General features: G+C 39.3%; 2 protein-coding genes across 2 annotated transcripts; both read right to left on the bottom strand.

Moving 5' to 3' along the window:
* Window positions 1-27,045: 27,045 nt before the first annotated feature.
* On the bottom strand, window positions 27,046-95,915 carry NTN3 (netrin 3). Its single transcript, XM_072417646.1, has 7 exons — window positions 95,535-95,915; window positions 70,134-71,101; window positions 55,906-56,094; window positions 44,384-44,533; window positions 43,438-43,491; window positions 36,593-36,667; window positions 27,046-32,723 (listed from the first exon to the last, which is right to left on the bottom strand). Exons 2-7 carry the CDS (start codon window positions 71,077-71,079, stop codon window positions 32,395-32,397), a joined length of 1,743 nt encoding a protein of 580 aa, XP_072273747.1. The 5' UTR covers window positions 71,080-71,101; window positions 95,535-95,915; the 3' UTR covers window positions 27,046-32,394.
* Window positions 95,916-136,827: 40,912 nt separating this feature from the next.
* LOC140335196 (noggin-2-like) lies at window positions 136,828-140,071 on the bottom strand. Its single transcript, XM_072417647.1, has one exon. It carries the CDS (start codon window positions 138,633-138,635, stop codon window positions 137,979-137,981), a length of 657 nt encoding a protein of 218 aa, XP_072273748.1. The 5' UTR covers window positions 138,636-140,071; the 3' UTR covers window positions 136,828-137,978.
* Between the last annotated feature and the right edge of the window lie 4,108 nt (window positions 140,072-144,179).

Below are 144,179 nucleotides of genomic sequence, written 5' to 3' on the forward strand. Positions count from 1 at the left end.
AGTAACTTCAAAATCTACAGAGCCCAGCATTTCACTCACCACTCCGCGCCATTACTTCCTATAGTGGAACACACTTCTAGAATACTTTAAAGGTTCCATAGGTTTTGGTAATTATTCAACCAATCGGCTTTTACACTCATCAATGAGACATCGGTGAAAGTATGCATCTCTGTTGATGACATCATAATTGTATTAGGTTTTTACGCCTTTGTAGACCCAGCAGATAAAATCTGTGCCAAAAGGCAATTTTGGAATAGGCTTCAACTAAATGTCAGGAAAGCAGGATTTGAAAGTTTTTAAAATTTTTGTTACTATACAGAACAGTTTAGATGAAAACCACAGCATTTATTACTTGTATTTCTCCATAATATTTTAATTATTCAATCAACCGGCAATTTTTTAAACTCTAAGGTTTATAATAATAATTAATATGACCAATGCCTTCCTCTAATGCCTCTAATATGGCCAATGCCTTCCTCCCAACATGGAGATCTTGGGCCTGATATCAGAGCAGGCTAGGATTATTTCATTGCATGATATGTATGACTTGAGACATTGCTGTGTCCTCCTGTCAGCTCAATTGGATTGGATGACTCAAGTACTCAGCCCGGTGTTCAGAAATAATTGGAGATCCAGGAGTGGTATAGATTCTAATAATCAATATTTTCCATGGAAAAGTCTTTTTGGATATATCTAGTGGACTGGACTTGTTCTTGTAATGTTGAAAACAATTCACAACCTTCCAAGCTGCTTCTTCAGAACTGAAGAAGCTTGGAGAGCTGCGAAACATCTTCAACGTTATAAGAACAAGTCCAATTGAAAATGACTATCTACAACTAGACATGCAATGACCTAGATAAATGGGAACCTTCACAGGTTTTTAGATGAACTTCATGACCATTTTAACTGCTTGAAAAAATATATATCTCTTTCTTGACTCTAGTTGCTGCCATTCTAAAAACGTTACTGTAGCAAGCCCCTTCTCCTTCCCTCACAAGCTGTGTAAACGCTTTTGGTTAAATAAATAAAAAGAAGGTAAAAATTGGAACTTATTTTCTTAAAGTTTTAGAGAAGTGAATGCCCGAGGGGAAGTCCGGAAAGCGAGGCCTTTAGCGGTGCATGTGTACATATATTCATAGCGTGGTCAAGTTTAGTTGATCTTTATCCATATATAGATTGGGTGCAGTATATGAATAATCTTCGCTGTGCTACATTTATTTATTTAGTAATGAATGATCACCAGAAAGGGATGGTGATAAATACTACAGTTACCTGGCTTACAGCTCCACTGAAAAAAAGATTGTTTTAAAGCCTGTAATGTCATATAAACATTGGGCATGGAGAAAAGATGTTGGCCACAGCTGGTATCATGGGCCTAGTTTATGTTGTGCATGGAATATTATAGTATCAATCAGTCTATATGTGATTTATTGCAATGGCAGGTGTGCAGACTCAAGTGTGATGAGCTCAGTATTAGAATGTGCATATACTAGGTGATGTGCTTTTCTGAAAGATCGGTTCATTATTTATTTATTTTTTTTTAACGCTTTACCCAAGCCTCGTATGATTTTTTTTTTATTTGAGTTTTTTTTTGTGTTCTTCTTGCTGCATCAAACACAGGGTCGTCTCTTGATCGATCAGCTTCCTGATTGAGAATTTTCACAACATGGTCCAGCTTCTGTTTGAGCCTATACTTACCGGTATATACTGCAAGAATCACTGTCAGAACAGAGAGTGAGGGAGGTCTGGAGAGAGCAGAAACAATTGCAATAAAGTATAGCGTAGGAGATGTTGGTTATAATGGTTTGAATGATCTCCTGCATGACATAGGTAGCTCAGAGGTCCGCAGTCCTATTTCAACCTGCCTTTACCTAATAATCAAACATGGACTGTTGGCCAAAAGGCCATGATGGCCGCTTTATTGTTCTTCTTCTAACAACAACTATATATATCTGGTATATATCATAAACCATTCCCACCAAAAATTCTCCCCCAAAAAACACCTGTCAGGTTGTGGGTCCTCCTGCTACACAGCCACATTTTGGGTCTGGTACCTCCATCAATTGCTCCTAACCCAAACCCCCTGGCTAGGAAACGACATCCTCCACCTACAGCCCAATCATAATCTCTAACATATATATGACACCACCAAATTTGGAGATACTACACCTACGATAGATCTCCCATATCAACACAAACATAGCACAATTATACAGTCCTCGAGGACCTCCAAACTGCCCCTAAAATTCCCAAGTCGCAACAACCCCTAAACAATACCAACGGATGGGAGCGAGGGATGCTTGCACGCTAACTGTCCACTGCTTCTTGTTGTTCTATCCAAGTTTCTTTCACGTTTTACTTGTACCACCCCGCCGCTGCATTGAAATAGCGCCGCTACTAAAATTCCCGGCATCACTCGCGTCTATAGACCAGCCGGCTCTCTGCTTATGCGTGGCCCCGCATTGGACTGTTTTATAGACGCAAAAAAATGGCGTGAATTTTAGTAGTGCCGCTATTTCAATGAAGAGGGAGTTTCAGCGGCGGGCCATTCATAAGATTTAGCACCGCATTGGCCGCACCTGGCATTTCCAGCACTCCCCCTCAGCTGTACTTTTCCTTGCTACTCCAAGGCATGGACTTGAATGGTTGGATTTTCATAGAAGAATATTGGTATTATTATTGCTAGCCTGTGCAAAAAGGTTACCATTGCAAATTTAACTCAGACGGCTACAAATAGAGAAAGTGGCATAAGATTTTTATGCCTCTTGTTCCAGATTAAATGTGAAGCAAAACCTCTTTGTTTCCATATGAAAAGGGTTTATATCTAATGGGAAGGAAAAATTTCCTCAATTTTTTCAATAAATTTCAAGGTAGGCCCGTGACTTTGTCTAAGTTTTTAATTTTGGCTCTCTGTGTATTTGACACCCCTGCCCTAGAGTGTGGTCATTATGGCCTTCCACAAACTGTCTCCCTTGTATTGCTCCAGGCGTCCCTTTATTCATCCCAAGTCCAGTGAGTTTGGGGCTTCACAGGCCTTTTCCCCAGGAATACATTGTTACAGGGGTCTATGGAACTCATTTCATCACATCAGCACCACTCTCTGCACATTTGTGGGCTGCCTATTGCTTGAAAAGCGTCAACTAGGAAGGACTTGTATGACACTTGATGAGCCTGGAAACTTCTAAAGAACTCAGAAGCATTCATGAACTTTAAATATTTATAAAGAACTGGAATATCAGTACAACATCATACACAAACTGAAGCCAAGTCATATATTCAAGAACAGGCATGCCAGATTTGTAATGGCACTTACATGTGGTTACTGAGGATTGCACCTTGTTCTTTAAAAAAAGTTAAGGCACGCTGGAATGTAAAATTTCCAACACACCATTAATCCCTGAGAAAAGGCCATACAACTTTTTTAAGTACTCTAAGTACAAAATGAAGAAGGAAGTGTAACCCATGAACCGGAAAACAGCTGGGGGCACTTTTGTTCCATATGGAGGCTGCAGAAACAAAGCAATAGGACGGTATGAGACCGATTAAACGCCAATTTGACTTACATGGTCTAGAAAAAACTGCATTGAGAAATTTAATATTAAATTTGGTCCTAATTGGAGATTTAATTCATACTAAATTGCAGTCAGGCTACATAAACAGTAAAGAATATATGACGTTTTTTTTTCTGTGTACCGTGTGCTTTAGTTTTCCTAAAACTGCAGCTTGCTGAAGATCTGAACAAGTGCCCCACACAGAGTGCAGTAATCTGGATCTCTAATAGTCTCATATGCCATCTGCAAAGGGTTCGATTGGTACAATCATGGCCCCTGTTTGTGCAGGGGATGTTGAGCAGTAGTCCAAAGCTTTAGCATGCTGATATCTTCTGGAATTTTAGCAAAAACTTATATAAAATATATCCACTGATCTTTTGCTGTCATCTGTTGTATGATCTGATTGTATTACAGCAATTGAAATTAAAATTTAATTTGCGTTTCAATTTAGTTGTGCACTGTAATAATTATTCAAAAGATATACACTTCACCAGGTAGGTCTGTAAAAGCTGGTTGCTTTGCTGCCAAGTGAAGTTGTTCTATGTACTCACATTCTCTATTTTACAATTTCTTTATTTCTAATCAGAATAATGAGTGAATTTCTTAAATTCCCAAAATAAAATAGATTTTGGTCTGGTAAGGGATATAAATATACAATATATATGTATATATATATATATATACAAAATTGTTCTTTTTACACACAGCACTTTATTGGGCTGCTTTCTGTAATTCAGTTCTCACTAAACTACTGTAACTCTTCCTTTATGTGATTCCGGTGTTCTTTCTTAAGCCCTTTTTTTCTTTATATCCTTGATTCTCTTTTATTTTTGTCTCTTTTCCATTTTGTAACACTTTTTCTTCTTTTCACGTTTGTTTTTTTTTCCACCCCTTTTCGTTCATTTCTATTCTCAGAACCCCTTCGCCCCCCTTTGTATGCCATATCTTTTCATCTCCCGCTGACATTTGGTGGCAGAGCTGGGTGACGGTGCCATTGACATGCTAATAAGGGTGTGAATAGAATGAAAGGGTGTTGGGGGTCAGTGCCAGCCCCCCTAGTGTGTGGCATGGGGAGTAATACAGCCTGGCAGCACCCCCCAATCACACAGGAGATGCCATTGTGTTGGACTGGCAAGAAAAGGCAATGGGTGGCAATGGACCCTTGCAGCACCTCTGCTTTCACCCTTTACAATCCCTAGAACGGGGCCAAGAAAAATAGATCTTCCAACTTAACGATAATGTCAGATATAATATACTCAATTTAGGGTGGCCTTGGCCATTTTCAATTTATTTGTACAATGCAAGAATAGTATTTCTAGCAATACATTCACATTCTTCTGGCATGAGATTTGTCTCCCCTCAATTTGTCACTTTCTCAGACAATAGGAGCTGTTTACTAACAAAATGTGCCAACGTCCAATAAACCATAGCAACCAGACATTTGGTTTTATTGCCTGGTCTTGATGGAATGAGTCCGATTCCTGGTTGGTTTCTGGGAGTTACTACACTTAGATTTGTACTGTATGTGACCCTGTGTTGACTTCGGTTGTTTAACTTTTTTTTGTGTTCTAAAGTTTACCAACCTGCTAATCTGAATTGTCCTCTGGTGAGCAGATAATATACGAGACTGGAACTTTCTCTGCAATTCTGTATCTCCTAGAGACAACATAGGCCCTGTTGTCTAACCTGTGGCCCATGAGCTATGTGCAGCCGTTACTTAGTGTGGAGCTATGTGCAGCTGGTACTTACTGTGCAGACACCAGCTCCCAATGTTTCTGGCCTGAATACCTAATGGTCTTTCTAACTTTTATTAATATTTTGGCTATGTATTTTTTTCCTCTGGCCGTTTTGTTATTTAATTCACCAACATGAATGTTAAAAATGGAGCCAATAGGCAATACAGAGGCAATAGGGAATGCTTACCTGTAAAGGGCCTGAAATGATGATGACCTCTAGCAATCTCTTGCTATGTGCCCCCAGTCTCTGATAGTTCCCTAGAGAATATTCCCAGTCTCCAACTACGCCTGGAACATGTAGTCTTTGACCACCTCTGTAGCATTCCTCTGAAAATCTACTGTTAAATGTTGAGTCCTCCTATATCACATACAGTAACCTGGCACTTGGCAGGTGAACAAATTTGGTTGGTTTGGGTTTAATTCAGCTTGTTTCAGTAGACATTTATAGAGTTTTTGAATGGTCTGTCATACTAAGGACTGTGAGGATCCTGGAAAAGTTCAGGGTTCCTAGACTAGTGGTTTTCTTGGCTTCAGGGTCCCTTACTCAGTAAATATCAGAACAGCTAAAAGTCTAGAGTATCCTACATTTTAAAGTGTATTTAAAGTGGCTTTAAAGTTCTCCTGGCAGTGGTGTAGCTTCTAGGTTCTCTGTTTTTTCTGGATCCAGCAGTTGAGGGGTTTATGGGTATTAGAGTCACCTGGTGTTCTAGTCCCACAGGCAGCAGAAGGGTTCGCATTTTAGTTTTCTTGGTAGTTGAATGATCCTTGATCCTGGACTTCCCTCAGCACAACCTTTCTCAAACTTTTTACATAGGGGAACCCTTTAAATAACTTCTTGGTCTTAGTAAATCCCTGCCAATAATAACTATATCTATAGCTCAGAGCACATTAGCATGGCAGTCAGAGGAAATAATGCAAGTCACATTGATGGTCTTTCAAAAAATTGCCCTTTATAGATAGTTGAGCAACAAATCTGAAAGGCATAAATTGCTAACCGCTTAAGGAACCCAGTGCAACATCTGGAGAAACCTTAGAGTTTTTAGGTACAAGGTTCTCTTGGCATGAGTATTGCTAAAGCCCAAACTATATTTTATGTTTTTCAAGAGTTGGACAGCTTAGGGGATGGTAAAAACCCATCATGATCCCAATCCCATTTTTATGATCCCAATAGGGGAATTCCCCTTTATTCTTGCCCTAGCATTACAAGAAAAGAAGAAGAAACCCTTAAAAGTTAGGAGCAGTTCCCTTGTCACCAGAACAGGGGTCCCCATTGGATGCTTCACCTCGATTCCTTCTTTAGTGATAATTGATAAGTGATAACTTTTTCCCCAGTAATATTGGTTACCAGGCCAGGGAAAACATAGAAGATAAATCTTCCAAAATAGGACATAGGACATAGGCCATAGGCAGCAAAACAAAAAAAAAGTCTTACTTTTTACCAAAAATAATACAACAAAAAAAGTTTTGCCTTTGGATACACATTAATCCAGTCAATCCCTGGGCAGGTGGTTTCTGTATCTTTGATGCCTCGGAGTTTAAATGGTTTCCTAGCCATGTGGTTCTCCTGGCATTTGGTTTGTGGCACTGAGGTTACCCAGTAGATTAAAGGTTCCTGGCTCTCTGTATTTTGGCAGATGAAGTGTTCCTGCTGTTGTGGTTTTCTTAGACAGGTTAAGGGCTCTTGCCCTTGTGGTGAAGGTTTTTTTTTTGGTCTTGTAGTTTCATTGGCAGGTTAAGTGTTTCTGGTTTTCTGCTTTCCCTGGCAGGTGAAGTTTTCATGGCGGCAATTTATGGCAAACCTAGTTAAACCCAAATCACAAAGAATAAATAAAAAACAGCAACAAATACATGCTGGGCCTAATCAAATGACTGTATATATAGGAGAAACCCAATATAAGAGACCTCCAGCAACACAATGGATAACAATGATACGACTATCCTTAGATGGCGTTCAACTGGACTGCGTTGACTAATACAGAACACCATATCTGAGACATGTTCCCAACAATCAGACTGCCTTCAAAGATCTTAAAACCCCCCCGAGCTGCCATGACAGATATTACATTGTCCAAACTTTAGCACGTGCCTATGAATACAACAATAATTGGACGAGTCAGTAGGAAAACTCAACCTTGGCTACACTCAAACTGTAAAGATATGACTCCTGACTATAACCAGCCTGGTCATTATGGTAAGTACCCTATATCAGCAAGGCATTAAGACCCTAAGATTATGTGCTCTTCAGGCCTTTTTCACCTATTGAATTGTTTCCGTCCCTTTTGGTTCCATTGGGTGAAGGGTTTCTATCCCTGTAGTCTTCTTCTTAGTTTAAGAATTGCTGGCCCCGTGCCTCTCTTGGCAGGTGAAGGGTTTCTGGCCCAGAGGTTCTCTTGGCGTGGGCACACAGAGATGAGCTTCTTGCTTAATCCAGTGTGACCAATCTGTCCTCACTAAGAGCAGCTCTCCAAGCATATTTGTTATGGTAATCACAGCTTGCTGAGTGAAAGGTGTATTTCCTGCTGTGTGTATGTGCGTGTTTGTCCCTCTGAGTGTGTGCATGTTTGTGCTGCTTACCGCATCCTGCTGTGTGTTTATGTTTTCCTGCTGCGTGCTGCCAAATTTTTAAACATCATAAAAAAATTTAGGATGTATGTCTGTCAGTTTCTTCTTTTGTTTCTGACAGTTAACATTTGAGCGCTTCTCTGCATGCTGTGCGGGAGAGCTGAATTTTTATATGCCATCCTAGGGAAGTTAATGCACTTGTATTCCTTTTATATCCTGCTGTGATTCAAAATTATAACTCATGAGTAATGTCAGACAAAAGACGAAAATGGTGTGATACTTAGGGTCACACATAAGTGTTTTTAGCAGAATTTAAATATGTTTATCACAAACTCATGTGTTAGAGAATACCTGGACTTTAAATTACAAAGAAGATGTTTAATGCTCCCATGCCACTGCTCTTTGCTATAGGGCAAGACAACTCTTGAGTTAAAGAATTAATTATTATTATTATTATTATTATTAATAATAATAATAATAATAATAAATAGTATTTATATAGGGCCAACATATAACGCAACTCTGCTTATTAAAGGGGGGTTGCAAATGACAGACCGATACAAACACAGGAGATAGGATACTGCCCAAAAGAACTAAGAATCTGCAGAATCCAAAATTTCAAGGAGTGTCAATTTTCTGGTTTTCTTTGTATAACTCTCAACAAATTTTTATCTATTTTTTATTTAAATGCAGCGCTTTACAGTGTCTATAGTCATGCCATTGTCTCTTAGAGAAACTCACAATCTAATGCCCCTATTTCATATGTCAGTAACATTGCCAATTTTTGGTGAAAAAGCCAATTATCCTACCAGTATGGTTTTGGAATAGTTAACTCTCTCATTAACATTGTGATCCCAGCCTAAAGCATACCTAACCTGTTCTACCAAGCAAAAAGAAGAGTCTGGATATGTAATGAGTAATTATGGCTGCATACACACACCTATTAAATTACAGGTAAGACAGGTGTTTTAAAACTTTAGCACAAATTGATATGAATATTTGCATGGAGCTGAACTCATTTTAATGTTATTAAAGTATGTAGGAAGAATTCCACATTCCCCAGTTTTAATAATACTGCAGAGACAATGATGGATTAGGCTGCGGCACAGAGGTGCAATATACTACGACCCTCTACAGCAGATAGGAAGTGCATTGTACTGGGTCACACTGCAGACAAGAAGCATGTTATACCATGGGCCACTTCAACAGAGATTAGGTGTGCTACCTGCAATTTGGAGGGCATATACAATATATAGATATATATATTTAATCAAAAATTCAAACATTTGTTTCCTTTAAATGAATCAGATCTCCAATGTATATCTACTTATTCCACATAGCAGCTCCATGGCCTCTGCTCCCATTTTCTCAGTTAATTTATTAGATCCTCATATAACTAACACAAGACATAAATCTATATGATATGGAATGTTAGGTCTCAGAAATAATTTGAAGCTGCAGGATTCCTGCACAGGTGTTCTCAGTGGGTGGCATGTCTGCTAGGGACAGAATGACGGAGAAGGACAGACAGACAGACAACTATGAAACTTTCTCATGATTATCAGTATGCGATGGAGAGAGACAGGAGGATTTCCCTGATATTACCTGGTACTGACAGATGGGTGAAGTGTAGGTGTCTGCAGGTGTCTCTATACGTGTGTCTGTGTATGTTACACAAGCTTCCATTTCCTCTCTGTTCTACATACTCTGCATGCTTTACTAGTTCCAGATTTCTAATATTTCATTGTCTAATATCTGGAATCTGTGTTTGGGTATCAGATTAACTACATATGGAGTGCTGGTACATGATAAAATGCATGCAAAGCAGAATTTCTGCAAAATATCTGCGCAAGCTTTGTGAGATCAAAAAGAGGTTCCCATGTAGCCAATTAATTTGCATTATATATATATATAGGTTCCCATGTAGCCAATTATTTTGCAATATATATATATATATATATATATATATATATATATATTATAATATGAAATAATATTTTATATTTTTTTTAAATAATATAGAAAAAATTAACTATAAAAATATTATATATATAATATTTTGATAGTTAAAACAGTGCTGAAAAACAAGCAAATCAACATCTTGTGTTGCTTCTCCTACATTCTGCTGTAAGAGGGAAATTCAATCTGTATGATGTATTATTACATACAACATAAATGCATTGAATGTTGTCTTTTATATCTGTTTTGAGTTCTAAAGAATTTCTCACTCTAGATTTGTCATCAAGCATTTTCTAGGAAGTAATATAAAAATTCATTGGCATTTGAGAGTCAGTTGAAACCAATACATTGCATTGAACTGAATTGGAAATTAAACCTTGCATGCTATGTTCTGGGAAGGTTTATCTCCCAATCAAGGCAAATCAAATGGAGTCTTCAAAAATGCAACTAAATCCACCATTGTTCTTTGGAACAGCCTGGAAGCCCTCTGTTACCATAGACATGGATATTTAAGTGATCAGGAATGCATGTTAATGTCATGATTGAAAGAAATGAAATCTTTGGGTTATATTGTACCTGTGGGTCTTGTGGCAGTCTAATAATGAACACCTGGAATATTGTTTAAATTGTGCAATACATATGCAATCGGTGCAATGCTTTGTGATGTATAGCATTTTGATAGCAAGGAAAGCACCATTATAGCCAGAAAGATGTCACTAAGCTTGTGTCAGCCGATAGCTATTTGATATTGCCATATATCAAAATATATGCCCAGCTAAATAAATTTGTACTAAAAGGGAATACAAGGTCCCCACAAATTAAAAATATAAATATATAATTATATATATATATAAATTACATTTTTCAAAAAGTTGTTTTTTTATATAAAGCAGGTGTGTTGGTGAACTTGGCCTAATAGCACGGCGTGCAGATCAGGAGGAATTCCGGAGCATTTAACTGGTTAAGCACTTGCTGAGTTACGGAAGGGCAGGATTTTTATTAGTGAAGGTGACCTGCAAATAGCTGACAAGCACTAACCCATGACACTCAAAATGAAAAAACTTGATAGCTTTCCCCTTCTTGTGGCATCCGCTCATTGAATAAGACATTGGGAGTGTTAGAATGGGTTAAAGGAAAGAAGCTTTACCCCTTGGTCAATACAAAGAGGTACAAAGTAGTGGAACAATATTCTGCAGACCTTTTAACATTTCAGGATTCATGTCTAGCAATGAAGGTGACCATATCAAACCCTTGATCACGTAAATGCAATCAGGTGTTCAGAAACAACCTTAAAGAACTTGGTTTAGAGCTTTCGCATGTCTATCATTCATCATCCTGGGCCCTTCCTACATACTGACCTCTCTATGACTGGGGCCAGTAGGTACAGACTATGGGAAATGTAATTAACAATAAGATTTTGTAATAAAAAAAGCAAGGCTCAATTTTTACAAAAAAATGTACATCTTATATGTAAAAAAAATGTGCATATTTAGAATTGCATTTTTTTATATGGGGGTCACTTATGAAAGTCCCCCGTAAACACAGTGATAATCCATTCCTGTCTCATTAGAGAAAATAAAAACTTGGGATAGTGACAGGGGAGAATAGAACTTCCCTGTCACTGCCTACAGATCTACCTCTTTCTCTTCCTTTAGGTCCCTCGTCCCTACTCCAGGACTTTCCAAAGAAATGAGTTCTGAGTTGTGACATTAAAAGTAATAAATTCTTAAATTTCTGCTGATTGCTTTATGCTTTAAACAAATACAACGGTTGTGGTTTGCTAAGATTGGTTAAAAAAGATTTCCCTTTAAAAGTGATTTTTCTTGCTTCTCTTCTATCACTGGCTTCTAAGGATTTTTTAGACAGGCCATTGCGTGGTCAATGTTATATGCATTCCTATTTCTAGAACCCCTTTTTTAATTATATGGCACTACTAGCAAATGGCAGAGTGTTGATGCTATTGCTGTACAAATAATTGTGTGCATGGCCAACTCATTTAAAATTACTTATTGTATTTTATTTTCAAGTTTATTTGCAAAACTGCATTCCTTCAGAAGTATCGGGGCCAAATGTGAGGCCCATAAAGTCTACCAGGTTGTCAGCCACTGTCCTCCTCATTTTATTATTGGTTTATAAGTGTTTAGAATGTTATAGAGACTTTGGAATTTACGTATCTTCATAGCAGTGTATGTATGTAATATCAGATCCTTCCATCACTTCCCTCCTTCTCAGACCCCACCATCAGTTCATTCATCACTGGCTTCTATAAACATTATATAGACATTTCAAACAGTACTGCAATGTACTCTCTGGAAGCCATGAGGTTAACACCTTCGGGTCCAGAACTTTTTCTTATTGGAGTCATGTCATAAATAAAATAACGTGGGTTATGAGGTCAGCATGCAGCTTTGGGCCATTGCAATACATTATTATATACAAGCATATACCCATCAACATGCTACAGCAAATTATCTGAAATTTGTAGCTAGTGCACAATATCTCAGCAATTTTCATTTATCACAATTGTACTGTACTGCTTTTACGTGTCTCATGGAAAAGAGGCAAATAGGACACCCAATTTTATGATAGTAAACACGGATATCTTATACTATGATTTATAGAAAGCAGGTTGGGGAAAACAGTTTAGCAGATGATTGGTTCTATTTTATCCCCTGGAGATGGCTGCCCCCTTTTTAATGATGTTTATACAGTATATTCATCTTCTGAGGGCCAATTTTCCAGAATTACCCACTGTAGATATCAAACATAGACGGTACATAGCACAAAACGAATGTGATAAGAGGTAAAGTGTTTTTCATAACCACTTTCAAAATCTGCCTGGATGTAACAGATTATATAAACTTAGATAAAAGTAAAACTAAGTTGCCCTGAAAATGATCTGTAAAGGAAGTCCATGGTCTCACCTAACCTTTTACGGTGGCCTTGGGTCTATCACTTCTGATTTTTAAGGAACCCAAAAACACCAAAGAACCATTATGTAATTATCAGCCACACAGCCAAAGACAAGGGTTTTCCTTTTGGCCAGTGAGGCCATCCATCACATTTGGTAGCCAGTAAGGTTAAAGACCTGACCAAGAAGCTTCAAAGACCTGAGACCATAGACATGGTAAAATTGTACACGCACACCCTTGATGTAAAACCCCAGCTCATTTCCTCCAGTGGTCTTGTCTCTGAAATTCTCCAACATGGCACCTGAATCTCCTGGTGATGTGGGTTATCCATTCAAGTTGGAAAAACTGACATTTTTAGAACAGCATACTCGTACATTATGATCAGAGACTGCATAGAAGGAGAAATTTTACATTATTTACCTTTTTACAATGGGGGACCCTTAAAATAACTTTCAGGTTCTATGGAATCCCTGCTATAATTACTATTTTCACAGCACACATCAGCATGGTGGTCATTGAGAAGAATGCCTTTTACATTGCAGGCCATTGGGAAGACTTCATCTTTACAGATATCTAAAAATGGTGTAAATGGTAACTGAACTGAGAGTTTTAAATTGCTCATTGCACAAGGAACCCCTTGCAACCTCTGTAGGAACCTCTAAATGACGGGTCCCTAACCCTCGGTCCGAGGCCCTCTAGTGGGGTGCTACTGTCTAACAGCTGGGCCTCGAGAGCACGAAGACAAACTGTCCCCAATCTGTGGTCCGCGGACCTTGCTTGGGGTGCCAACCTTCCACAGCCACGGACCATGTCCCCTGTATGTGTCAAAGGTTCAAGGCGGTGGGCAGGTTGTGTCTCTGGGCTCAGACATGCGATGGGAGAGTGGGTGGGTTCTGGCATCATGGCATCCCAGCACATGCACGGTCCAGAATCTGTAAGTTTACTTGTAAGTTTAGTGGTCCATTGGTTGGAAAAGGTTGGGGATCACTGCTCTATATCACTATCCTACCTTGAAATACAGTATAACTGGATCATTGTGCTGCTTCTTCTCTAAATCTACATTTTGTACATTTTAGTACAGTGGACTGCTTGAAATTGATACCAACGCAGTTCAAGTCTTTAAAAATATATAAATGAATACAAAGCTGCATTGTTGTGTGCTTTTGTATATCCTTTGTATATCTGCCTGGAGATCATCTCTAATATAACTTCGGCATTACTCATATTCTGCTACATAATGTTTTGATTGGATAAATGAATGCGTCTTCCTTAATATAAATATTTTCCAGACGCCTCACACTTTCAGTTCTTCTAAAGAAACTTCATGTCTCTGGTTATCCTTTTATCTCTGCCATTCTCACCCGCACATCATCTCTTTGTCTTGTACCCCACCCCTCTCTTCCTCAATAGACTATCCACACTTAGCAGTCTAGATTATAGCTGACTATGACCTTCTTCCCTGGATTTCTAATAAGTAATATACTCTGTGGCCTGTGGGATAGGCAAATTTAAGGAGACTTTACTATGCAAAGATCAGACGGTCTAAGATATGAGCCACAGAAGAGGTGAGTTATTCTAATTGCATCATTATTATTATTACACAGTATTTATATAGCGCCATCATATTACGGAGCGCTGTACAAAGTCGATAATCGTGTCACTATTGCCAAAAAAAGCATGGAATATTCTAATTTAAAAAGATTTCCCTGGAAGCAAATATACAATTTGTAACATCAAAGATCTAATATTGTGTTGTGAACAGATAAAACTAAATAAAAAGTAATATTAAAGAGAATATTTTATGTCTATTAAAACCTGGATGTTGGCACTTCCAAAAATTTTGGCTATGAAGAATTCTGTATAAGAAGAACATTATTACCCATCTTTCCCACTGTCAGTTCTTTGGATTTCAGATTTTTTCACATCTGCTCCTGGAATCTTTACTTTGGACCATTCTAGGAGTGCTAAATGCCCCTGTTGCCCAATGTGGTTGCATCTGCCAGCTCATATGTCGCTGCTGTATCCTGTAGTGATGTAGGTGCAAGCAGGGCTGTATTTTCCATAATGGCATGCATGAGCCAATACCTAGGGCAGCAGGTTGGAGGAAGCAGTACACCTCAAAGTTATTTCTTCCTAGGAACTTTTTCTAAATTTGTTTCCCACTTTAATTTGAAGATGAATGAAACATAATAACTACAAAAGTAACAATGTTACATTGTATATCTATCTCTGAAGGGTGAACTGACTGGTGTGAAATTATCTGTTTTTTGATAGCAGTATCTTCTATACAACAACTCCTGTCTGTCATTTTGACAGATAGAAATTCCAGGTAAATTTGTTTCCCACTTTAATTTCAAGATGAATGAAACATAATAACTACAAAAGTAACAATGTTACATTGTATACCTATCTCTAATGGGTGAACTGACTGGTGTGAAATTATCCTATTATTTTTTTGTGACAGCAGCAGCTTCTATACAACAACTTCTGTCTGTCATTTTGACAACTAGAAACTCCAGGCAAGTGGGCAGGTTCCAGGATTGCTGGATCACCCATGTTCTTCTATCTTCTCTAGTCTTGGAGAACATTAATAAACCCTGCTGTGTACAATAAAGTGTCTTTGGGCATCCGTATCATGCACAGTGTCCAAACCCGCTGTGTAAATCTAGGTAAAACCTTTCTGTAAATAGAATAGATAGAATGAAGAATGGCTGCTAATTAGGGCTCTGTTAGAGAAATGTACCCTCTTGTGAAGTTAGCATTACTCCCTAAGAAATTTCAATGTACATATGATATTATCAAGTGAGGGATGAAATGCTAGAGCCTCTACCAGATTGTTTATCCTTGTCCGTTGCAACTGTTGTCAGCAGGACAGAAAGTGAGGGTAACTTTCTGTAATAGAGTTGTAAATTGGAGTAAAAAACTGCAAGTAGTTCTAATCCTTCCATGCTTCAAAAATTAAAAAAAAAAGCATTTTTAACTTGGCGGTCAAGGAGGATCCCACAGCGTGACAAGTGCCTATTATTCCTCTTAAAATTTCTATTTTTCTCTGTTATTTGTAGGTGATTTTCTACAAATTAGTTTCAGTCTGACTGGCCGCGTATTTCTTTTTCTTTCCAGCACACAGACATAATGTGAACTTTTCACTCCTTCCTTCCTCTGCTCTTTTTATTTGCACATTCTTGCTCATTTACAGCAAAACATCTGATCTTCTTCCAAGATGGTTGCACTGGGGGATGGACGCAAAGCCTGCCAATCAAAACAGGACATATAACCAAAGCCAGAGAGAGACACAGAAAATGACCAATAGCTAAGAATTATACCATGTGCAGCACAGAAACGACATGTGAATGTCTAACTTTTTCCTATGGCAAGGTTTGGCTCCAGGGTAAGCCTTCCTGGCTGATGTACATGTGCTCTGAATGCAACAATAAGACTATAACTTCTTCAAAGTAACACACTGGCTGGCATTTATCAATCCGTTCAAAAGCACTGCGTGTTCTCTTGATTGGTCACATTGGGCCTGATTTATTGAATCTCTCCAAGACTGGAGAAGATAGACCAGTGTTCCTCAACCAGGGATCTGTTGAACCCTAGAGTACCTTAAGAAGTTGTTAGGGGTTCCTTGAGAAATTTTGCCTCTCAGGTCAGTTTAGGAGATGCCAACGATCTTTATGACTATCTCTAGGTGTTTTTCTTCCCAGTGGCCAGCAATGTAAGAGGCCAGTCTTGGAGAACTTTAATAAATCAGGCCCATTGGGGCAAATTTATTTATTAGCTGGTGTACAAATCCCATCTACCTAAAGAACCCAGACAGAACAAGATTTAGGTTGAATTGGAGCTCTGGTCAAGGTGACATTTTTGCCATCTCCCTCCCTTCCTCGCCATATCCATTTAATTACACTAATAAACATTGCATCTGGCACATACAGGCCTTTACATTACCTGCATGGTCACATCAGACACTAAATGTCTATAGGCCAGCATTCTCCCTCCTTTTTAACATGGGGAACCCTTGAAATACTGTTCAGGCTTTTGTGCAATCCCTGTGATAATTACTTTTATCATAGGTCACAGTAAAAACAGTAGGAAGAATTCCTCTTATATTGAAGGCCATTGTGAAGAATGTCATCCTTACAGATAGCCAACATGATTATTGGTGAAACTCAACTAAAGGGCACAAATTTTAATTGCTGAAGGAACCTCACCTAGCAACCTCTGAAGGACCTCTTGGGTTCCATTGAACCCTCGTTGAGTAACACAGCTATGGTTAGATCTTCCCTAAAGTCAAAGGCAGATGAACAACTAACCCTGTGGTTTACTACAAGAACATGAAGGTTGTATCTGGGCTTCCTGGACATCTTTCACACCCTGGTGACCAGAGCAGGCCCTTATCCATGTTAGAAAAATCTACTCCAGGACACGGCAAAACAAGCCTCTGAAACACAATGACTGTAATTATATTGATGGAAAAATGGATTCAGTTATGAACCATGTAACTGGCACTCTCTTTACCCTACTAAATGTACAGCTTTACTAGGAACCATAGTGTCTGTGAAGATTCTCATTAATCTTGGTCATTGTATATCTAGTAATAGTTAGTCTAGTAGGGTAGTAGTTCTCACCCATGCCTTCTAGAAGTGTTGCTGGGCTGACGTTTTTTTTTTTTTTTAAGTTTGCTTTTTGGGGCATGCTGTGCTTAAAATGCTTCAATTTCCATAAACCATCCATTTAATTATTTATAGCATTATTAATGTGCTTTTCCTAAACTTTGCTAATACTGAGCCTTCTTGAGTAATATTTTGAAGCACACTGTAAACGTTTCTCTTTCCCCTGATTTCATTAGTGTCTGGCAGGTGTATGTGTCTCTTGGCTTCAATGAAGTTGGCATCATTTGGATGCTGGATCCCCATAAATAGTATGTAATGCTGTTAATCATTTATGTGTGCCGTAATGTCAATGGTTTCTTTGGAAGCTTAAACATTGGGAACCAGGTGGCCTAAAGTAAGGGCGGTACAGCTTGTAGTCCAAGGGACTTCTCTTCTTCTACGTACCTTGTGTTCTTGACTCGAGCTATAGAGATAGCCTTGGTGATCTTTTTAATTAAATGTCTTTCAAATCTTATGCCATGAGCTAAATGTTTAAACAAGTTGTGCTACACTGTTGATTTTTTTACTGCCTTTATTTCATACAGATCTCTTGGGCTTTTTTGCGAATACTTAGACACAATTGAACTACGCATTGCTGGTGTTGGAGCTTGGACAGAATTTGAGTAGAACTCATCAACTTTGGCACTTATCAATCTAATTATTCTTTTATCTATCATAAAAAAAGTTTGTTTTTCTTTTGTTGACTTTTTGGGGCTAAACTTCTCAAGTTGTGCAAATGCCACTCCTTCCTTCATCAGAACCATTATACCCAATGACAGATGGTGTTGGAGCCTAGAGGGAGCAGTTATGTGCATCAAATGCTAATCCTAAGTGCCAGGCCTGAGCATTACACCATGGGAGGAGGTCACACTGCTTGGCTAGGAAGAAAGGGAAAAAAATGTTGGAAATATGGGTCAGGGGTACAGCATTTGTTAACAGGCACTAGACTTGTGTTGATGGAATCATTTCAACAATTTGAAACACATCTGAGATCGCTGATGGGCACATCTGAGCTAAAGTTCTTTGCCTGGCCTTCTGTCCTGCATTTGACCTTTCTAAGGCACGCTTTAAATTCTCATGGACTTGTATCAGAGAAAAAATTCCATCTGATGTGAAAAAAAGCCAGTTGACACAATCCCATAGACAGATGCTGTCACTGAATGGACAAGATGATAGTTTTTTTATTTTTTTTTATTTTACCTTATTATTCATCACTTTGCAATTTAACACCTTTGCACTGTTTGGGTTAATTGACTTGTTTTTTTCCCCTGTGCCAGGGTGAGCTGCCAAAGACGAAGAAAAAAGCTATATTGTTAGAGCACTGCAATCCCCCCCCCCTTGTTAGTTTTGTTTCAACCACAAGCATTGCAATAGCACATGCTATGTCCTAATTTTCAAGACATGAATATTTTCTTTGGGTTTTGCTTTGCATTTCCCTTCTCTAGGTTTCCAGGAATTTTGAGGTACTTTTTGGTTGCTTTGCTTCAAAAGCTACACTTGCTGCAAAAACAACAATTTGAAATGATGTATTAGTGGTCAATAGTGAGGGTGATGAATGACATGATCAGAGATGATCTAAGAAAAAGATTGTTGTCAAAGGTACAAGGAAAGTCACCATTTCTTCCCAAGGGAACACAGCAAACTGGAGGTGAAAGCCCACTCACAACATGCTATGATAAATACGGCCGGAATGTTGGGGCCACAAATGTAGAGGAACATCTGGAAGGAGAAGATGATCTGGATCTACTGGTCAGCAATGAATATGAGCAGCCGAAAGGTTATATATGTAAAGTACAAAGTATAATTCAAGGAAAAAGTGTTTCATCCTTATTAAACGACCAATCTTTTACCTTTTGAATTAATTAGACCTTTTTTTCCGACTCCCCTTTCTTTCCCAGGTTTTATCCGTCAGCTAGGCCAGTTTCGCAAACATTGCTTCTTTTTCTACCGAGGGCACGGAAATGTTTCACTAAATGTTCTTTAGTGGGGAATTAATCAACATTCTCCAGCAGATTGATTGATCATAAAATCAATAAACCAATAAAATATTTTCTTACAGTTACACCATGAACCAGACATGTATTATTTAGGCAATGCAAATATTTCAGGACTGAGATTTAAAATTTCATCCCACAGGTCAGGCTTCATGTCAATGGAAATCTTTTAGTTGAATGAAGAATTTATCAAGCACCCTTCATGTAACAATGATCTGGCACACTTTTACTGATTTGTATGTTTCTCCAAAATGGTCCAAGCAGCATAAATGACTTTTCAGGATGCCTTTCAATTAAATATCTGGATGGATTTTGAGTGTGGTAACAAACCTGCTTGAAATTGTCAGCGGTTTGTTGTGGGATGTCTGTATACAGGTGTATTTTGTATACAAGGACACGGAAATGGCTGTATGATTTGTGTAAATAAGGATGACGATTGGGCTTTGCAGGGAAAAGCAGTGAGATACATAATAATCTAATGCAAACATTCATCTATACAATGATTATGGCAGCAGGTAGGTGCAGTACATAGGAAGGTGAGGTATGTGTGCATGATACATTGCAGGGGTACCTAACTTGCAGGGGTATGTGTCCCTGATCTCCAATTGGCAGTTTTTGTCTGGGGTTTAGGCTGAGGACAATGTTCCCTGTTAATCACCGCTTGGCTTAATTGAAATATAAAATGAAGTGTGGTTCTCCTGTTTCCAGGGAGCTGTCAGAAGTGCAGGTGTGAGTCCAGGCAGCCTGAGGTGGGTTAGGAGGGGGAGAGGGCGGCTCTTTTAACTGGCGTTGGGTTACTGGCAGCGATGAGAAGAACGGGAGGAATCCTGCCTCAGCCACAAGGCTCAATTCTTCCTTTCGGAATGAAAGGCAGGAAAACAGACCGCCCCTGTGCACCTGTCCCCCCACCATGCTGGCCAACACAGGAAAAACTCAGCGGACATTAACCCAACACATGCCACAGACGGCCCTTCCATGGGCCATATGTCTGATGTCTGCTCTGATTTACTTGTAACCAGACGGATATTTATAGGTTTTTGGGCTTCCCTTATAATTTAAATTTAATGTATGGGAAAGAATTCAACCGAGCATTGATGCTTGCAGTATAACTCAAGGAGTTAAGAACCTGGCGGTGTGTTTTTTTAAAATGAGTGGTTGTTGTAGTTTGCCAGAAGTCAATATCAAATAGCTTGGGCCCCGGGTTCCAAGTGTTTCTGCCAGTCCTACAATAAACTTGTGTGAGGTTTTAGGGCTCATGCACATCGATGTCTACAGCTACATTCCCACGGGCCTCGAGCCTAACATGGCGAAGCCAAGATTTTGAACAGCAAGTTCATGCTCCTCTAAAAAACTTTTGTGTTGTTTATGCTTTTTTTTAAACCTTTTTCTATGGAGAAAAAAAAATCTTTCTTGTGATTTCCAAAGCTCAAGATAAATCCCCAACAGGTCTAATTATAAAGCATTTTGTCTGATATTCACCAAACATATTCTGATGGAGAATTTATCACTGCCTTCGAAAACACGGGAAATGTCAGGAGACAAGAGAATGTTTAGTTAGTGTCATATTTACCCCAAGAATTTTTTTACCTGAATTTGGTGATCATCTAACTAATGCTGAATGCAATGGTTTTTAGATGCCTGAAAAATATGAAGTAAAAAAAAACAAACCCAAAAGTTCTGGATCTCGAATTTATTAATATTATGGTCAACTAATTGGCAACCAAACAATGTTTTCTAGAGGCTGATATTGTTATCATAAAAGTTCATAATATGAACTTGTCATACAAAGGATCTGAATTATTTCCAAGACTGAAGAAATTAGACTATCATAGTTGAAAAGAGGTGATCCAGCAAACTTGGAATAGGGTCTGGTCCCATTCTCAATTCATAGCAAATTTAAATATCACATTTCCCAAGTACTGGCAAATTATTTTTTAAAAATCCATAACTAAGCAATCTATTCAACTTCTATTCGATCATGCAGGATCTTACACTACAAAACTTTTTTTTAGATTTAAAGATTGTACAGTCAGATTGTAATGCACATGCTCAAGTTTTAAAAAATATCACATTGGCATTTACATTTTTTATAGCAATTTTGGACTTTATTTTTCCACCTGTGACTGCCAACTTTTTGAGGTAATTGCAAAGCTATTAAACATGGTATTTTTTCATAGTTCTGGAGTATGATTCCATATTGATACCTATAGTTTTGGAGTATGATTCCATGCTAATACTTGTGGATTTAGAGTATGATTTCAAATGATTACCTATGACTGGAGCATGATTGAATATTAATACCCAACGGTTAGAATGATTCCATAATAATACCCATAGTTTTGGAAGATTATTCTGTATTAATATCTGTGAATTTTGGAGTATGATTCTATGTTAATACCCATGGTATTGGAGTATGATTCCATATTAATAGCTATGGTATTGGAGTATGATTCAATGTTAATACCCATGGTATTGGAGTATGATTCTATAATAATATTCATAGTTTTAGAATATGATTCCTTATTATTATCTGTGAGTTTGGAGTATGATTCTATATTATTATCTATGGTATTGGAGTATGTATCAATGTTAATACCCATGGCTTTGGAGTATGACTATATTGATACCTATAGTTTTGGAGTATCATTACATATTAATACTCATTGTTTGATGATTGCATGCTAATACCCACAGGTTTGGGGGTATTATTTCATATTAATACCCTTGGCCTTGGAATATGATCCCCAATCAATACCTATAGTTTTGGAGTATGATTACATATTAATACCCATGGAGTATACCTTTTTAATTCTACTCATGGCTTTGGAGTATTTTTTCATATTTATACCGATAACTTTGAAGTATGATTGCATAATATTACCCATGGGTGTAGAATATGATTCCATATTAATACCCATGTCATTGGAGTATAATGTCCAACAAGCTCCTAGTCTTGTGATTGTCAGTTATCCATATACTCTAAGCTATATAGTATATGTAACATTCTAAGAAGAGACGTCATTCATCAGATTCATCACATATAGGAATGTATGGAAATGGTATTAGTAAGTCGCACTTCCCATTGTACAAGGTTTACATTATTGCTTGTGTTTATTACAGAGGTGAAGGGGGGCTGCTATATATCCAAGCACCGGACGTCAAGATGGGTCCATTTAGATGCAGACATTGAGTCCGCGCAGTCTGGAGTTTTCTCTTTGGTTTGCAGGTGTACATTGTTAAAACTTTATTAGGGCCTTTACACATACTCGTAGAAGGTCCTGAGACATTCTAGCACAGTACAGATCCAAATCACTTAGTACATTAACACTTCATCAGCCAAAGCAATGTCCCCAAAGACAAAGAGCAGAATGAGAATGTGTGTGTAAGAGAGAGGGAACTTCAATAAAATTCTCTTTAATAGTCATCATAAAGTCATATTTGCACATATTGTTTCTCTAATAAATGTCCAATCAGCCTGTTTTTTTGTGTGCAGAATTCCGGCAGCTACTAAAGCTTCTGATATACATCTTATAATTGTCCCCTATCGGCCTTGAAACTTCCCCCACACAATTGTTGTATGCAGAACTATGGTGGCTTGGAAGAAAATGCCACTGTAATAATAAAAAAATTAGGTATTGATCTTTAAAAGTACCAGAAACAGAGTCAGACTGGCCCACAATAGGACTAGGAAGGAACCCCTAGTGCCCCACATTTAGGCTACAGACACACGTGCAATAATTGTCGTTAGAAAGGTTTTTTCATCCCAACGACTAACGACTGCACAATGCATGAACAACTGCTGTACATACAGCACCGTTCTACTTTATGGAGCGGGGAGAATGACAGGGCGGCACCCCACTGTGCTCTCCCCCTTCACTTGCATTAGGATCGATTGTCGTCCATCATCCATGGATCCACCAGAACGATCGTTCGGACGATGGACGACAAGTGCTGTAAACATGCCAGATTCTTGTCCGATATCAGCCCTGAGCCGAATATCTGATGAGAACCATTGTATGTGTGTACCTAGCCTTAGGTTTTGTGATCTCTGGTGCTCCCCTGGCCCTTGCTGTCTTCCACAAAAAAAAAAAAACTGTGGCAGGAAAGCTATGCGTTTTGGTGGGCCCTTACTTCATCGAGTGGGCCCCAGATCCTCCGCCTAACCGGAAATGTCATCTCTTTATAATAAGACAAATACCAGTTTTGTACATATCGCCACCAGATGTTTGCTGCTTGTGTTATTGCTTTGTCAGAAAAGAGCTTTCCATTAAAGTATAGACAATCTCCATAACAGAGGGTTTTGTGGTTCTGTTACTGCAGCTCATGCAAGATCCATTGGGGGCTGTAAAAAAATTGGACCACTGGGCAACACATGGGTTGTTATGTATTGCCATGTCTAGGCGGGCTTCACATCTTTTGTTTGCATTTAAGCACAATGAAAACATTATTTTGATCACTTTTTATGAAACAGGTTGTGGTGCCATTTATTTGTTTTTTTTATGTTTTTATGTGCATGTGTGTTTTGAACCTTTATTTTTTCAATAGATTTTATTAGGTTTGCAGGGTAAATCAAACAACAAGAGCTATTTATTTTAATGCAATCGCCCCTGTTTTTTGCAGTGGACTATGACACATTCATGGTACCCATCTGGTGCAGTATTTTATTTTTAAAAAAGGTATAAGGCTTCGTTATTGCAGCACACGATACTGCATAAAATATTAAGGCAGTGTTACGGGGTCTTCAATGTGCCATTGCTATGCACACCAGCGACCGGGTTTACAGAATATTATATTCAGACATCATCTATAAATATACACTCACATAAAGATATATCTTGCGGTGTGCCCAAGGGTGACTTATATTGCCATTTTCCTCCTCTAGGTCTCGTCTTTTCATTTTTACAACACCCAGGTGTGCGGCTGATGATAATGCGATGAATTATCATCTCATCCCCTGCAAATCTGTCCTCACCCTCTCTTTCCCCCTCCACATTTCCCTCCGCTCATTCTCATCCAGGTGGTTTTCTTTCATGCACATGTCTGTGTTCCTTTTCTGTCTTCTCTCCACTTTTTAATAGTGTGGGGAATCCATCCAAGAAATCTCTCTGCAGCTTTCACAATAAAAGGCACCCAGCGAACGTATATGACCCGCAGGAAGAATGTGCCGTGCCAGTCATAGCACACATATTCCTAAGGAGATATTTTACACGTCTATGGCTGGTTTATTTTACTTTGTCCTTGCCAATCTTTTTTTTTTTTTTTTTGCTCTTTGTTCTCAAAAACATTACAGCCTGCTTGGAATTTGCAATATAATGCAGAGCTGTAGCAGCATCCATGGGTGAGATCAACAACAGCTACCCTGGAAGGCCAGTAGCTTTGCATGAATTAATACATCATTACATTTTTAATGTTAGAACGTGAATTTATTTTTATATCAGCTTCTTTAAAGCCCCTGTATAGCAAAACTTGGACAGGGAAAGAGAAGGGCTGCAGATGGAGTCTATCAATTATGCTGCAGTTTTTATGTGTCAGGATAAATGTAATATTATAACACTAATATATAATACCAAAACTATAAATCTAAATAAATAATACATTAAAACAAATAAATAATAATACATAACATGAATGTGTCTGGTTTTGCATGCTGGAGAAGTCTATAGGGTAGCCCAAATGCAAACCACAGTTGTTTGCCCTTTTTGATGTGGAGCTCCCATGTGACATTGTATTTTACATACAGTTGACAATCGAAAATCCGGCCATTGATAATCCAGTTCCTTTAGTTTTCCAGCATGAATTTTGGGTCACATTTTCAGTACAGGGACTGTAGTACACTGTTTGGCCAATTATGTTTTGATGGCGCTGTTCTGTATAAACAGCTGTTAGGTCTGGCTTGCACGTTGACGTCTCTGCTGCCTAGAACTGTGCCAGATGTCCGCGGTGCTGCGAGAGCAAGGCTGACCTGTGTGTGGTGGTGAATATGACTTTCAAAAATCTGGCACTCCTCAGGCTGCCCGAATTTTGAATGTCAACTGTATGATAGTATTTGGTTGCTTACATTTGAAAAAATAACCATAAAACATGTACAGAATTTTATTATAGGTCATAACAATGCACTGGAAATAAAATAAATAAAAAATATAAAAAATCAAACAGGAGTTTTTGCATTCTTTATTGAAAACTAATCCTAAAAGCTGCTATTTACTGTTTACTGGACATTACCCCTTAAAAAGCAGAGATCACATGACCCATGCCTAAACATCTGGTAACATGACAAAAATATGGGGATCCAATGCAGCATTATCTGCAAAAAAAGATAATATTATATTAATGTCTACTTCTTAAAGAATGCATGGTTATTGGGAATTGGGAGGTTATTTTTTTTTTTTTAGATGTACATATATTTGAAGAGTTCTACCCCATTTAAGCACCATTCTGCACAGTATAATGAAACAGTGTCATTATAAAAGAAAGGTTTTATGCCTTAATGTTATATGGATTGTGGCTATAATTCATGCTCTCTCCAAAATGGTTTTATTTGTAGCCACACCATTGTGCTGTAGAGAGCTGAGATTACAAATGTAACCACCTACACCCATGATACCCAATGCAAGGAATCATAAAATATGGAGCAGAAAGCGGACATTACATTAAAATGTATATTATTCATATGTGATTGTATGCTTATTGCCGTTTAATAATTCCTAATGTAAGAAATGTGACTTGGATTTCCTGTAACAAAGGCTCCTATGTAACGATATCAGAGCCAGGGTCACCAAAAGGAGGAAATCTTCAGGTCAGGCTTCTACTTTCACCAATTTCAACTCTGGGCCTGATTTATTAAAGCCCTCCAAGACTGGGGAAGATAGACTATCATGGGTGAACCTGCATGATCCACCAAACCTGGAATGGATTTGCTCCAGGATCAAAAACATTTGCCAACAAACAGCAAATGATTTTTATGAAATCTATTCCTGATTGCCCCGTGATAGTCTATCTTCTCCAGTCTTGGAGAGCTTTATTAAATTAGGCCTATTGTGTCTGGGAAATTTATAACAGATATAACCCAGAAAAATTTAAAGTGTACCTGAGAGATGACGGGAGCTGCCATTGCTGAATTCATTCTAAAGAATGTTAATGACCTGGATGTAAAACTGATCTTTTTGTTTCAGTAGCAAACCTGAAATAAGTATTGTAAACTTATTCTGGGTCAGTGATTCGGACCAAGGATCAGAACATCATCCAGGCCACCTGCACATTTCATAACCAGGTTAGCAACTTTGTGCAAAAGGTCCACTTTAAAGTTCAAGGTGGTAAATGTGGTTATTTGGCCAGACTTTGCTCCATATTTTTCTCAATCGCTGCCCATTCTGTTCCTTTCTGGTTCCATCCTGTTTATGTCTCTTTTCTGCATTCCTCCATCATCTTCCAATCTCCCCACCCTTCTCTTTCCCTCTGCTCTGTTTTCGGTCTAAACTTATGAAATATGTTGACACATGCCATAACCATCTGTGAGCCAATTACCTCCAAATTATGTTTTCAAAGATCATTTCCAGCATAATTTCTGACACACAAGCGGCATGTTGCGAAAAATCTAGGAACACATAAAAGCATTCTTTCCACACATCCAAATTTGCAGGGTCACCCGATCCCCGGGAAATAAAAAAAGAAACATCCACAAGTTCAGGTAAATCTTTTTATTAAATGTGTTTCCATGTCGGAAAGGTGTTTACAGGGCGGGAGCCTGCTCCTTCGCCACAAAGAAAAGGAATTTAGGATGTGGTAGAAGTAGATAATCACACAGAGATTGCTGAGAGAGGCACCTTGTTCAAGGCTGACGGTAAATATAGGATTCTGAGTAAGACTAACAGGGGGCACGGCTGGGTGGGCCTGGAAAGTTATAGATAGATCGAGGCAAATATTAAAGAGACCCTGCCGCCAGATTATTATATCCTTTCTATTATACGTATTTAAGCATGATCTTTATCATGGGCAGACATAGGAAGATGCAAAGTTTGCATGAGACCCTTCCTCAACCAACAGGGACCCCTATAGCCAGGGCCGGCAATAATTGCAATGCACAGAGAGGGAAGAGGGTGGGCTGCCCTTAGAGGGTGTGGGTCTCCAAGACATATTGGCACAGGGGCCCACTGTTGGCTACATCCACCACTGTTTTTTTACCTTTACAACCCTTGCTTGTGTAGCCATTATAAAAGTCCTAAGACTGCATATTGGTGCCGCCATACTGAATTTGATGTCAGCAGCATGTGATACCCTAAAATACTTTCCTTCGCACCCAATAAGAGATTATGTAGGTGAGGGGGAGCTGGGTCAGCATGAAGAGTAACTAGATTTTTCCAGGGAAGGAGGGGGCTATGGCATGCACGACGGAACATAAATATTTCTGGATATTTGCTACCAAGTTCAGAGGTACATTGCATGTAAATACAAACTCTGAGATTTAACTAGCTTTGGTGACAGGGTCTCTTAAAGTCTTAATACTGACATCCATATTAATCAGAAGGGATTGAGCCTTGACATAATAATATGTTCTCCTGGAATATTCAGCCACTTATATCTATACATAACATAGTGTTGGGGTTTAGCTGTTATCAAATAAGGTATTTCAACCAAAACTGGTAACCAGTAGGTTTATTTGTCAAGTGACGGCTGTGGCACCTCTTGCCATAATGATATCCCTGTAAGTTCTTTAAAACTGGTCCAGCTTACAACATTGCTACCTATGCATTGTGTAGGGGATGCAGATATGTAAACTCCGGGACGTGCCAACTATAAATGCAACCCAGGCTCCCCCTGAATTTGATATGCAACCAAAACTTTCTCAAAGCTCTGCGTAATATTTTGGAGCTAAATAAATGCAAGTTATTAATATTTCTACTAAAACCGCTATTTCAGTGGAACCATTTTTAGGGTATGTCTAAACTAAGCTTTGATTAGATTGGTCCAGATTATACTGCACTGCTTTAACCTCTAAAGGTTTTAGTTGCATTCGGGGATGGTTTAAAAAAAAAAAAATGAACTAGGGGCCCCAAGTCCATGCACTTCATGCCTAGTTTGCTCTACCCTAAAACCAGCCTTGGTTGCACTTTGATACCACTAAAACCTTTAGCAATCTACTGCCAAAAGTAGTGATTCATTAGACAGATTAAACAAACTTATATTTTATAATTATACAAGTGCATGGCATTTACCTTTGCACAATTACCCAATGGTCCAATTGAGCACAATTGCTTATTGGTATGGTCACCCTTTGACAAAGCTAACACACATCACAGAGCCATATTCCACAATTAGGAAGATGGTCTAGAGCAGGGGTCGTCAAACTCTGGCCTTTAGGCCAGATACGGGCCTAACCGGTAGATTGTTCCTTCCTTCCTAACGCCCCCTTGCCAATCCAGGGGGCCTTAGGAACTATCAGAGCTGCCAGAGTTCTAGAGTCACCGGAGCTCCGGGGCCGCCTCCTTGCTGTGGCTCCCTTATTTACCGCAGCCGGCGTTGATACTGCCACCACCGCGGTAAATAGGGAACGCTCCCTGAAAGTAAATCCCTCTCCTCCGCAATGCATACAGAGAAGAGGGATTTCACTTCAGGGGGTGTCCCCTGGTGTGGCCCGAGCCATTAGAGCGGGACTCAGAGTCTGGCCTAGTGTGCTCCCGCTTACCCCTGAAATGGCCTAGTGCCCATAAAAGTTTGCCGACCCCTGGTCTAGAATAATGAAGTCCTGCTGATGCCGGATCACATGCATGTAGACAGGACGTAGACGTGTAGGATTTATACTAAATTTCACCCAGTTATGGTTTAAATATAGATAGGATACGGCAAACTAAGCCATTGCTCAGAGACCTCACCTTCTCCAGGGCCCTGATTGACAGAATGGCAGGGGGTGCAAGGTGCTGTATGTTTAGGGATCCCACTTCACATCTTTCCAGGGTTAAATATTACTACATGGTACTTGTATAGGTTTGCCTTATTCACAATGTCCCTTGCCAGAGGTGAGTGCCAGCTACCCGCCATGCCACCATAGTTGAAACCAAAATTTGGGCAGTATCTCATTCATGATTTAACATAGGTATCATCGCAGTTTAAGATTTGCCATTTTCTGTTCACAAGTCAACAAAAGTCACACATTTACACTGCTCCAAAGACTACAAAACAGAAAAGTCTCACATAAATAGAATCCATTACATCAATATCAGAAATCAAAAGTGGAATCAATCATGCGGGTAGTAGTGAGATATATACACAAGCCAAAGGACAAGGTTTGATGGTTCCGCTACACATATAACACACTCTCCCTTTGATGATCAATTGTTTTAGCACTGAACTAGGCAGCATGTATAGCATGTTATGTTATCCAATGCCATAATATGTGATATGTATAATATGTAATAGCCACACAAGTCACATTAAGGAAAATATTTGGTAATTGGGTGTACTAAAGGCATCATAAACATGGACTTCTCTGCTGCCATTGCAATTCGAGCAACCAACAAATAACAAAAACAATGACATAAATATTCATGTGACCCCTTCACTTAACCAATCCCAGATTGGCATATCCAAGAGATTCAATGGATTAAAACATTTGGTCTAATCTTCAATTCATCTCTGCCTATTAAAAGATAAGTGCATTATTGTGATCAAATAAAAAAAAATGAATGCCATGTCTACATTTGGACCAGGATCTACAGAATAATTTCCATGCATGCCATAGCAGAGTATAAGAAATCATGTGTTCACAGGAAACAACACAAACTTCTGTTACCTTAATGTAAAATGGTAGGCTCAACCTTAGAATCATGCACATCTTCAGGGACAATGAAATGTCTTGTTTGACATAACTCTGTATGCACAAAGCCCACAGTGTTTGGATGATAGCTTAAATTCCAGCTGTAAGCACTAAAGAAACGGCAAGTAGGTTTTCTACTTTTAAACATAAGCTGAAATGTCCTATCCAGCTACGAATTATAAATTCCCATTGACAGCCCATGCAGAGCAATAGGAAGAGGTCACTGTCTGCTGTGTGTAGGAGCACCAATGAGAGAGTGCGGTATGCCAACCACCACACCCATGCTCTTAAGTCCCTCCCCCAAGCAGCACCATTACTGTGTCAATGAATATATACAGCATGAAACTAAAATAACTGCCATGTGGAGGTAAAATATACATTTTAGTTTTACATTTTAATATACAACGTCAATCCAGCCACCTTGGTTATGTTTTAAATGGAACTGCTTCCTGAATCAGCTCCCTTTTCAGTGGATATGAATGATGATGGTGGCTCATTGTCCAGTAGGCTGGACAGGTGACACACTCAATTGTTGACCCAGGAAAATAATTTCTGTATTGTCTGTAAATGTCGCTTGCTGTGTGTGTAATTCACAAAAAAACTTTTGGCAGATAAAATTTCAAAGTATATTTTACTGTTTTCCCAAGGTTTAGCTTTAAATTACCTAATTTATTTTTCTTTCTGTTTTTTCAATTTTCTCTCACCTATATTATATCAGGTTTGAAACATCAGTATAATGCACTTATCCTTTAAGCAGTGATAAACTCAGATTATGGAAGGCCATGTAGTACAACCTCACTGCCAACCCTACAATCAATAATAGATCAACATGCTGGGGCTCAGGGAATCTCTAATAACACTTTGCTTCTCTACAAACTCAAAATAAATTGTTGGACACATGTACATTTTGTAGATTTGGGGATAGGGGTGATCCAGGACAACACAAACCTAGATATGCAAAGCAGAAATTGTATACAGAAGTTTTAAACTAAGAAGACAGTACATCAATGTACCGAGGGTGGTTATAACGACACAGGAATTGTCACACATATTAGTCGCCTTTCACTGTCACACAAGCCGGTAGCAATGAACAGGGTCAGCTTTACACATAATGACAGAAGATAATATACAGTCTTGTATGTTACACTATGTTGCATATCAGGAATATTTTTACACATTCAGAAAGCATCCATGTCCTATAGACAATAGAAGTCCAAAAGTAATTTACAACGGTATTGTTTGGCAGAGGTTTGGTTACTGTACATAGGCTCCGCAGGTCTTGTTAGCATTTGGGTACCTGCAATAAGCTGCAATTTAGGTAAAGTTTAGTTCTTCTTACTACGAGGTTAGTTTATTACATTTAATTGCCATTTGTGAGTCAGTTCAGAATATTTTGCTTCCTTCGAGTTTTAGGTTTAAATTGGTAGTGGTGGGACCTCTTCGACCATGTTTTAGATCACCACTGGTATAATTCAGGAAGATAATGTAGACAAGGATACTGCTGTTTTTCTTCTCACAGCTGAGAAATGAACAGAAAAGTATCTAGTAAGGTCCTGCTTTATTACAAACGTCATTAGAGTTTGTACTTCAGATACATTTCCTGAAACTCGTAAAGCTTTCAGCATCTTCCCTGGTCGACAACATGAAAATGATGTCTCCATGGAAATTGGCCTCTAGGAGTTCATAAGGAAGTACAGATTCGTGTTATAAATTCACTGGGAAGCTTTTGTTAATATTTGCTGGCCAGTATGGATTGATGATAGTTGGTGAATGGACTTTGGGCACATAACATATTTTTCCGAGTTTGGAAACTCAAACGAATTGACTTAGAAAAATGAAAACAATAGTAGCAATCTAAAATAGGCATCCAAGACCAAACCATTTTAGAGAGGCCTTAACTCGAAGAAACAAAGGCTTGTAACCGAGTGACACCAGGTCACAATCTCATGATGACCCTAAACGTTCCAAGAGCATTTTATATTGTCTGTAGGTTGGTCTGAGCCCCATGAGTGAAGGGGACAGTGTCTAGCGTGCATTGGAGTTAGTTGGCTGACAAGTAGTGAGACTCTACTAACGTCTTGAAAAGAATCCTCCTTCCATGTATGTAGACCTGAGAGCACTCCAGCTCTTAGTTAGATCTCCAAACCTTGGAGATGGCCATTGTCCAGAACATTTTAAACTGCATATGTACAGGATCAGAGTTCTCATTCCTGGACAACCCTCATGGCTTGACACATTTTCCTTTTTTTTCTTTACGTTGGAGTTTCCTAAGACGTCTGGTCCAAGCATCCCTCCACTGAATCACCATGCTGTTTTTGTCAGCTGTAAGTCCTGGCCTGTCTCCTTGACCTTCACTGCTGCCCATCACTAGGTATCGGCGGCTTAGCAGGATTTTTGGGCACTTGCAGGACAAATCTTTAATGTGTATCCACAGTACATTGTCTCCTCGTTTTATTCGGTCATCTCGGCACTTGTATACAGAGAGGACGTTGACAGTGAACTTTGCCCATGAGCCGACCATTTCAATCTCCAAGACGTTCACTTGGACCACTGCAAAAAAAATAATTACAGATGAGATAGAAATCTAAAGTGCATATTTCTAGGTGCTCAGATGCCATAATAATTTTTGGAATGTTATATAGAAAAAGGATTGTATTATTTGTGGCTCATAAGAATAAAGTGGACTTCTTGTTGAGCAGGACAGTATGTATAGTGGCTAAAATACCTACATGGTATGTGGACTGGTATACCTGACAAAGGGCTGTCTTAGGCTTACGACCTAAAGTGGATGTTAGAATTATTATTTTTTTTTAGTTTTGCAAAAAGCAGTAAGTGAGGAATGCTGGAATACATATAACGTTCTTGACGAGCGCAAAGGTATGGAATGGCATTTAGTAGGGATTTTTTTTAGGTGTGACCATGGCCAGACAGTTCCTAAAATAGACTAAGAGTAACAAGCAAACCACTGTACATGTAGGGTCCAGAATAAGGTATTTATTTCAGATTGACATAAAAAATCGACCCATTCTGGGGAAGAAAATCTCCTTTCTTCAGGGCTGAACAATGAACAACCAGGAAAAGAGATTCTGGACTATGATACAAAAGTACATACGATTGAATATTATTGCAAAGCAGTCAGCGCAGAGTGAAGGGAGATTTTCTTTACCGCTAAGTGTGCTGAAAGTTTGTAAAACAATTGAAATAAATAATTAATTCTGGACCCTACATTCAGAGTGGATTTAATACTTTTCTAATGCTTTTGCCTAAAAAAGCTGCCTACTAAACTCTGTTCCAGTCAAAGTCTATCATTGCCTATTGCTTTCTGTCCCCACAGACGTGCAATTACACAGTCAAGAAGTCCACAGACCAATGTTGTTGGCTACACAAGTTAAAATAGGGAAGATACATATTACAGTATAGAACCCTTAAGGGGCATTACTACTTTTTAACATGCACATTTTAAAGCATTTTAATGTATATACAAAGTTTTGCTTTTGCTTTAAATGGTACAAATTCACATTTTCACAATGCATTGACCAAAAACTGGCCTTTGTTATAATAAGGCCTATTGATGTATATGGCAGTGCACCTCAAATGATGACAACACACCTGTCCACCTGTCTAAAGCAAAAAATGTAGCTAATGCAGATACATAGGTGTAAAGCAAACCTTAGATTCTGCTCATACATCTGTATTCCTCCAATAAAACTCATGAAGTTGGTTGCATGTAAATGCATTTCAAATAAAAATCCCATTATATGTTTTGTGAATGGGTAGTTTTTAAAGAGATATTAGAAGGCCTCTTTGACACAAATAAGCATGCACATTGGTGGCAATGGACTATGAAGGACATAAACTGCAATTTTGTCTAGTTGTTAAGAATGTTTATTACTCCAGGCATTGCAGAAGGAGCAAAATCTTCCATAGACCTAAATCCATTGATATTTCAGGAAAGTGTCACCCAATGAACATAGCGCATGAACAATCCATATAAAATATTGTGCCAGAAATAGATTTTATAAAGATAGATAGTAACTTTAGTCACCATCCAACTGAAATCTTAACATACCAGGCACATAATGGTTCTTGTTTGGGCTGAGGGCGGTACCAGGGACTGAGGTTATGGTATGAGACCACTACCCCCCACTTCCAAAAAGCTCTATTTATCAGCAAGGGGTCTTTGTCCTGCTGACAGGGACAGCTTGGGGAGGCCTGGTTCAGGCTCTCTTGTCTCACAGACCCAAAACGCCTCTTCTATTCTCCACACGCCAAGAGCCCCTGCCATACATCAATGTGTTTCTTCCCCTCCGTGCTCAGGATGAATGGTCACCGTGTCACACAGATTAGGGGCCATCAGTCTACATCCAATGGCTGTGCAGCCAGGTGAATATTAGCATGTCATTAGCATACGGTTCCCGCCCATGGATATTTATTTTTTTTTAAATGGGGGGTGGGGGTCGATATCCTTTTTAACATTTCTGGCAGACACAGAAAGGGTTAGCAATGAAAAGAAATGGAGAGGGAGAGGGAGCCCGTGAAACGGAGAGAGGTGGAGAAGACTGTCCTATGAATGAGAAGGAAAGAGTGCTTTCTCCTCTTTGGTCCCAACAAGGATAGGACCTTTTATAACCCAGTGGCATCTCCTCTCTCTGTGCCTCTTATAGCTGAACGGATATGGAATGCCAATTCTCTGGCTGCTATATGGCCGGTGTTGCACAGACAGGCCACCAGCATGAGCCATATGTATACTCTATATATTTTATATCCCCTGACCATACATTCCCATTCCTTCATTACTTGCCAGCTTCTGAACTTCCACTGACCCCATAATACATGCACTCTTTGAATTCTTGAAAGACTTATGGACCTATAAAATGAATATGGATCCCAAGGATCTCCAGTTTTCTATAGTCTACATCAGCTGTGAACACATTTCACTATTTAAATATCAAACCATATACCTCCATATATTGACCTATGTACCCAAGCTTTCATTAAATAATATATACACCCAAGAACGCCAATGTAATATATTGCCGCTTACTAGTCCACAGATGGTGACTCCAATTGTTTCCTTTTTTTCCAGCTAAAAACATTTTTGGAAAATATCGCTTTACCTTTTCTAAAAAATTACGTTATTTCTAAAAAATTATGTTATTTTTCTTTTGTAATCTTCTAATCTTCACCCATTGCTTGTGTAATGGAGATGAATAAAAGCAAATATGGTTGTAGTCCAGCTTAATGGACAACCCTGGCTTCCTCCATAAATCTTATATACAGGCTGATCTACACAGTGAACATGGACCACCTAGCGGGGTATGTGAAATGACTACCACCTACATTTTAGTTATATATCTAACCCCCCCACCTTACAGAATAATTAAATACCGGCTTTTGGTGGTCTACAGTGGCCCCTGTGCAGAACTGATTTGTGGTTCCCATCGGTACCCTAGTTGGATGAGGAGGGTTTTAGGCCCACGTGCAGTGGCACACTTTGCACCTCCCTATGTCCACCCCTAATACAAGCTAAGAAGATGTTAGCAAACTATGGAAATGCAAAAAGATCTGGTTAAAAAGTCAACATTATACAGCCATTATAACCTAACAGAATTTAAGTAGCAGACATACAAACATAAATACAAGTAAAATCCACCCTAACAGCCTTTTCCAGGGCTATCTAGTGAACCTGGGGCCCACAAGGGAAAGTGAGAAGAAAGGCCCATCAGAAAGCAATCCTGGCATAGTTTATATTTTGCAAGGCAGTATGGACTAGGTGCCCACTAGAAACCACAAAAAATATTTTGGGGGCATATGACTTGATCCTCCAGGGGCTTTTAAAGTCCCCCTGCAGACCAGTCCTACTCTGTTCACATAAGTGCTCTGATCTTGCCCTTGACTTATTTCTGATTTGAATTTTGCCTTAACGAGACTGGCTTTACTCACAAGGACAGACAGGAGCAAATCACTAAAAATTAATAGTTCCCATTGGCCGCCAGTTGCCAGGATCAATATCACATACACATCACAATATCACATTATGATCAATATCAGGGAAATCATTAACATGGTCGTGCACCCATCAACCAGTGTATGGTAATCACTTTTTTGGGGTACAATTCATCCTAGTGCTAATAGTTTAGAAATAGACAGACTTCCCCCTTCTCATTCCAGTGAACCCACAAGAAGCTGCTTTCTAATAAGTCGAATGATCTGTAGGCTTGAGCGGTAAGAAGTTTTTAGATTCTCAAATATGTAACCTATATAAGTATACGTTCTTAATGAGCTGTATACCAAGAATCTGTCACTTGAAAATCCCATGCTTGGCAAGTCAAATCCCTGGCTGCCCCTCCTAATATTTCTCAATATATCCATCAGCGACACCCCCTGGCCTGCTGTCTGAAAACTTTGCAGAACTTTACCATAATCTTTCTTGCAATATTTCTTCAAGTTGATTTTATAGTTTCCTTTTGGAGGCTTGCAGTACTGCTCGCAATCTGAAAGAGAAGAAAATGTGAAATATTGATCATGCATGCTTATAAATATATGTCTAGGATATGTCTAGTAAAGTTTTTGACATTTTTAGCTTTGTAAACTGATACTTTATATTTTTGTATTACGTTATAACATCCATATTTATGTATGTTTCTTTTTCAATTAACTCTACCTCCTAGTGACTTTCTTTTTTTAAATTTAGGTTCGCTTTAAAATTTAAAAGAATCAAACATTTTATATTTTTCCTAAATATAATGGATATATTTAAAAAAATACCCCATGCCACCTGATCTCATTTTATTGTGTCTGTTCCATTTCCTGCAATTTATGTGTAAAGCACCCATTTCATTGATGTAATTATGAATATTCCTCCGGTGTAGTCTCAGCATTGGGATTTACTGAAAGAAGGAAATGGAACGGCCTCCCCATAACAAGCTTTGGGTTTCAGCCAGGGTGAAAAGGCCATCTGTTGGTGGGTGGAGGGTGCAAAGTGTGCCAGGGACCAGTGCCAGGGTGACATTGGAAATCCTGTCACATGCCAGGCGAGTGCTGGGCACAGGCAGGTACAGCCTTTGGTCCTAGCTCCCTGTGTAAGAAGCTGTGACTGGCAGGATCACCAGGTATAATGCTGATTATAAAGTACCCAGGCTGCATGGCTGTCATTTTAACTCTGCGTTATTCAGTCTTGAATTGTGTCATTGTGTCTATATTCAGTACACACAAATCCTTCTTCTTAACTAAAAATAAATCTTTCCTAATAGGAAGTGCAAACCAAGGGTGTGCAGTTCAGCCAACCATAGAAATTAAAGCTACTGTTCAGACAAAAAAACACAAAAGCATATTATTTTTGTTGGGTCACTTCATGCCATCAATGGTTCCCTTTACCCAAAGCTGACCAGTTTGAAGAGACCGGTCATCTGAGCTGCTCAGCTTTGTCTTCAATGCCCGTCCTTGCTCTGAAGGCTTTGCCTGCTATACGTGGGGTGCCATTCGGACTCCTTTTTACTGAGTATTGGGGTGCCACCAGACTAGGCTTTAGGGTTATCTCAAGAAGACATGAGCATGAAGCCTTTGGTTATCCTATTTATCTATGGAGAAGAAAGGGGACAAGGCATCTCCTCCCCCATTTTCCAAGGTGGAATGGCTTAAACTAAACCAGTGGTCCACCACTAGTTCTTCTGAAGTGTGTCAGCCAGGACTTGCATGCCCTACCTCTACCTATTAATGAAGATAGTCACCCGAAACTGTTACCAAAACTGGGATGGTTAAATGGTCCTCCTATGGCTATGCCCAGATAATTGCTGATCAGAAATTTTGGGTTATTGCAACTTCCAGATAAATCTTTTTTCATCAAAGAGCCATAATGCCTATTCAGGGCAAATTGACAGGTTATTTTGAAAGAACCTGCCCATTCATACCCCACAGTGATTTGCACCCCTGCTGCTCTGTTAACCTATCGGAGGTGGAAGTCCAAATCCTTTGTACCTTTGGATGGTGTTGGAACTTACGGAGAGTTAACCACTCCTTCCCTACTACACATGGCAGTGCTCAGAATTGGCCCTTGGTTGCCCAAACCCAAAAGAAGGAAGAGGCATGGAGAAGTACAGTATCAATATTAATTCAAGAGAACCTATTACTTTGTCCTGGATTGGCAAAGTAAGAAGAATCTCCTTGAAGCTACTAAACAGCAATTGGTTACCAGACTGAGGATAACACATTCCCCTTCTAAAAGAACATTAGGTGAAATAATGGTATTTATAGTTCTTTAGGTACTTCTAAAGGAAATAGGGTTGAGAAACACCCTATGAAGTGCCTTGTATTGACTAAACTCCACTCTGTGCTGTTCTCCCTGGGTTTCTGCTACTGTTCTGAGGATGCCAGTGAACAGTTAAGCTTTGCATTGGTCTGATAAGACCCGTTTAGCTGGATTCAGTGCTGGTCTCTTGCAGGACAGCCCCCCACGTCCTAGCACTAATGCTTTTCTTCAGATAAAGACAAAATCAGCTTAAAAAATTGGAGCTCGATTATGAACCAAAGTTCCTTCTTACCTTGTAATCACATTATCAAATACAAGACTTATTTAGATATGTGGCCTCTGCCTAAAATAGCCAAATTTGTATAAACCCATGAGTGTATTCAGCTACAATTTTTTGTACTTCATGGGTCATTGTTGCAGAGACCTGCAGACCAATATCTGAATCCTACTCCTAACCCAAACTCGCAACCTACTTGCTTTTACCCTGGAGAGATTATGCCATGGTCCGTGGTCTATGGTGTAGCTGCCATTGTCCAGGAGGGCTTTAACATTACACATGCCATGCTAGAAGAGACAGCTCGAATGATCCAAGGGAAAATGTAGGTATATTAGGATGTATGTTATGAGAGACCAGTATGATAAAGGCAGCTGTCATATAACAAGAGAATGCTCAAGACTCCTCCAAGACCTAGAGCCAGAGTCCCACCAGGGATTACCAGCCACCGGGGATTACTTGAACTATGGCTGATCGACCTCATGTTTGATGATGCGTGCATAGTCCTGAGTTCAAAGCCACATGGAAGGGCCAGCTACATAACATTTTAAAGATAGTCCAGAAGGGTGGTATTCCAGCTACAACTGTAAGGAGGCATGACTTTGACTGGCACCAATGCAAGATATTTTTTCCCGCTGACTTCCAATAAATTAGATTTAGCAGTCCCAGAGACCTGAACATGGCTGATTTACCTCCGGTAAGATGCTGCCTACAAAGTCCTGGGGTCAAACACCACTTGGTAGAGCCACCTGAATGAAACCAAGGGTGACATCCAGATCACTAACGCATGGGGGACATTTGTGCCACTGGCAACCGATGCAAATAGCATGGACTAATTATAACAGGGGTACACCTGAAAATAATTTTAAGGGTTCCTCAGGGTTGAAAAGGTTAAGAAAGACCAACCTAGAATATGAAACAAACTAGAGATGGCTGCCACGTTACCATAAAATGTTGGGGTATGGAAACCCAATCCACTAACCTTAAATGGTTGGTCAATGTTCCTTTATTGTTGTCTGTCATTACATCTAAGACCAATGTTCTACAAATCAAATTCAAGATTGGGATCCCAAAGCATCCTAGGTGCATTATTTCTCTTTAACGGCAACTGGAGGCAGGACCCCCTAATCTTCAGTCAAATTTAAAAAGTGCAACCATGTACCTATATCTGATTTATCTTAACATTATCCCCAAGTATAAAAACCTGCATGCTACTTAATTCTTCCACTACAATATGATTGGTTAGTTCTTCTCATCCAACTTGAAACTGCTGTTATTAGGACTGCAACCAATGTTATGTTAGGTACTGCTACAATTCCCATTTAAACATAGTGCCATTCACATAACCTGAGATTTTGCAAATGCTGAGATTGTTTTACCCAGATTATAGTTTCCCTTTAACTGCTGAATTAAAGGATGGATTATAACCTATTACCTATGAACCTATTAACTGAACTATGGATTATGACCAGTGGTATGTTGACCAGGAAACAGCCGTAACAGGTCCCCAAAACTGTCAGTGTGTGTTAATCTCTGTAGTTCCCTAGTGTCCAATTTTTAACCATGGCCAGAAGACTACTAAAGATTGGCACCCCCTCCAGTGTCCAAGGGGTTAATTGTATCAATTTTTCCGCTGGGGGATTTGGTTTCAGAAAACGAGGAGAGAAATTTGCAAAAATGTCAGTGCAAACAGAGCCGAAAAGGCCTCCACCCTGACTGCAGGACCGAGAGAGGGGTACCAGCTCCTTCTCTGGGGGGATCAGATCTATCTCACCTTTCTGCAGTACTGCTATGTCAGCTGGATGTGCTGGATATCAGACTGCCATATGACATAACGTCCCCTCCCTTATACATCAATGTGTCTTATTGTCCTGAATATTTATCATAGTGTAGCTTTACAAAAGTGGCACCCGCACTATAAATGCCATTTTGGTGAGTTTGCAGGAGAAGCCATAGAAGTGCACGCAGTGCATTGCATTCTGGAATTGAAAACTGTGACTAAGAAGTAGCAGGCCTGGCAGTGTTTGGTTAATGTATCCTGACCACAAAAATGTTCTGTGTAAGAGTTCTGACCAGCCACCACCTCCCCTCCCCAATCTTCAGTCAGATCATCAGAGAGCCAAGGGTATTCAGTACTCCAGCATCCAACCACACGTGGGCACTTGCTACTCCGCAGACCCGCAATCGTTCTGTTAACCCTTCAGCCTCAAAATGACACTTTGCTGCCTTGGCCTCAGTGATTTTAGCTTATTATGGATTCTGTCTGGCATTGACATAGTACAGTGACATAGTCCGTAGATACACACATACACTGTTGATGTTGGCCTCTCTTTAAAATTCTAATTTCTTAAGGTATGACTTGGGGAGAAACTGAGCTTGTGAAGCTGTGCCCCCCAAAAATCAAGCATATGGCAAAAGATTGATCACCAGTATTGCCTGTAGTCTTCCTTCAGCTGATCATTCCCCTGTTACTCACTGACCATGCCATGTTCTGCACCATCTTGGTAGAGGCAGGGCTTTGCTTCCTCATTTAAGAGCCTCCAGCAAGGAGAACAATGAGCAGCATAGTAGTGGCACCACCAAATCCTACCCTAAATCTCCCAAAAATTAGCACAGGCAAGGTGCCAAAGATCTTACACTGCAGATATTCAGCTATAAGGCTGTAGGCACGTCTGTGCCTAAACACCCTACATACTAGGAAGGGCACTGGCATTTTTCGGAACGAATTCCAGACTAATGGCTCATTATTCAAGGTACTGATTAGGCACCATTCAAATTGCAACTCTTCACTCTTGAGTTCTATTAAACTTTAAAGTGTATATCAGCCCAAACAATGGACATCTTCAATTAAGTGCAAATAAACACAAATCGATCCCTCCAGATCACTTGTGAGCTGAGACTACCTGCTTCTGCCTAGTGCTATCAGTCACATTGTTTCCAGCTACAAAAACACCCCCTCCTATGTTATTAGGAAGAGAAGGTTGGCAGATATTTTTCCCCACCCTAAGGTGGCCATACTGCTCTTTCATGATTACCTGCAATTTATTTTTAATTTGTGTTCTTATGTTAAAAGATGCTCTAAGAAAGTCATAGACCCAAAACTAGAATTTCTTATCTCTATGCTTGTCCCAGGTCAGTGACTTCAAGGCATCAATGTGACAGCCAGGGAACAAGCATCTGCAAGAGGTAAGCTTAACAATCACAGCATACACCAGTGTTTCTCAACCAGGGTTCCTCCAGAGCATGCTAGGGCTTCCTTTATCTCTCAGGTCAGTAGAAATTAAACCAATTATCTTTTTGGCTATTGGTAAGGGTGACATTCTCCCCACTGGCCACCATGCTAAATTACTGTGAGCTGTAAGTCTTGGGCTATACAAAGTTCTTTTTTAAGCACCCTGTGGTATTATTTCATAGGGTAAGAAATAGTGAGATGCCATTGTTAATGCGTTTTTATAGGTGCATATTGCAGGTCTACCCCTTTGCTTAAGTCACTGAAAGAATATCTGTAGGAAGTATCAATGTTTGTATAATACTAGTTCTCTGGCTGTCCAGTTGATCAATTGGCTTTAATACATTCCTTGAACAAATAAGTAGATTAAAAGCCATCCGGGCCAATGACAAACAACAGAGAAGCCTTTTTTTAGGTGGACAACTTTGAGGAGGAGGTGAATATTGCAGGGAAGGAAAGGGGAAAAAGAAAATGGAAAAAAGAAAAGGAACATAAGCCGTTTGGTAAGATGGTATCTAATACATCATCTTTTTAGTTTATAGCTGGTTTGTGTGATGGGAAAGGGATCACTGCCTTCTCTGCAGTTTATCATTCCCTTATTGTAACTGTCACATTTTATCTTCATTGACAGTTCTGAATTCCAAAATGGAACACTATAAAAGCCATACAACTGATATGTTTCCTAAATGATATAATTACTTTGTTATTTGTGATGTTTTTTTACCTTGGTGTGTTATCATCACTCTGTAGATAAAGTAATGACTTTGTCATGGGTCATTTTTTGGGGTATTTTACTGATGGATATATAATATTCATCATCTGTACATATAATTCTTTTATCATAGAAAAGCTGGGAGAACATCGCACACCACAATTCTCATTCATTGTTCAATTTCATGGGTCTTTTCAATTTTATTTGCTCTGTCCCCCCTCCTGTGACTCTATTATCTCCATGAATGTTCTTACTGTCTCATTCTCCTGATGGTGACACTTGCCCCTGGCTGCCCTGGCTGTCTCCCAACTACCCCTGAGGCTTCTTACCTCCAGTCTGCAATGAATGTTAATAAACCAGTGAATCCTCGTATGAAAGGTATCAGCTGTCACTGCTATTCTGATCTAGTGGACAATACAAAACGTCTGCACATTCTCCCTGGGATGAATATAGTTTTTCTGTCTATGTTACCCCCCTTGAACTAAGTGTCCTCTCTTTCTTCACTTCTAGTTTTCATTAAACTCGGGAGAGTTGCCAGGACCAGTTAACCCATTGCTTGACATTGTGCAACCCCCTGCGGCCTGGCATATTCCGTGGCATTGAGCCTGGAAAACTTGTCTCTGAACAGCTTGTCTCGGAAAGCAGGGAAAAGTTCCCAGTGTTTTGATGCACGCTTTAAACGTCTGGCATTCACCATCTTCCTGCCGACATGATGAACTGGCAGCGGGGCTAATTTCATTTACTCTGAGTTTGTTATCTAGAACAGAGCACCACCTCTATTCTGCAGATGGTATGACTTACCAGCTGGCTCCTCTGTGCTGGTGAGGGCTGGAGTAGGGACCACTGCTGGGATTTCTAAGGGTGGGGAAAAAAAATGGCGAGAGATGAGAAGAAATTCTGCATTATACCAAACATGTCATTAATAGAAGTAAAGGATATTATACTAATGCATAATAACAGCCTGTTCATGCTAGATGCACCTGCAAAAGTCAGATATAATATAACTAATTTATAGGAATTTTACAAACTGAACTCAAAGCAAATAGTCAAATACACAGCCAGAGTATTTGCATTTTCTTCCAGCCAGTTCCAGGATCTACAACCTTGCTATACAGCAAAACGGGGTTAGTAACCTGAATTGCAGATAAGCAATGCTGCTTGCTTCATTGACTGTGAACAGCCAAGACTGATGACATTACATTTCTGCTTATGCACATGGTCATTAGTTTAGCTTTAAAGACTCTTATCCAAACACCTATTATTTTAAACTGATGTCAAATTATTTGAAACAATTGTTGCATTAAAGAACATATAGCCCATAGTTGTACTGAGGATCATTTGAGTTGTACAAATCTTAGGCTACCCATACACAGGTAAGAAATCAGTGATCTTCATATTCTCTATGATACTCCCTTTATCTCCATAGTCCTGCAGACACAGTGGATGACAGAAGTGGTCAGCATAATTTTGGTCCATTGGTGTCCATTGGGCATACATCGTTATCCACCATGTCCTGCAGGGACTTCACAGTGATGAACAGAGGTCTTCAACCTAGATGTTCAGTTATCAAGATCCCTATGTAAGGGTAGCCTTTGGGATTACCTGTCAGGGCCATGGTAGATTGGCATACTTAAACATGCCATACATAAATCAAAGATTTTTTGAGAATATATATATATTTATATATATATTTATATATATATATATATATATGATATATAATAATACTGAATGGTTAGATACTCACTGATGCATGGAGCAATGGGTGAACGACTTTGCTGATACCCTTTGGCACAACGATTACATGTTAGTCCAGTCACGCCATCTTTGCATGGGCATTGTCCGGTGGTCTGATTGCAGGTCTTACCTGCTGCCCCCACTGGATGACAGTCACAAGCTGAAAGACAAAGACCTTGTTAGACCACATTCATGAATATGGAAGCCCACTCATATATTACTACCAGTAGATAGTGAACACATGTATACATGAAAGTGATTACATTACATTACCCGTATAATACATAGCAGCCAGCTGTAACCATCTATTTTATAGCTTGGAACCCGTCTCACTGCCTGTATGATGCCCACAATTTTAGAATGATGGGAAAAAAATATTTTGTAGGTTTTTCCCATTGATGATTTATCTTTCCCTGGTGACGCTCTATTATGTTTTCCTAGAAGTAATTACTGCCTTTCAACAGATGATTGACCAGATATAGGTTGACCAAAGATGGGTCCTCGAGGACTTCAATACTTCTAATCCAGTTGGAAAATCTCCATGCAGTAAGTGCATTAGATAGTCAGCCTTTCTTAACTAGGGTTCCTCTAGAGATTCCTTGATTATTGAACAATTTTTACAGCACTGAAGGTTTTATCTGTAAAAATGATGGGTGGATTTCTTCCCAATGGCCACCAATGTAGGGCAAATTTTCAGTGTCCATCACAGTAGGTTACTATAATAACTGTATATATAATATTATTATCAGTGTTCCCTGTGCCCAAAATGTTATTTCTGGTTCCGTTATGTTAAAACGTTTGGGAAAGGATGCTTTAAGCAGCCATTCTCAACCCGGGTTCCTCCAGAGGTTGCTACCCACACAGACTTTCTTATGGGAAGTTCCTTAAAATGTGGCTGATTGACCTCCCATTTGGTGATGGCTGCATATTAAGGGACCAATATCACTTGGTAGAGCCAGCTATACCAATCAAATTATGTTTATAGATGTCTATACAGGTGGTATTCTTTCTTGTAGGGGACATTTTTTCTACTGACCACCAATCTAATGTTTGTTTCCCATTGACCCCAAAAATTGGTTTTAGAAGTCCCCGTAAGACTTGAAAATAATTTTAAGGGTTCCTCATTGGTAGACATTTCTGATAGACTGCAGTAAGGTATCCTTAGAAGGCCTGATCCATGAACATTTCAATCATTCTTAAAACCTTTAATTGGTCTTCTATAAAATAACATAGTTACTTTCAGAACATGAATATTTTATCATTACAAGATACAAGTCTGTGTATTCATAATGTGTCACCATGTTCTGGTTTGTCTTTGTTTGGCTAAATCTTTCACCCAACTTGTCTTCTTCTCCCCTCTTTAAATTATGGAGATCACCGAGCGTGTCTTTTGCAATGTGGCATTCCAGCTGTATGTATGCGAGGGAGTAATGATGTGGAAATTGTATGGAGCCTTTCTGAAAACAGCGCCAAGTGTTATATGTTTATTCATCACTGGAAATTATTTGTTTTCACTGGAAGGTTCAATACAGGGCTTCCATAGGATCATACTTGCGGCTGCAGACTTTAAAGGAGAAGTACAGTTTATTTTCGGTAAGAACATATTGTGGCAGAATATTGCAATGTTTACCTTTAGAAAATGTTGATGTTATCGCCATTTTTGCATATTTATGTTATTCTATTGAATGAAAAATCTTGCAGAGTAGCTACTAGAGGGATCTCTGATTCACTGCAATCACACAACCCCTCTGCTTAAACCTGGGAGAGTGAATTATTTTTATTGGGATGGCTTAATCACAGATATTTATTGTAAGAAGTGGAAGTAAAGAACAATAATTGTGCAGCACTGCAAAACAGAAAGCAAAGCATGGATTGCATTCATACAGAATTCGGCGGATTATGGTGCAGTACGTAGCTTCCTTTACACTCAAATTTCTGTTCTTATCAGCCTGGATTTCTCACAAGGCCACCTAGGCTGTGGCTTTGGGTGCCATGGCCACTAGCGGTGGCATTTGTCCTGCTATGGCACTGTAATATTATCATTATATTGCATACAAGTGCTTAGCATAGGGTTGTTCTGCCCACAACCATCATGGCTCTCACATTCTACTTTCATCAGCCTGTGCTCCCATATTTGCTCCTGGAGCACAAGCTAGCTGGCCTAAGAGAGAAAAAAAATTCAAATCTGACCCTGGCTCTGATGTAAGCAATGGGGTGGCTCTTGGAAGGAGTTAAGGAAATATCAATATTACCTTCATTAGCAAGTGACAGTCCTGGGGACTGGCTGTTTCTTGGAAGACTGCAATTGATTGCAGACCAGGGGTGTAGTGGGGCGGGCACGGGTGGGAACGCTGTGCCCTCACTTTTTTTGGGGAATGGGAATACATGCCAACTCTTATTTTGCGAAGAATTCCCCGCAGAGAAGGACCCCACTGGGGGGTCTGAGCCAATCTCTGGATGGCCAGAGCTGAGGACCACTTCTCCCGTTTGCAATTGCAGGCTCAGGACAGTGGGTGAGCTGTCTCCCTGAACACAACCCACCCACAGGTTCTGGTATCTTTGAGTGACACAGGGGTGTAGTGGGGCGGGCATGTTTACAAAACAATGATGCGCATGCCCCCGTTGCAGACCACACTAGATAACATATGAATTCCAAGGATGGTAACGCAGACGAAAGGACCAGATGTTGCTGGATGCCCTCCAGCCAGGAAATGAAGAAGACTATATCTGATATCTGCAGCTTCTAATGCACATAATCACTGCTAGCAGAGGCATCTTTAACAAAACTGGACACCTTGTTATTATTTTCCTCTGATAAGCTTCCCTTGGTCTATCCTCCTCTCCTCTCGGCGTTGGCTAAACATGAACTTCTGGATAAGCTGTTCCTAATTTATGTCAAGGAACTACTTAGCAGGCATGGGTGCTTGAGAACAACCCATCTGCACCTGCTTCTTTAATTGTTCAGTAGTGTCTATGGCCACCTTTATCTGTTTGATACAACAGCCATCCTCAAGAACATTATTTCTGGCCCCATTTGTAATGCATCTGTTAATAGCCTATTGTTTCCTTTCCCTAAGGAGCAATCAGAACTGCCTAGTAGCTGTAACTCTTCAATACACATGTGTTACTACAATTTGAACATGTGTATCTATCATTGATCTTCCAAAGGCGAATACATTCATTCAAAATGAGTGAGCCCCTTTAGAACTGTTGGAAAGCCAAGTTTTTTTGGCAACAGCATGGCCCTACTGACTAGTAATTCATGTCAGTCTCCTGGACTCAGATCCTTCTGTTGTCTCGGCATGGTTGAGTAAGATCTATTTGGATAATACCAATCTTTTCACTCCATTTGCCCACAGACTGCTGTGCAGGTGGTGAGGACAATGAGGGCAGTGCTTGCATTCTTCATTAAACTGTTCATCACAGTCGGCATAAATGGATGATGACTGGTGATTATCAGACATCCTGGCACTAATTTAGATCCCCTGAGCCCAGTTCTAGCGATCTATGTCTAGAGTGGAAACTTCATTGTGTCTAAGTGAATGGCAACCCTCAGCTGCAAATTACCAGGATTATTATTTTTGTTCAAAAAGGAATTAAAGTTTCCACCAATGGAGACTTTAGGGGCTACATAAACGCCTTTCTGATGCAGCATGTGTCACCATAATTATAAGAGAACTTATAAACATAAGGCTGGGAATGAAGGGTAGGAGGGTAACATATTATCCTAAATGGCTTGTAGTACTGGATTTACTATTCTCCTGAAAAAGCCGTTTTTACTGCAAAACGCGTTGAGAGGTCTATTTTCTGAAACGCATTTTATGAAATACAAGATTATTCTCATCTAACATCTGGCTCATTTGCAGTGGACAACCTATGTCTTTGATTATTTTACCATCTTCAACTACATCACCCAAACCAACTTTGGGAACAATATCAATCTGTCCAATATTTTGCAATATGTTCGGTACTTTTATGTGAATATCAATTTCTTTATGACCTTTAACAAAACAAACATGTATATATTTCAATCTTTTTTGCGACAAGGTGATTTATATGAAGACCTTTGAAGAACAATATTTCCCAGTTACTTATTGTTTGTTTAGCATCAACAAATGCTTTAAAGCACCTCCATCAAAGTAAAGGGAAATTGGATAGAAGCAACAGAATACTGATTAAAGCTTTAATCAATAATTAATAAATAAAAAATATATACATACATATACATGTTTGTTTTGTTAAAGGTCATTGATATAACCACTACAGCAGAGGTCAGCAATCTTTTTTGGCCACTAGGCCATTTCAGGGGTGGGCTGGAGCACACTAGGCCGGACTCTCTCTCGAGTCCCACCCCGCTGAAGGGAAAGTTTCCCGCCTGAAGGGAAATCCCTCTCCTCTGCAATGCATACGAAGGAGAGGGAATGTTCCTTATTTACCCCGGCGACGGAAGTGTTAACCCCGGCCGGGGTAAATAGGGAAGGGAGCCCGGAAGTTTGTTACTGTTTGGCTTTGTTACAGATTGCTGGTCGGATCAGCCAGAGGGCATTAGGCCGGAACAATTTACGGGCTCGGCCTTATCTGGCCTAAAGGCCTGAGTTTGCTGACCCCTGCACTACAGTATCTCCTTCTGATGAAGCCCTTGTGGTGAAACGCGTCAAGGACGGTAGCATGGAAATTGTTATAACTAACAAATGATTTTTATGTACTCCAGTAAGGAAATATGAACATTGTTTTTTGTTTTGTACTGTTTTACCTGTTAGGTTATGTACCAATATTAATAAAAATATATAGAAATATTTTCTTTAAAACAAAAATAGCAGTTTTCTTTTTCTAAATCATTATATAAGCACCTTTTTGAACTTGTTACATGAGATAGGGATGTGGTGCTAATAACGAATTTGTTATCTCCCAAGTAAAACTCTTTACCCTATAATATTACTACATATAAATAGTTTTTTCTTATAAGAGCAATTGACATGCTCTTAAGATGTGTGCAATGAAAAGAAATAGAAGCCCACCCCTTGGCCCTCAAATGTCAAAATAAGGGTGTCCCAAAAACCACTTGTATCCTTACAACCCCCCTTCCGTTTTCAGCCTTTCCTTCATGTTAATAAGATTGCCTAAGGAAGTAAAATACTGTGTCCCAGCAAGTGTGGAGCCTAATAGAGTGTGAATGGTATTTAGCCTTGTGGTAAGGAGTTTGGGGTAAGAGTGAGGGGAGGTCTGGAATCTTCAGCACACATAACAAAGACTGGGGAGATTTGGAAGCTTTGTACAACATAGGATAATCTCACAGGAGATACTATCACACCAGGAACACTTGAGAGTTCCTATCCTACAAGGCTATAATTTTGTAATGAGTTAATAGCTGCGGTTGTCGCTTCTTATCTTAGTGTGCGTCTTCCCACATATTATTGGAGATTAGTTAAGACATCCATAATTGCATATTAACAATAGTATCCTTCTTTCCATCTGTAGAGAGATTTTCATCTCTGATATCCTGTAGTGTCAGATGTTTATCTGCCATGTACAGAAAGACTGAGTTTTTCCAATTTTACACTAAAGAGAGAAATCAATGGGTCTGATTTAATAATGCTCTCTAAGTCTGGAGAAGTTAGACTATGATTGGAGGACCTGAGTGATCCAGCAAACCTGCAATAAATCTGGTCCAGGATTGAATGCATTTGACAACTAATAGTAAATCATATTTGCCATTTTAGTTTACTGGATCACCCATGATAGTTTATCTTCTCCAGTCTTGTAGAGCTTCAATAAATCAGGTCTGTTCTTCAAGTGGATCTGCACTGAAAACAAGGTATTAGATTCAAAGTAGGAACCAAGACCTGGCTTTCCCCATAACAATGTTTACACTACACTATTGACGAAACACTTAGATGGGTGATCCTAATGGACAATAGTTAGCAGTAGTTACATTTACCTACACTTCCTATTCTTTAGCATTAAAAGAACAGTCTAGGTAAATATGACTAGTCTACTAGATATATCATGACCTGGATAAGTTAGAAAGTTCACAGGGTTACTGATTATTAATGTGGAGGAATAACTTATGGCTCAACCTTCCAACCCTTGGCTGTTGCATGGTCTTGAAGACTTTCAGTGTTTTCTAGAACAGGGATCCTCAACTCCAATCCTCAAGAGCCAAGATTGACACACATTTTTATTTTCTCTAATAGAATGTAGTAAATGAATTAATGAATGGTTTACAAAGACACAAAATCTGATCTGTAGGTGTCCTTTTGACAGCTGAAGTTGAGGACACTTCTCTGGAGCAACCTTTCTCAACCTTTGCACCTTTCAATAACTTTCAGGTATCAGGGACCCCCTGCTGATAATTTCATTATCTACAGCTCATCAGACAGTAAGATGAGATATAATTATAAATAAATAAGGAGTAGCATAGTGTAATTAACATATTTGACACCTCGGTAGCTCTATATGAAAATTTGGACTGTAAAAATCGTGTTTTCTTACATTGGTGGTCAGTGGAGAACTAACCTTTATACAACTGCAGACGTTCAATGTGGAACTCAACTTATTTTTTCATGTAAAGATGAATATTGTTCCTCTTTAGGTCTTTATTCTACCTGTGACCCCATTTAAAGATTTCCCTAAGCCCTGGGCATGCCATGAGATCCAGGACACTGCTGTGAGTATTTTCCATGTATTCCAATAGGGGTCTGTATATTCCTATGGAAAACCCACAGTAGGGTGATAAAGTCCGTGTGAGCTTCCACTTGGGGTGTGGTGACACCGGAATTATGTGGATTTTCCATCGGAATGTTCAGAGAATAAAAAATGCATTTCAGAAATAAAAGAAGGAAGTTGAGTCCTGATTGTCCTAGGTAAATGGGTGAAGATGAGATCTGCACCCTGAGGTCACTGATATGGTGGTAAAATAGATAGAACAATGAATTGTCAGTTTGCAGCCAAAAGTTAGTGATAAAGTTCCACTTAGACCTCTAGAATTCAGTTCATGACTGATTCACCTAAATACCTGTTTTTATTCACTTGAACTTGCTAGGAAAGTTTACTAACCCAGGAGAGTCAGTCACCTAGCACCCCCCTCCCTCCTTGTACAAAAGAGCCTTTCTCCCCTTCCGGGAGTGTCTAATTATTGTCTTGGCTGTCCCAGCTCCTCCCCTTTCACCTTCCTATATAACTTTTTATATAGCTTGGGTGTAAAGGGGAATATTATAACAGCAGCTCTGACACTGCTGATGCTGCCGACACCACATCTAAAATAACAGCAACTACCGGCAGTCTCAGGGCTTTACAGGTGAATAAAATGCATACACTTGGTAAATCTTTTGGGAACATTTTCACTAAAATAAATGGTCTGGTCACAGGCTCTATTTAATTAAAAAGAAAAATTGTGCTTGTAGTATATTTGCCCTTTAAATAATCATTTAAACCCCAATTACAGCTTGCCATAAAAAAATAAGTCCAGTGATTTTCACTGTGCAGCCTCACTAGCTTTTAATAGTTAAAATGAAATCTGCTGCTATGGATCAACATGGAGAGCCTCGAAAAATTACTATATATATAAATACCTATATATATAAATACATATATATATATATATATATATATATATATTTATACATATACACACACATACATATATTAATATATTAAGTATTTGACACTCTCCAAGTATATACAGTATATATAACAGATACACATATATATTTTGAGGCAATCTCAGGACTTGAGAAAGAACATAGCAAAATGTTGTCCATGCAATGAAATTTCCTCATTTATCTTCATTCTCATGGCAAGTCCTGAGATTGCCTTAACCATTGCAATTGCGCATACAGTATTGATTACAGTTAGCTCACCAATTACATGTGCAAGGACCATCACTTTTTTGTGTGTGTATATTATATATATTTATATTTAAATGTAGTATACAGTATGATTTGGAAATATGATCACAAATGTGTGAAAATGTCACAGCTATGCCTGTAAAACCAACAATGTTAACAATCTGCTGATTTTTTTTCTGAACACTTTTAGCACACCTGGCAAGACTGGATGGACAAAACTCTTTGACAAGGAAAAATAATTTTCTTTGGCCAATTCTTTGGCAAGGAAAGCAGCTCTCCTCTTAATAATATTAAACAGTATTTATATAGCGCCAACATATTATGCAGCACTGTACATAAATAAGGGGGTCCTATTTAATCTTTGTATTTACCTCTGGAGTTCCGCTTTAGGCCATTGACACCTATTACAATTTGGTTGTATAATTAGATTTTCCAACAGTTATATTAGCCGAGGCTCCATCACAAGATCCGTTCATTTTATATTAAGTCAAGCGGTTTTAGAAGGGCATTATAAAGCCGCCATATATATCTTTCAGCGCAGGATTCCATTAATAAGCATGCCATATCTAAACACATGTCTGGACTGAAAGATGATTTAATATTTATGATCCGGTGCAATATAAAGGTATCGCAAGCATCTGATGAAGAAAGAATGAATTCAGGCAGACAAGACCCCTTTAAACAGCTGTCTCCAAACCCCTCACAGCGGCTACCTCAGCTGCAGCTGTTTAGAAGTTGGAGCTGGATTTTCCGTGTGAAAAATGGGAGGAATTTAATCCAAATGGGGAAAGTCACAGCTGGTAGAGTCATTTATCCAATAGAAAACTGGCAAAAGAAAGGAGGAGAGGGGGATGGGGACGCGTTAGGGCTCATTAGGAGAAACTAATTGCCACCTTGTTATGGGACAGGAAAAAAAAAAAAAGAGCGAGGGAAATTCTTTCCAGGTTTTTTTTTATTCTTTTTTCATTTTAATGGTGGAAAAAGGAACGTGTTAGGAAGCTACAAGAAAAAATATAGGGTTAGAGGGGGGCTGCTGTCAGTAAGTGGGGTATAGAATTGGAATTGGGAAGCACAATTTTAGATAACTGAAATTAAAGGGATATAAAACTGAGCTCCAGACTGATATATAAAATTGTAAATTGTGAAAAAAAGCATCTTAGAATCTTTTAAATTAAAAATAAATGTTTTTAAATCTTCGAATGCTTGTTTAATTACTTTAATGTTTTGATATTAATGACTGCAGCACTCACTGGAAGACAAAGGGGTTGAAATAGATTGTAAGCTCTTCAGGGCAGGGTCCTTTCCGCCTGTCATTTGCAACCCCTATTTAATGTACAGCGCATTGCATGTTGGCGCTATATAAAACCTGTTTATCATTAATATTAATAATAATAATAATAATAATAATAATATTAAAATAAAGATTAATATTTATTACAATTACGCTTTGCTGCAAGGCCAACAGGAGGAGAGAGCAAAGAATTGACCTGAATACTATACTGCTTCTTCTTTATTGTCCAATCTGCAGACCAGTGGTGTGGTTTGATGGGCGACCCTGCTGGTGCAAGGGGGTATTTAGGAATAGGGGTGGTTTTGGAGGACCAAGCTACCTTGTTTGCTAGGAATGTCTTACTCTTGTTGGGTAAAAGAATATTGGCCAGGTTGGTTAACAGAATCAGTTAGTTAACAGCACAAAGTTTCCCTGAAATACTATTGCCAAGGGTGTTCCAAACATTTGTGAAGGCCTAGATTTGATTATTATTATTATTATTATTATTCTTAATAATAATAATAATAATAATAATAATAAAATTAATAATAAACAGTATTTATAAAGAGCCAACATATTACACAGCGCTGTACATTAAACAGGAGTTGCAAGTGACAGATACAGGAGAAGGAGAGGACCATGCCCAGATTTGGGCTCAAGATTTGTTACAGTTTCTGTGTTGTTTTCCTCCAGTTATCATTGATTTTCCTCATTTAGACCTGGTGGTCCTGTGCTACGACAATAATTCCTCACTTCACCCATAATCTTGCAACAACTGGAAATCTGTTCCTTGTGCTAGAATGTAATGTTTTATTTACATGCAATGTAGTGGTGGTTGCTGCTCTTTCATTATACAGTGATACCTCGGCTAACTAATGACCCTGTGAACACATTTTTCGGCTAACGAAGATTTTTTCTGCTATTTTTGGCCTCCACTAACGATAGCATTAGTGGATGTGTGATAACAAACTGTAGTCGTGTTGAGCTGAATTTCTGCTTCGTTTCGGCTAACGAGTGTGATTTCGGAACAAATTATCTTTGTTAGCCGAGGTATCACTATAAAATCTCAGTACCGAGGCCGGCAAAAAGAGTGGTTTCACAGGACCATTCTTCCAACCAGAGCCAGTGAGGAGAACAGCTTCATGTCCATGGAGTGCGATACCTAATACTCTGTATTATGATATCCCCATAGATTAAAATGAACATAAAATCCTTTATCACATGGCAGAGTTGATAATAATTTGGTAAATGCCCAGATCTAGGCTTTATGGATGATTTTATAATGACTCACAGAGTTTAGCTAGTATCTGGGGGAATTTGTCAAGGTTACGTGGCTTTATAATGGTTAAAATGTTTATACTAAAACATTATTTTCTGAACTGCAGGTCTTTTTAAACTTGCCAAAAATAAATTGATACAAACTTGAATCTGGGGGGGTGTGATGGTTTAGTATATATATTCTAAAAACAAGTTTATTTTGTGTTCTCATGGGGTTCTGCTTCAAACTATGTAATATCAGGGAAGATAACGCCATCAATGGTTGGAACACGCAAGCCAAAAAGGCTGGGAAAAAAACGTGATATAGACAATAGAACAACCCTATAGAAATCAACCTGTGTGCAAAAAAATACTAAGAATCTCATTAAACATGATAACTGTCCTTAATGATTACTAAAATTATTTGAGTATCCAGGAATTGAAAAAGCAAAAATACCTGTACTTTGGTGAAAAAAAAATCTAAATAGTTTTGATTTCTATTTATTAGCTCTTTCTTTAAATTTCCTCCATTTGCAGACGTATTACGTCTGGCTCTATTAAAGTCTCACCTGCTGGTAATAAACACAAAGCATAGCTTATTGAAGCTTAGAATGCTCCATAGCCCCAATGATGAGATTTACTGATTTTTATTGGGCTTGTGAAATACTTTTATGGTACAAAACCAAGAACAAATATGGTGCACCAAAATAAGGTTCATTTACTATTATATATTTTTCTGAAGCTTTTTCCTTTTCTGCAGCTGCAGGATCAAAATGCCAACATATGAACTGTCCCTTAAAGGGTCAAGTTTTGGTCAAAGGGTAATGTCTAAGAAAAACATTTCCCTAAGTAATTGAAATAGTACAGATGGACATAAAATACACAAAAAAGTGTCAACTGAAACTTTTCTCTGTGTTATTTATTTTTAAAGAATGGGCATCGTATCAAGGAAAGGTCAAATACTCCAGTATATGTCCACCTTTCATTTTTAGGCCATGACGTATTTTAGAATTAGAATGGATCTTGCCATGCAGATTTGTTCCAGTGTTCAGGTATATTTCCTTCCAACTAGAAACCTTCATTATATATATACTGTAAATATATATATAGTATGATAACTATACAAATATTTGTAAGCAGCGGAGACAACTGCCTTACCTTTGCAGGCTCGTCGGTCGGTGATGGGTCGGCTGACATCCCGGTAGAAGCCTTCTTTGCAGTAGTGGCAGTGCCGGCCGGCTGTATTGTGCCTGCAGTTTAGGCAAACTCCTCCGCTCTTTCTTCCTGACAGCTTATACAATTCCATGTTGAAGCGACAACGTCGGGCATGCAGGTTACAGGTGCAAGCTGAGAATACACAAATGTCACAGTGAGAAGGTGGCCAGTGGTTGCTTGTGTTAGCCACATGGGCAATATTTCAATGAACATGTGAGAATATGTGAGGTTTAGCCATTGGTATTCCCTGGGTGGAAATAGTTCTTCAGGTGGAAACAATGGTAAGAAACAGCTTCACCTTTCTGCTCCCCAATTATTCAGTTGACCAGGAAATTTTTTCAACATAATAAACCCAGTCACCTCTGATTGGGGGTTCTAGCTGTGATGATCCAACTATGAAACAATATTTTTTCTGATTGTGATTGTCAGGGTTGGATCTTATTCTGCATTTAGATTTTTATACCCCCATGTTGATTAAAACACACCTGGCTTGTCTTTGTAGGGCAAAAAATAGGTTCAATATAGACCCTACCACCATGAGATCATACTCATCTTTCCTTTCCCATCTTTTCCTTGCCACCTGTAGCCAAGAAGAGCTTGCACAGGTTAAGGAATCTCTCACTATTCCTATGTAACATTGCTGGGCCAATCACCAAACATCAATACTGTCCCATCTAACTAATAACTGTTTCCAATGGATGCCAAAAGACCTACATCAGAATGTCCATTCTGCACTTGTTCAGTAGTAGTATAAAGGCTAAAAAAAAAGGTTTCCGCCTCTACATTTTGTTAACAGATGGCAGCAGAATTATTCACATGTATTATAAGTTCTCTTCAATTACATCATTTGCAGTCAGCTTGAAAAAACTTCATAATTGCTAGCAACCTTGATGGTTTCATCAAACTTATTTACCAAATAAAGGCTTTACTATGAGAAAAAAGATAGTTATGCACACCACTCCATTGGTCCATTTGCTGAAACTGTCCTCTGCAGAGCTCCGGGAGCTAATCTTTGGGTTGGGTATTAGCAGCACCCCCCACTGACCACTATGGTTCCTCCAGCCAGCCCCTTGTCCCTGTACAACATAATGGTGGCACAAGGATCACTGGGAGGAACCACAATGACCAACAGGGTAGAAGTTATTCTTCGAAATTAGACATATGGAAAAAAATCTGTTGCTGGGAGCAATGTTTTAGCAAATAGACAGGTATATACTGTTCTTCTTTCCTTAAATTCTAATGACCCTTGACAGGGTCATAATATTGGAGAGAAGTGTAAAAAATATCTGGTGACTAAGTGGAAAAAAATAATATATTTTATGAAAGAAAACATTCTAAGGGATCTGTTTATGAATATTTTCATCCGAGTTTCATATAGTTTTCCCAATGGAATCCAATTGGAAAATTTGTGAAATTTTGCTCTGCGTTGCAAGAATCTTGGGTGGAAAACCTCCAAAGAGTTATTACTGTCTAAATTGCTGTAATTAATTAAAGTCATTCCCATCCACTCATGATGCTCACATTACCAAATTAGCACTGTGATACGGTTTTCTTTTTTGGATTAAAGCAGGGAAGGGCGCAGAAGATACCTTGACTCCATGGGCCTGATTTTCAAAGCTCTCCAAGACTGAAGTGGGAGACTATCATGGGGAAACCTGGTTGATCCAGCAAACCTGAACAGGATTTTATAATAAGAAAAAAAATTTTGCTATTAGTTGACTAATAGTTGACTATTAGTTGATTATGTTATTTAAGGTCAGATCCAGATCCAATCTGTGTTTGCTGGATCACCAAGGTTCATGATAGTCTATCTTCTCCAGTCTTGGAGAGCTTCAATAAATCAGGCTCCCATTTGTAGGTCCTGTGCTAGGTTTAGTAAAATACCCTTAAAAAGCCACACAAGAGCATGTGTTAACACTTTCATTGCTATATGTGCTAATTTAATTCTTCCTGACTGCAAAGGTTTCTCTGGGTATCTCCAAGGGATTGTATATTTATATATGCATAGGTATGTGGAGCTCCATCGCAGAACACGCGTGTGTGTCAGCTTGTATTTGGTGGACTCCACCTGTGTTTGTGTGTGCTTGTCTCTGTTGAAATGTCTTTCAGCATGTGTGGCTGCGAATGGTGTGACTTGTATATACAAAGGTCGTCTCTTTAATGTGTACACATGCTGATGGATTTTAACAAGCTGTATCTTCATCGGAGGTGTCCAAATATGCAGTATAAATACCAACTGATTTGTTCGCCTAACATTGTATATCAGATATGTCTATAACTTCATGAGCTGGATCAGACTGCCATATAAATGATTATTTTAGGTTTTTCTGTACAGGTTACACCATCTGTTAGGAGTATAGATTCACATGTCCAAACGTAAAATGTCAAGTTGGTGTTTATTTAAAAATATGATGAATCTACAATGCCAAGTATTACTTATATGTTGTACGGTTGGCATATTGAGCCCATTCACTTCCTTGGTTCACCAATAGAGCAATGAGTATCAGGCAGAAATTCAATATATGGCTAGAAGTATGTTGAGAACCATCAAATGATTAGGTTAGCAGCACAAAGCCAGTGCCATGTTTTGATATAAAAGAATATAAGTGATCTGTACAAGCTGTAAGTTCAACCCTACTTAATACTTTTGGTATAAACTGCTGGAGACACTTCAAATGTTTGCAAAAACCCTTCCTTAAAGATCATTATAGTCGTAATGGTGACTGTATGTGTGTGTGTGGGGGGGGGGGGGGGGGGGGAGCAACTCCCTATTTATATCTATGGTTTTAAAATGGGATGCCCAACAAACAGTAGGCATATCCACCATAGCCCAGTCCACTGCCCTCATGTACCACTGGAGCAATGAGCATCAAGTAGACATAAGCTACATGGTCAAAAAAATGTTAGCAATCAGACAAAATTATTGTTTGTGTGCACAAAGCCAGCTTCATAAAGATGGGGCTTGATATGCCATTTGGGTGTGTGAACAATTTAACAAATCTGATGAGAAGCTTCTATCTGTTGGAACACCCTCAGCATGGTGGTTGACCTTATACCCACCCCTAATGATAAGATGGGAAACATACCCTACGTGTGCATGGCACATTTTGGGACTGGCGACCGATTACCAATTGGCGACTGGTCAACACTGGCAGAGGATCTGTGTGTAATAGGCCTAATGTCTGGCATCTGGGGGTCTTGCCTTTGCCTAAATAAATAGCTTCTAATAAAGTGGCTTATGCAGTGTTCAGGTGGTATGAAAGAAAGAAGGATAGGAAGCCAAGTTACCTGCTATTGGGTAAAAAAAAACCAAAAACATAAAAACAGTAAAACAAAAGCCTCACATTGCACTTGTGTAGGTGCGTTCTGCATAGTTCTGAAGGACCATATACTTATTTATGTGGATATATTTTATGTACATGTGACCAAGCTGTACTCCAGATGCTGGGTGTTCTCACTACCCCACAGAGCCAGGTGCTCAGAAGGTCAGAATGTAAGAAATTAAGGGCGCTATGGAATGAAGGATGAGGGGGTGGGGGACACACATGTGAAAAAGAAAGGAGGCATAGGGGAGAAATAGCATTAAAATTAGACTCTTCTCTCTTACAGATTTCTTAGGAAGTTCTGTTTGATCAGAAATATAGCATAGTGGGTTTGTGCAATTTACATGCCAGAGCTGTTATATCTATCATGCCCCGTTAAACTAATTTTTAAATTCAGACCATTTTACAGCTGTTGGGGGCCTGATGGCTTCATAAGCCACATGTGCTTCATAAAAGCCAACAGTGAGGGCCCGCACCTCCCCCCCACCACCCACCCCAATTCTACAGACCATCTCCACTCTACTTTTTTTAGGCAGGGTATAATGAAAACAAGATTTCCTTGCCTGCTCGGCCGCCCACCCTTTCACTCTCCCTCCTTCCTGAAAACCCTCAGCTAAGGTGCGAGTTTTTCCAGACATGCTGTGAAATTCATTAATATGTCAGGAAAATAATATAGCATCCTGAGAGGGGAGCGATTTATTACGAAGGGTGCATTCTGTCCGCTTCTGAGGTCCAGTACACTGGAAGGCCAACAGGATGAACATTTGACAAGCGAGATCTAGAGAGTTATAATCACACAGAAATAGGCGGTTTAATAGGATTGGATCTGGGTGGTCCTCCCTTTCCCATAATACATAGAATTAAGTATGTTGGCATTTCTTGCAGCTTGTCAACTTGACTATACTGATTTACAAAGGCAAAAAGAGTTAGAAAGTATGAAGGGAAATATTTCTATGTACAATGAGCCAGGCTAACACTCAAATGTTAACTTAAAGAGACTCCGTCACTTCACTCGAATTGCGTTTCTAGTAACTCACACCCTGCCCCACATATATTAGCCTTCCATGTGGTTTCCTCTCTGCCCTGTTGTTTCTTTTGGGCCAACATAAAAATGTTGTGTATCTGGGATTGGGGGAGAATGTGATCATGCCCTATCATGTACTACTGGGGTTCAGAATGCTAATTATTAAGCCTAATATTCTCATTATCCCTGTGTAAATTCTGACCCCAACCAGAAGCAAGCCTTCCTGATGTGTATTAGTATCTGTCACCCCAATATTTGTAACATGTAATTATAAAGAAAGTAAAGAGAAAGCTGGGGTATTTGTATTGTAGTGAGTTTTTACAAAAACAACAATAAGTAACATAAACAATTGTTACAAGTGGTCTTTCCCAATATATCTTTGTGGGTTGACCAGACCAATTATCTAGACATATTGGATTCCTGGCTAAACATACAAAATGAGGGTCAAAGTTAAACATCTCCTGTCCCGATGTCGTGCCGCTTCTTCAAGCAATCCATTGAGACCAATAGCACTTGTTGACCGATAAAAGATTGCGTCTCATAAGGAACAGGTGTCCCCAATAAGGGAGAATATAGGATAGGATTATTCGTTATATAGAATAGGCTTAAAAAATAGGATAGGCTTATTCAGGAAGATATTGTAATCTGGAATCTGCTACTGGGACTTGCTAGTGTCAAAATGGCAGCAGGGGCTGACCCCAACCAAGGCCAAGTTGGCCATAACGCTGGGATATAGTATACTCAATGGTTTATTTAATGTAGCAACCCTGGAAATGCATAACTTGCTCTTCCATCCCAATTATGTGCCCAAAATCTAATTTATTTGCCATCAGGAGCTCAACTAAAGGTGGCCAATCAAATTTCCAAATACTCAAAGGTTGGTGCAGGTACCCATCACCAACCACCCTGCTAGTACAGTGGCTATAGAGGTAGTACTTTGACTTGAAAATGGACTTTTCTTTTTTCATTACTGCAATAAAGCAAAGTCGTATGTACTGTATCTGGTTACATTGTAGCAAATCAGAAAAACAAATAAGAATATATACTGTGATTTAATAAATACATAAAGTCATATAATAAAATTCAGCTTTGGATGGGAGATTCTCCACTGCTTGTGGAATTTATATAAATATATATATATAATATATATATATATATATATATATATATATATATATATATATATATTATATATTCTAGATCTTATATCCTATATCCTAGATCTTTGTCGCCCAGAGGGAACCTTCATAAAGGTTTTGGGTGAAAATCGTGTGTTCATAAGTTCTTCTTATATAATTTAGTAATTCATCCAGTGCTAATAACCAATGTTTTTTTATGGAGGGGTAAGTAGAGGGGCATCTCTGGCTTTTCCTCCTTTCTCTATAGAATGAAAAGTTTTCTTTCTCCCTGGAAATAATCACTAATGATTGTTTCCAGCGACAAGAACCAGGCATCTGTATGGGGATTATATCATAATACTATTGGCTTCCCGAGCCTGGCAGCAGAACAGATATCCTGATCCATCTAGCGAAACCCTTTGATTTAGCCATATAAAAGTCATAATTGTTTAAACTATATTAAACCAGCAAGATGGATGAGAAAATGACAAGCACTTAACATCTTCAGGGAGAATTAGCCATTTCCTTGTAAGCCATCATCAATCATGAAAGGTTACAGAGATATTTTTATAAAGGAAATTCCTATCGGCTAATATTCCATTTTCGCCTAAAACCTTGAAGAAACATTAAAAAGATAAATTGCTGCATGATCCACAGAGGTGTGACAGAAGCAATTAGGAAATGTCATATATATCTCTGGATGAGAAGTGACTTGAATTTAGAAGCCATGTATAAATGTTTGTGGATAGTTGTGGGCAGGAAGCCTTACATTTCTAGTATCTCCCTGGTCTCTACGTCCTTGACTAAGGACCTATAGTATAAATAAAGTCAATTTTTATATTGGATAGAATAATAAATGGTTAAAATCTATTTTTCTTTCATTTGAAATCTATATATTTCCTGTCCTGTAAACAACAGGGAGTGAATTAAATCCCTTTATAGATAGTTGTCCCTAAAACAAACATCACCATTGGAAGGTTTCCTCTCTTCTTACCGAACCCAAAGCAATTTTTTGTGGTTATGGATAAAATAGCTAAGGGTTAGATCCTCTATTAAGTTGTTATTGCTTTATGTATCCCTGCTGGGGAAATTCATCTCCTTTATTCGTCCTGGATATCCATTGTCAATTCTAAAGTCCAACATTTTAGGTTGCCATTGGTGCAATAGGGAAATTATTCAATGGGGACATCTCTGCCAATGATAACTCTTTGGAATGAAAATGTAATTCATGCACACACCTATTTGGAGTTATTTCCTCTGGGGAATGGCTCCTGCTCTTACACATGGCACAACGGCCCTGAATTTTAGCATGGTGCCAGGGAACTGGAAAATGGGAGAGATAAAGTAGTAAAAGGTGGTGATCACCACATCTCTTGGTGATCAGCCTGATCCCCATGTCACAGTTTGCTAGAAAGTAGGGAAAGTGGGGAATGTCATAGGCCACAATGGAGATCAGTGGTGTTTGTCACAAAATCCCTGATCCACACTTTGGCACTTTGTAAAAGTGGTGATGGCTACATAAGTCTGTGGCCAATGACAGCCAGGAAAAAAAGCTAAAAAAGTGGCAATCAGTTATTCCAATTCCAATTAGCTTCTAATTGCTAATCAAGGGTAATTACTGTACAGCGCATTTTTTATTGGCCACAAGGATCCCTAGTTTAATGATGGGCCAATAGGATTGTAAGAGGGTATGGTTTGGCAAAAAGTTCTAACACTACCCAAAAAAGTCAGAGCTCGACCAGAGCAAGATTTGGCACCTGTTTACTGACTGGGTCTCTTTATTAGCACTAAATGTATAGAATATATATGGATCTATCGATTGCCCTGTGGACAGTCTCTTTTATATCCTCTGTATGGTTACCCAGGGCGGGCTCGGCAGTAGCAGCAGGTTTCACATGCAGTAAGGCGACTGTTAAATCTCACATTTTATAGTGCATTACGAATCCCAGGGAGGTAATCAAAGAGGTGTTTTGTGGTTTGTTATACACATGCATGTAAATATTCTCCAGTTACTTTCATTGGTAAATTGGTTTTCTGTTAAACCTTAACTTCAGGCAGATATATAAAAACACCATGTAATGCAGTTATGTATTCATTAAAAAATCAATAAATGCAAATCTTATGTAGAATTCACTCACATGCCAGATATTGATATCATACCTCTGCATGAAGCAGCACTGGGGCTAAACGAGGGAGGGGCGAAATTTAAGCAAATAGGGAATTTAGTGCTTGCTTTGCGAGGTACAATCAGCCCATAGTGTGATTATGGTTGTGGAAGATCAGTTTTACCAGAACAATATTTCTCCATTTCAAGAAAAATTGTTACCATTTTATGAACATTAAACTATTTGTACATTTGGAGCAAGCGTATAATGAGTAGTAGAACAAGGCCTCACTGGCCTCAGTAACTGCCAGCACTTTGGAGAAATTCAGTCTCCAATGTCTCACCAAAAGCATTGAAGCAATGTAATTCTCTCAGCGTTTCAGCTCACCCTGCTGCCAACTTCCATTATGGACTTAGAAATCTTTTAGTAATGCGGTCAGCTTGCTGCAAACTGTTTCTGTCCTGTGTCCAGGAGGAGCAAACCACACAGCAGGTCAACATAGCTGCATGCATTGCCCTTGTATTTGTGGTTCTTACTCCAGAGGCTAAAAGCAACATGTTGCAGCCAGGAGCCACACACAAGTCAAACACAACCACGTGCACAATATGGTTAATAATTGTCCACATTCATTTGAATGGAAGCTGTTGGGCATTGTGGCTGTTCGGCAAACCGTTGCAGTTTACCGCAGTCTGAAATTAGCCTGAGCAGCACAACTTACTCTGCTCCTCCTTCCCACTAGTAACTCAGTAGCTCTGCTAATCCTTTTCATTCCCACTAGTAACCCAATAGCTCATATTCCTCTTATCTCCCTCCAGAAATTGTAGCTCTTTCTGTAGTGACCTCAGCCCTTCTCAGTAGCTCAGCTCCCCCTGATCCCTCTCCCAACAAAACCCAAGTAGCTCAGCTCCCTCTCCCAACAGCAACTCGGCAACCTTCCAGCCTTCTGATATCTAATACAAACATAAAGCAAAGCATGAAGGACTTTAGGGCTTTACCAATGAATTGTTCCATAATGCCTGCAGTTACAGATATTATTGGGACTTGTTTTAAGATCTTTCACTCTTGGTTGAGAAATGTAAACACTTATGTCCATTTCTGTTCACAGTTTCAGTGTAATTGAAAAAGACTGATGTAGTGCCGACACAAAGAGTGCCAACAGCATCATAGCGAGCCATTAGAGCATATCATGGATAGCTTGGCCTTGTGGTTCTAACTGGAGAGCCATAGTAAAGCAGACAGCTAATACCTGGTGCTGAAGAACACACACAAGGAGTTCTTGCATTCTCTGGGACAGCTGGAATGTTGTTCTAACAACCGCTGTGGTTTTGGGACAGGGCTAATTAAAGCAATTATCAGAAACCCTGTCGTGATGTTATGCTAACCTTGTTCAGGGTCCCCGTAGCTTTTAAGAGACTGTTCAAGGACATTGTAATGGCAGGCATTAATCCAGAGCTATAACCCTTTTCTTGACCTTGATATTGGACCTGTATAGGGATTTACCATCCATTCCGCAGATCATCTCTCCAAGTAAGACCTGCAGAACATCATTCTATCCGTCCTTTTCCCTTAATGTAAACAGCTCTCTCTTTTCCGTAATAAAGTTGACGTTAGTCACTAATCTTACTCAGTGAACCCAAATGAGATCTGGTTTCTGCAAGGGATGTGATGATTCACATATAAAGAGAACAAAATTAACGCACACACACAATTTAAAGCTTGCTTGGGCAAATTACCAAATCTTTTCCAAACCCACAAAAGAAAACAACTTTTTAGAGGAAATGTCCATCAGAAATATGGGTGCTGTAAGTGCTGACCTTCTAAAAATCCTTGGTTCCTGGCCTCCAAGTGTATCTTAAGTCTTTTTTGTATACTTTTTGAGTAGGTAATTGTTAAAAATACGGTCAGTTTATTTATTTATTTTTTTTTGCTGCTGTACCTTATTGGGGAGATTTACCTTCATGAAGTCACAGAAAGTGAGACAAACTTTCTCTAAAACAGTGCTTCTTAACGAGGGTTCCTCCAGACGTTTTTAGGGGTTTCATGAGCAATGAGCAATTTGTGCCTCTCAAGTCAGTTTAAAATGACACCAATGATCTTTTTGGCTAGTTATAAGGGTGACATTTTTCACACTGACCAGCAATTTAAATGGCCACTAAACTAATATACAGTGAGCTGAGGATATTGAAATTATAGGAGGGGTTCCCTAAAGACCTCAAAGTTTTTTCAAGGATTCCTCCATGCTCAAAAGTTCGAGAAAGGTTGTTCTAAAGTTAGAGAAATTCTCTCACCAGAAAAGGTATTCCCATGGGATTACCATTAAGGTACTTGGATTCCCATTAGGGTAATTGGATTCCCATTAAGGATTTTTTGGATTTTCCAATTTTGGAACTGGCAGGCATTATCACCACCCTATCACAAACAAGGAAAAAATCTTAAAGCAGTTGGCATGGTAAACCTTGGCAAGGGGCCCATTGTTAAGTCACAAAATGGGCAGCATTGCCTGGTGGTTGTCAGGGGTAGTTCATGTCATGATAACCACCATCCATCCTTCCCTCCTTGTACCTTTCCTACTCAATGCCTACTTTAAGTGCCAATTAAGTGGTTGACTAGTACTATCAGTTCAAGTTCAGTGGGTTGAACTCAAACTGGTTTGATGAACTTTAAAGAACATTGCTGGGAGCAAACCAAGTACGGGCATGTACGACAAAAATTTTTGGCTGAAATACAGGTATAGATATATTTTGACTTTGGATACACTTCCAGTACTTCTTGAGAACCATCCAAACACAAGGATGCAGCCAGTGAAGCCCAAACTTTCAAACACAAGGATGCAGTCAGTAAAGCCCAAACTTTCAAACACAAGGATGCAGTCAGTGAAGCCCAAACTTTCAATTAGCATATTGTTTTTGGGTCAATGACTCAGGAAGCAATGAACAAAAGAATGGCATGATAACAAGACATATAGCATTTCAGAAATACGGAACAACAGTGAAAGCCACCATGTCTCCAACATCAACGGCTTCCTAGAATGGAGCCGGTACTGAGGATGAACGTCACCCATGGAAAGTATACCAGATGGATCAGGCATAGGTTTTCTAGAACGGAGCTTGAACTAAAGCTAAGCTTCATCCATGACGGGTGAAATAGATGGAGCAGATATTCAATGGATTTTTTTTTATTAGCTGTGTCATGAATAGGTCCAGTCTTGAGAACCACATTAGGCAAGATCTTCCTGACACATTACCTAACCTAACTACTTTCCATTTTTAAGTTTTCCTCCCCATCTTAAAGGTCCATTAACACTTATGTAACGCATAGTTTACTGCCCATTACTGCAACACATGATGCACAGTACAGTGCACTGCTGTGCCACTCAGGCATGCCCTAAGTACATTTAGAATAACACTGTAACATTAATCCAGATGTAGCAGACTTGTCAAAATAAATACTACTGTATCACACCCGTACATTGCTGTATATCTAACTGCTCATTTTTTAGAGACAGATTGCCATAAAAAATGTTTACCTAATCATTAGCATTTCTTAGAAAGTTTGGTAGGTTAATATACCATCTTTTTTACAGCCATAAAGGTCTAAATTCAAACATTTCCTGTTCTATGGCATGCCATGGTCCACATAGTCATGGTCCACTGTTGCCACAATCAAGAAACTCAAATCCACGCAGTTAGCACTGCTAATTGTAGGGGCCTATGGTTTGTCTACCATGCGGTTGGCAGATCCCATGCACAGAGCAAGCTGCTCCACAGGTAAACCACCTGTGCACATGGCTGTGCCCATGATATGAATTTTCAAACAGCAACTAGATAGATAAAATTGGCTTCTGGGAAATGTGCCGAGATCGGCCACAGCCACGTGCAGCCGTTGGTTGCTAACCATTTCCATTCACTTAATAAAAGAGGCTTAGACTGCAGTTGAACCCACGGTAGAAGGCTGCAGGTCTGAAAAGGCCTTAAGTGGGTGCAAAGCAAAGCACCAACATCCAATAAATCAAAACAATGAATTTATTTGTATTTTAACGAATTGCAATTGTCTATAAATCACAACAATTTAGCAAACTGAATGTCTTTTTTATGGTTTATAACTTTACTTTAATTGTTAAATTGAATTTAGTTCTTTACAATACCTTGCAGAATATCTGGTCAATGGCCCTTTCTTGTCCCAATATCTTTTATTGTGAAAGACAATTACATGGGTCATCACACCAATTATCTGATGTGTCAAGCAATGGTAAAATTACTAGGAATGCAAAACTTCCATTTAATTGGCTATACTTAGTGCTTCATTAGCAGACATCTGAATCTTTCAGGGCTTGCCAAATACCAGAGTTCTGGCACTTCCTTAATTAACAGATAATTAACTAATTAACTTTACACTCCTTCCTGCAAAGCAAAATGTTGGTATTTTTTTCCTGGAAATGTGTCTATATGTCTGAGCCCTCCTCAAGTATATGACTCAGAAGCTTTGGTGGTACAGGTGTAGAATTTCCTGAAATTGGCACAATATCACTGAATTTTTTTTCCCGCCCACCGGTGGATGCTGTAAGATGCCTCCCACACAGATGGTTCTTGGGGAGAGCCAGTGCGCAAGAGGACCTCCCGCTAAGACTAGAGAGGATTCCTTTAATTGGTGCTAATTAGAGCATCTGTTCTCCAAAGCGGATGAGGTGTCGTTGTTGAAAAGTCACAGGGAGGGTGGGGGTGCTGCTTCCAGGAGGAGAAGAATAGTTTTGTTGAAGGTGGAAAGAATGAAAACAAAGCAATAGAAAGAGATTGTGCTAAAAGATGTCTTTAAGGTGGCAATACAAAGAAAAGGGACAAATGGCAGAGAAATGTTTTACAGAATTCAATATTTAAGTCTATTTCAGGGCAAAAAAAACCCAAAACATTTTCTATGTTTTATCCCGTTTAAACATTGCAAGTACATAAAATACCCGTTGATTGGCTACTGATCCAGTGTATACGTAACAATTAAAAATCCCAACCAGTGTTGTCAGCCCCGACTAGCGCTCTACAAAACCTCGCCTGTCTCTCTTTGTCTCGCATTGCATACGTTGATTTCTTTCCCAGCAAAGCAAAGCTGCTACCTTGACTCCCAGGAACTTTCCCACACTCTATGGATAGAGAAAGGGCTCTTGGGAGACGTAGTTCTGGGGATGTGCCCATGTCAATAGTAACTGTTTTCACAGCAGCTGCTCCTGCAAAAATTTCACAAGCCTTGTGATGATCTCATGGAGTCATAAAATAGGCAGAAAGGGGGTAAAAGAAGTACAAAATGCTGTCACGTGACAGGGAGAGGGTTAGGGGCTCTTTTGGGTAATCTCAAGACATACAAATCTATTGTATTCAAACCCAGGCACCTAAAGCATATCAAGTGTTGCCTATATTGATGTAACATTAATTGTTTTAAATGATACCTGGTGATTGGTAAAATGTACTCAGACAAGTTTAAGGTGACGACATTTGCTCAGTTCAGCTGCAACAACATATCATCCTTTCCTGTGCTCTTTCCGGATTTGGACTACAAACAGCCATCCTAACAAACAGTACTGCAATAAAACTATGACGCTCATTAACTGCTAGAGTATACACACATCCAAATTAAGTTCATAAAAGTGTCTACATGTTGTGTACAGGGCAGGAGAGAAAACAAGAACAAGTTAGTAGAAAACTAAAAAAAGTGTAATAGTTTAACTTACAGTGCTCTAAATGTTCTTGTTTAGGAGTTCAACTTTTGGGGCTTGTTTAGATGGATGGTCGTGTTGTGTGGTGACCATTTACCAGGTTCCTACCTATTAAATGCTAGGTGCCAATTAGCTTTTATAGAGGTTTTCTGGGCTTTATCAAGGGTTTTATTAAAATGATATAGAAAGTAAAAACTCATCATTTGTTCATATTTCCAAAATGCCTAAAAAAATCTATCAGGCAGAAAGAGAGATTTTCATTGAGGCTTATAGAAGATATTGAGCAGGTGATCAACCATAAAATAATTAATGTATGTCTCAGAGTTTACCAAGAACGCAAAGCGAACATGATATTTTCCTAATCAGCCTTTCTTGACCCCTTTAACATGGGGGAACCATTTAAATAACTTTCAGGTCTTCAGGGAACCCCTCCTATAATTACTATATCCACAGCTCACAGAACATTAGTGTGGTGGTCAGTAGAAAGAATGCCTCTTACATTGCTGTTCATTGGGAAGAATGTCATCCTTAAAGATAGCCAAAAGTTTTTTGGGGTCAGTTATTCCTTAACCCCTAGTTCTGGAGGAACTCTGGTTGAGGATCACTGCTCTGAATACTCTAAAAGAAGACTTTTTACCTGCTGTCATTCATTTTAATGATAAAGAGAGATTTGTAGTTATTGATCCTTTTTTGAGCAGTGAACCACTAGTAAACCTAGGATTTCCAACACTCATCAATATTCCATATAGATGATATCACTTTCCATATCATTGCTGATTTTGTACTGCCTAATAAATAAGTTGGGTAAAAAGCTAACTCACCACATTGACAAATATTGATCAAAGTTTCCACACAATACCAAAATAACTGAATGTCTCCGGATATATTCCATACACTTACCCATGCACTCATTGGCTTCACGGGCATTGGCCCTTTGCCACGGCCGGTCATAGTGAAAGGCCTTGCAGCGATCACATTCTGGTCCTTCTGTATTGTGCTTACAGTCACACACCAGTTTTCCTTCCTTGTCTTTGCCACAACGAGAAGCATGTCCGTTGCATTTACACCTGCCGCCCACTTGAAACTCTCCGACTGAGTAGAAATAGCCCGGGCCATCCTCTGATACATCAGTGTCCTTGTTCCCCTGGAGATGGGGACGACTAAAGACCACACGGATGTCCGTGGCAGTTACCCAGTCTTGTAGCACGGGACTGTTATCAAAGTCTTGGGCAGAAGGTCTTCCATCCAAAGTGCTAAAGGCTATAAGGCCACCAGTTAGGGGGTAAAGGTCGGTGTGCCCATCTGTGCACAATGCCTCTTGCTCATTTTGTTTGGTAACACTGGCACGGCTTGGTTTCCCATACAGCCGGCGGCATTGGGAAGAATAAAACTGGTAAGGAACCCAAGTTTTTCCATAATCCATTGATTTATATATGGCCACCGACTCTGGCCGAGGCGAGCAGAATTGCAGGCTGACATAAGTCACCTCGAACTTCTTCCCTAAGGATAAAGTAAGGCTGACGTTCTGCGGAGAATGGCGAGGAAAGCTTTCTGACCTCCAGCAAGTCATGTTACCGGCAGTATTGAGGTCGGTGAGATATGACGGTGGATGGGCACGCTTGGGTTCAGTGGCATCACACTGCCGTGTAGCTGGTCGCCCACAAGTGCTGGAGGCTTGAACCTCTTTTCCAAAGGCTGCATTTACAAACTCCGGCACACAGCGACGAGGTAAGCCATGTTCATCATAGCAAGGGTCAGGAATCGGATGCTGTTGTTGTCCAGAAAAAGCCGAAGATGCAGAACTTAGCAGCCCAGGAAAAACCGTAATGAGAAAAAGAAGAAACATCTTCAGAAGAACAAAAGCAGACCTGCAGTATAAGAAGAAAAACTTCATTAGATTCTTTTCATTTGTAAAACCAATTGATGATGACAATGTTTGATATGTGATTTACAAAAAATGTTTATTGACATAGAAATAACGTAATCATTGCTGTAACAAAAACAAAAACTTACTTGGCTTCACCGAGGATTCTTATCCTCCTATGATGGTTATTTGTTACAAACTGTCAGACTCATCAGATTGTTTACTTTGCATACCCTGAGAAGTGGAGATAATTTACTAAACCGGAGGAGTTCATCAAACGCCCCAGCCTCAGCCAAAATGTTTTTGTTTGTTTTAGATCAGGAAGGGGCAAGAAACTCTATTGGGTTTCTTCTGCTGCTTGTGTCTTTGTTGTGGATAAATACATTTTGGTTTGTTTTTAAAGCAGCCCTCCCCTTAAAATCAAAGGTCTGCTTGCACTCCCCCTTACCAAATCATCTACTGTTAATAGGGGTAAAAGTCACCTAAAAAGAAACAGACCTATACTTACCTTTATTTTTCTTATCTTTGAATGTGCCATCTTCATCCTTCCAATAAAATTCCGCAGAACTTCTTCTTGCCAGATTCCGGCTGCACTCTATGCACCAGGAATCTTCCAGGAAGGATGGTAATGTCATTCTCATGTAGGCACCAGGGACAGAATATGGGAACTAAGTAATCATATTTTAGCTTTTTCCTTTATTTTAAAGTAACTTACAAACAATGTGTACCCATACAATAAATAAAGCTCTACCACCTCTGAAAAAAAAACATTCAACGATAAACTACTCATAATATGGTCTTTTGATTGCCCAGCCAAGCAGAAAAGAGAACAATCTAGGGAAGTATGGAGTTTCAGTGGTGCAAATATTGATTAAAACATCAAAAAAAACTTTTTTGTAATGTATTCATAAAAAATATTTTTTAACATATAACTAATATTGTAATAAACAGAATTATGTCTTCATAAAAGATATTTTATGATGAAACCCTCGCAGGATGAAACCCTCTTCTTCAGGGGAAGGAGAACTATCACAATTCAATTTAGCAACAAAAACCCTTACAAAGGTAAACTTTCTCAGGGACACCTGGACTGCCTTAGAGGAGAATTGTTCTCATTTTTCAGAGATGTGAACCTGGACAACTCACCTGCAGCGAGTTTTTGGTTATTGTCATAGAAATGGTTATTGGGTATTGGTTAAAACTAGGCGACACCTATGGAAAACTTTTTAACATCCAACTAGATGGAAGTGTAGATCTGGAGCAGAGAGAGGAGGCAACTGCTTTTCAGGATAGGTTCACCTACCATTCTAGGAAAGGGTAATAGAAGACGGGCAGCACGGTGGCTCAGTGGTTAGCACTCTGGCCTTTGCAGGTCCCAGGTTTGAATCTCGGCCAGGAAAATATCTGCATGGAGTTTGCAGGTTCCTCCGGGTTCTCCGGTTTCCTCCCACATTCCAAAAACATGCAGTTAGGTTAATTGGCTTCCCCCTATGACTGAGGTAGGGACATTAGATTGTGAGCCCTTTGAGCTAGTGACATGACTATGGATTTTGTACAGCGCTGGGTAATATGTCGGCACTAAATAATAATATATGCTTCCATCATCAAGACTGATGTAGAGCTCAGAGGACTATGGGCTTTGTACAGTGCTGCGTAATATGTCGGCACCATATAACTACTGAAAAATAATACTAATAATTCCATCATCAAGACTGATGTACAGCTCGGAGGATGTAACTAAATCACACAAGGGGACATAAGCATTTGGCACTCTTAGAATAAAATGACGGAGGGTTTAGCACTATAATAGAGCAAAGTTTTAAGACACAGGCTGATGGAGACATTACCGTCATCAGATCAGTCTGACAATTAACAGTTTCAGCAAAAATATCATTATCTAATGGTTTTCTTTAAATCTTGTGTGAAGCAATATTTTTTTTAAGCTCTTTCTAATAAAACATGAACTATTTGCATTGAAACTCACATGGGACGCAGCTTGCCTGCTGAAAGCCTCCACATTTCACTCAGCATTCATTTTTTGTAGCAAGCTTGAGATAATACAAAGCATTATGTTCAGCGCTATGCCTCGTCTCTGCAATAGTTTCCACTTTTACTCCATAAAGTGTGAGATGGAAATTGTACAGAATCCTATAACAAGTGGCTGCAACCTTTCCCACAGATCCTGCAAGCTAATTTATTTTTGCTATATTTGATATAACTGGATGTTGTAAAGAGAAATTAATAAAGAGCTAAAAATACCATGTGTATTAAAACACATTGGGCTGGATTTATTAAAGCTCTCCAAGATAATCTGTCATGGGAGAAGCTGGGTGATTCAGCAAACCTGCAATGGATTGCTTGAAAAAAATTGCTATTAATCCTGGACCAGATCCATTTAGGTTTGCTGGATTACCCAGCTTCTCCCATGATAGTCTATCTTCTCCAGTTTTGGAGAGCTTTATTGAATCAGACCCATAATATGCAAAATCTAATATTATATTAAGAAGAAAGCAACAGAAAGCCACTTAATTAGAAAAGGCTGTCTCTAGCCAGAAGGCCCCTTTCTCTCTGTGTGGAAGCAGTGGGGTCTCTGCTGTGATCTAAAGCTCTGCAACTGGCACAAAGTAAGAATTTTGATGGTTTCAAAGTTTTGATTGATATGGGCATGTCGGACCTTTGCAAAGTGACCACTGCTTTAACATAGAGAACAAAGGGAGTGTTCTACTCTTTTTTGCACCTAGAATGTATTTAGATGTTATAAATCAGGATTTAAGTAATCTTTTAGATTGCAGCCTCCCTGCAATATTTCTTGTATAGAAACACTAGTTTATTGACTTGATTTGCTGCCCAGGTTTCTCCCTAATTTGCCATTTTTATGCAAATGTTTCATTTTATGGATTTGAGTTTTTATTGTCATTTTGCATCGCACAATTACCCTGACAGAGTTAACCAAGGAAGGAAATCTCTGCCCTGCTTTAAAGGGGTTAACGGTGCCAGACGTCTCTCACTCTTTCTTTTAAGAGCACATAGTTGAAAGTTTGCCCAGCTGAGATTAAAAAAATAACAGTCAAAATACTTCCAGTACAAAAACTAAACATAGTTATATATACAGAATATGATGTGAGCATTGTGCCAGAACTTCATGTTAGACCCCAGAGCTGCTGGGAACAACTCCTGAAAGACAGATATACCCCAGACCCATCCATCACAGCGCCTCAAAGACGGATATACCCCAGATCTACCCCTAACAGCCCCACACAGACAGATACACACCAGAGCTGGAAGAACGTCATATATATAGGTATAATTTACAATGGGAGAAAGAGCAGGCTCAGTGGTTAAATGCGCTGGCACTGCACCAAGGACACACTGGAGACTCCAGCACCGTGCCTTGTGTCAGCCTCTGGTGACCTTGGAAGGCACTTTATTTACACGAACGCCTAACGCTAAAATTAGATTGTAAGCTGTTGTGCGGAGAGAGGGCACAAGGGCGGCTTTGTGAAAGGCTCATAGATTTTAGAAGACTGCAAATCTGGGATGGAAAAGTTTGAAAATGATGAGCTGAGTTTCAGACGTCAGAACTTAAAGTACACAGAAGATAATAGATTTATCTGTCAGTGCTGCTTTGTATTTAGACTCAAGTCTTTGTTTTGTTTAGGCTCTCTATGGTTTATTTCATACAGAAACAGATCATATGAAAATAATTCAATTTAGATGACTGCAGTCTAATGGAAAAGCAGTGTATTGTTTAAAAAATGATTTCTTGGAATCGCTAACTGATGAATACTTTCACCTACTTACCTTGCAGTTGGGGAACAGCTAATATGCAAAGCAGAACTTGACAGACTCAGGAAATTTTAGACTTTGGTTTGGGAGTACCTGAAAGCTGACAGCCTGTAGAAGACAGCAGCCAGGAGGTGGATTTGCTAAGTGTTACCTGACAGCTGATTAGCTTTGGGTGATCAGACGCAGTTAGTGAGTGCTAGCTGCAAGGGGCATGCGTAATGGGAACGCTCAGTGCACACGTACATACCACCAGGTCACGAAGTGTTAGCTGTCTGCCAGTATACATAAAGCCAGAATGATTAAACAGAACAGGGAATGGTTATGGTGAACTCCAGAGGCCCCTGCAGTATTAGCTAAACTGTTGGTCCACGGGGTTCCTCCTGTTGGTGCATCCAATGCATTGCTGCTCCATTGGTTGCAAGTACTCTGATGCCATCATGTCCAATGCAGGACCAGCAGCCCTACACTGGGCCTGATTTATTAAAGCTCTCCAAGGCTGGAGAGGAGACACTTTTCACAATGAAGCTGGGTGATCCAGCAATCCTGGAATGGATCTTGTGCAGGATTGAAAACATTTGCTAACAAATAGGAAGTTACTTTTAAAGAATCTAGGTTTGCTGGTTAACTCACCTGCACTGAGGAAAGTGTATCCTCTCCAGCCTTGGAGAACGTTATTAAATCAGGCCCATTGTGAGAGTTCCAGAGCCCATCCAGGACACAGAACGCCAGAGGGAAGAGAGGAAGGATTAGGTGAAAATGCTTTTTAATGGCACCCTAGGCAAATATAAGCCTTGCAGTGCAGGGTCTCTGTGAGTGAAGTTGAAATGCCCCTGGGGGTTCAGTTTTAAGGGTAAATTTCCCTTCTCTTCTTGCCCCAAAGATACATTTTTGCAGAATTAGAGAACTGCTAAGAGATAATTGTTCAAATAGGTTTCTAATTTTTTTTGCTACCCCTGTCCTTACTAAGAAGACTAGTCACCAAAAGAGAGATTCTAAATGCACCGGTATGAATGGCATTGTACCATGAAGAGGAGAGCTGGAGAGGACAATGGCATTCATTACTGTGGCATATCATTTTCGTACAACATATATTTTCTAATTAGTAAAAAGCTGGCTTTGATAATTTATCATATATACAGCTCCCCAAGACTAGAGAAGATAGACTATCATTGGAGAACCTGGGGGATCCAGCAAACCTGGACCTATTGGTTGACAAACGTTTTCAGTACTGGACCAGATCCATTGCAGGTTTGCTGGATCTCCCAGGTTCTCCCATAATAGTATCTATTCTCCAGTCTTGAACTTTGATAAATCAGGCTCACAGTAATATCTCAAAAACAGCATCAAATGTAGCTAAAAGCTTCTTTGTTCCCTGATAACCCAAAAAGACGCTTTGTTCTGCCAAGACTTGCAATGTCCTTCACTGTTTGTGCTGTAGCACCAGTGGGCATAGCATGTGTTAGCATACCTGATATTCACATACTTGTACCGGGGCCACTGACTTACCAAGTACTGGCATGAGGACAACAATTACAGCCCTGGAGCCTTCATGTTAAAAATTCACCAATAGCTGCCTGACATATTTCTATCCTGGCGGATACTCTTTAAAACATACCTAAATGTTATAAACAAGACTTTGCCAGCAGGTGGAATTTTTTGGCAGAAAAGACTTTATAAATCTCTTCTGCCAGTAAACTCTTGCTTGTGTTCCAGCTTCTGACCAATGGCTGTGGTGCATGTGTGCAGTCCCGACCCATTCCCATGCACTGAGATAATGTATCTGCGAAGGAGTAACATCGTCAGTGGATGCCCAATGGCCAAACAAGAAGACGCCAGGCATGCCAATAAATGGCATTAGTGGTGACGGTGTGGTGGTTGGAAACTTGGACCTCGGAGTAGAACACACCCAGAGGTAAGTGTGAAATAACGTACAGCAAAAATCTGTGCTTGGAGAACCAACAGCATACATTTGGCTCCTTTTTTCTGGACTGGCCTGAAAGAGAAAAACTGAACAGCCAACCTTGCTCGAAGAAGTCCCAAGAGAACAACCAGTTGTGATCTCTCTTTACGCGTTTCGCAGCAGAACATTCCTTTATCCTGAAGCACTCATGCGAAACGTGTTGAGAAAGAGCAATACTGATGAAGAGCAATACTTGTTGCTGCTTTGTATACAATTAACATGGATGTGCAGGGTTGGCTGTTGGTTTTCAAACTTTCTTTTTTATGCCAATATTTTGTGCATAGGTGTACTTTATAGCAAACGCTGCCCGGTTCCACTTTAAGATGTACAGTAATATATATTGTCAAATGGACAAATCTTGGTTCTTCTAAAGTGAAAGAAGAGCTGCAGAGAGAGAAGAGGGAGAATTGCTGGTGCAGTTCTTAACCTGTCTTTTTTCCAAGCTCAGAATAGCCTCCATTCAGTGCGAGCCAAAGCCACAGAAGCCTCTTCCCTCAAAGCCACATACTTCCAATCCGGCAGAGAGCTGTCTGTGTTTCCACACTAGTAACATATCCTCTACATGCAAGGAACTGACCACACCAATGGGAAATCACTCGATGATTCCCAGCAGCATTTTACCTATAACAATATTCATTTGTGTTATTTACCGAGAAAAATGTATTTGACTTTCAGGCAAACAACTTATATTTCTATCCATTTCTGAAATATGCACAGCCCTGATAGAAAGTAAAAACAGAAAAATAAAGGTAAGAATTACCTTTCTTTTGTGTTACTAAATTCAAGGCCCCCCTGCTGAACCTAATGGTTCTTCCCGCAGACCCATAAATCACTATAGGACATTGTAGGGACAAAGGAGTCAGTGGGAGATACCACTGAGTGCAGCAGGGGTCAGGGGGTTGACACTTCAAAAGTGATTTTTTTAAGGGGCAATTTTGGAATTTAGTGACACAGACTGGTGAAAATTATTTACAGCAAACAATCTTTACACTTAGATTTTTGAAACAGATTGGCTTTAGGCAACATGGCTTCTTCTCTGATTGGACAGAGAAGCAAAAGTCGGATTAAGTCATTTTGCTCCTGTCACTGTGTTTTGCAGATATGAATAGACTGGTCCCAAGTACTGCCTTTGTCAATCTTATTCCTACTGTCAGGGAATGACAATTGGCCCATACCAAGTCAAGCTCAGGCATTTGTACTGGCTGTATTTAAAATACAGTCATATTTGAACTACATGCAAAGAGTCACAAAGAAAGTTTTACCTATCAAAGATTTGTATGAGATTTGGCATAGCTCAGTCTGTTATAGCAAGAGACCTAATTTCACTCTGTTGCAGTTAGGTACTACTTACAGGTCTTGTCCCTCCCCCAGCCTGTGATTGGCTAATGAAAGGACAGGCAGCAGACTAATGGGCTCATCCCTCTGTCACTTTGCCAGTTTGTCCCTTGATCTCATATAAGCAGTGCCGTCTTACTCCTTCGTGTTAGTTCTTCTTCTCCCACTCTATGGAATGTTGTACACTTTCTGCGATACTGAGTCTAATCCCAGCATCAATAAATACATTTAATGATAGACAATTACATTCATTTGTGTTTTTATATCTGCCTGGGGTTCCACTAAATGACAGCTTTTAGGATTTGTAATTAAATAATGAATTATATAATCTCTATAGTCAGCTCGGGTTTAAAAAAAAATCCCATTAACTATCCATTGTGGACTTAATAGACCCTTATTATGGAGGTCCCACCAAGTCAGGTATGGAGCACTCAGTGGGTGTTCCACCCTCCATTCCCGCAATGTCGGCACTCCAACAATATAATGGCATGAATGGGGCTGCACCTGCTGGGGGCCACAGAGGTCAGAAGACCAGCTTGCCTCCTCTCTTACCATCAATAAAATCCTCTACAGAGATCCATTGTGCTCCATAGTATATATACTTTCCCCTCTCCTTCTTCTCCCTCCTCTTTGTGGTGTAAAATACAGGGATCAGCCTTGCACGGGAGCTCACACACAGACCCTTCCGTCCTCAGTTTATAGGGGTACAATTGGTAATTATAAGCCTTCTGCATCTGTAATTAGAAGGAGGGGCAGGAGATGAGAGCTTAGTTTGAAGCAGCTTTTTATTTAAGAATAGGAATTCTGGATTGGCATGAGAAGGGCAGATGAGACGTTCCATAAAATACTGGTGTTGGGGTGATGGTAGTAACGGCAGGTGGTAAAACCACCCACAGCACAGGATCCAGTCCTTATAGGCCGGGGGTTTACTGTGTAGCAAGTTTTTGGGTTGTATGTGTAGGGAATAGGCAGTGTGTATCTGACATATATAATGCTATCTCTATATAAAGCATATAAAAAAACATTAAAAGCATCTTTCCAGCAGTACTCTTTACTGCCACTAGATGTCCTCAGTCTTATGGCCAGCAGTATTAAACCCACTTCCACTGAGCTCAGGTCATTCTGTACCCCAGCAGCCTGTGATTGGACAGTAATTTGCTCATCTCTTTATCATTGGACTTTTTCCTATTATCAGGCTTCCCGTGAGAACATAAACTAAATGGCTTTAACAGCACACTCCAACCCTGTTTTATGGGGACTGGAAAAAGCTGATTCTAGCTCAAATTAATGTTCTTACAACGATTGCACGAAAAAAATAAATATATTTAATGATCTAGTAATGAATACAGAGCTGCACTGATTTGTGCACACAGAGTGGGTCCCTTATTGGTGGCATAGGTGTCGAGTGCAGGTACACACCCAGGTAGTCACATGCTAGCACAGCGTTTCTCATCCAGGGTTCCTCCAGACTTTTCTAGGGGTTCTTCGAGCAATGAGAAGTAAGTGACCCCAATGATCTTTTTGGCTTTCTGTAATTGTGATATTCTTCCCACTGGCCAGCAATGTAAGAGGAATTCTTCCCACTGACCGCCATGCTAATGAGCTGTGGATTTAACAAGGGTTGCCTGATGACCTGAAAGTTATTTAAAGGGTTACCCCATGATAAAAAGTTGAGAAAGACTGCACTAGGCAATAAGAAATAGGTATTTGGGGCACTTATCTGGGAGCCACTCCCTTCCACCCACAGGTAAGTAGACATTATGGGGGACAGGCAGACCCCAAATTAGCTTCTAATTTGGATTTTATGTTTATAGGATATTGTTGTGTATTTTTAGCCGACTCGTGGCTAAAAGAAATCACAGTCAGGCTCTGTTCAGGAATAGTCTGGTGTCAATTATCTTCCTTACCATTGGGCTGCTTTACAAAACACGAGTCAACCAAAATCTTTTGTGTTGGTCAAAAAAAAAAAAAGCAGAAAAAGCTTTGCAGCTCATTCGCTTGAATTCTTTCTGATACAGACCACCATGAAAAAAAAAAAAAGTAAGTAAGTGCGCAGACCCAGTAAACTTGGGTTTCATTGCTGCAGTAAAGCTCTGGAAATCCCAGCTTCTCTGTGTTTGATACAAAGCCTGTAGAGTAAAGCCGCAGTTCCCATTGTGGCTTGTGCTGCATTGGCTGATTCCAGCTGTGGAACCAGAAATGGAACTATTGCTTGGATGTGCAGCAACTTCACCTTGTGTGGTCATGGGTTAGTCTGCCCTAGTGACATTTGTGTTCGGCACCGCCGGCATCTGAGAACAACTAAATGACACTGGCGGTGAGGCAAACCTGGAACAGCAATAACTAGAAGGATTACATAAAGCTGAAATCCATCCTTTCCTCCCATCTTCCACAGTTGTACATGATTACAGTGCACAGAGTTTACTGCTACAGCTGCTTGTAGTCTCCGCTAGGGATATATATATATACAGTGCTCAACCCAGAAATTAATTGAGGCTGGGTGGGAAGAAATTTTAGGTGGGTGGCAGCCCCTGTATTGTGACCCAACTCATCAGAAATTACCCAAAAACAGTCGGGTGGTTACTGTAAAGTGCCGGATGTGCGCCCGGTTAAAAGGGGCTGGGGAGAACACCGTATATATATATATATATATATATATATATATATATATATATATATAAATTGATAGATTAGATAGATAGATAGATAGATAGATAGATAGATAGATCCAACATACAGACGACTCCTAGATGCGAACGGCGCTACCCTGCTCCCTCCAGTGCACGATGGAGGCTTAAAGGGGGAGGTTTGCATGACTTGCAGAAGAAATCTTTTGCTAAACACAGCTGGGACTGAGCTCTTCTGTAACATCTTGTAACTCTTTAATGAGCGAGACAAACTCTGCAATTATTTCTTTTTGCATATCAAAGCACAGCTTGCTCCAGAAGTAAATGAATGTCTAGGCTCCATAAAGTTTTTTTTTGCTTTGTTTGTGATTAGTGCACAGTGAGGATTTTATACAGTAACTGACACCACGCTGTCTTATATGTTAAGACAAACATCTGTCCTAATTGCATTTATTAAAATAACGTACCTGTTCCCACTTACATACAAATTCAACTTAAGAACAAACCTACAGTCCCTATCTCCTATGTAACCCGGGGACTACCTGTATATATATATATATATATCTCTATCAGGGTGACAACACCAATTAGCCTGTGGTACAGACAGACAGAGCGTTTTCACATAATTGGAAAATAAACTATTTACCAATACTGAAAATGACTTTCAAATGAGTTAAGCTTGGATGTAAAAAAGCATAAAAATGTTATGAGAAGGGACAACAAATGACCCTAGAATATGTGTTGCACCCCTTTTTTGGGTATTTTCTACCTGTGTCTTTACTTCCTGTCCTATAGACACAACAACAAGAAAGATGAAATTCCTACAACTTGGAGAACAATTCCTCTGTAGGTAGTTGAAAAGGTTCCCTCACTCCATTCCTGATATTGTAACATTTTGGAATTCCCATAATTTATTTTAGTGAAGTCTCCACTATTTAAAAATAATAACCAAGCACTAATGGTGAAAGCGGTTGGTGAAGAATTGAAGCAATACTGGTGCTAAAAACCTGATCCTCACTAGATGGCACTCATCTTCTAGGCTGAATGACAGCCAGCATCATTCAAGTGCTACCTGTGAGCCCAGGGCATCACAAATATGGAGGATATCACCATCACCATGCCATCCTGGCTGGTATTTCTGCTCCAAACTGTGCATACACATTAGTGCTGCCGTAAGGTTGCCCACCACCAAATGGCAGACATAGCCAACAACGGCCCTTTTCAGAACTGGTTTAGGGCTCCCCTGTCAAACTGACTTGGGGTTCCCCAAGTTCCCATGAGGGTTCCTGTTAGCTGAGGAGTGTCTGGGGCCCTTGTGCAGTGGAACACTTTGCACCATCTATGTCCACCCTTGACACCACCAAACAAACAAGGATCCATGACGGCACCAGGCCAGCCAGAAGAATGCTGGATTTTTGATTTTCCTTAACATGGAGATGCTGAAAGGGCCGAAGGAAAGTCTTTATATAAACCAGAGATGGGACTGTATGCTGGAAAAAGTCGGCAAAGACAGCGACTGGTCAGGCAGGGGCTTATTGTGTCTTGAGAATGGAAAAGCAAGTAGAACACAGAACAGCTCTTTAATAATTTTCCCATAATATACATAATTACCAAATTTCAATAAAGTTTCCAGGGACACATCGCGCTTGGCAGGTGCTCCTTCGCACGTCATACGTGGTACTATAGTATTTGTTTTGGCACGCTTTTCCCTTTAATAAACTCCAAGTTGTCTAGCACAAAGGATGAGAATCAAGCAAGCATTGAATGGAAACAGCTACTGTGCGTGTCATCATTTCCAGACAAAAATTGTAAACCTGGAATTGTCTTTGTTAATTAGGGAAACTTGGCAGTTGGGTGTATTTTCCTCCTCAACTCTTTGCACCAAGTGCTCCCTAGTGAAACTTTACCCAGCATTCCCTATGGGACTCTCCGGTGATATTCCCATTGGAAATTGCAGGGATGAATTGGTGTAGTGTTTTCTGCATGAACATCAGATACCTCCAAGCATAAAAGGCATTGTTAGGTAACGCTAATTGCAGATTTTTTTTGCAGCAAATTGCTATGGTTAACCTATGTCAATCAATTCGCCAAATTCCTGGTTATCATAGATACAAATTGGCATGCTTAAAATCTTTTTTTGTACAGGCGTTTGCCGGAGTTGTGGTGTGGTTTCTCAGCGCATCTCAAGTTGATCTGCTGGTCAAATGCTTCTAAAGACTTGAATGAGACTACTTTAAATACCTTTAGATTTGGATTTGTGCAAAGAATGCAAGACAAATGCTAAAAGAACACAACTGTAGCCAGGTGCTGGTAAATGTGCGCTAATATGCAGTGCATACTAAAATGCGCCCCCATTCAATGAAACGGGAGCCATTGGGAATTATTTTTGGACATGGTTGTGTTTGCATTGCGGCGAGGTGCAGAGTGGCTCTCAGATATAATATCTTGGTTGTGGGCGCATGGTTGTGGTTCGAGAACCTCACCTACAAAAGCAAGAGCAAAGCAACCAAATTCAATGAACTGCCATGTGCTTGCCATTCCTAGCAGTTTACTATGCACTTGGGAACTGCATGGTTTTAGTAGTTAAAAAATGAGCATCCATGAGCATTTTACAGTTAGCAACCTCCTTTCTGAACTAATCCCATAGTTGCCCATTTTTTAATCTCCCAAGCGTCAGTAAAATTGTCAAAATTTTTCCAAACCTGACTGGGTATTCCTAAAGAACATTACGTTTGAGCAGAGTAAATAGCACTCAGTAAATCACCATCTCGGTGTTACAGAGAGCTGGAATTATTACTGCCGAGGCACAGCAAAGCTTTGAGCGCGTCTGTTATAGATGGAATGATGTCAGATGTTTTGTATGTTCCTCCAGTAAGTGGATAATAAGATCTCCAGCCTTCCAGGCTTATGGAATCTAAAGTAATTTGTTTACAGGTAGATTTTCATCAGCGCTGGCTAACTGCTTCAAGGAGAAGTGTAAACCATGTTGGGGAAAAGTGACGGTAATTGTAAAATTAGTTTGCGACTTCGGACGATATTAAGATGAAAGAGAATTCCAGTAGAGGAAAATTGGCTAAATACGGTGTAACAAAGTATCTGTTTACTCTGTCCTGTCATAATAACTGTGTCACCAAAATAAATATTATGGAAGATTGTTTTTTTTTTCTTTTTTTAATGAAAAGCAGCTGCCAAGAAACAATCCTCTTCTCCTAAATACCCAAATATTGTATCAATGTCTGAAAAATAATGATAACCGGGGCGACTGATGGCGGAAGATGGTTGTAATATGAAGGTTTTGTATCTGCAGAACCAGCTAGTGCTCATATATACAAGTATTATTAATATTATAAATAAACAGGATTTATATAGCGCCAACATACTATGCAGCGCTGTACATTAAATAGGGGAAAATAAAATACAATAATAAATTAGGGATCATTTACTATAAAGTATGAGCTGTTCACTTAGCAAAGCGAATTACCTTCTTGCATGAGAATTTTTACTTAGTGAACGAGATAAAGCATTGCTGACTCCAAACATCCAATCACATGCAAACAATAATCCTATTTTATAAAGTTCCTTGCGTGTGATTGAATATTCTTTGCAAGTTTTAATACATTCGCTAAGCAAAGGGAAAATTCTCATGGAAGGGTAATATTTGCTTTGCTAAAGCTACGTACACACTTCCAATTATTATCGTTTGTAAACGAACGACGAATGATCCTGCACGATATCTGCGAACGATTGTATAGCACCGATCCTGTACATACAGATAACGACACGATCGTTCAAAGATATTATACACACGTATATATACACACAGTATATATGAATATATATATATATATATATATATACACATACACTCACATACACAATACAGCCTGTATCGATCAAATGTTCGTTCATCGCGCATGCTCAGAACATGCACGATCACTGAACGACCGTACACACGATAGATGGTCAACGATCGTCGTCCAATCCGATCCGCTGGTCCGGTCATTCATTTCCAACGACTATCCTCGTTCGTCGGCGTCGTTGGTTACTTTTTTTACAAGCGATTTTTGGCCAATCGGTCGTTCGTTCGTCGTTCATTTCCAACGATAAAAATTGGACGTGTGTACGCAGCTTAAGTGAAGGGTCTAGATTAGTAAATCAACCCCAGTGCATCAAGTCATGTATTATAGAAATTTCACTTTGCTAAGTAAATGGGTTTTCAGTAAATTAACCCCAAATCAATAGTTTAGGCTGTTTTAGCACAGTGAAATAATCCCATTAGCGGAGGTTATAATGAACTTTGCAAGGAATACAAAGAGGATTTTGTTTGCACATGATTGGATACTTGAAGTCAGCAGAGCTTTATTTCATTTACTAAGCTAAGTGAACTTTCCGTTGCAAGGGGATGATTGTTTTTACTAAGTGAACAGTTCATATTCCTTTAGTAAAACAACCTCCTTGACCCTGAAAGTGACGTTTCACTTTACTTGGATAAAAATTAAACCAGACCCTGAAGGCTCATACAAACTTCAGATATTATCAGTGGAAAAAATTATTTGTGATTGTTTCCAGTGACAAGTGAATGAGTGCTGTACACATACTGTTCAATGGAGAGGGCGAGTTAGTGGCGCCCAGCTGTGCTCTTCTTCATAGGAGTGAACAGTGGTCATTCCCAATCGGTTGCCTATTAATCTATTGATTGATTGATGATGGGCGGAAACCGCCAGAGGGGAGCACAACTGTTAGTTGCAGGTTTATTCGTTGGCTACGTACATAATTATTGTTGGAAATGAACGACTAACGTCCGTTCGTCCGATAATCGCTAACCAAAAAAGTGCACAATGACCACGTGGCCAATGACGCTGATGAATGAGGAATCTCGCTGGAAACAAACGACTGTCCCGGCGTATCTGATTGGGTGACAATCGTTCGCTATTAATTGTGTGTATTGTTCGGTGATCATGGATTGTTCTGTGATACACTTACTTAGTACACATCACTTTCTGCATCGTTCAAACGATTGTATCTAGTCTGTGTACATTATTATTGGATTATATTTGAACGATCGTATTGCTACAGCATGTCGGTCATTAATCGTTCGTTTTCTAATTATTGCACATGTGTACTTAGTCTTAGTCTGCACTTGTATCTATTTTCTAAAGTAGGAGACAATAGAAGTACTATATATATATATATATATATATATATATTTATAAATCCTATATACATACATTGTGCAATAATGTCTTTAACTCATCTTCAAATTCAATGGGCTGGCTGAATGCTCAATGTGACAAATGGGGTGGCAATGCCAAGACTGTATTGCAAGGCTATGAATAAGCTTTGTCAACCTAAACAACCAAATAAAATGAGAGACAAATCCTAAAGCTAAAAGAAAGGTATAGAATGCTATAAAAACTCACACATTAAGCATACGCCAATGGATACATCTCCAAAATGAACACAATACTACTATATATATATATAATTGAAGAAATATTGCTGCTTGGCTCTTTATGACTTTTAGTATTTATATTGTGTGTTTTTTTCATGGAGAATTGTAACATTTTCCAAGTGATCAGTTACTAATTGTTTTCCTAGAGGTCTAGATGTCAGGATTCTGACCTCCCAGGAGCAAGCATGGCTTAATAAAGTGAAGGGCAGCAGCCTTCTCTCTTCAGTCATCAGCATGAAAGGAGACATTCCAACCCGCTCAGGTAAACCTCTGACTTCTTTTTGAAACTTGGGCAGGTCACTGACCTAAAGGTGGAGCCAAAAGTTGCAGAATTCTTGGAAACCGGCTCGGGACACTTCTTCACCAATAACAGATCATTGCTGTAGGTTCTGATAGCAAATTCGGTGACATCTTTTTGAAATCTGAATGATTTGGTTGTTTGGAGTTACTTGAAATATTGTTGTGACAGAACATCTCCGTCACATCAATGTTACAATTTAGAGATTGTTTGCAAATGCAAGATCGACTTTTCTTTCATCTTCAATGTCATATTTATTTTTGTATACAGCTACCTTCAAACTAGGGCCCAGTCTAGATTTAGGATCCTGTCTCTTCTTTTGCCCATTGCACCCTAAAAAATAATTATTATACATGTTTTTTTTTATTATCGTGGCATGGCATCATTACACAGAGCTGCCCTCTATGAGGTCAGAGTGGTGGGCGGAGCCTTGACGCCCTGGGCTCAATAGAAGTTGGTTGCATAGTACTGGGTGTCATTGAGGAATAGTGCAGCACTGCTGTGGGGAAAATGCCATGGATGGGGTAAGTATAACAACCAGAGATGGTGATCTTCATGAGCTGCAGCTGGATCCATTTTAATGTATTTTACCCAAGCCACAATCAAACTTTATAGGCAACTAATACTTAGAGTGATAGGAAGGCTGCCATTGGCGTCTATGGTTTCAATACTTTCCAAACAAATATGCCAAAAGTATATTAAGAGTCAAATCAGAACTCCACATCTGCTTACCTGCCCAAGGCAATAGCTTAGAAAGTACTGAAGCCAGGGAACAAGCATTTTCAGAAGTCATTATTGACAACATTTCACCTCCTTAGAAGAACAGAATTCCTAGATAGTTCAATGTCTCCAGACCAGACAAATGTGAAATGGATTTGCATCTATTCAGAACCATGGTGGGTTAAAGTATATTTGAAGCCAAAACTTTTTGTTTAATAGTTAAAGAAAGTTTTTTTGTCCCATTTTGGAGATTTTCCTTTATATCCTCTTCTGTAAAGACAACAGGCAATGGGAGGGAATCTACAAATTAACGCAAATGCCCTATGGGACTGGACCTTGGGTCCCCATTAGAGGGTTTCTGAATTTTTTTTCTAGTGACTATTGTCATTCACTTTAGACTGTATTAATGACATATGACTATGGTAGGGACATTAGATTGTGAGCTCCTTTGAGGGACAGTTAGTGATATGACTATGAACTTTGTACAGTGCTGCATAATATGTCGGCGCTATATAAATACGGTGTAATAATATTAATTATAATATTAATAAAAATAATAATAATAATAAAAATAATAATAGTTATCAGAACAAATGCTTGTGATACACCTACTTGGATAGGGTCATAGTGTCATGGTTATATATTTCCTCTCAGCTACAGGTAAAATGCCCATAAATGTGAGATTATTTATAATAATAATTTATTAATAATAATAATAATAATAATATTCATATTAAACAGTATTTATATAGCACTCCATACTACTGCTGCCACCTTTCCCATCATGCAGCCAATACCTATATGAGGTATATTAGACAATCACTCCGAGGGGTCTATTTATCAAGCAGGGAATCTGAGATTCCCTCAAACATTCCCTAGTGGAGAATCAATTACTGCCATGGAAACAAATGGACCTGGAAGATTCTCCATGAGGGAGTGTTTTAAGAGAAAGTCAGATTCACTGCTTAGTAAAGGAGCTTAAAGCTGCCATCAGAGATCCTTGTCCCAAGGTGTCAACGCATGAGCACAGTAAGGAAACAGGTACAAAGCGTTGTCATTCTACAAGAGGTTCCTCCAAGGCAAGGTAGCAAGAGGAACTTTCAATGCAGGATCACCAAGTATTAATTTACTTTTTTTTTTTAATTTTATGTGTTTATGTAAAATTATATTATATGAGATTTTAATAACTTTAAAGAAAGAATAAAGCACCTCCATCCCTCACACATATATAATATTCCAATGTGATATATAGAAAAGAACCTCCTGGCTGAGCACACGCCATCCTATGGAGACTCAGCATGTCTGCTCCAAGATGACTGATCCCCTGAACTAAAAACAATATAATGCTCTGCTCGTATTACCTCGCAGTGTCAGCCCTAATTTAATCTTCTAGACAAATGTTTTTGTAGAGCAGGCCAAGGTTTCACCCCCGGTGTCATTTCCAGTACGGCCTTACGGGTAATCGATCAGGAAATCACATGAGCTCCATGGATGGGATGCGGTTTCAAGGTCTATTTGGTTCAGAAAAGGATTTATTTCTTGCCATCTTTCTCTATTTCCTTGATATATGAATGATGTGAACCACAAACGTGAATAATTTGAGCTGTGACTTTAGCCCTTAATGCTAAATATATTCTAGATCTTGGTGAATGTCGACGATAACTTCCCTTCTCAAGAGATTCTAATCTTGAACTGTTAGAATAAAGCAGAATTACATTAAAAAGATGACTTGGTTTTGATCATTCACTTGTATTCTCTCCCTGTCTAATCAGCAGTAGTTCAATGTAATTAATATTCTAATATTGCTGTGTAAAAGATCATATAAGGTTGCTAATTTTATGATATGGTGATTATATATATATATTTTGTGTTCACACTCTGATATATATTTTTTCACGTTGCGAACTATATTTATACTAATTTAATGTATTTACTGTAAACCCAGATATTGACAAGTATTCACTCGATTCGCTAAAAATACCGGCACCCCTGAGGAAGCCTAAAACGAGTGGAACGCGTCGGGTATACAGCTTATACGTATACGTATGCGTATTGTTTGCTAGATGATGTTTGTCTAGTGCCCTTTTGGCCTCATCACTTATATGGATTGTTATCGCTGTTACTGCGACTAAAACCCAGTCTATAATTTACTTATAATGTATTATGAAGGACTAAGAATAATTCATTAATTTGATTGCCAAAAAATCCTTCTTTTTCTTTGTGGTTTGTTAGGCTGTAGGTAGGGCTACCATTAGGGATCTTACCGAACATGTAAGCGAGAACAGCCTGTTTAAATTCGGCAGTCGAGATCTAACTTTTTGGAACCTGCAAGAGCAATCAGGGGAACAGAGCTGACAGCTCCGCTCCCCTGATTGCTCTTGCAGCCCTGTAGTATGTGTTCTTGGATAGAGATTCTCTATCTAAGAATACAGGAGTACCACAGCTGTGCTCATCATGATTGAATGCAGCTGTGGGAATCATCCTGTGATGATTCCCACAGCTGTATTCATTGATGAGCATAGCCGCTGGACTCTCACCAACAGAAGGAGTACCGCGGCTGCATTCATGGCAAGCCCTCATTTAACTTCTAGTGCCCAGGGATCGCGAACAGGAGGATTTCCCACGGCCCATTGCAGCCGCAGTATTTCTCCTGTAATGATTTCCTCGATCTTCCGATGGGTCCGTGAAATAGGTTTGCCAAAATTTCGAGGACCCATCAGAAGTTGGAGGAATTCACGAGAATGTCAGAGCCATTCTCCCTCATCCCTAGCTACCATTTCTTGGTCACCTTTCTATTAATAGTATTGGCAATGGGTTCCAATATATTGGCCATGTAGCAGCCCTAGCTGCAATTATTTATTGTGTGCTGAGCTTAGTACTGGCAATGGACACAGAATAGCTGTAGAGTCAGAAATACATCAAAGAAAGCTAAATATCCCTTTAAGGTATCTGTTTAGAATGGGAAAAGGAGAAGCAGCACTAGGAGTAGGCGGTTATTTCAGCAACTTTGTGCTAACAAGAGACACGCTGATAGGAGGAAAGAGCATACTGACAATGAGATGTTCTCATCAGTCTGCTACTTGTACCGTCCAGGCATTGGACAACCTGTAAGCATAAAATCAGGTCTTCTGTATTGCAGAACTGTGTAAAAGACCCCACTGGATGGACAACAATCCTGTATATGTATTCTTTTTGTGTATTTAGCTGGAGTTTTTCATCTCCTCTGGGATATTGCAGGGGGGAGACATTGCATTGCAGACTGTTTTGGTATCTCGTATCTTAATAGGCTGTGATGTGAAAGATGTGGTGCCTGTATATCAGTGATAGAAGTTTTATTGGCTGCTTCCGACAATGATGTTCCTAGCTGTCTCTAGCTCCAGAAAGCTCTGATTGCTATAATCAGAATATTTATCTCCATATTCTGACTCCTTTCACTCAGTGCTGTGCTATTATTCACTGCCGATGAGGAATCCTGCTGGGCATATCAGTGGCGCGGTCTATCTGAGCTCACTTTACAATGATAGTACAACTGAAATAACATTTCCTCCTGTGATAAGACCATTAATAAACACAATGGCCTCCCAGGTATTGCAAACATGGGGCCATGGCATACATATATTATAGCTGCCAGGGATCAGCCTGACAGCCACTAATGTGAATGTGTGTGGTGCCCATTTAACATTTGCTTTGCATTGCCTTTTAAACAAGAGGATCCCAACGTTAAAAAAAATGAATGATTCACATAGATTTGTTCTGCTTAATGTTGGATATAAGAAATCTTCAAATAGTTGCCCCTTGCCATTTTCAGCCAATAGAAAGGCAGGCAGCTAAGCAGGGGTGGAGTAAATGCAAAGTTATCATTTTTTATAAACAATCCCTGAGCAGACTCCGCCTCTTTATTGACCTTCACACCCCTGCAGTTCTATCCATAGCCCTGCATAGGAAAAGAAGCAGCAGCAAAGCCAATTTATTGTGCCAGGGGCCAGTTTATTCTAACATGCTAATGTAAGGGCATGGCAGGATGATAGGGACAAGGCCAGTTCTAGAGCAGCAATTGCTACCTTTTCCAGGGCTCCAGTTGTCAGAATGGCAGAGCCAGTATAATGGGACCCGTTGCTAACATGCTGATAGAAGAACAGGGCAGAATTTTAGAGATAGGGTGGGGTAAACTTGGCATCTGCAAACTTCTCCAGAGCTCCAATTGACAGAATGGCAGGGACAGTATAAAGAGAACCATTGATAACTTGCTATTAGAAGGATAGGGAAGGGTGATAGAGACAAGGTCAGGTTCTAGGGTGGGGTAATTAGGGCAACTGCATTCTTCTTTAGGACCTGAGTTGATGGAATAGCAGGGAGTACAAAAAGCTGGAATCCTGCCTATTTGGGGTCCCCACTTTATATTTTCCCAGGGCTTCATTTTATTTAAAACTATTCCAGATAAACTCATCTGTATGCTGTTTCTTCTTTCACCGTCCATTCACAGTCAAGGGGAGGGGCAAGACATGTAAGTGGTACTTAACTACAGAAGTAAAGTCAGGTCTCATACCAAACAGGGCTTTGTGGCAGAGCTGTGTGAATCTGGATAGACAGAAATACAGATCATTCGGCAGGTAAAACTGCTCCTATAAATTTTTTTTATATTAGCTGTTCTCCTTTAAGTGATGCAAATATATGTAAAATAAAAAAGACCTGATTCCTCGAAATGTCAAGTGAGGTTAGTTTATTTCTACTTATTAATTGGGTATATGTTATATAAACGTCTACAGAACTGCGATCGCATTGCAAGAATGTTCTGCCTCCCCACCTTTGAGACAAAGGACAAACCTACCAGTAAAGAAAAAAATGAGTGTAAGCCATCCTGACCCTAAAAGACCTTCAAAGCAGAACATTTTGCCTTGATGTTTCCTTTCAGGAATAAAAATACATTAAAAGGAAAAAAATCCCATTCAAGAAAAAAAAAAAGAATTTATCTGAATTATCCACCAAAAGTATATTCAGGGGACGGAGCAAAGCGGCAGCAGCTGGGGCACAGCTCCCTCTATTGGAGAATGGACGTTCCACAGTCCGGAATTGGGGATGACAAAGTAACGTTCAACCTGCACCCCATCCAATTTTAAATATCCAATCACAATCCAGATTTTGGGGTGATATAATAAAACTTTGGGTCTCCCAATTTCAAATACCCCATATACCCAAAAGTAAATTATACATTTTCCTAATTCTTTTCATCCTGATTTGGTATTTAAAGGGCACACACACTGGAGTGGAAATTTACTCAATCAACTCTTTTTGTCTTGAGTAGTTTATCTCTTAGCGTCTGCACTTTTCACAATCAATGCAGAACTACAAATCCCAGCATCCCACATACAATATAGTATAACAGTGGGATGAATAAAGTTCCCAATAGAAGATATAAATACAGAATGACTTTTTTTTAGGTCTTGGAAACTTTCTGTTTAGTAATTGTTCCAAGTCTTAATGTGGATGATACAACTATAAAAGTACAATCGTTTCTTTTTTCATGCAGGTGCTATTCACCATGACATTATATAGTAGGAAAATATGATTGGCTAATATAGGGAAATCAGAGAAGAGTAAACTTTTTATCAACCACATAAATCCCCATTAATTACAAAGCTGTCATTTTTTGTTCAATATTCCTATTGGTCCAGAAGTCTCAATTGCTCTTTTATTAGCAATCAGATTCTAACCTATTATCACAGCAACATCTATACTTATTAATATGAGAATTGTAACTGGCGTCAGTGAAGTTCTTTGCAGCATCAATAAATCTGATGAAATGGTATTTAAATAAAGGCCGGTTGCCATATTTGCACTTAAGACAGATCTGAACAATTTTTTATTTTCATGTAAAAAGGGAATAGTTTATAGATCACATCTAAAATTATAAAATCTTATCGGGTGGTCACAAATCCGGTGTCCTGGATTCAGCCCTAGCCTTATCATTGTTCCCAATTTTAACGATGACTAGGTTGTGCTAGGCTTCCCAAATTGAAGATCATAAAAGCTTATCATAACACCCAGCCATTTTCCAGATCACTAAATAAATCTGAACACTGATTGACATATTTTCTGTGCAAAATAGGAGAATTATACAATGATAGGGAAAGATCAAAGGGATACAATGTGTTCTCCTATCAGCAGGTATGAGAATTGCTGCAGCGCTGTGATTCATTCAAAGACAAACCAATATCTGATTGATCATTCCATGGGCACCTGGCACCACATGGGAGCCTTTAATTTAAAATGACTGTGATTTAACCTATTCTTGCTTGCCTGTTCTGCCTATGATGTGTTTGCCAACAAGTGGATCATAAGACTGAAATTGTCCATGTGTGTACTGGGGATTGATATTCATATTCCTTAAAATATCAATTATACATACATCCAGTTTGCAATGGATGGCTATATATACATTTTTTTTTTATTCTGTACCACACTTGGATACTCATTACCTTTGCATCAAAATAAATGAATCTACATACCTGGCAATGGTAAAACCTTACATTCATGATTTAAAATGTGCTCTCACTTCTTTATGTAGGTTACGTATTTTATAAGTTTGGACTGTCATCTTCATTAACAAGTAACCATGACTCTGATGCATGGAGTGAGACTGGTTGATGAGATTCGTGGACAATTACATACAATAGAAGAGCAGTGAACTGCTAAATATAAGCCAAAGTATTACAAAGATCTAAATGAAGACCTATAAAAAGGGTTCTTAATATCAAATCGGTGAAATTTGGCATCATTATGGAATCTGGATGGTGTAAATATATTAGTGTGTCCTATATTTGAAACAAAAAAAACATTGATCTTTACAGTGAGAGGTGATCAAAGATACAAATGTTGGGGGCTATTTTTAAAAAAAATTAAATTCCAAAGTAAAGTCAAGCTAAGTTCTAGCTCTTCATACAGTTGGGCCTTCCAAAACTTAAAACACGCTAAGGGGGCATTTTAGCATTAGGAAATAGGCTAAGTGTGCTAGTAATAATTCTAACAGCCATGCTATACTTTCTTTATAATAATTCTGCCCTCAAGGCACCACTATCATGAATAACTTACGTTTTCAAACCCAAATATGAAAATCAAGCAAACGATTTGGGACAATTTGGGATTTACTGCCTGACCGGCTAGCCGTGCACTGACTTTGCAGGCCGCCCCCCTCCCCGATAAAAGATTCAATAAAAATCATTCCGCCTTGTCATTGTAAAATATATAATGGCTTTTTATTCACCACATCTGGCCGCTAAGAGGAACTTATTTTAATAAAGAAATTTTCATTGTTGGAAATAGCAGTATTGCTCGGATTTCCATTAAAGGCGTTTTCCGGCATAACCCCCTATTAACAACAGGCTGGGTTGTGTTAAATGTGTGCTGCAATGCTTTGACTTGATTACCAATTCCCAAACCCAAATCTCTTAACAGGTAAAACCACAAGTGCTTAACACAATAAATCCTTTACAACTCATTTCTGTCAACCTATTCCTTTATGCTGATGAATGGACTTCTTTTTTTTTTCTTTAAAACCCTTTATTGTAAATCATTCCTTTAACTCCCAAGCTGAGCAGATTAGTAAGAATTCAAATGTTCCCCTTGCAAGGATTTAAATGTGTTGCCATGTTTTATTCAGGTGTTGCATGATTTTTTTTTCTGCAGCCCTTATAGCTGGCGATGCTCTGGCAATAATCATATGTGGGTTTCAGGCAAAGAGCAATATGCAGGGAGTATTAACCCATAACAACCAATCAGAATGCTGCTTTTTGCGCATCTGACTATTAATTGCTACTTTTTGCATTTCTGTTTTATTAAAACTCATATGCAAGTGCTGCATTATCGAAATGATCATTTCAATTATAGCCCTATATTAGATATGTATGAAATATATATTTCAGTTTATATTGGCCGGCCGTTGCTTTTTTTGGAAAACCCGTCAGGACATGGCATGACATTAAGACCCCATCTCTAGACACCTTTTACTGCATGGCTGGAAAAAAATATACAATGTTCCAAGTTTGTCTCAGAATAAATTAGATTTCGTTATGGAAAATTTTTGGGGAAAAAAATTAAGCTTTAGCCAGTTCTGCAAACAATTTCCTTTTACAAAAAAGTTCTGCAAATTCTTGAATCAAGGATTCAAAAAGAATCAAACCAATGTCTGATAATGCCACTTTCTCTTTCCAGGCATGTATGACAAGTGTGTGGGAATGATAGAAAGAAAAAAAAAAAACTTACTATTAAATGAAGACGAGGGCTATCCTTTGGATATGGAAGCTTGTGGATATGGGGGGCTAGTAGTCGCTCATCGTGGTCCTTGGCGTTCCCACCGTAAGATGCAATGCTTTCCAAGTCACCCAAAATCCTTCCAGGTTTTCACCGGCTAAAATTCTCCCAGGCTTTATAGTATAAAGAGGAGAAGATAGGGAAAAAGAACAAAATAGAAGTCAAAGAAAAGAAAAAACCTTGAAAAATAAAGGCGGTTGTCTGGCAGTGGAAATTCCTTGTAGAGGATGAGAGGTTCAGGAGATGTTGGGTTGTGCAGAGCAGACTAAGATGTGCTACATAGCACTGTGCTTCCTCTCACTACCACTTCAAGGCAATACACTTTGCTTTGCCTATTCCTCCCCCTCCCACCACTAAGTATCACTCCTTCCGAGGCTCTCCGGTGTGAAAGGAGGGGGTCCCAGCAAGTGTGTGTGTGTTGGGTGTGTGTCAGACATTGCTGATGGAGAGAATAACCATTGCAAATGTTTTTACTCCACTGCTGCAATGTGCTGCTCACCTCCCACACTGACATCCTATTTTGTGGCTTTGGCGTTTCACTGTTCCAGGTACAATTACCGGAGCAGTCCTATAAAAAAAATTCAATTTCTTCAATTTTTTATTCCTGTGAATTATATGAATTATTTTTGCCTATATTGTTTTTTTATTTATTATTATTTATCATTTTCTCTTTTTGTCCTGGAGGAACCTTTGAAATTATTTAGGGAACTTAAAAATATTATATTCGGCACTATTTGCATGGAGTTTGCAGGTTCTCCCCATGTCTGTGTGGGTTTCCTCCCACATTCCAAAAACATGCAGTTAGGTTAATTGGCTTCCCTCCAAAAAATGACCTTAGACTGTATTAATGACATATGACCGAGGTAGGGACATTAGATTGTGAGCCCCTCTAAGGCACAGCTAGTGACATGACTATGGACTTTGTACAGCGCTGCGCAGTATGATGGCGCTATATAAATACTGTGTAATATTATTAATAGTGGGGGTCTATTTATAAAGCACATTGGTAACATGTATGTTTCCATCTTTATCCATAGTAAAATAAAATCTATACATACTGTAACTGATATCAATGAAAAATCATTCTAACAGAAAATCTAAATAAAATATTCTATACTGGAAAAAATAAAAATAAAGCACATTCGCTAAAAGATTGGCTAGTGGAGAATCTTCCAGGCCCATGTGTTTCAATGGCAGTTATTGATACTTCACCATAGAATGTCAGATTCCCTGCTTTATAAATACTAGAGTTTGCAGTGCACGAATGCTAAAAAACATTAAATATATGAATAATAAAAGAAACGTATCATTATTACATAGTATTTATATAGCACCATCTTATTATGCAGCGCTGTACAAAGTCCATAGTCATGTCACTAGCTGTCCCTCAGTGGGGCTCACGATCTAATGTCCCTACCTAGCACTGCAAATGAGTGCTAACCATTGAGCCACTGTGATGATGATTATTATTATTAATAATAATATTAATAATAATAATAATAATAATAATAATAAAAAATACCATATTAAACATAAAATACCATAATAATTTACCATTATTTACCATTATTAACAATAAACAAGCATAAATAAAAAATAATCAACATATATTTAGGAAATACCAAAAAAATATTAATATGATGATGATAATAAACATAAAAATAACATACTAATAGGAAATAGAAGAATAAATAACATTGCCACACACATTGCCCTTTTTTGGAACATTTGCAGTAATAATCTTAAAAATCATAATAACAGAAAAGAAAGCAGACTGTAAAAATTGAGATGTTTGTAATCAGTGTGGACATGCCAGCTTGCATCGGTGGTCAGTGTAGGTAGGAAATCAGTTCACCATTGCTAAAGGAACCCATAGAAACCTCAGTAGGAAGTTTGGTTACAAAAGGCTGGACTTGTTTTTGCCTTTTTTATTTTTCATTGTATTTTTGGTCTCCTCCAGCTTTTTGCGGCTGTTTTATATCCAAATACCCTACAACGATGGCATCAATGGAGAGTCATCTGACCTTCTCCTAGCATTCATGGATGCCATCCAGCAGTACACCTCTTGTGACCTTGCTGATATCTAGGTGGCTGGCCAGTCGGGGATTAAGTGGATGCCCCATTTATTGGATTTATAAAGATGAACCCCCACGATATGCATAATGAAAGTACATATATGTGTAATGTGATGGTTTGTTTATCCAGTACTTGGTCCAGGCACCCCTACCTGGCAACACATCTAGATCCTATGCTTGTTCTTCCAATGGAAAAAGAAATCCAAGAGCATGAGTGTGATCTCCTCAGTATGATGATATCAGAAAGACAGAGCCAGGAACCCAACTGCAATAATACCCCCCTAAAGAAATATGAAAGTGTCAAATGTTAAACCTATCCAGCATCTACTGGGATCCAAACTGTCTGTTTTTGTTGGTGTTACCTGTAGTTGATTAGTTTATGACTTGCCAAGACCAAATGTCCAACAAAGACTATCACATGGCTGACAACAATTCTGTGATTTCACTGCACAAGGAACAAGGTTGTTGAGACAAGACGAAATAATGCGAGTGGCAGATTACATCATATATAAGAGGAACTGAACCCTGGAGTCATTGGCTATGAAGTCGAAACCATTGGTTTTCTTTAAAATGATCAATAGAGCACATAGGTCAAAGGGGAAATACCATGTTTAAAATATTGATATTGTGAAGGATTTGCAAAATCTAATATTGGATTGTTCACTAGAAAAGTTGAAACACCATGACATAAATGGCGACCGTTGGCGCGTCGGTATTGTGCTGGATGGTTGTGTGGTATGGATCAGGCATTTGGTTCCTGTGAAGTCTGACACAACCAGCGCCATATAAGGTTGGGATGACACTCCATACGTCTGCCGCTGTAGATCTTCAGTGTTAGGTTTCCACCCTCCACAGCTTTCAACAACCCATGTTATACATTTTGTGATCAATAGAACATATAGGTCAAAGGGGAAGTACTCCTTGTTTAAAATATTTACATTGTGGAGGATTGACTTTTCTTCTCTGGCTGTGAGAAGTGTATTGCCGCTTCTAAAGGTTGATTTCTTGTTCTAGATATCCTGTGGTGTGCCCCTTTCAACCAAGTCTGACTTTATATAGTTTTCATTTCTTCTGGCAAGGGCTAACACGCCAGAAATGATTATAAGAAATAATTTGTATTGTTCTACTCATAACACTTACATAAATATGTTTCTATAGTTTTCTATTAAGGAGGACATTGATCACTTAACAGTTGGTTCTTCTTGAGCTTTTACTATAACCCAAATGGCCATACTTGGAGAAAGAAATGTTGGTCCAAGAATAAAGATCTGAAGACATCTACCCATGCTTGAAAGCACCAAGATCCACTAAACCCAACCTTTTGGTTTTGTTCAGCATATGGGGGCCACAAGGTCTTGTTTTTTTCCTTAAGCTACGTACACACTTCCAATTATTATCGTTGGAAAACGAACGACGAACGATCCTGCACGATATCTACGAACGATCGTATAGCACCCGATCCGCCGGTCCGGTCGTTCGTTTCCAACGACTTTCCTCGTTCGTCGGCGTCGTTGGTTACTTTTTTACGAACGATTTTTTGCTCAATCGATCGTTCGTCGTTCGTTTTGAACGATAAAAATTGGAAGTGTGTACGCACCTTTAGTTTTCTGTTTGCACACAGGAAGGGACCTGTATTGCATGAAGATTTTGCAGAGTTCTAGGATATAAAGAATGAAGAGCTGGAGACATCTACCTATGCTTGAAAGCACCAGGATACACTCAACTGAACTCAACCTTTTGGGTCAGCATATGGTACCCACTGGGTACTTTCTTTTTTTTTCCCTTCTTATTTGCACACATCAAATGGTGGAACTGTTGTATGTTGCAGTGTTCTAGGATAATAAAAATGAAGAGCTGGAGACATCTACCCATACTTGCAAGAACCAGAATCCATGGAACTCAACCTTGTGATTCAGCATGGCCACTGAGTCGTTCTTTTTACTTTCCTAATTTTCCTCCTTCCATATTCTCACGCAGGGTGGAATATGAAGGTTTTCCAGTGTTCTAGGGTACCCCAAACCGCCAATAATTTGCATTGGACCGTCTACCCTACAGACACCATGGCATCCTAGCACATTATTTAAGCCTTATGACAATCAGTAATGACCATTTTTCATACATTGCCATACATGTATTGAACTACCATGCTTTGCAACACATGTACATTGAGAAAGGTGCATTAAGGTGCCATTCAAATTTATTGTCACTGCAGTGCACCAAGGTGCATGAAGTTGATGGCCATATGTTACCAAAACACAAAATGCAGGATGAGAGATCTACAAGTGATCCCAATAAACATCTGTGCACTTTTGGTGCATTTTTGTATCCTACTCTGCATGATAGAAATGAATGTATTAATCCACTTTTACTTTGTAAAGAATGTCAATACATAACAGTCAGAAGGTGTCATGGTGTGATATGCATCAATGTGGTGTCTTTGCATTCCTCCCCCTCTCCTGCAATACACAATCCTTGTACACAAATGGTGGGCTGGTTTCCCCAGTAAGGGAGTCCATCCTTCATTCAGATTGAAACTCATTGTGTCGCCTGGCCGCCTCCTGCCAGGGCCATGAATACTCTAATGTGGAGCTCTTTGTAAGAGGTGTTAATGGGCTATTGCTCTTTCTATTGCACTGTTGGAAAAGGATTTCCATATTAAACAAGGAATTAGTGAGGAAAGAACTGACAGGTTAAATTAGTTAGGTATTTCAAGGTGAGAAGCAAAGTGATTATTAGATGAATGACAATCCAGCCCACACAGTGTAAAAGAAAATGTTTGCATGTGCTGAAAAACACTGGCAAAGCTTTATATGGCACAGATGCATTTTTAAGAAGTGTGGCAGCAGAATTGCAATTTAAAGTAGGATGTGGCAAATCAATAAAACTAACCATGAAACAAAAAGACTTTGTGATGTATCTGTTATATAAAATTTCCTATACAATAATAATGCACAAATACAAAGTTTTTTTTCATTACCTAGGAAATCAAACTTTTGGAAAATCCACAAGCCATGAGGTCAGAACACAGCCATGATCACAGCCATGATCGCCTTGGGGTTCTCAACAAGCAAAGTGTGTTGTTGCCCAAATGCTGATTTTCTGAGTTCCTGTTCCATCTGCCATGGCTCACCATTGGACCATCAATGGGTGAACTTAATACCCATAATACACATCCTATAGACACATCCATATATCTGCTTCCCATTTCAAATAGCTCATTGAAATTTTTAATTAGAGCAAAAGGAAAAAACATAGGAGTATGGGTGTTTGAAAGACATGAATACAATAAAACAGCCCTAGTACAGCCATTTGTAGTGACTGTGCTTAGAATATAAAAGAATAGTGTGAATGTTGGTATAGAAAGAGCACACCAAAACTGGGAAGAAAAAAAAAGGGGAGAGATGGGGGTTTGGGTGCCAGTTCTGCTTTCCATGAAGCCATTTTAAGGATGAATTACTCAACAGTACCTGCAGCTGCAGAATCAGTGTGATTTTGTTTTAAAGATCATTTACTGCTTTTTGAAAATACATAGTATTTAAATGCTCCACATGTTCACATGGCACAACCGTAATTGTTTTCATGAGTAGGATAACTAAAAATCAACTTTTGCTTCAACATTAAAGAGTACCTGTAGCCAAAACTATTTAACTAGGGAGTAGTGAAGGTATGAACCCTGTGCTAGGCTGTTTTGTTTTGTTGTCTCTGATTGGGGAAATTCAACTTGAATTTCTGTCCTAGAGATGCAAACGTTACCGAAGATCTCCTACAACAAGGGGAATTTCCATGTTAGGCAGCTGTTCGCTTTGTTTTGCATTGACATACACTTTAGAGTCACATTTTTAGAGTAACAATCTCGATTTGCCCTGGTAATCATTCTTATTGGGTCATAAAAATGTTGGCAGACACGTGTGACACCAGGACAGGAACTAATAGTTAATCCTATGGAGAAACCTGTTTAAGAGGGGATTGCTTTTCACTTTCTATTGTGTCCCAAAGAGAGCGAAAGAAATCTTCCCAATAATACACAAAGAAAAAAAGATTTTTCCTTATTCCTTATTCTTTCCAAAACCAGAGATGTCTGCGCTTTAGACTCTCATTTCAGTTTTGTTCTTCTTGCTCTAATCCTTGGAAAAGTCCCACAGAAGGGTATGATATGTCCTTATGGGGAAATTAAACAGTTTGTAGTTATAAATGAGACATGTGGTTAAAACGTCAGCCCCTGGACTAATAAATTATAACTTTTATTGAGTCTATCTTTAAAACTCTGGAGGCCCTTTTGACTTTTGGCAACTTTTCTCAGCTTGAAAAAAAGTTTCAATAAACATATCTGAAAATGAAAAATGAACTTTTTTTTTCAAATATAGTAACTGTGAGCGTGATTTCTAGAATTCATTTTGTTTTAGTATCTGGAGATTTACAGCCGACCTCCAGCTGAATTCACAGATAGGCACAGATCAGCCACATTGAAACCACTGATAGGTGAAGGGAAAACCATTGATTATCTGGTTACAATGGCACCTGACAAGGGGTGGGGTATGATAAGCAACTCGTGTAGATAGGAAGCAGTGACTTTAAGGTTTTTTATTGGATGCTAAAAAAAATGAAAAAACCAAGGAATAGGAATATGGGTGACTTAAACAAAGGTTAAATTGTGTTGGCTGGGTCAGAGCATCTCCAAAACGACAGACCTTCCAATAAGCTGTGCTTAGTACCTACCAAAAGAGGTCCAAGGAAGGACAATTGGTGAACCAATGTCAAGGTTCAGTGATGAGCATGGGGGGATGGTGGGGTAAACCTGTCCGGTCTGATCCCACAAAAAGCTAGTGTAGCATTCATTGCCAAACAAAATGTTGGCCATCAGAACACAGCTGGTTGACCCATGTCCATTGCTGAATGCACGTAAAATGAGCATGTGACCTTCAGAACTGGACCATGGAGCCATTGAAGACGGTGGCCTGATAAATCAGGTTTTCATTTTCATATCATGTGGATGACCCGTGTTTGTAACTTACCTGGCTAGAAAGAATTTGGTCCAAACGGTGCCTGATACCAACGGAACACCCTCAATAGGCAAACAGCTCTCATATATATTTTGTCTGTGTCTTTATTTGTTTGCCTGGAGTTCAGCTGTAAGCGTAACTTTATCTGTGTTTTTTTGCTCTTTTCGATGCAGAGCCAGCCTAATGCCAGCCGTTCTGGCAGCTCATTAGTAAGGGGCAGTACCCATCTCTCAGCACGACGGTGTTGTGTGCATAACATTGCCTGGCCACCTGTACTGATCTGAAGGCAGACATGATACTAAGTCCCTGGTGGATTCTGGGAGCTGGCCTCCTCTTGGTGTGTCCTGAATAAACATTAATTTCCTTAACCCTGCAGACGCCCGTTCACAATTAAGCACTGTGCCAGTCAGATCATCCCCACAGTTAATAGATTTCCTTCACTCTCATTAATGCGTCATGCATTTCTCTCTCCTTTTTCCGTAATTGTAAGCTTCTTGACCTACCGGCTTGCGTTGGTTTTTGGGACACAACCTGACATTTTCCTCCGGGGCTCTCGGGGACGACTATATTTCTCCCGTCTGGAACAGGTGTGACCATGTTGACTCTCCGCTGTTTGTAGGGTTGAAATATGTAAAAAAAATCAGTTTGTGTGGTCAAAAAGTGAGTCAGAGGTGTCTAAATTTAGACGTCTTCTTGTCATTTTCCAGCAACTGATCTTGGAGCGAGAGCTGTGTAAGCGCAAGGAGTGATGGTTGCTGACAGGTCTGGAGGAACGTATGCAAAGCAGCGTCTTTGAGTCCTCAATCGCTGACTTAGCAAGCATGTGGCAGCCATCGTTCCAAGGGTTTTTGATGCAGCTACGTGAGCTTTGTGCATTCAGATACTTCAATGTCTTGGGTGTGTCTTTTCCCATACAAATCTATAAACTGTAAAACTTGGTTGAAGTCAAGTCAAGGAGGTCAAATGCACCTGTCAAGGGCCAATTGACAGCCAAACTCCAGCTTTGCCATCAGTCCTTTTCACACCTTATTCTCCTGTAGAGAGAATGCTTACTCTGATTTCACTGAACACTGTTAGCTTCTCAGTAGAAGCTGCAGCAAGTCAGGTGGAGCCCACATTTCCTATCAGGAGGATGTCTAGAATCATTAGACCCAGCCATTCTCAACCAGAGTTCCATAGAACCTTAGGGTTCCTCCAGATTTGCCAAGGGTTCTTTGGACCATGGCTGCTTGACCTCCAATAAAATGGTGCCTGAAAAATCTCAGGGCCAACACCACTTGGCACAGCCATCTGCATGAAACCAAGGATGGTATTCTAACCGCTTTATGGAGACATTCTTCCCAATGGCAACCAATGCAAATGGTTTCTTTCCCATTGATAAATTATAGCAGAGGTTCCCTGACACCTGAACTTTATTTCAAGGGTTCCTCATGGGTAGAAAGGCTAAAACAGGCTGATCTAGCCTTTTCCTCCCAGTCTAACTGTCCATGGTCTGCCCTTTTATTGAATGAATTTCATTTCTTTCAATCATGGGGGCTCAACATCACATATGGGCATTACCGCAGGTTTCTTTTCTCAGGAAGCAATGTACAACATCCCGTTGGCCCCTTTCACTAGCCCTGATCTTCCTACATTGCATAGAGTAGCACGAAGACCCACTGAGACTTTGTATCACATCTCGATTGAATATGATTTATTATACAATGTCAGGTAACTTTTGGAAGAGCAAAATATGGTTCAAATGTATACCATTTCAATGGAATCTAATTTTATTATAGACCCTATATACAATCAATTTTCCAGTTCAGTTAAAGGTTACAAAGGGTTCCTAGTAAAGTAGTAAAGTATTGAATTGTTATACCCTGTCCTGACCATTATGGTGACTAATTAACAGTGGGGTGCCGGATTCACAGTCTTTGATTTTGAGCAAAATCTATTTGATCATTCACCTAATTTGCACAGATAAGAATTTTTTGCAAACAAAAAAGAAAATCAATCTGTCTTTGGATACAGATTGGAACTTTGATTTAGATTGTGGATATGATATGTCCTTCTGAGGAAGCCTGGTGAAACGCGTAGGACAAACAAAATGTAATATGTAATATTATGCATAAGTTGAATGTATAGAAGCTCAAGGTATTATAATGTTTGTCTTTAAGATTATTGAATGATTAAATGTAATTTTTTATAAAACAATTTTATGTATTGATGCAGAGCCACCTAAAAAGTCCCAGAAAGAAGAACTTGTATTTGGAATTGTAAATATATATTTAGTGGATGAACATTAATATTACATACCTATCATTATCACACTTTCCCTAGCACTCTGTCTCGCTGGATATGGTGAGAAATGAAGTGAATGTGTTAGGTGAATATGTCTGGGACTCAGTTTGGATTGCCGGATGAGTGTAGCATAAACTTTGTTGAACTCGCAGGCTTTCTGGGAATGCTGAGATCGGTAGAAGAATTCCAGGCATGGCTGGAGAATTGCTGCAAGCAGGAGTGGGTGGCTTAGCTTAGCTGTTAGGCGAGAGTACAGGTCAGACAAATATTGGAAACACAGATAAAAGGTAATGTATACTGTAGAATAAATCAGAGTCAGTTTACCTTATGCTGGGTATAAACATAAATGTTTACCAGGGTTCTATACGTCAAACAATTGTGATTCCTCTACAAGTTTTTGTTCTGAAAGCTGAGCCCTGGGCAGATAGATAGAGAAGACACAAATTTATTGCAACATGCAAGCAGTGTATGTATGTGGTATCAGGCTCCTTCAGGGATGGAAAGTGAGAGGAAGAAGTGCCACGAGGAGCCAATTATTTAACAAGAAGCCAGCTGATAGGAGGAGAATATGAACTTTGAAAGCAATCATATCTCTTTCTGTTGACCCTACCAGAAATAGACTGTGCATATGGTGTATTACACCTTATTAAAAAATTGGCTGCTCCTTTATAATGAAAAGCAGATATTCCCAATACTCCCTGTTATAACCTCCTGGTTTATGGACACCATGTATTAAAAAGTCCATTCATAAAATGCAGGCCAGAGTAGGGCACATGCAGCACCCCATGCTTAAATTAGCACAGAAAGTTCTACTGAAGGAAAGTTGGTCAATTGACTTTTTCTTGTAGTACACTTTCCATAGCTGGCGAAGCACTTCTATAAAATACTTTTCCTTTTTATAAAGCAAAGGTTTGATTATGGAAAGACCTTAATTATTATTCATGCTTTATAAATTATTTCCATATTCTTGCTATTTCTTACCCTTGCTTAATGATAAAAGGGGAACAACTGTCCTATGCACAACATGCACAGATAATTTTGGTGAGTAATATTTGCCCTTTTTTTATCCAGTTTTTCTTTTATAATTGCCCTTATCCCAATTGTTTGTTGGGAGGAGCCACCTGTCTACAAAGGCCAGGTTTCCAATCTTTCTCTCACCCTGGGAAATACAGTTAAAAGCATGATAAGCTGATTACATTGAGATCTCATTCATTTGAATTGAAGTGGCCACTTCACAAGTGATAAGGATGCCTGACAAAAGGCATAAAGTCAACACTTGTATGTTTATCCCCACCAGCTCTGATCTTCATTGCCTGGTTGCAAACTGTAAAAGGAAATAAACTGGAAAGAGAAAAAAAATAAATACCTTTATTTGTGGATACCAGCCAAGCATTGATAGTAAGGGGGGGTTGGAGGATCTCAAGGACTTCATGAGCTCCTCCCAGGCAGCCGGTACCTAAACACCAATGGTCACAATGGGCAACTGGCCCATGTAGATTGACGGGTCCCCTGCAATGGTGGCACTAGGGTAACCAAGATTCTCCAAATTACCCAATGGTATTTCTCCTGGATGAACTTCAACTGGCAACATAGACATAAGGTCATCACCAAATCCTACCAAAAATGGGAAACTCTTAAATACGAGTACCTATTATTTATATTGCGGATTTTAACCTCAAGGCAAATGATTTGTTTTAATGGCCCTACCCCAGCAGCATAATCTTTTCCCCTCCGCCCTCAGGTTTTATTGTTATTCAGTTTAGTTAATGGTAGTGAAGAACATTAGAGAATGTTAATATTATTATTATTATTATTATTAATAATATTAATAATAAAAATAATAATAGTAAATAGGATTTATATAGCGCCAACATATTACGCAGTGCTGTACATTAAATAGGGGTTGCAAATGACTGACAGTGACACAGGAGGAGAAGAGGACCCTGCCCTGAAGAGCTTACAATTTAGAATGGAGGAGCATGTGACCCATTCACGTTTCTTCCATGTTGGCACTTAGTGACTTGTCCATAGCTGTTGCATGAAGGTTCCAATTTAAAGCATTTAAAACATTTTTGATCTCTTTAATTTAAAATCAACAAATATATAATTATATAAAATTTTAAAATTTAAAAATTCATATAAAATTCTCATCACCCAATCCAACTGAAAACAGGAAAATGAGGAAATTATGAAATAACGTCTATGGGTACCTTTCGCTTATATTACAGATTTTAAGTTCAAGACGACAGATTTGTTTTATTACCTCATCTCCAGATGCAGGTCTGAGACAATCCATTTTCTTATTTGCAGAATATATAAATTATTTATCATCTTTGTTGCAAATTGGGAAACCCATAAACATTACGGAGCCGTATGTGAATAGATAATCCGTGCCGCACCTCCGCAAACCAGCTGCAAAGTATTTTCAGCCCAGCCGTATCATTGCTGCACCTTCCATTTATTTTGCTACAATGTTATTATAAAGTTGCGGTCGTCTTATAAGCGAGGACATTCATTATATTAGACAGTTCCTGTTTAAATAACACTTCACAATTAACAAACCGGGCCAGCAATCAGGCAAAATTGGGACTCATTTATTTTGAAAATAAATATCAGACAATTTAAATCTTTTGAACATCAGTATAAAAAATTGTGGCTATGTACTCTGTGCAGACAATTCAGCTTTTTGTTAGATGGGTGTAGTTCACTTATCCTATAAAAATAGAAAAATAACAGCTGATCTTTGTTCATTTTCACCCACAAGGCTATTAAATTTACTCACAAATTTGTGTCATGGTTTTTTTTTGGGTTACAAGGAAGAAAAACAGACTGATAAAGCTCCATGGGTGAAAGGAAAGGCAAAGAAGAAGTCCATGGGGCCCTTATATTTCTAAGGTCATTAAACAAATGCGGTTCTTGCCTATTACCTGGCCTTATTGGGTCCTAGCAGTTGGGGGCATTGGGTTCAGTAAAACACAAAAAGTCCAGGAGAAATAATAGGAAGGTGATATCTTTATATAACACCAACATATCACATTGCATTGATTTGTGCCAATAACTGGTCCTTTGAGGAGCTCACAATCTGATGTCCCTGCTATAATCCGGGGCCAATTTTTGGGGAGAACACCAATTATCACACAGAATGTGACTTGGCTAGCTAGCTCTGGTCATCTAAAGGCTAGTGGAATGGATTCCATTGACCGGTTGCAATGGATTCCTAAAGAAAGTGAAGGGGAGAGAGCACAGTGGGGTGCTGCTCTGTCGTTCTCCCCGTCCCCTCCCCATAGAGCAGAACGGCGTGGTATGTTCAGCACTCGTTCATGCATCATGCCATCGTTGAAAAGGAACGCGAAAGATCAATTATTGTACATTTCTACGTAGCCAAATTTTCCAGCTGATGTGTACGGATGCTTTCCACCCACCTGCCCAGTCCATCGAAAAATATGATTTATTAAAGCTCTCCAAGACTGGAAAAGATAGACTGTCAAAGGAGAACCTGGGTGATCCAGTAAACCTGGAATAGATTTCATAAAATAATTTGCTATCAGTTGACAAATATTTTCAATCTTGAACCAGATCCACTCCAGATTTGCTGGATCACCCATGTTGACCTATGATAGCCTCTGGTCTCGGTGAACTTTGATGAATCAAGTCCACTGTTTTGCTTTTGCACCGATCCATAGTGTGATAAAAGCTGATTATTGATACCCAACGCCTTTATATCTATCTATATATCACACATGAATTTTTTAGGACATGCGCTGAATATTCCTTTCCCACATATCGTCTGTTTTCATCTGTCGCTCTCCAATCTTGGTTTCTCTCTCCTTTGCTCTCCCTCCCTTTCTTTTTTCGCTCGTCTTTCCCCCCTTTAGACCTTTCTGCAGACACACGCTCTCACACACATAAGGCGTGTTGTTTTCAATGGGTCTCGGCCCAGATCAGTCTAGGGAGTGCCAGGAAACCGAAAGAGAGCGCTCCCTGATCGTGCACTGCCTTCCACACACTCACGGCCGGCTCCGGTTACACTGAGGGGGCAACTTTGTCTGGTGGGGCAGCAGTGGCAGAGGAATGCACAGCCACACCCGTGTAGTGCCCCAGACCGGCCATAAAAGGGGCGACTTACTGATCTCCGTTTATTCTTCATCCTAAACATTTTTAGGATTTCTTTGCATCGGGCATCAGATTCCACGTGTCTGGAAATGTATTCGCCAAAACTTTTTTTCTCTCTTTTACCTTCTTGTGGATGTGAAATCTTATTTAAAGATGAAGATTTATCTGCTGATGTTTCCCTATTCCTGAAGTCAAAAACATGAGGATATTGTAAAAAACATTTAATTTTATGTTACTGAAATCATCAATGGGTCTCTGAGCTTCTCTGTGCAATGCAAGCAGATCATGGCAGGTGAAAGAAGCTGTACACTGATATATGTCATTCCTATATGTGATACTGAGCCCCCACGATTGAAAGAACTGAAATCTGATGAATGAAGGCCCAGGGACAGTGGGGCTGGCGAGGAAAGGGTTGAATGACACTGCATGTCCTAGCGAGGAAATTAGATTGTCTCTCTTGATACAGATTCTAATGCACACTGTGAGATGCTTACAGTGTTCAGAGAATCCATCGTAAGAGAGGAGTCTGTACAACTGAAGGTAAAGGCTGGAGTTCAACTATGTTCACCAGACACAAAAACATTTATTAAAATATAATCCCCAATATTTGCTAAGCATAAGAACCACTTTGTGTGCAATGGATGCCTTTGCAAACACATCTATTACATAATAAAAGTAGCGGTTATATCATAAAAGTCTGCACACGGAATATGCAAAGAGCAGAGCTGACGGAGGGACCCAGTAGCCCCGCCCACTACAATATATCCACAGAAAGTTATAGAAGGGGGCGGATACAAGACCAGCCACTATGTACCAGAAGAGACAGCAGCAGTGACTGGTCTGTATTACAGGAAACTACTACACAGAGGATCTTTCACACTGATTTCCTGCACAGAACTGGAAGTAATGCATGAACAACACACATTAGGGCAGTTTCTTTTATATAGAAACTTAGCTATAGCTATAAGTGTTAATGTCATTTCATTTTTAATATACTTAAAGCTACTTCTTTCATCAAAATATTATCCAGAGATCCTGTCATTCAGGAGCTTGCTATAGGGTGACAACTTTCTATCTCTGTTTCCCATTTGCTCTCTGTAGTTGTCTCCAGCTCTCCCAATAGAAGCTACAAGCAGCTGGACCAATGCCCCTTACATGAACATATTCCACTGTTGTTACCATTGGAAAGCACCAAGTGGCTGCAGAATACCAACACTGAGGTATAAAACATAGAAGTCCATTTATTAAGTAGTGAATCTGACATTCACCTACACTTGTGCCTGGGGATGAATGATGCTCTGGAGCATCATAGTCCAGTTATCACTACAAAAACTTTTGTAACTGAGGGCTGTGGTAGCGTTAGGTCCTACATCTAATGTACAATGCAATCAGAAATTGGTTTGTTTTATTAAGTGATGAGTGAATAATAGGAGGGGGTGGGGAAAGTGGGCTGTGGGTTCGACCTTTCCTTAAAACTTTCCTTTCTGTATCCAAAACAAAAAGATTCACCCTTGCATATGGTTTGAATGTCTTGGTGATGTTGACCATAATTGGTGTCCACCAATGGTACGTAGACTTTGCATTTAACGGCCAATGGCCATCCAATAGTGAAGAAATGTTGGCTTTTTGACAAGATGTAGATCAGAAAATATATCGGCCATCCATGGGGGCTGGTAGGTTGGAGTTCCTTGCCAAATTTTTTATTTTTTTATGCTTTAAAATCTTGGTCCCTCTTTCTACATTCGTAAACACTTTAGCAATTAGTCAACCTTCTATAGCCGACTAATTTCCCTTGGATGGAGCCCAGCCTCCAGGAAGCCTCCATACATAAATATTCACTTACTTAGTCATTGTGTCTTCAACGTTTCAGCTGATACAGGGAAATCCCGAAAACTGGGTCCGTGCCTGGAAACTGGGAAAGAGTTTTTAAGGGCTTGTTATACCGCAAATTAAATTCTACCAAACTTTGGTTTGTTTATTCAGGCAGCTTCTTCTCCATCGGTGGTCATCGGAACAGAATGAGATCAGGGATTCCTCACCATTTTATGAATATGGGCACCCAATGGTTTGTCCATTATGGCTCTATCTCCTCCTCACCAGATTGGTAAAATCACCATCATCACCATCTGTGGTCCTATTAGGTACCTGTAGGAGTTTTACTGTTTCAAAGTTTTAGTTATTTAGGGATCAAGCCCCATACCCCCACTTTTTTGGTTCTCAAGGGGGTATGGGTAGAAGTCCAGTGTATGCATGTCTTGGTAAATGTCCAACGTCTTCACTTCTCGGCAGATCTTCTCTTCCGGATTGACTATCCCACGTCACTTGAGATGTCACTTCTGAGATAAAACTCTACACATGCCTTCCTGGTTAGGATGAATCATGTCAATGGATGTTGGAAAGTGGAGTGGGTTATTCACCCATCCTTATCATGTATTTGTAGATAGTTCCTAAATACATGGGGGAGAATCTTGTCATGCTTGATCCTAAACCTTTTGATCCTAAGCCTCAGCCAGACCTTTGTAACCAGACTGGGTAGAGTGAAAAAGCATTGAGCAGGTGGAACCCCTCTTCCTGTACCAGACCAATCCATAGGGGACCAGGCGTGAGGAGGAGATTCTGTCGTTCAACCATAGGACCACCATGCCCCCCTTGTTAGGGGACAGGATCTCTTCTCCAAACCTGGTCCCTCAAAAAGCCTATGAGGTATGTCCACTTTATACTAAGCAACCAGATAATACATCCTGGATGACATTATTGACCATAACGACCAGTCTTTGCAATGACACCTAGGCCCTCAATTGGCTGGAACTGAATCTGATACTAGAAGTGTTCTGGATGAATTTCATTGACACATGTAGGACCTAAAATGCACTTCTACGGTAGGTCTCAGAACTGATTCAGTGGAAATGGGCTGCTTATTCCTGATAATGATGTGAACAACACTCTCTGACAAATTGTATTATGACCCAAGTGGATGTGGTGATACACCTCCAGGGGGCAGGTTCATGACAGCCTGGGCTCAGAGGAAGTAGTCTGAATAACCTGGCAGGCTTGCAAGACAGGCAGTTGATGGTGATATTGCTGAAAAGGAGGTGAGTATTGCATTATGAGCTGCTTTTCAATTTTCATCATTGCTTTTTTTTTATATACTTTTGGTGTTAACCATTCATTATCTGCTCTAGAAAAATCTAATTTGAAATCTGGTTACATTCTAGGTGATTTGTAAGTAATATCTGACCACTCAGGTGCCATGTTTTTGCTGTCATATATCGGACACTGATATCTTTTGAGCAATGTAAGTAAATGTAGGAATTGATGCAGGATAGCTGTGACGAGCTTTACTTTTGTGGTGTTATACTGCCACCAGCTGGCTGAACTGCTTGAACTGAAAATCTGTTTTCTTGTGTATACTGCCATCTGCTGGGCTCTTCTTTATACTGCAATTTTGTCTAAAAATTTAGATTGGCTTTAAACTGTTATTAAAGAATCAATCATTAGAATCTAATATATCTAATATGTAAAGCAATTTCAAAGTATTTTTTTAATTTTAATTTTGCATGGTTTATTAAAATAATATGCAAATCCACTGCCCATGTTTCCCAACTGTACTCTTGCATTGTCACCTTGTCAAACTTGCTTTCAATAGCTGGCTGTGTTGTCACCATCAGGAAATCTGCCCTATGGGCTTGTTTTGCAATAAAGCTAGTTCACGTTCACCTGGACTTATTCTCTAATGCTGAAGACCCGCTGTCCAACCCACTCCTTTAGTTCAAATGCATATCAATTGCCCCTGATTTGTAGAGACTGTCCTACTTTTAGATCTAGGTTCCTCTCTCAGAGGAAGGGAGTATATTAGTTACCCTCCTCATCTCTGATGCCATACATGGCTCTCATGCTATACCCATGCAAAGCCTCCCTCCCCCATGTAAAGCCCCTCTCCCAAACAGTTTATCACTAACCTTTTTTAGCAATACTCCTCTGACACTGCAGACAGCACAATCAGAAACCTGACCACCTTTTTCTGTACTGTGCAGGCACTTGGTTATCACAGTAGATACAACTATGACACAGGGTTAGTAGAGGAAGTACAACCCTGAGACATGGTTAACACAGAAGCTACAACCCTGTAGTACTATGACCCTCTCACATGCTTTGTGTTTCTGCTGCGTTTAAGTTTAGGTTTGTGGGGTAAAAAACCCCAACAGAATACTAAATCACGAAGGACAGGAGCTTTCTCAGCTCTCAGCACTGCCTCTCTCACACAGTATCAGCACATAGGAATTGCATGAAGACCAGGAAACAACTACACACAAAGCTGACTAAATGCATGACATTAAGCAAAAAGCATTAAGCAAAAAGCATTAAGCATAAAAGCATGACATTAAGCAAATAATTTAAAGGGGAGGGCCAGGACAGCCTAGGGCTGGATGATCCTGTTAGTCCATCAGACAGGAAATGAGATGGGCTGAATATACTTGTTGCAGCTTCCAATGCTTGCTATGTGCAGGTCACAGTGTACAGGGATGTGAACTAATCATTTCATCACAGGAGAAGAATACCTGCAACCATACAAAGCGAAAGGTAACACAGGAGTTTACCTAATAACAAATGTCAATATGCCTACATAGTTTGGCTGCTCTGCTGCCCTCTAGAGTTCATCCAGGGGTAGTGAAAACCAGCAGCAGCCTCTACATAGATTAACTACATAAATAACCAGGTTTTTTTAAATATATCACATATATCATTGTGTAATTATTGCTATTTTTAAATGATGAGTATTGTGACTTTACATTTTTTCCTGCTCACAAGTTGGCTACTGAAGGATATTAATACAGAGAATGGTCTATGGGGGTGCTCTGCTCACTCCATAGTGGTATACATATAGATAGGACCCTACTGGGGTGGCTGTGGACTAGTATGGACTGCTCCAGCTATGCCAGGATGTAGTGTACCTAGTATTACCACATACTAAAAAAGGTAGTTCAGAGTTATGATCAGAGCAGAGTCCTTAGTTTTTTTGGATAGAATTAAGATTTGGGTTTAAAGGGCTTGTGCTTTTTTATGCACTTTATTGCCAGCCCCTGCAGCTGCTCCAGTCAGTTTGCTTTCATTGGAAAACAAAGGGAGTACAGGGATGGCAAGAAATCTTGGTAAATCAACCCACATGGGTAAAGCAAAAGTTAAATTGAATTGCATTATAAATACTTTGCCCATTCAGCTGTCTTTTTGTTCACATGTGTTCTAATCCCTATGCAAGGTTCTTTTCAATTAAAAATATAAGGCTCATTCTGCCACCTAGTGGCCGAATTTAAAAAAGTTATTTAAATACCGGTAAATACTATACATAAAAAACTATAATAATATATCTATTAAAATGCTAAATCTCAGAGGAATTGACGGGAGATAAATTTATAAATAGTTCATGACTCTTTTTAAAGGTACTGGCAGATAAACATGAAATGAGTAATATGAAATCCTTTCCAATGACAAAAGTATTACTTGTGTATCTTGCCATAGTCTTTGTAGAGAAGGAAGAGGCTAAGGGTTAGGAGATGATTTACCACTATTGACATTTTGCTGTTTGGAGACTCCAGTTTTCCACCCAAAGCATTATTAATATTACTGTATTAGATAATGGGTTCTTCATTTACACAAATTAGAAGCTAAGTAATGGCCTATCCAAGTATGACAAATCACATAGAACCCACGAGTATTTGCAGCTTGTGCCTTGCTCTATATTTATTATATAATATGTATTTAGTTAATTCCTTTTTGGCTTAGAGTGTTATTTAAAGCAAGTATCTGAAGGTGAAATTACTTCATGGGCAGTGGACAACAACTTAATTTGGGGTTAAAATGCAGTGCAAAAAATGTCAGTGGAAAGAAGTTAAAGAGCTATAAATAGGGTGAATATTTATCAGTTTATTACCCTTAGAGAATATGAAGATGGCATAAAAGAACATTATAATTTTGTATTACCTTATTATGCACATTACATGGCTCTGCATCACCTTAACATGTACGCTAGGAGTCGCTGCAATACTTTATCATGCTCACTAGGTGTCCATGTAATTCCTCACTATGCGCACTAGATGTCGCTCCAATACCAGACCTACTAGGTCTGTTGAGTATTTTCCTGCAGGAGATGTAAATGCTTCACATTATCATGGAATTGTTCATTGACACTGAGCAGATTACTTTTCTGTTTTCAGTTTTATTGGCAAAATGTATAAAAATGTAAAAAAATGAAGGTGGGTATTGCTTGATTTATTGACAATATATGGCACAATTGTTTCCTATGTTGATTTATTAGAACCCTTGTTGTGCTCAGAACTCACGAATTACCATATGTGATCACTAAAGCATGATGTGATTTCTACTGCTCAAAAAAAACACAAGTAATATTTCTTACTATATATAAAAAGTATACTTACTATAGTGAAGTAAGATAGATAGATAGATAGATAGATAGATATATAGATATAGATAATGTATATATATATAATCATAGAATATAGTATCCCCTGCATTCCTTTAGACTGGTATGCTCCTCCCTCATAACCGTAGCCAATGAGGAGTTGCTATAAAAAGGGGTGCAAGGGATACTTCCATTGCTTTAACTATACAAAATGCCTGCATATTACTTTTAAAGATCAGAGAAAGAAATTTAAATGAATAATGACACCAATTCAAAAAGGTGAAATATTTTCCTGTATTCCTTACAGGTGACCAAGTATGTTAAAGGGGACCCTTGAACTTTTGCACCTTAGGAGGAAGGGGCAAAGGGTACTCCAGAAGTACCCAGGTATTTCCAAGGACTGTGGCAAGTGAACAGAGTAATGTGGGAGCATGGTGAAAAATGTATACAATAAGTGGAAGGAATAAAGGACTATTAAGAGAAGCTGTCACTTTGCCCTGAATGGGTAAAATGGTAGATGTAATTAAAAAGAGCATCACCCCTCCAGACTCAGATTTAGCTCTGCACCCAGTTTTTAAGGAATGGGTTGTTTATAGAGTAGCTGCACTCTACATGTGACTGGTAACCTGGAGTCATGCGGAAGAATTTATAAAAGAGATGACCCAAACCTACCGGTAATTTCTGCATGTGATTCATGTTATTAGGAAGTCATAAGGCTGCCCCCTGGTGGTTAGTACATGCCCATGCAGCACAATTCGGCTGAGCTTCCTGCAATGACTTGGTTGTAGTCCCAGTTTTTACCATTTTCTCTAACTGAGTTTGTTTCTGATAATTGTTTTGATTAGTCTTTTTGATGAGCCTTCTGATTTAAACACATCTGCAATCATTTCTAAATAGGTTTGCAGAACACTGATTAATTTGATTGATTTAATGATAACTGCATTGCTAACGTCTCAGTAATAAAATTGTTAAGATAGTTGCCATTTACAAAAACCAGGGCACTGGGTCATGGGACCTCTTTTAAAGAAGTGGGTCCAGGTAACACCTGGCTGATGTTGCTTTTTAGAAAAATTTAGGGTCAATTCTTGAGTTTTTTTTTTATCATAGCCATTCTTATTTTTAGTAATTGTCTACAGACGCAGCTAAGAAATATGAGACTTTCCAGCATCAAGAGGAATGCTAAAATGAATAAATTGAATAAATTTTTTTGGGTATTTTCTAATGTTTACTGATTCATAATCCATTTTTCATGCTATATAAATATTGCCTCCAAACAAGGATCTACCTGTATCTGATTCACAATATATCCACACAAGTTTTGGGTTGTTACATTATTAACATTTTCAACCACTAGTCGATCATCATTAAAAAAAAAACAACTCGTTTCACAGAAAGTCTGCTTCTTCAGGGGATTATATGCAAAGATCTATATGTCTTTGGTGAACTCAATTAAAAGCAAAAGAAAAAATCAGTCTAAATTGTAGCAAAAGCTGGTACTAAAATAGAAGCTAGGAAGCAAGAAAGATACAAGGATTGAGGAGGAACATCACTTTGGGTCCACATGTGCTTCATAATGTGGAGGTCAGTGCTCACGATTTGCACGCTCGTGGCCACAAAGTGTGAACAGATTCGCACAATGCCACAAAGGATATGTTCCGTGTTGTGGTGACTTAAATAGGGGTTGGTCAATTTTTTGGGCAGGACTTTATTTAAAAAAGAATAAGTTTGGTATGCTGCAGAATGCATAAGTTATGCCCATGTGTATATAATATTTGAGCTTGTAATATATATAGGATCTATATATATTATATACATATAATAGGATTTAGAGTGAAATAACTGAGAGATGTGGATATTTACCAGGCTCACGGAGTAGTGGTACACTTTTCGTCTGGGCACTCCCAGCATGCCTGAGTGAGATCCTATGACATTACTGAGAGATCAGGTAGCAGACCTCTAGAATTCCTCCAGTGAAAGACTACCACACATAAACCATCTGATTATTTCACTATACTTACAGAATGCATGGAATGAATGTCTGTGACAAGTGGGCTCTGCAGGGCGTATAATTACTATCATTATATCATGTTACACATGTGTAATCCCTGTCTGTCACTTTGTCTGAAATTTGCAGAACTCCCATCAGATATAGTTGTCTGCCCGTTTCAAGCTTTGCCAACCATTTTGTTAATCTCAGCAGCTTCCATTGGAAGGTTAAGATCGGCTTCCTATGAGAGCCAGGCCTGCTAAAAGCAGACCACACACATCACCATACCAAAATGGGGCTAATTCAGCAAATATTTAAAGGACAACTCTTGGCAAATAGATGAAATTGCACACTTGTGTACAGCGCTCCTGAAATCTGTTTTCGGTTAATCTGGCTGCAACGCTCCAAAAAAAGTCACACCAATGTATGAAGGATGATGGGTAGTAGGTGGAGGTGATAATGTGAGCTTATAAAATAGGGATTGTGGTAAGACCACCATTAGTAGTCCTGAGAAGCAGACACGAGGTGGGACAGTGACAAGGGATTTGCAGAACTAGAGGTTCTGGGAAAATTTCATCACCATCTCTTCATAAAAGACGTAAAGAAGACACCAGGATGGGTGGCCTACCCAGCCATGTGCATTGCGCTTCAGGTTTGAAACTTGGATGGAGCTCACCCTGTGCAGACTGCAGGTCCGTGAAGATACCATTTGTTGAGTTTGGTGTGAAAGCAACAAAAATGGCACCCAAAGAACCCGCACCTCTAATTGTGAGCCTGAACATCTCATCCAAAATCTGTACCTGACCAAGCATATTCTTTTTTGACTAATCGGGCACATAATATTATTATTATTATTATTAATAATAAACAGGATTTATATAGCGCCAACATATTACGCAGCGCTGTACATTAAATAGGGCACATATCCCCTCAGACACACTCCTACATCTTGCAGAAAGTTTTACCCGAAGGGGGGAAGCTGTTATGGCTGCTAAAGGAGGCCACCTCTATATTAATGGCCATGTTTTTGGTAAAAAACAGTAAAAAAATTAAATATTTTGTCTATTAATTTTTCATGGTCTTGGGGGGGGGGTTGTCATTCGTCTACAAAATGAGTGCTAAAAGATGCCATTTAACCCAACCTAAGGTTGAGATGATAAGTAATGTTTGAGATCAGCCATGTCTCCAACTTCTAGCCACTTCTGCCGTGTCCATGTTCTACTTGCCGAAGTGAAGCCTGCACCTAGTGAGCTGCAGTGCAAGGATCTCCCTGCTTCTTCTTCCTGCATTCTGTGAATCTGAGCTTTCTCCTCCTCTCTCCTTCTTTAATATAACTTTACCAATTAGCCCTCATACCAAGCATAGCCCTATCTCTACCACAGCCTTTCTCAACCTTTTTGAGATGGGGGAACCCTTGAAGTAACTTTCAGATCTCAGGGAACTCCTGCTATAATTACTAAATCCACAGCCCACAGTACATTTGAGTGATGATCAGTGGGAATAATGCATTTACTGCCCAGGGAGAAACATGTCACCCTTGTAGATGGCCAAAAAGATTATTGGTGTTAATGGTAACTGACCTGAAAAGAACAAATTGCTCATTGCTCAAGGAACCCCTAGCAACCACTTGAGGAACTCTAGGCTTGGGTACCAGTGCCCCACCAAGTTGCTTTCTTCCAAACAGAGATATAGTGTAGAGCAGTGGTCCCCAACCTTTTGGACATCAGGGACCACTAAATTTATGGACTCCTGACCCTGCATGCATGGGGAGTCGGGTGCCACTCAAGGAGGAAGAATCTTACCCCATAGTGACGTCATAATGCCATAACCTGCCCACTCTCCCATCGCGGGTCTGAGTCTTTGATGCATACAGGAGACCTGGTCCGCATCTCTGGCCAGTGGGCCCCCCATGCACGGTCCTCCTGACACCGTTGGGGGTGCACCAGTCAGAGCCACAGACCACCAAAATTTTCTGGTGGACCACAGGTTAGGGACCACTGGTGTAGACCACGGCATGGTGGGTAAGATCAGCAGCAAAGAGTCTACTATAACATCTCCCTGTCCTACAAATCCATATTTTTTAGGGCACCATTAAAATTGGAAAAGGTAACTTTTCCATAGTGATATTCATTAATATGATAATTGGAAGAAGAGATCATGGGTAAATGTCAGCAGTTTACAAACAGATAGCATTCCAGTGGGCACATGGGAAACAGGGCAAAGAGTTTTATCCTAGAAGAGCCAGTAATTTTACAAACAAAATGAGTTCATGGGAAGAGACGGGGTGATGGGAACGGGAGGGTGAGATGTTTATGGAGTCGTCTGTAGAATTCGGTGAAATGGGAGAAATCTTTAAGAAAAAGAATCAAGCAGTGAACACAAGACAAATAAAAACAACATAAACATATGTAAGGGGGGGTTTAAGCTTGTTTTTCCATCTTTCTGATTTTTTTTCAGAGAGTGGGCTCCTAATATGAAGAGTAGCCTTTAATCTCAGTGAATCCATACTGGAGGGCAATATTATGTTTATATGTAATCCCGCAAAATACATCTTTATTAAGAAAAATATCATTATTAAATTGGTTTAGAATGCACACTCAGCAAAAGTAAAAATGGCACAAAGAAAAAGTCATGTTAAAGGAGATAAGAATAAATATAAGTAATAGAAAAGCAAGGCTTGTTGTGATGAAGTGCTTAAATCCCAGCTTGGGCAAAAAGAAAAGAAATTTAGAGCTGACTCAACTGCGAGCTGTCCATTCTGTAAAAACAAAGCAATTCCAAACCACAACATTTCCATCACCATGCTTCAAAGTTGGTATAGACCATTTTCTTGTTGTAGGATCCAGTTTCAGTTCAACATCAACCTTTGGACAGAGAATTCTTTTTAAACACACCACATGTGATATGTGTGATATGATGCAGAATTTATATTTTACTCGACTGCAATCTGCCCAGGCCCTAAAGCTGCAAAGCAACCCCAAACCACAACATTTCCATCACCATGCTTCAAAGTTGGTTCTTCTGAAATGCTATTTATGGTTTGCATCAACAAAGTCTATGGACAAACACCTCACATCTTTAATTTATTTATTCATGGTACTTTGTTCCACAAGACCTTGTCTTTGCCTATATATTTCATGCCAAACTATTATCTTGCTCTTATGTCATATTTGAACAGCAAGGGCACATTTCTGGCACACCTGCGGGTTAAATTTTTGAAATATCTTGCTGATTGTAGATGGATGCACTTAGACACCAACTGCTGCAAGATTTAGCTGATGATCCAAATCTTGATACAATTTTGGGCTTCTTGGAGTCTTTTTGCATTAAACAGTTAACTCTTGGCCTGAATATGCTGAGTCGGCTAGTCCTGGACTAGTTAGCAGTTTTCTTTGCAGAGTATTTACCCCCTGGGATGTTTCATTTTAAATAATGTCTTATTTTAAATAATAGGGTCCTCCAAAAAAACTTGTGGATGCCCATGAGACTAGCCAGCCATTTAGGTTTACTAAATCGCTGGCTAGTCTCATGGGCATCCACAATTTTTTGGAGGACCCTAAAGATCTTTGCTCCTGATATGATAACTTTGCTTAGGCCAATGGGGAAGAGAACACTAGATCATTGATAACTGAGATTTAAATAAGGGCTGATGATGGGAACAGAGGGTCATTTACAGCTCATGCGCCATCCGCACCATCTCGCCAGTTTTACTGTACTGAACATGCCGTCCTTATTTATTCCTTATGGGTGGCTGTAGGTGAGATTCCACATGCAGGACCTCAACCAAAGGGTCAGGGGTGTGAGGAAGCAGTAACCGCACTACAACCTCACCGCCAGTCTAAACATGGCCAGGTCTCACCAGTGTAAGGAGATCTTTGTTTGGATTGCTTTTATACTCCTGCAATGTACAGTGCTAGTAATACCTCAGGGTGCACTTACTTTTTCTTTGTGACGTCTACAAGAAACTTTTGCTATCATAGATTGGTTTGCTTTCTGCACAGCTCACCATGAGTGACATGGATGCTACTTTTCTGGCAAGACCATCAGTTATTTCCGATACCATAGTAAGATGGAATGCATTACATTGTTGTTCTTGGGTTTAAATATTTTTTACCAATAGCTTTGTTTTAAAGTTGATCTAGAAATAATATCCCTATTGCAATAAAATAACACCTACCTGAATGCAATGTTTTAAATACACCCACCTGTCCCCCCCCATTGTGGGCAATGCCATCTCTTCTTGATTTGGCCATCTTGGTTGTCCAGGCTGGCATTATGTAACTCCCACACAGGCGTGCGGGGGAATCATTCACCCTCAGGGAAAGCAGGGATGTGCAGGTATCCCAGCATCCTACGCTTAGCTGCGCATGGGCAGTTCAGCGATCAGACAGCTAAGATTACTTATTGCAGAAGAGATATCGCCTACCCTTTCTGCAAGACCTGCTGATCCCAAGAACTTTCCCAATTAGGGACACGAGGTCCTGATACCAAAAAGGTCCTGCAGCCTCTGGTTTAATGACAATCATTAAGGCCAACATTGGCCCAAACATAGAGATAAACAACAGCCTGCAGGGCCCATTCAGAGCGAATTCCTGACCGCCTGTGAAGGGGTTACATTTTTGGTGTTATTAGGGGAGTGCACAGGCTGCTCTAAGGTAGCATTATATACAAGTTCTTTACCAATCCGTCAGTGTTATTAGGAAAGAAAGCGGATCTTTTATACAGAGGCATTTTATCAATTCCCCCTGGCGTTCAGGCTGCAGTAAATATCCTGATCGGGAACTAAGTGCATTCATAGACGCGCTTCAGCTACACACAGCTTATGAATAGTAATTTGTTTACTGCAGTTGCCAGTTAAATTTCTTGCACAGTTTTGGATTTTTTTTATTTGCCTTGTCTTAACTAATAAAAGCCCTCTGTGCATGCGTGGGCTCATAGGAGGTGATCCTGCCCTCCACACTCAGATAAAATGATGCCATTTAACTTATTGTGCGTCTCATCACAGGTCTGCATTGAATGCAAGCTGCGTCACTTCTTTTGCTGCAGAAAGACGTAGAACTACAATACCCGCTATGCTGGTTGGCAGCTTATGGGCGAATCTGAAAGTCTCAGCCCATACACAACTGAGATTGTAGATGATGTGAAATGAAAAGCTGGTTTCACATCAATGAGGCTGCTCTAGGACGGATGCAGAATTGTACTTCGCACATTGTGTTGCCTTTTTATTAGAATATGGCAGCAATGCAAATGACATCCATGCAGCATTGTAATAACGTTGTTCATATATCTACATTTTTTTGGAAAATTGATACGACATGGATAATTGCTGTTGTTTAACATCCCCTTCTATTGTGTTCTACCTTCCCCCACCTCTTAGATTGTAAGCTCTTGGGGGCAGGCTCCACTCCTCCTCCAGTGTCACTGTCTGTATCTGTCTGTCATATACAACCCCTATATATTGTACAGCTCTGTGTAATATGTTGGCACTATATATATCCTGTTATTTAGTAAAAGTCGCCCTTCTAATTTTTAATTTTTGGCCAGCTCTGTTTTTTCCAAGAATGTGTGAATACCCATTGGCTTATGGGTGTCCATTCAAAATGAACAGGCCAACAAGGCATCCTAAAAAAAAAAAAGCGCATGAACCTTGTTTAATTATTACATTGAACAGGGCACAGAAATACGTACTTTAGTGTATTGTAGAATTGCAGTAAAAGTGAGAAGACAAAATATTGCATTCTATACAAAGTCTGATGTTCCTTTGCATCAAACATTATGGCACTGCATCATCCCTGGACAAAACTTCATAGAATACCATTCAACATGTCAAACATGCCCCTAAAAATCGATTTCACAATTTATTTTTCATAATAATGAATATATTATAATAATAAAAGTATAGCCAAAACTTTTCTGGGAGGGTTAAACGTCCTTTCAGTTTATTCTTTGCTGTTTGTAAACCATTGGAAGATTTCCATTTATTTCCTATCTCAGGGATACAACAGGTTGTTGCAGGAAATCTCTAAAAGTAAGAGGAACTCCCCTTATAGTCTCAGGGACAGGTGTCCCCAAAATTTTACTAAACCTCTTGTTTTGTTTCAGACTTAGATTTCCAACTTTCCATCTTGGAGATAATGGTCACCAGTAGAAATGATTATTATTATTAAAGAGGATTTATATAGCGCCAACATATTACACAGCGCTGTACATTAAATAGAGGTTGCAAATGACAGACAGTGATACAGGAGGAGGAGAGGACTGCCCCAAAGAGCTTACAATCTAGGACGTTGGGGAAGTATTAAAAGGGGATGAATGTCCACAATGGGTACACACATTGTAATGAAAACTTCACAGATGCTCCAAACCTTCTACACTTTATAATAAACTAAAACTTAAAAGTCTGGGCTTTTTAGATCGCTTTAATGTCAGGGTGTCAGGGTGGCTCCGATTCATCTGCAGGATTTGTCTGCAGCAAGTTGCAGTTCATTTGGACAGATGCAGATAAGAATACTTATTGCAGAGGGGACATCGCCTGTCCATTTCTACAAGAAGGACAAATTTTGCTTTAGCTTTAGAATCCATTTTGTTATTCTTTCTGCATTTCAGCTTTAAGTATTAAAGGTAGCGCTGAGCTCCTATAAGCGTTCATTTAGGAAACTGACAAAGAAAACGAATCGCAGATCCCTGAATGTTGGAAATTGACCTGCAATGTAAAACACTGCTCAGCATTCTATAACATACGCTGAAAATATGTCATGACACCGAAATGAAACAGAGCGCAGACTGTCCCTTTAAGAGACTAATCCCTCTTCCATCTAACAGCTTCATCAGTCGGCTAAGTGGCGCCTAAGATTTAGAAGGGAGCTTCTCAGTCCCCTGATATTTGAAGTGTGGAGAGCCAGGTCCTCTCTCTAGCCTGGCATTCTGCCCTGATTTTTTTTTCTCTCTTTAAAGAAGAAACCTCTCATTCAATGTGCAAGGCATACAGGAGGAGTACAGAGACACAATACAATGAACCATATATCTCCATCCATCCAACCCCCCCAAAAAAACCCTCTGCTGGCATTTCCCTTCCCCTGCCGCCTGCAGCATTCTGACTATTGAAAGCCGTTCACCCATTCAAGACCTTCTGTTTATTTTTTTGGATGCTACTTTAAATGTTAGGTGTCCTCCATGAGGGTATCATGGTGTGGACATGACATTTGCACATAGCTATCCTGGAAGTGGGTTAATCCTTTTCTAGAAAGTAGACAAGGAAGAGAGCAGGACAAAATAAAATATTACTGCCAGATGAATCCCTATGGTCCTAAATGCCCATGTGCAACATATTCGCCTTTTGTATTTGTTCAACCCATGAGTATTTTGGGTATGCAGAACCTAAAGCTGAACTCTACACTTTCTAGCAGTTATTTCCGATCCCATAGTAAGATGGAATACGTTAGATTGTTGCTCTTGGGTTTAAATATCCTTTACCAAAAGTTGATCTAAACTTTCGAAATAATGTCCCTACTGCAATAAAATTATCTCATCTACCTGAATCCCGAAATGGCCATGTTCAACATAATCGCCCTTTGTACTTATTCAAGCAATGAGTATAATGGGTGTGTAGAACCTAAAGCTGAACTCTGCCCTTTCCAGCAGTCTTGCACAGTTGTTCCTTTCTTGCACTGCAATTGCTTCCTCTGATTTTACTGCACACTGTGAGCTTGTCATTATTGTTCTTTGGAAGCTGCAGGAATTCAGCGTACACCTCATTCCTTGGATGGAAGCCTGACTGTCCCTGGCTGCCAGTTGGATTCATTGGATTTTGGTTTTTGTAATCATGGCGGCTCAGCATCACATGCGGGTGTTATCACAACTATGTACGAATTCCCTGGGCCCTTTGATCTGCCTGTATTGAACGGAGTAGCACAAAGACCAAGTGATTATATTATTGGGTCTAGAATAATGTATGCAATGTAGACCAATAAAGTTCCCCTGGATGGAAGACATCCAGCATCATCTGGTCCTTTCCCCTGCAGCCTGACTGTCCCTGGTTGCCCATTGGATTCATTGGATTTTGTTTTTTTCAATCATGGCCGCTTAGCATCACATGCGGAAATTATCATAGCTATGTACAAATTCCCTGGGCCCTGTGATCTGCCTGCATTGAACAGAATAGCATAAAGATCTGGTGATCATATTATTTGTTCTAGAATAATATATCCAATGTAGACCAATAAAGGAAATAAGGGAGACAGGAAGACTAATAAGCAGATTAGGCTCTAGTTTAAAGAAGACTAATGTCAAATTTTGGGTGTTGGGACCACCATTGGGTTTTTATAGCTGTCTGTGGTCTCATAAGAAATAATTGATGCCCCAGAACAGGGACATCAGACAGGAAAGTTTCAAATGGCGTCACTTGCTCCCATGACATTGAGGGGCTTCTTCCACATTGGAGAAATATTCTGACATTATGTGGGGTCTACAGGACAGAAAGTCAATGCAAATCTCACAGATTGCCAAAAAACTAAAAATGAGCTATTTTTAACCATGCAGTCAGTAACCGCATCTGCTGCTATGCACCCAGGAGCAGCAAACTGCACAGCGGTAACATTTTGCACCCTTTACTTTACGTTTGTGGTGGACCCTAAGGACAAGAGCAACATAGAACTGCACTGCAACAACAACACATCCCCAAAATGTGCACAAAATGGTTTCCAACAACCTCCAATCAACGTCAATGGCACAGAATTAACCAAATACTAATCATTGTATCATAAACAAATGCTAATAAGATCACCTTTTCATGGTGCTGTGCTGCATCTCAGTGCCATAAATCACATTCACCCTCTTAGCAGTTTCCTGTCTGTACAGATTCTTCCTATTCCAATTGTTGTTGCAAGGATTATTGGACTTTATGAGGAACCCAATGTTCGGTAAGAAACAACCGTCACTACCAACATGTGGTTAACCTTGGCAGCGACCAACGAAATTACTGATTTTGGGTAGACATGGCTTTTAAACAAATACATCATCCTGAAAAGTGCTTTCGACAAGAACACAGGTCCATGAAAAGTGAAAAATTAGAGTGAAATATCCATGCAGGTGATTAGAAAAACATATGGATAAGTAAAGCAGCACTAGGAGAAATGTTACAATGTGTGAAATTTAATTGGATTCCCGGAAAAAAAAAATGTCCGTCTATTGAAACCTTCCAGAAAATGAGGGCGATGTATTCACAGCGGTACATGTGTGGGATTTGTGAGTGCCGAGGTAAACAAACCATGAGAACAGGTGAAGGGATGCAGGCTCCGAGCTGTCAGGTATCACTCACAATAATACAGTAGCTCCTCAGTGGTACGCGGCTGGGATCCTTCACACTGGGCTTGGTACACAATGCCATACTGTACGCCAAAATCACTAACATATTCCACTGCATAAGACAATCAAGTATAGAAAATGACGGCGAATAAAATGTGACGGCTCCTGAAACTTCTGCGTCTTGTACTGTACTTTTTTCCGAGCCCTTCTTGGAAACTGGATGTGCCTTTCCTTGACTCCTCTCTGATGTCCATGTGTGGAAGAGGGACAGAAAATACATGTTTATGTAGAGGACAACGGGCCTCTGTGCCGGTGTACTCGTCTCTGCGTCTCCGTTTGTCACCCAGTGACGGCAGAGGGTCAGGACTGCAGAACGTTAATAAACCCTCCATGGAGGAAATAAAATGTTGATGTATAACTTTTATTAAGCCTTGCGTTTGGGGTGCAGCTTGTGTTTGCAGTGTACTGAGATTTGACAGTTTAATTTAAATTCATATGTGCCAAATGGGTGGCTACAATGCCTGGTAGGGTCTCCCAGAAGCGTAGCCACCCTGATGTGTGCACTCCTTGTATGGTGTTCATCATTGTGCTTAGGTTTGGTGTGGTGTGCAAACATATTGTGGCACGCCGTTGTGTTTACTTATGGTGTGGTTTTGGGTACATGTACGCACCATGACACTCCAATGTGTTTAGGTTTGGTGTAGTCTTAATCTACGTACACGCGTCCAATGGTTCTCGCCTGATAATCAGCTCAGGGCCGATATTGGATGGGAATCTGGCGTCTGTACAGCGCCCGTCGTCCATCGTCCGAACGACCGTCCTGGCTGATCCATAGACCACGAACCACGAATGATTGTATTGGAAGAGAGACAGCGCGCAGCGGGTCGTTCTCCCCTTCCCCTGTCTATAGAGCAGAATGGTGCTGTATGTACAGTATTCGTTCATTCATCGTGCAGCGCTTAGTCGTTGGAAAGGATTGTGAAAGATCCTTTCCAACGACTATAATTGCACGTGTGTATGCAGCTTAAGTCTCTAGTGCACAGTATGACAACCATTGTGTTTTGGTTTTGTGTGGTTTAGGGCTCTTGTGCACCTTGGGGCACTCCATTGTGTTTAGGTTTTGTGTGGGAAAAGCCTCTCTGGCACATTGTGACCCTCCATTGTGCTAGCATTGTGTGTGATTTAGGCTGTGTATGCCTACTCAGTACTACCCTGTTTCCCCGATTATAAGGCACTCTCTTATATTTTTTGAAATGCCAAAATATGCCCTGGGTCTTATTTTCAGGGGATGTCTTATTTTTCCATGAAGAAGACTACAGTACACATTTATTGTTGAAAGTCACTCATGTGCCATTGATTGTCCCCTTCTGATCACTCATGTTCCATTGATTGTCCCCTTCTGATCACTCTATGCCATTGACTATCCCCTTCTGATCACTCTATGCAATGATTGTCCCCTTCTGATCACTCTATGCAATGATTGTCCCCTTCTGTTCACTTACCGGTAATTAAGTGTAGGGATCTCCGTTAGGGTAGGGATCTCCGTTAGGGCAGGGATCAGCAGCTTGCTTCCTGGTGCAGAATGCTGGCTTGTTACTTTCAGTTTCACTCTGCACTGCAGCCAGGAGGAGACACGCGCTGCAGCCAGCATCAAGGAGACACACACAGGATCGGATATGGGGGGATGTCTTATTCACGGGTGAGTGTCTTATTTTAATTATTTTTTCAAAAATCGGGGGTGGCTTATTTATTGGGGATGACTTAAAATGGGGGAAACAGGGTATCATAGCGCTCTCCACAGTGTCAAGAATCTATGCTGCCCTTGTGCTCCTTGGCACTGTACAGAGCGCTATGATTACTTTAGGAACAAGTAGCCATGTTATCCTTCAATGTCTATGAATATATCAAAAGTCTAGATATCAGCTGAAGACCTTTAGTGTGTGGCTGCACCATTTACACCTAGAAGGTGGCAGACACATTCATTTGCACAGTAACCAGCAGAGTTTAAGATTAGGGGTCCTCAATGGCTGAATATGATCTCTGCGCCCAACATTGTATGCAAGACCCATAGACTTTCAGTCTTTTACTTATTGTCTCTGGCCAGTTTCCATGATCTCATTTGGGGCTCATGATGCACGTGTTCTTCCATGTTAGTCGAATGAAAAGTTGCAAAGATGGCCAGCACATCCAAAGTAGAGATAAATCCAAGACTCCGGGCCTGATTTATTAAAGATCCTTAAGACTGGAGAAGATAGACTGTAATGGAAGAACATGGGTGAGCCAACAAACCTTGAACGGATCTGCTCCAGGATTAAAAACATTTGCAACCTCATAGCAAATAATTAAAAAACAACAAAAAAAAAAACCTTCTAGGTTTGCTGCATCACCCAGGTTCCCCTATGAATGTCTATTTTCTCTAGTCTTGGAGAACTTTAATAAATCAGGCCCTTTGTTCCATGATTTAGCATGGCATTACATGTCTACAATCATAGTACTCGATGCACACAATGGGGCTGATTTATTAAAACTCTCCAAGACTGGAGAAAATAGTCTATCATGAGGGAGCCTGGGTGAACCAGCATGTCCTGCTAAAAGTTGGCAAATGTTTTCAATTCTTTACCAGATCCATTCTAGGTTTGCAGGTTCTCTCATGATAGTCTATCTTCTCCAGTCTTGGAGACCTTTAACAAATCAAGCCCTGTGTTTTAATTTTTCAAATATAAGTGGGTCCACTGATCAGTTGACAAGTCTGCATGGTTTGGTCCTAATCATATTTCACAACCCCTATAACACAGAACACCTTCCAAGTATGGGTAACTGAAAATGGCCAGACTTGGAGGTTATTATATCACATTAATGGCAGCTATGTAGAAGGGCAAAGTCAGATCAGGATTGCTAGCTTTTCTGACAAGCAGTGCCTTCAACACAACATAAATACCAGGCAAACAGCTATGGCAGAGGCCCATTTATTCAGAATTGTGTAATATTTAAGACCCCTTTACATGTGGCCCCACAATGCACAGTGACGCACAAACCATGCCTTGTCCTACATTGTGTTGCACAGGTACAGTGCAGACCCATGTGTGCACTTGGCATGCCACATTAAAAAGTGTCACATGTGACTTTTGTGCATTATTTGTATACTGTCAGACCATTTCAAATGAATGGAGTAATGTGAATGTGGAGTAATTTTTTTTAAGGATGTCTGGTAGGCTCAGCAACTTCCTGAAGCTTCCCGGTAGATCTCCATAGAATAGTTGCATGCTCATTTTCCATTCAAGTTTTCAGTATTTCCACTCTTCTTGTATTTTTCTTACTATAAAATAACTATAACCAGTTAATAAAAGAAATGAGAAACTCCCATATTGGGCAAGGTAGGTGTGCAGACCCAGGGAAAGATTTTACCAAGTACCCAGAAGATAGAAGGAAACCTTCAGCTATTTTATACCCTTCAGCATCAAAACCTAAAACATCACTAAAGAAGACAAATGAGTTATCCGCCGTCTTTATTTGTTGTCAAACTTTGCTCCTTCTAATATGTAAAAACAAATGTGTGTTTGTAAATACCAAAAGTTCCTTCTCTGCCTTTGTAACCTGCCGTACCTCCTTTGTTCATTGTGTGAAAGACCTGCTTGTTGGACATGCCACAACGGACGCTCATCAGATTTCAAAGATATTCATGGCGGGATTATGTTGCAGAAGTTTATGTTGACAAGGGCCAATACTTGTCAGGCTTAAGGCCAGAAAGTAGGTACTGATCACAACAACAAACTGAATGTAATATAGACCAGTAAAAGTCCTTCATGTTACAACGTGATTGTACAATCTTCTTTACATCTACTAACAATGATGTATTGCCCGGCCTTTATAATTAGGTAAAGATTGTGAAGCGTGGGAAGGTAGGTCCTTATATTACATCTGTTTGGTGGATTCAAAGAAAGTTGTATAGTGACCAATCCATTGTATATGGCAAATTGTTTTGTATGACTAGCCGAAAATAATAAGCCATATATAATGCATTATATTTATTTAGAAAGAATTGATCAGATCCTTGTATCTTGCTTCTATCTTTTATTACTAGGCATAGAGAACCACTGTTTACTGCTAAGGACATGGCAATTGGAAGCACCAAAGATGGCCCATCCAACTCGCATGATTTTAATAGTTTTACAATATAATTGATCTTGTTGTCTTGTATACTAGCAGTCCACCCACTTCCTTAGTAGTTTGCACTTTTTGATGGTGATAGCTTTGGCCATGGTCAGGTAGGTGCACACGATGCACACACATAAAATATTTCTCAAGAAAAAGAAATATATATTGAAAAATATATTGAAGAACCGGGTAATGCATATATAGCTTGAGGGTCCCCTGGATTTGAAGGTAAAAGTAAAGGCTTGCAGTGGCCCACTTTTTCCTCAAGATGGTGATGCAGCTCTAAAGAATAAGATTTGGTTTGGCGTTCCTTTAATATAAATTCAGAGATTAAATTATTTTTCCTAATTAATATCAGATATATAGATCATATTGGCCATTTGTGAGCTTTTCAAAGTAATTACTGTAGATAAACAGGTTCTTTACCTGAGAATGCAAGAATCCTTCAACGTAGGTGCTTCATGGTCTGAAGATTTATGACTTTTATTTAACACCCCTGGGATAGGCTCTTCAGACTAGGAAAAGTAAAGTGCGTATGGATGACTTTATCTAAGTCCAAGTCCAGCTTGGACCAAACTTAGGAAAATCATCTGATGGGGACATTTCCCTATTTTACGGTCTCATGGTTACAACTAGACGTTGGAGGCCAATTCCCAAGGTGAAACCCCTTGAAACAGCTATACAAGACTTATATATTAAGTCTTGGATAGCTATTATATATATTATGTATATATATCAATATAAAGAATATGGCCTGCAATGGATTAGCCTGTATGTTCACTTCTAGAATAGCCCAGGTCTTCTACTCCTTCTCCATTCCAGTGCAGCATTTTCTTTGAAATTCTTCACCGTTCAATACTTTTGGGAGTGTTGGACATTTGTGTCCCCTACTGGATGTAGGGTTCTGTTCTGCAGCCCCCACCCCACTATAGTGAGAAGTACTGACATAGGGGTCGTAGAATGGAACTGCTGCACGTGGTGGGGGGCAACAGATGTGTGACATTCACATTCTTGGAAGTTGGAGCTGCTTCTTTTTCCCCATGGTGGACCTGGAACCTGAATGCCATTTATCATATCCTTTGTGTCAACTAAATTTAAAAACCAAAACCAGTTATTTCTTTTAAAGGACCCAACAAAGCAATTTTTAAATGTAAGCTTTAACCCACTGATTTCAGAGCAGTAATAGTTTATTCTTTAAAGTACAGATTGAGTGCCATTGCATTCTTGGCCCATCGCATGTAAATACATTTTACATTTTATTAGTTATAGTTAGTCAGTTGATTAGTTATAAATTTATAAGTTAAAAAATTGAACTCAAATTAAATTTAACCAGGAAGCAAATACAATAATATACAATACTTTTCCTTCCTTCTTTTTCTATTCTTGTTTGATCTTCAGTATAACCTGCACACTTAGGGGATCATTTATAAATCAGTTCTCTGGGCTGAGGATTCCATCTGTATTGATAGCACAGTTTTTGTGTCCTATTATAGAACTAAAGTTTTGTTAAAAAAAAAGTCAACATTGTGCACCTAAATGTTAAAATCAGATCCAGATCTATAGCTTTCCTCTTTGCATATTTAAAATAATTTCTTTACATTTTGCCTGTGGTTCTCTGAAAAACAATCCACGTGACCACAAACATTTTGATTTGTTTTTTGTGCATTGGTCGTAAAAAAGCATCTTTTATAAGCTTAAAACTTAAAATGCATGACTATAAATGTGAAGTTTAAGGCAGACCTTGAAGCAGGGGAGGACATAGGGAGGTGCAAAGTGTGCCAACTCCAACAGGGGCCCCAAGTCAGTTCAGTAGGGAAGACCCAAGTCAGTCAGTTGTGCACAGGGGCCCACTGTTGGTTATGTCCGCCACTACCTGGAACCTAAAATGCAAGGTCTGCTTTTAGAAAATCAGTAAACAAAAACCTAAAGGAAAAATGTAATAGTTTAGTTACCCTTCCCTGCCCACAGCACCTAAATGAGATGACGCCATTTTTTTTGGTGAGATCTGGAGAAAATAGAATACTTAAATCTTAAAGAGAAGAGACCCTAAGAAATGTGCTTGAAATTTAGAGAATTCCTCATTCCCCAGGAACGCTTTGGCTGGATGATGGGTCTGACATCACCACCTGAATCAAGAAACCAGAAGCTGCTTAATCCAGTAAGGAGTAGGAGTGGGGCACTTCAGTAGCGTTAAATATCTGTGAATCATTATGAATGAATAAATTGTAAGGATATTTAACTCAGGGAAAAATCTAGCATGTGTACAGCAGTTCCCCGGCGTTATTCATCCGTTCATTCATCTGTCTTGGCAGACTGCAGCAGGAAGGACCGCTGTACTTTCCTATTGAGGAGGGTACAGCGTGGTGCCCCTTACTTGTCCTCCACCTCCCATCTCCATGTTTGTACAGCACTTGTTCATTCCCCTGTCCCTGGAAACAATCATTTGCTGAAAAAGAAACCCGACGTCTGTCTGATACCTGTACAGGGTGTGTAAAGGAAACCCACCAATGGGACACAAAGTGTAAAAAGTAATAGTGGTTTTATCCATACATTTATAAAATTGTAAGCGTATTTCTAATAAAATCTCAATGTGCTTTGTATATTTTTTCAGATTTGCGCAGTAATCCAGAATGAAAATTTGTCTCTATGCAAGAATTTTATAAATAAGGAGCGATTCATGAGCGACATCATGGCAGAGTACAAATGGTCACACAGAGTATGTAACACACAGCAAGTCATACAGAGTACAACTATGAATATAAATATTACAATTTTACAGAATGGAATTGATTTACAAAAGGAATTTAAACTGTTCACTTGCCAAAGTGAATTATAACATTGCAAGAGATTATTCACTTAGTTTTTTGAATTTTGTGAAAATTCACTTTCCAAACAATACCCAATCATATACAACTAAAAAAACTAAAAACTAAAAAAAAAAAAAACAGTTATTTTTCCTTGCATGTGATTATTTTGACTGAAGTCAGCAAAGATTGCCAGTGGATATTTCACTTTGCTCTGTGAACAGTTTATACTCTTTTAGTAAATCAACCTCGTTGAATCAGTTTAGAATATCAGAGTCCAGAACACATACAACAGTGTTCATAGTACAGCAGTCTGGGAGAGTTCAGTGTACAGCACAATGTACAAATGGAATATTAGCATACATGGTGGGAATTTTTATTTTAGAGAGTTATTTTGACAGCACAATGTAAAGTGTAGGGTGGTATGGAGTAATCTGGAGTATTAAAGTACAGTAAATATACAGAGTGCATTGGTTTGAAATGTGTAATGTACAGCACAGTGTACAGAGAGATTGTAATATAACAGTATACAGGGTGCAGCCATCTGGAGTATGTATTGCACAGCACAAATAGAGGGCAGTGGCCAACATTGTGTAATGTATAGTACAACATGTATGGGACCATGTATGGAATACGTGGCCATGCTGAGCTGATTTACACACCAGTGTAGGTATTGTTGTTCAGAATGAGGTAGCAAGGCTTATTTTGGTCCAACCAAAACAAAAAAGCAGTGCACTTCCAGCATTAGGTTATGTCTTTGTTATAGGGGAAGTCTATCAATTAAGCCACATCACACTTTTGATTGGTTGGTTATTATTTTTACCTGGACTTTAGTTGAGTTCTGCAAGAAAAAAGGTTTGAAGGCCTGGTTTGTTAGTTGCGTGATCTCTAATAAAATGGAACAAAATTTAGGTTGACCAAGGTTCCTCTCCACCAGAAACAATCAGACTAAGTCTCTGGTACTGAAAACCTGGAGCAGCAAATACCATTACATGACCACGGATTTTAGCAGTAGTGGATGTAGCCAACAGAGGGCTCCTGTTGAGAAATGACTTGGGGCCCCTCGCCCAACTGACTTGTGGGGGTCCCTGTTGGCTGTTGGCCTTAGTGCAGCAGCACATTTGTTTGTCCAGAGTAAGGATTAGATCATGTCAAGTTTGTAAATGAATGTGTGCACTGGAGCATGCTCCTCATGCCCATGCAGGTATATGAGCATGTTTGCTTGCACATGTGCATGGCCTTCAAAGACCTAACTATACAGATCAATCTTTGGGATTCCGTTGCAGATAAGAGCTCACATAGCTCCTTTGGTAACTAAGAAGCAAGGGAACGATTGATGTCCGCAGAACATTTTAATATTTGTGTCTGCCACCACCATTGGCATAACATATTACAAACCCTGGTCTTGTATCCCTGAATGGCCAAATTAATGACGGGGGGCAAATAACCCCTGTGGGCATTGGTCCTGAGGATGACAGTAACTATTGATGTCTAGCAGTATTTTAATATTTGTGTCTGCCACCACCATAGCTATATTATATTACCAACCCTGGCCAGTTTCCCGCCTTGCATCCCTGAACGACCACATTTATGGCGGGGGGATACAACCACTGTGCTTGTTGGTCCTGAGGATGTCGGTTGCTTCATACTGTGACATACACAAAAGCAGTATTTTTGTAGCTTTTTAGCCTTCGTGTTACAATGTGCTTCACACACCTATTATAACTGGCGTATGTATACGTCCTTCCCCTTTGATCCCTTGGAATTCCACTCCTTTGCCCACCAGAGGGGCTTTGCGTTGCTTTACAGACGTACCCTATGTGTCAAAGGGCTATTTGTTTTATTGTAGCGTGTTAAAACGAATTATGGTGGCTAGACTGGGATATAATCAATTTCTCAATAAAATAAATCCTTTACCTTCTCTCAAGCCTTTGCCTTTAACCTATTAAATCTGCTGCAGTTTTTAACTGTTTGCTTTGTGGGAGTCTTTGATGTAAGACCCCCATAGTTTTATAGTGAGCAGACCTGGTGCTATCTAAATGGCTTATTACACTGGCCGACTATTGTCTGTGGGGAGCAGCTCTGCTTTTTCCACTTTCTCACTTGCAAATTAAAAAAGAAAAAAAAATTGCTTTTGTCTTCCTTAAAGTTATTTGTTTCTTAACTTCAGGCTGTACTTACCAAGATGTAATGCAACCAGGCTGATGGCTTCTAATATCCTCGATTGTAAGCTCTTCGGGGCAGGGTCCTCTACTCCTCCCTATTTGCAACCCCTATTCAATGTACAGCGCTGCGTAATATGTTGGCGCTATAAAAATCCTGTTTAATATTAATAATATCCATGTTCCTTTTTTATTGGTAAGTCAAATATAATATTGAAATGGTTTTTATACTGCTTGACCCTACTAGAGATTTTGTCAGCTGATAGCTTTCTTATTTCTAAGAACTACAGAACTACTATGGAAAAGATGGCGATCTCTATAGTGACAACCCTGCTTCTCCATTGATACCAAAAGGCAAGTCAGCGTTGTCACCTTATGTGTAAATACAGCAACCTAAAAAACGCAGCCACATTCATAGGCTTATACCCTTTTTATTTGGATTTTGAGTTGTATCAAGCATTGTTTCCATCATACCACCTGGTACAATTTCTAAAACTTTTAAAGAACGTCCCTACCTAAATAAACTCCCATGATTCAACAGGAGAATCCCATTTATTTGTTCTATGTGCAGTCATTCAGTATGAATGGGGGCAGTGCACAGATTATTTTTACATGGTGGAAAACATTTTAATTGATTGTGATTAGCAAATTCATCTAATCCCCCTAATAATATAATAAGATAACTTTTGAAATTTGACAAGATCAAAGCATTGCACTTAGCATGGTGTTAATAATAATGATTTATGAGAATTATGCAATTATATTTTATATATATATATATATATATATAAATATATATATATATATATATATATATATATATATATATATTTAAAAATAGTAAAAAATCTTTATCCAAGCAAACATGTTAACAATGCCATTTCACTCATTAAGCCGAACACTCATATTGAATAAAGGACACCAAGAATTCGTATTTGAACCACTGTATATTTATTTTCTCCTAAATTGTCTTGCATGAGTGTGACTTCTCATTTAAACCACGTCACGTGAAAAGGAGCTTTCAAGTATAGCTGACCAAAGGTTTCTGCAATTATAACCACATTTGTTTTCCTTTTTTTTGCATTCTTTACTTGCAATTCTTACAAATAAATAAAGTATACACAGATAATCCAATCTGCTTTCTAAAATTCTACCCATAGTACAAAAAAAAAAAGATAACACTCTGTTATAAAACATTTATACTTTAGCTGTTAATTATATTTCTCATTTATTTTATTATAATAAAATACCTCAATAGATCTGCATATAAGTTTCAGATTACTGTTGTGGATCAGATTTACCATTGGCCGCTACAGGGTGGGAAAAAAAAAACATGTGGGGTGTAAGTACTGAAGAGGGGTTAAATTAAAGGAGCAGCGCGAGACAAGATTTGAAGTATGGTCCATATCTTATATACTACAAATACCCTCTGAAAATAAAATACAGCTAGCAACAGTAAAAGAGAAAAATTACATCAGTATTACATTAAAAAAAAATCTATTTATTTACAAAAGCTGGTGACTTGGATTTAGATTTCCCTTTTTTTTCTCTGTTTTGTTCTTATGTTTTTATTTATGTTAAAAAGCTATATTACATATAAAAATAAAACATCTGATTGGAGGTGCTTAGTTCCGGATGCTTTTATCAAGCTTTAAAAATAATATACATAGCAATAATACAATAATAATAATATGAATAATTATAGTTATCAACAGTGCAAGGTTGGGGAAGATAACACTTTCTATCATCTTAATACTTCATAAAACTGATTAATATCCCAACAGGAAAAAAAATATTAATTTATGGCAGTATTTCCTTTTATTCTTGTTTCGTCTGTCCCTGTCTGGCCTTTTTAAGAATACCTTATTCTGTAACTTTGTTGCAAGTACAGAAAGGGTTAAGGGAATCCACTCCCCCCCAGCTCCAAAGTTTTTTCTGCTGTCAACCAGCCACAAACTGTGGTTGTATTCACTATCCAGTTCCCCAGTGTCAATGGCAAAAAAAATAAAATAAAAGCACCAGGTTACTTGTCCTTCAGCAGTGCAAGGTTTAACCAGTGACCCATTCAGCCCTTAAGTCTCTTCACTGATGGGCAGTTAACAGGAGCACTTACACTCTGATAATATTGGATATTGGAAGGGGATCCAGGTGCAGAACCTTTGTCTTGACCAGCCTTGGCAGTGCCACCTCAAGAAAATTTTGGTGACGGACTTGTGGGGTCTACAATACATGCCCTCTGGCAAGGAGCAAGACTTTTCTGAAAAGCACTGTCCTTCCTTGATGAACCTTGGCCAAAACCTGACCCCTAAGTCCTTCCAAGTGTATAATACTGGGCAATAAGTATAAGCCCACAACCACTGTAAGAACTTTCTCCTGGCCTTCTTCCCCATCTTGATCCTTCCACCATAAGGAGCCTCACTCAGATCCATCTTCTTCAAATCCACCGGCAAAGCACCAAGGTTTTTCGTTTTTGTCAGTATATCATGGACGGACGTATTAACAAGACTGGGTAAAACCACCGCCATGAAATTGGGGTCAAAGTTGCTGCCAAGTTTCTTTCTCAATGTCCTCTCATCCAGATCCTGCTCCTTCGGGTCCTGCTCTGGGTCAGGTTGCTCAATGACAGGTAAGACAGGTAAATCTCCGCTGGGCGAGGGTCTGAACCTGAGAAACGGTTGGCAGGACCCCTGATGGTGAACTAAAACCAAACAGGAGCAAAGCAAAACCGCCTGAGGGAGATTAATCCTCTTCATGATGTTAAAACCCCCTTCAAAGGCGAACAAGGTTCTCCCACCCCCCTCCCACGTGGTTTTATAAAAATGACTTTTAGATGTTAAAAAGAAAAATATAAAGGTATAGTAATCCAGTAAAGGGGTCACAGTTAGGGTTAGCACATGGGTTTTAGGTAAATGTTTTTTTTTTCTTTTTTTTTCACTGCTTATATTCTCTCCTTGGCCTGTGTTGCAGAGTTTAGAAATAGATACAAAGTCCAGAGAAGATGCTTTAAATAGATCAGCAGTGTGTGACACACATACACAGATGGATATACTGTATCTGAAGCCTTGTGGAGCCAGGAAGTTTCTCACAGAGAAGTAGCAGTGTCTGTCACCACACAAGGAAGGCAAAGTTTTTTAATTTACCCCTTCCTCCAAGTTTTCAGGTGCCCCCTCCTCTCTTATTCCTGTGCAGGATATAAAAATTCACAGAGGAATAGGCCCCATCCCCATGGTGACATCCAGGACAACTTGTCTAGACTCTGCAATACAGTCTGCTCTGAGACAGGAGCCAATGGTTTAAAAATAATTAAAATTAATCCTTTCAATTGGGGAAAATTATAGGCAGAGCTGTAGGCTGGTAGCTTATCCAAAACATTGAGTTTCCAAGCGTCTCAAGTAAAAAAAAAAAAAATAGACATATATATATAATAAAATCCTGAAAATAAAAGTTACAAATCCTTAAAGTAAAAAGATTGAATTGCCCTTGTGATTTAGACAGTTCCAAAACCCCTGCAGACCTGCATAGGCAATAGACTTCATCCTCAAGGATGTCTTCGCTTTATCCCTCCTAATTTTCAGCCTTTTTCCAACTCTTGCATGGAGATTTATTCATCCAGGGATGAGAATTGGAGTTTTGTCACAATTCCTCTGGCTCCAGCCTTTGTATGGAGGGTAGCAAGTCCTCAAATGAAAAGAGAGCAGAGAGACAGCAAACACATGGAGCTGTGTGTGCAAGGGTTTTCTTTTCTTTTTCCTTTGAATGTTTTTTGGGTGCAAATTAGAGGTTTGCTTCTTGGGAGGCTGAACAAGCCCTCCCTTCTGTTTTACAATATATATGGGTGCAAAGATACTTTGTGGTATCACATTGCTAAAATGAATGTTATATCCAGATGTCCTTCACAGCTCATGGGCTACACCATTCTGCTGGTGGATGGCCTCAGGGGTCTTGTCCCTCTTTGCAATGACCAGATGGGAGCTTGTGAGCAGCAGGTTACAATGCAGAAGGTACCAGGGAAATGGGCAATAAGTGTGATGTCCTTGGTGATGCTTCTGCTTTGAGGTCCAATCTCCAAGGCAGGTGCTTTTCTGGGTCCTCTCTTCTGGACCTGCTTGCCTAGGCAGAGCTTGCAGTAGAATGACCCTCTTCTGGTGCTACTCACTCCTTAATGTGCTCTGCTCTCCACTCCAATGCAAGTTAAATATCTCCCCCTGATGGTGTGAATAGTTAGCTGACACTACCCACTGCAGTCACTCCCCCCAAACACACACTCTCACACACTCCCTGACAGCCTCTCCACAACATTCACCAACCTCCCCCCTCCTTTCCTAAATCCTAACCAATTGAGAGTGCTCCTGCTGGGTCCTAAACCTCCCCAGGATAGCTTTCCTTACCCCATATAGTCACTATGGAAAAAAAGTTTTATCATTCTTCTTTTTATTATTATTAATATTTTTATTAATAAAAATAAACAGGATTTATATAGCGCCAACATATTACGCAGCACTGTATTGTGATCTATCAAGGAACATAAGATGCCTTCAGCATAAAGGACCTGTTGATTATTAAGAACATGCAAAAAAGTTATATGCAAGTTAATAGGGTTTCAATATCCATGTTGGAAGATATAATACATTAGGTCAAATATTGCTTTCTAATAGACATCATAAGATAAAGAAATGAGATGGATTTATATGTGCCATAAGGAGCAGTTTGTGCAATTTTCATACCATAGCAAAATGAACCAGAATGTGTTCTATAGTATTATTCCTGAGCAACTTGAATACTATGCAAATCAAAATTTTTTTAAAAAACTTACAATACATTATAACAATTGTTGCATTTTGTGTGGAGATATAAACAAAGAATAGAACAAGCATTGCCATCTGTATATTCTTATCCAGGGATCTTCTCCAAGTTGTATGTTATAAATTGCTGTATTATGTAAGTATAATAATAATAATAATTAATACATTTATATACATCATACTAATAATATATAATAAGAATTACTTGTATTATTCTAAAAAACACAAATAAATAAATATAGCATAAATGACCATTTGTGGTCTTGCCGTTTCCTGCTAGATAATAAACTAATATGATGGGCACCCCATAGGTATAGCTATTAGTATAGCATATTATTAATAATATTAATATTATTATTATTAAACAGGATTTACATAGTGCCAACATATTACGCAGCACTGTACATTAAATAGGATTGCAAATGACAGACAGTGACACATAGTATAGCTGCCTTTGTATTGTGGAGGTGGAAGATGTTCTGTTCTGGATTGTACTAAAATATGAACCTTACACTTTCTATAATATGGCACATATACAAGGGTATGAAGCAAAATCTGCCCCACACTATATAGGTAGCTGCTGTGCCATTATACGGGTCAAAGGTTTCCTCTATCCCACAGCTGCATCACAAACATATTTAAAAAGTAGAATATAATAAATTTAAATTGTCATTACATTTCTTTTTGAATACTGTTCTTAAGTACCAGAACATATCATACCAGTTTTATGTAATCTAGGACAGGGAGGGTCAGCTTTCCATAAACTAATTAGAGCCTCTTTAGTCTAACACTGTGAACATGCTTTTTAGTATTGAACAACATATATTGATTGAATCCTGATTATAGTATGGCCAGGCAGCTTGGTGTAAAAGATGGACTGAGCAAGATTTTGGCAACTTTTGGCATATATGCAAAAGTACTATCTATGTAAATGTTTTCCTGGAGTTCCCTTTTAATTTGGTAATTTGATGTAACCTTTTCATTTATTGAATCTGATGTAGATCTCATTGACTGTCTCATTTGATGTATTGTTATATGTTTTTGGGTTTTGTGAAGGTTTCTTTGCTCTGGTACTATCCTATAGTGTGCAGTAGGTGGCGCTCATGTTACTGCTGACCATGTGCAGGATTTGACTGAGCATGGGATTTTGGGTGAGCATGGTATGATATGCTGAGGACCAGGAGCAATACAGCTCATATAATACCAGACACATAAGGACACTTGTGGCAGATTGACAAATAAATGCATCACCATCAGAATATTGTATGAACCTTTATAAAATGTTGATTTGGAGTCATACAGTTTAGGAAATCAGTACACTGTTAATTTTATTATAAATGAGCAGAATCTATCATTTTTAAAGGAAAGGTCAGCATGGGTAGATGAGAGAGGAGCATTTAACTGTACTCATAATATGAATTTATTGTGTATTTTTTATTAACATGTAAGTGAAATTTTGCTTTCTTTATATAGGGCAAAGTAACAAATGCTCTTCTGTACAGCTGCATATATGTAATCTCTTCTGGGCAGGGTCCTCTCCTCCTCCTGTGCCATTGTTTGTATCTGTCTGTCATTTGCACCCCTACTTTATGTACCACGCTGCATAATATGTTGGTGCTATATAAATAATGTTTATTATTATTAATAATATTAATAATAATAAAAATATTAATAATAAGGCTGGAAATACTTACCTATGCTGCTTCCAAAAGCAAATCTCCTGAATCCCCTGCAGCTCATTCTGGTTCCCCTGCTGACCTCCACATCACTACAGTATAGAATGGTGACATAGAGGTCAGTGGTGGTGCAATGCATGGAGCTGGTCTGTGATTGTCGGACCTCTGTATTCCTAATGATCAGATCACCGCCTGGGCTTATAGTAACATCCTCCAGACTGCTAAACTCTTTATCTATATCATACAATCCTAAATTAGTATTGTTTTAAGGAATTTGTTAAGAATTGTAAAACTCAATAATACTAACAGAAAAACAATGCATATATTTGGGTTGGATTACTATAGTGAACTATCCACCAAAAAAAAAAAAAAAAGTTTACTCACAATATTCCAATGGAAACCTAATTCCAGCACCCTGATCTACTATCGGAAAATCTACTAAATTCATGAAAACATTCTTGGTACAGACACCAGGGACCATTAAAGGTTAAAAAACAAGATGCAGATCAAATAAGACCTCTCTTCTCCTGGAGACTAATAAAAATAGTCAGCGTTGGTGGCCCGAATATTTCTTATTTGTTGGCTAATTTCAGCATCTATAAATAATTTTGTTTTAAAAAAAGAACTTTTTTTTATTTTTCATCTGCACAACAGCACAAAGAAATGTATTTATTGTTCTAGCAGGCACATTTTTACAGCAATTATATCAGTTACCCGGTTTCAGAAAATTGGCAGGAATAACAGGGTTCCAGTGTAAAAATTGTGGCAATTACTTTTTACTGTGTACACCTTGTGCGGCTGAACACCTGTACCGCACGGCTGCTGCAGTGTATAGAAGTATTTTCATACGTTTAATGACTTAGTTCTGCTTTCTTAAATGTGTTTTGGTGAATGTGGACACTTGTTTTATTTTTTTTCTGGGGAGGGGATAATATAATGAGATTTTTTTTTTCCTATGGCCCAAGCCAGGATAACGGTTGATGTCGCAGACAGATAACACTTGGTGTTTGAATATAAACCTGAAATTTATGGACTATTAGGACTATTGTTTTGCACTTGGCAAGCTGTTGTATGAAATTTCTTGGTTGCAATCCTATACTCGGTTCCAATGGATGAGAAGTTCATAGCTTATTGATATCTTTCTTTCAGTTTTGCTGCAGTGTCGTTCTTTGAGGTCCATACTCATGGACATTGACCATCACGGTTGTGTTGTAATCAATCTGTTGGCAGAATGTGATTTGTGCATGTTTAAGTAGATAAAGAAAGCAAATGAAGCTTCTGATTGATCGCCATGGGTTATGAAAAGGCCTTTTGGTTCTGATTGAAAACACAATAAATAATGGCTCTCGGTCTACCTTTGGTCTGAAGTCTACACATAAACCATTACCTTGCAGTTCCTCATCCGATTTTTCCTTGCAAGCCCATGGTAATACCTCTACTATACAATGGCTGCCATGAACACTTTGTTCTTTAGTTCTCTTGGAACTAAATATATAATATATAATTTCTGCATAGGTCAACCTCCTATGATATCCATCCAGCAAGTTGGAGCAGAAGACATCTCCAAGTTTTCTAACTTTAAAAGAGTCAGAAGCATCACTCATCAACCTATGAACAACAGAATTAGGAATACTTTGGTGGCAAGAGATTTCATGTGTATCTGCTTAGTTAATTGCGTTTGGACCTGTTTAATCTGTTCGTCAAAGTTGATTGGTCTTAGGCTAATTTGAAGGCATCTCATGGTGCTTGTGCAATCCCTGAAGGTCTTCTGGAGCACCTCCAAATTTCAACTTTGGAGTTTAAACCCCCATAATAAACT

Source organism: Pyxicephalus adspersus, chromosome 7, assembly GCF_032062135.1.
Source record: "Pyxicephalus adspersus chromosome 7, UCB_Pads_2.0, whole genome shotgun sequence".
Classification (NCBI taxonomy): Eukaryota; Metazoa; Chordata; class Amphibia; order Anura; family Pyxicephalidae; genus Pyxicephalus; species Pyxicephalus adspersus.

What these genes read in the sequence shown, in the direction of transcription:
- NTN3 (XM_072417646.1), bottom strand. Translation starts at nt 71,079, where the DNA reads ATGTTTCTTCTTTTTCTCATTACGGTTTTTCCTGGGCTGCTAAGTTCT. An exon ending in CGACCGACGAGCCTGCAAAG is followed by an intron (nt 44,534 to 55,905) that starts GTAAGGCAGTTG and finishes TTTGTCTTTCAG; the next exon opens with CTTGTGACTGTCATCCAGTG. An exon ending in CAGCACAGAGGAGCCAGCTG is followed by an intron (nt 36,668 to 43,437) that starts GTAAGTCATACC and finishes CTTCTCTTTCAG; the next exon opens with ATTGCGAGCAGTACTGCAAG.
- LOC140335196 (XM_072417647.1), bottom strand. Translation starts at nt 138,635, where the DNA reads ATGAAGAGGATTAATCTCCCTCAGGCGGTTTTGCTTTGCTCCTGTTTG.